The sequence below is a fragment of the Cyprinus carpio genome, chromosome A12, assembly GCF_018340385.1.
Source record: "Cyprinus carpio isolate SPL01 chromosome A12, ASM1834038v1, whole genome shotgun sequence".
NCBI classification, from domain to species: Eukaryota; Metazoa; Chordata; class Actinopteri; order Cypriniformes; family Cyprinidae; genus Cyprinus; species Cyprinus carpio.
Window position 1 is genome coordinate 21,159,560 of NC_056583.1, and position 144,179 is coordinate 21,303,738.

Here is a 144,179-nt window from a genome sequence, read left to right on the forward strand (position 1 = left end):
ACTGTGGTGCAAGAAACATTATCATGTTTTTGCAGAGTAACAGCTACATCTTCGCCTGATGTTCTCCTTATGATCCCGGTTTGTCTTGCAGCCAATGTCACCAAAACAACCTGAGCAAGAAATATCTATTGCAAAGGGATGGGTTTATTACAACCTGAATAGAAATATTTTGCTGGAGGGTGTATCTTTTGGCTTATTTATCTGGGCATCTGCACAAATCAGATTAGTTTAAATAACATTTCCCGCAGGCGGTGTGAGAGTGCAAATATGCTAATGCACTAGCATGAGAAAATTGTCTTTCCAAGGCAAACCAGAGATGGAATTACAATTTGACTTGACAAATTGGATTGTAGCACCATATCACGTGCTATGGTTACATCGGTTATTCAACCTTTAGCGATGAGACGTAATCCAAACTGATATTTTAATTAAATATTCTATTCTGACCAATTGTCTATAGCATGACTGCCACACAGAAAATAAAAACCATTCATAACATTTTCAAAGACATGCAAGTAAACAGAGCATTTCTTTCCAGGACTGTCACCAAAATGCACAAGACGAAAATATGATCTGTAGGCTTCATCTAAGATACACATGTAGTATATGTATATAAATTAATTAGGCTATAAAAATATGCATGCTCTACTGTTTGGGTTACAGGAACGCTCAAGAATATATATATTCCTGTAGCCCAAACAGTAGAGCATGCATGATCTTCTATGAAGTCTATTTCATATTTCATCATAATATTATTTTTATTTATTGTTAAATTACATTTTCATTTAATAATTATATACTGTATATTTATAATAAATAGTGTATGATTAGTGCAATCTACAGAGACCAAAAACATCTGTCTGTGCTCAAGGACAATGAAAGACATTTCTATTAACACAGATCTGAGGGAAGGGTCAGTATGCAGCTGGTTAAGAGCTCTATTAGAGATTCCCAGCTGGATCACATGTTCAAATTTCACTCTAATCCAGAGAAACAAAGCAAATATATCATGATCCTTTGAAACCGCCGATCCAGCAGTAATAATTTATCTCCTTATTGAATTGGTTGATATAACTAGGTTATTGTTATCATGTAATCTCAACAATAGCTTTGGCAATGACAAAATGAGAGTGAGGGCATGAGTTCTACCCTGACACTAAACGTCTTGTTAGACACAAAGATGGATCATGATGATGTTATACCTTGCATGCTTTCTGAAATCCTCAGAAAGGTTACTGTAAGGTTGCTTTTATTAAAAACCTGCTTCTTGTATAAAATAGTGTTGTTGTTTTTTTTTATGGAACAAACAACTGCTGTGTACTGCAAGGCAGTTTAGCTGAGTTGACCTTTTAAAAAAGTGGACACCTGAGGCTGCCGGATGGTGTTTATATATAAGAGGTTTGGTATCAGGGCACACACTTTTTTTTTTTAAGCTCCCTACCAGCATATATTTTAACCATACATTTCTTCATGCAGTCTCTTTTAAAATGTGTGTGTGTGTGTGTGTGTGTGTGTGTGTGTGTGTGTGTGTGTGTGTGTGTGTGTGTGTGTGTGTGTGTGTGTTATGCCTCTTTTAACTTTTAATATGTAAATGTAATACACCAAGGACACAATGTATATGCATCCATATCTTTTCATCGCACAAATCTCTAATGATTTTAGAAGAATATACTGTAGTGCACAAGTAGACTATAGTTTTGATATTTTATGATGCTTTTGGAGCTCTATACGAAGGATCCCAAATTCAACTTCATTATATTGACGTGCACAGGTTTGGAATAACATTAGGGTGAGTGATTACAATTTGTGAGTGAACTGTTGCTCAAGTTTTAGAGCTCTTCTGTGTCTCACATCTGTGAGACTCAGACTATCCCTACAGAAGCGTGTGGGTTGTCTTTGCTAACTACATGCCTGTGGCAATCAAGTAATAAATAGTTAATTTTGTTGGTAGTGAAGGTTTATGCTAAAGGCAATTTGTAATTAAAGTGAAGAGCTCAGAATGAATCATCCTGATCTGAAGCCGCGACTGACACCGAGCAGAAAAACATGCCACATCTTCGCCAAACATCTTATCAGCACGCTCCGTCTCTCTGTTCTCACACTGAAAGCATCAAAGAGAACGTGTGTATTATCATATTGGCTTGTGTGGGTGAGACTAATTATGTTCTACTGGACAGAATGCTGCTTTGTACATGAGATCTGGCAGCTGTGGTCTTTCAAAACCTGATTTGAAAGATGCTCGAGTTGTTTGTTCACAATATCTGGAGTCAGAAATGTTTACATCCCAGAGTTGCTTAAAGCTGAAGTGTGTAATTTGTTTGCCACTAGCAAAATAATTATGAGTGTTTTCACTCATAATGAAGTTTTCCCAAACTCTCTGCCTTTGTTTAGCCAAACAGATAGTCCTAGCACAATGCCAATGTTGTTGTGATGTTCTGGTTGTGATGTTCGACTAACAGCTTATTTATAGGTCACTTTGCATATAGAATGAAATAAGATTTTAACATCAAAAATGTGCACACTTCAGCATATAAATGTAGGATGAATCCACTTTAAGGTTCAAACATTAAAGTGCTAATTAATGTGAGTACAAGGCTAAAAGCTGGACAAACGAACTTCACAGAATATTGTGAGAAGTAAGCTAATTGCCTAATCTCTGATTAGATTTCCAATTATTCCGAATTGTAATATTAGATGGCAGTCTCCTCTACAAACAAGCTGTCCACACTACAAATGAACAAACTTCACAAGTGTCTCATTTTTGATCTTCACAGTTTGAAAATGAGTGCCAAATTAAAACTCCTTTGTCCCGAACACCATAGTAAACATCGCCACCCATGCAGGGAACTAAAACAGGTTGTGTGGTGGGCAATGTTCACTTTAATTTTATTGTTAAGATGGAGAATTGTGCCTTACTTTACATAAATTCATTAGTGAGTTGGGTGCTAAAGAAAATGGGCACAATTCAATCTTAGTGAATTTCCCTCTTTGTCTTTAGCAAAAAAAGAAAAGAAAAAAGAAAGAAAAGCTGAGCACATTAAGAAGGAATTCAATATCAGTAACCCCAGGAAATATCATTTAGTGAGTCTGTCTGTGCAGGTCACACCATTTCTGTTATCTGTCATGCCGTCCTGAAAATAGCAATCTGGGCAAGCCAGTGTAACAGCGGTGCCAACGATCTGCCTTTTCTTGAGCAGCTAATTAGGAAGTATTATTTAGTTCTCTTCTCCTAGTGATCAGTCTGGCTGGGCTGACTGCCATTAGTCCAAACCTGCTCTAGAGTTAAAGATGATAGAACAGCAGCATTAATCATCTAGACTGAAGCATCATGCATCGTCCAGACCAGGGGACATACCTGAAGACTGAGGAGAAAAATGCTGCTTGTTTGGGGGTTTCACACTCAAAACTTTGCTGTGTGAACTTCGTAAAACATCTTATGAGCAGTAATTTTGTGTTCAGGTATTTAACAGTTATTTTTTTCCCTGTTTCGGAAAAATTCTGAGTGTATATTTAGTTACGTTGCAAATCTAATGTAAACAACTCCAAATCGGGGTTGTGCAAATTTATAATTTAAGAACTGGTTTGCTTTCAATTCATGAGTGTAAATTTGAACTGAATCTGTCAAACCCGTATGACTTCAAAATGGAATTTGAATGGTGGGAACAGTAATGTACTGCATTGCCAAGAAAGGTATCTAATTTCATAATGGGAACTTCATTAGTCCAACATAAACTTAGCAGCTAAATTTAATTACATTAAATAATAATTACATTAATTTCAATGCTCATTACCATTCAAAAGTAAATACTACTTTTATTATAAATAAATTGAGCTTTGGTGACCATAAGAGACTTTAAAAAAATCTTACCAACCCCAAACTTTTGTAATGTGTAGAAGCCTGTTTACTATCTAAATTCAAATTTAGGAATTTAAAAGGCATTCCTAATTTATTTCTGAATAGTGGACAACCCTGTTTCAAATCTTGCTGTCTTGTTTCCCCTTCATTTCAGAAGCACATTTCAAGTCCTTCAAACTTTACAGCTTTGTCATAATAACCTCCTGTCCCCAAAGTGCCACCTCTGTTCTTGTGAGTGACCTTTTGCTTTCAGACACAGAGCAAATGATGGAACATTTCCCATAATGCCCCATAGCTGCTGGACTGGATTTGGCAAGATCTGTTACAAATGAAAGTGGCCAGTGAACCCAAGAGCACAGAGCTGAGCAAGGTCACGACGCTGAGGAGAGAGGGAGGACAAACAGAGTTTATTATCTTTTGTCAACCTCAGAGGTGTTGTTTAAGCAATATCACACGAGCAAGAGGGCTGTTTGTTTACCGAGTGTCAGCAGCAGCAGTGATTCAGCAATAGGCACAAGGTCGCAGTTCAATAAACAATCGATAAACTTAGGTTTCAGACAAAATGTGACTTTGGTTCACTTTTTTCGCTAAACTAAATATTTTAAAAGAAGACAATGCCCTACTCTAGGCATTCCAGAATGAATCAGTGTGTTTGAACGAATTTGATGAGCGAATGAATCAATGAATCATTTCTGAATGAATCAGTTGCTGCGTCGCAGTATTCTGCTACATTCTCAAAAGATTGTAATTTTTCTTCACAAAAAGAGTAGATCTTTTTAGGGCATAGTACAAGTAGGCGAACTGGAATGCAGCAAGTGAGTCAGTTGAATGAATGATTCACTCATAAATACAATCACTTTTCGCCACCTACTGGTGTAAATATGTAACTTGCAGACAAAGTCGATGAAAAAAAAAATCCTTACTGCTAATGTAGATGTTGATAGTCTGTCTAAAAACACGCAAAAACAGACAATCCAAAAGCGAAAGATTTTTGTTGAATATTAAGGCTCTTGAAACACTGCTCAGTCGATAGAGGTACATAACTAATTGTTATATTCTGTAATATCGACCAAAACCTGACGGGTACTAGCATCATCAAGACACCTAAGTGGAATATTGGTGTTTTATCATTTCTTTCTTTTTTTTTTTTTTTTCTTTTTGGAGGTTGACAGTTCATTGTCATAATAAACAGAGCTCGAATGGGTCTGGAACATTGTGAGAGTGAATTAATAATGACAGAATTTTGATTTATAGGTAAAGTATTCCTTTAAACACAGAGTTTCTTGATCTGTTGGATGAGAATATGAGATTTTTTTTTTTTTTGCCATGTTTGAAATGACAAGGGATAAAGTGGTGAGGACAGAAAGCCCTTGGGGCATCAGGTTGATATCTCAATCTACTCTCAATGTACTGAGTGTTTCTGTCAGGTTTCTTTCTGAAATTCTGATTTAATACCATACTACTTAGTATAGGCTAATACTGCAGCAGCACATTGTGTACTGAGGGGTTTCTAACAACATAATAGAAAAATAGTTAGCTGTACAGGAATGGAATGTGTTTCTAGTTACAGTACCCTGCAATCAACATCATATATTTAAAAATTAAGCTCTGATGAGGATTGTTTTTTTTATTTGCCCCTGGGCGCATTCAAATACTGTTTTCCTATATGAGTGCATGACCTTCTGATACCTTATATAGTTGAACAAAAGAACATTTTATCTTTCAGGCTGTCTAGCTGTAGATTTGTATGAATCAATACTAATAATGAAATCCCTTGGTGGTGCCAATATTTTTTCTCCACCTGTGAAAAATCATTTGTCATCTAGTAGGTGATTTGAAAGATATGAGAACATAATGACACTGAGCATAAACGGTTATAAGGTTATTTTTCTTTCATGCATGTGAATCAAGTGGGCCGTGTTGGATGTTAGACATTGATTCGGCCATTAGTAAATTCGAAACATCAATTCGCCCTGATAGAACATGCTGCAGAGCAAGAAAACAAGGCAAGAGAGCAATAAGGAGGCAATGCATATGCAGAATGTGGGGAAATTTTATTCACTGTGTACAGGGCTTGTCATAAATATGTGGTTGAAGGACTGTGCTGTTGCTGCAAATGTAAACATGCTTTCTTTTTGAATTATATTATGATTAGTTTTAACCATTTTGCATTGATATATATGCACATATATATATATATATAATATATATATATATATATATATATATATATATATATATATATATATATAATATATATATATAGCATGATTTGTCTTGCTATTTAAGGAAAATGTTCACCCAAAAATGAAATTGTGCTGAAAATTTACTCACCCTCAGGCCATCCAAGATGTAGATGAGTTTGTTTCTTCTTCGGAACAGATTTGGTGAAATTTAGCATTACATGTTTTTCTCACTAATGGCTCCCCTGCAGTGAATGGGTGCCATCAGAATGACCATGTCAACATCTTGTGAAGTGAAAAGCTGCACCATTATGACATTTGTAGCTTCAAACCATTGCTTTCAGGCCAAAATACGAGTCCTCTATTGCGTTTGTAAGAAACAAATCTGTCATTTGCTTTATAAATAAAAAATGTTGGGCTGTCAGTAGAATACGTATATAACTATATATATATATATATATATATATATAGATATATATATATATATATATATATATATATATATATATATATATATAAATGCAGGAAATACGTGTTCTGAAAATTTCATAAAAGTGACTGCATTTATGGTTTACTGCTGCAATTGTAGGCCTACATCTTATTCGGTAGCTATGTATCCAATGTTGTCTAAATATGTAACAATCCCATGATGCTCTTTGGTCAGCTAATCCCTTTGATGTGTATTAGTCAAAGCCTTTTAGTAATTAGTAATGCCCCTTATAAGACGTCTCCTCTCTGTTTGAGACTGAGATGTTGGTGCTGTGAGTTTGATGCTAAGAAACTGTCTGTCTGTCAGAAGTGCCTCAGCATGAGAAATGACACAAACTCATTGAAGAATGAAATGAGGAGATCTGTCAAGTGTCAAACCTTTTTGATGTTGTACATTTCCCTTCCAGCGTTGGAGAATCACAACATAGGGTGCAAGAAACATCAAGGGCAAAAAAAAAAAAAAAAGGAGAAACATGGAGGTCAGATTTCATGACAGCATTAAGGAAATTAATTACACTCAAAAATTAATATTTTGCCATTTTCTCCCCCTCATGTCATGGTGTGCATGGCTTCCTCTTTTTTCAGTTAAAAAACAAAATGAAAATTCTTTGATGAATGTACTGTTAATTTTTTCGCATGCAGTTACAGTTAATGGTGACTGGAGCTTTTAAACATCACAAAGGTCACATAAGCATCATAAAAACTACTGCAAAAGTGCTCCATACAAGTCATTTGATAGGTTTGTATGATGAGAAGGTGCATAATTGAAGTCATTATTCACCAAAAAGGTTGACATCCACAAAGCTAACATTCACCCTAGCTGCCATAGTTGAGTCAGTTCTTTTAAATGAACAAATTGATTCATTCACAAAAATGGACAAAAAACAGCTCACTGGAAGAGAAGACTTCAATTTCCATTTGTTCCTTGTATAAATCTATTGTATGGCTTCAGAAGAATTAAAATATAGTGAACATGTCTTGTGGATGACCTTTTTCTTTTTAGCAGTGCCTTTATATCCTTTCTGGAGCTTGAAATCTCTGTTCATTGTAATTGTACAGAAGAAGAAAAAACTCCACATTCTTAAAATTCTGACATTTTGTGTTCAGAATGCCATGTAGGTGAGTGAAAATGAACAGTATTTTAATTTTTAATGTTCCTTTAATGTTGTACGTTTTCACCTAATGAAGTACTAACGAAGTATAGATTCAAAAAAAGTGCTGTGAATAATTACCATCTCACTGAGGTTTGACAGTCTGGGTTACGTGACAAAAAAAGCTCTTGGCACATATTGTGTGAGACATAAATTCTTGGTTTTAGCATGTTTTCTTCCCCCAATGATGTATGTATCCTAGATCATTGTAGGCTGATTTAAATTCCCAGCTTCCTCCAACACGGTTCCTCTTTGGATTCATTTCCATATTTTTCCTGCAGGGCCCCATATTGAAATCTGCCAAGCATCCTCTGAAGCAGTCTTGCTGAAAAAGGCTTAATTATTTTCTGCACCATTCTGTCCAGAACCTTGCAGCCTGCATCCAGCAGTCATATTTTCATCCATCTCCTAGTTTTTCATAAGCTTGTTCATCTGTGTTCAAAAACAGCCCCCTATAAATTTATACCTGATTAGTAACATCCTCAGTTTCACAGTATGGAAACTCATATTTAATAGCAAAATTTGCTTTAATAACTTGTGAAATCAAAGAGAGAACAGTACTCGAGTATGGAAGTTGTTTTATGTTCTGAAACATTCACAGGTTTTGGTAACAATTTTTGCTGAGCAAATTCTCATTTTGGCCTTAGTCAATCTTCAGAAATTATTTAAAAACACTTATAGATGTCTCAATCATTTCTAGCACTATTGAATAGCATTCATTCGTTCACACTTTTATAAAAAGCTTTTTATTATCTGCTTATGATTGCTTTGTGTGAATATATGCATTTACATTTGGCGGTGAGCTTCTAAAAGTTCTACAATAAATGTAACTGCATTTTTTCTCTTCTGACTGACTGCACTTTCCTTTATGTCAAACAATAAACAACGCATTTTTACCCTCTTGTTTCTGCACTGGTAATTATTATTGAATCTCTCTGCCACAAAGGAAATGCATTTTGCTTTATGCCTCTGACATGAATTGCTACAACATGGCAATTTTGCTGAAATGAAAAACATTCCACTAGTTCCTCACACTATCAATCTTAGGATGTCACAACTAACCAAGACTAATGTAGCTCTGTTTAGTCCTCTAAACCTGGTCAGTGAGGTGAATGAAGTCAGAATGATTACTTGCCAATGAGACATTGTAAACATTATAAACTTTGAATGCTTCCAGTTTGCATTTTAAAACATTTTCAATAGCCATTAGCAATGTATTTCACCTAAACATATACATATACTTTCCTTGTATAGAAAAGAGCTCCATTAAAAAAAAAAAAAAAAAAAAAAAAAAAACACTGACAGCAACCTCATTTTTGGATGAACTGCTCCTTAAATGTAAGTTAAGTCCTTAGTAAGTTCAGAACTATACAGTGTTAAGCACTCTCTGCTGCAGTGTCAATCATTTGTTGAGCAGCAGGCAAAATGTGCAGCATAAACATGGCATACTAGTGCTCATGATGCACTTAACTGACTATTTTCTAATGCTTTTTTTCTCAGCAATAAATCTGACTCACTGCTTTCGATAATGTGGCATTGAAAAGAAAGTGGTGCAGACACACGCAAAAATAAACTGAATTATGCAATGATAAAGTGATTGTTTTACATATTAAATGAGCAGTCAATAGTCTTGTGGGACTGCAAAATCTGTTAATGTTACTGCTTTTTATTTTGTAGACTATTTTAAATTGCAAATATCACATCTTATAACATGAATATTGGTATAAACTTGCATTTTAACAATTAATTAAAATAATACAAATATCTTTATCACATCTGCTTTCAAAGATGACGGACTTCAGGTGTCATGTTACCTATGAAGAGCGACCACTTATAAGTAGCTGTGTATATTTGAGTACCTGAATTTAAATGCAATAATTATGTGACAGCTGATTGAGTCCCAGGTGCCTCTTTCAATATTCACAATCCCAGCACCTTGCCATGATCAAAGAGCTCTAAATAAAACCTGCAGCAAGAGGATTTAAGCTTTTCCAATTTGCTCAGTTTATCTTCTAAGTGGAACTCACACTAGTCAATATAGGAAATATTCAATTCAAAGTGTGTGCTAAAATATGCTTTTTTGGAACACATATATTTAGCATTTTCTAGTAAATATTGCTGATAAATGTTTAAATAATAAATAAATGTATGACACAAGCTCTTTGTTTTAGTTCTTAATGAGCCCCTTGAGAAAGCAGCGTATGGTCAGCCTTGTCCTTGTACGAATTACCTGTAAATGATAGATTAAACTAGCGTATGGAATAAACATTTTACACATATTCCCTATAGACAGAAGATTACTTTTCCTCTCCACCTGAAAAAGTGCCAAGATTTGATTAATTAGTCATCGAAAGTGGCACATCTCCTGCTAGAGAGAGCGAAACCCCAGCCAAATCAGGCACTGACAAATGGGAGAGGTGACATGAAGCTTTAATTGGGGATGTGGTGAATATTTCAAGAGTCAGGGAGCCATTTGCCACCCTGCCAGATTGGCCATTATAGACCACAGCTAAGATATTTAGAGAAGACAGAGAACTTTTTACTTCACACAGGCATACAGAAGGGGAAGAGTGAGGTTTACATGTTTAAAAGCATGGTCCCGTGTTCAGTGCTGCTGCAGATTTTGAGAGAGAAACCTGCGATGCACGCTGCAGTTTATAAGAGCTGTCAGTCATGCTGTGACCTCCCCTGTGTGCTTATATAGCACTAATATCTAAAAGAGTGACACAGGTGTGACATTGCGTCTTTCTAAATGTCATTCCACCCATGTGTTTTTGGGTGCTTTTGCTTTCTGGCTCCATCTGTCATTCACGATCACTGTATCACGTGCCTGGGCTGTAAGCACTCTGAGTCTGTGTTTGTGGATGAGTCATGTTCCCATTGCGGGAATATGATGGTAGTGTTGTGGTCGAGACTTGAAACGAGGTGGAGTCCCTGATCTAGTTCCTCCTCCTTGAAGGGACTAATTTGTCATGTGGCCAGGGTGACCTGAGGATTACAGTGAGGGCTTCCCCGCCGAGCACGTCTCCGTGGGCCCCTCGCTCCTTTAGTGCATCTCAAGCTGTGGAGTTTTGGGATGAGGTTGCTGGTCCTTCTAAAGGAGGACCCAGCATCTCTTTTGAGGCTTTGGCGGATGACAGGATGTCGACCGCTGCATCAAAGGCTCTGGGGGTGAAGACCCATACCTTCAAGGAAGTTAGCATTGCCTGAGTCAGACCCAGGGGTGACAGCTATGCTTTCCCAGGCCGCTGAGACAGTCGGGCTTGAGTGGAAGCCTCCACCATCGCCCGAACGCTTAGGCTGGATGATTGGTACCTGGGGGTGCCCCCCGCTGATCATCAGCACCCATCTCTGGTACCATTCTTCCCAGAAGTGCATGTGGAGGTCACTAGATTGTGGAGGGCACCTTATTCTATATCTATCTTTGCTATGGCAGACAGCAGAAGGGAAAGGCTGTCTCCAAGTAAAGTCTTGCCCACTGGATAGTGGATCCCAAAGTCTTGGCCTACCAATCTTAAGATCAGCCATTGCTCCTGGGGATGAGAGCTCACTCTACCTGAAGTGTTGCTTCTTCCTGGGCTTTGGTATGTGGCACTTCGATAACAGACATTTGTAGAGATGTGGGCTGGGCGACACCTAACACATTTGAGAGATTTTGCAATCTCAGTGTAGAGCCGATGTCCTCCCGTGTACTCACCTGAGATCCCATGTGGGTGTTTCCACGGTATGGATTACCTCATAGCGAGCCTGTGTCTTTCCCTGGCAGAGCCCACTCTGCCATCCCTGCCGTCCCTGCTGGTAGTAATTTCACCCTAGCTAGGCTAAATCTACCACAGAATCTACCACAGAGGCCTTCCATATGTAGCACTGCTGTGTTGGCCAGTCCATATGTATAATTTTCACATGATACATCCTAATGTAGTTTCTGTAGTGTTACGTTATGGGGGTATGCTTTCCCAGTGTTATCCAATATCTCACTGTATACAACAGCTGTGATAGACACTCCTCTATCTAAGTGGTCCTGTCTTCCGCCCCAGTGGGCATGGGGAGGATTCAATGGCTTAGAAAGACAAAGTGGATTGACCATGTTCTGAGTCTCTGGCCCAGAAAGCAGAAGACATTCAGACATTTACAACAAGGTTAAGCTCCAGCGAGCAAACTTCAAGGTACTTTTGTCTGTGTGTTCCAAAATAAACACCTTCTGCACCTACTCCAGGGCCACGTCTGCGTTCCAGACTGTTTGGTGCTCCAGGCGATCAGCATCTGATACAGCGCTTCATGTTCAAGGCTGTTGAAACAGATTACTATTCCTCTTCCAACTGCATTGTTACCAGCACAACCAGAGTCACAGGACATGCTCACTCGACCACAGCAAATGTAAATATCACTTATTTAAACCTTTTCCAGAGACAGTGGCATTATTGCATATTATCAGTATTTGATTTTCTAATTTACATTAGATGTTATATAGCTGATCAGTTTAATATTCTTTCATTTATTTGTTTGAGGCATAATAAGTTCTTCGTCTTATTAGTTTCAGTTTTATCTTTTCATAAGATAGCGTAACCCTGCAATAGCATCACCCAACTGAATCAGCTGCATTTTACCTTGTGCACTTTATTCCTTTTTCATTTATGCCGTTCATTTAGTAGTTGATGATTACTCTTGTCTATTTTTTCTTAATTTATTTATTTATTTATTATTTTTTTTAATACTACAATAAGATGTTCTACAAGTTAGATATACCACCAATCGTGGGCAGTCGTGGCCTAATGGTTGGAGAGTTGGACTTGTAACCCGAAGGCTGTGGACAGGAATTGTCGGTGGGGGGAGTGAATAACTAGTGCTTTCTTCAACCCTCAGTACCATGACTTCTGTGATACCCCCCGAACCCCCAACTGCTCCCTGGGCACAGCAGCAATATGGTGTGCGTGTGTGTGTTCACTACTGTGTGTGTGTACTTGGATAGGTTAAATGCACTTTATCTTTCTTATCTGATGTACTCGCAACCGCACCTCAAGTGATGTGATCCAAAAATCATAACATCACCGATAACGTGAGGTGGGACATCTCTCAATCAATGAAGTTCATATGCATATATGTTGTGCATTACTAAATGTATTTCACTCAGTTTAGCCAGCAGGTTTAAATGGACAGTGTATAACCATTGTAATCCAGTGAACATTTTGAATTTGAATTTCCATCGATGATTATTATGTTGCATTCATATATCTCTGAATATTTACAACAGTCTAAAAAAGAAGCCAAACCCCCGGCCTTCACAGGCCTCGTTATACAGTGATAAATTAAAGACCTCCAACTTAATGTCCCTTAAAATGAAGATGCTTTGTTGGGCTGACTGCTGGTATTATTCTAGCTGACAGTGCATTGGTCATTTAGCAGACTGAGCTTTTGCCGTTTCACGTCTGTGTGCAGCTCTTGCCAGTTGCCAATTCATCAGCCGACTATTTGCATATGCAGAGCAAGCAAGATAATCTGTCCCAGACCATTTTATAGTTGTAACGTTAATGGTGAAACACAGCTGCTAATGAAACACTATTCAATCTAATTTTATTAGTTCAAGAAAGAAGTCCAAATGAGACAATAGTGCACTTTGTGGAGTCATGGAGCAGAAGTCAGCACAAGTGCTCCTGAACCATTACCCTTCTCCTGTTTTATAAATTTCTGTCATTTGAGGCTAAACACTGAAGTTGCATAACCGCAGTTGTTTTGAACGATTTTTCACTTTCTTCTTCCTTGGAGCCCCTGCGGGAGTCTATGGTAGACCATAGATATGCATGGTGCAATGTGAAGTTTGGCACATTGATCTAACCCTTCAGTCTAGAAGCATTATTTTTCATGCAGAGTTCAGCAAAGTTGGGCACTTATATAATCATTTATGTACTGGCCCAGTGTGTGTGTGTGCTACTTGAAGCTCTTGTGCCATTCTCTCACACAGTATGTAGGCTGACAAAAAATTCATATAACCATTTGTTTTTCTATTGCTGCTCACCTTAATGGACCTGAATTCCAGTCCTATGGGTGAATCAACAACTATTTGCTGTCTACTGTCTGCAATGTCTATCTGCAGTCTGTAATGGTCCATAAAACATCCCAATTCACCAAAGAACATTTCCAAGCAGCAATTGCCCAAGATACATAAATGACACACCATGGACAATGAGATACACAATGGATCAATGGACAGCAGCCCCTCTTTGCCGACAAATGGACATTCAGGAAGTTGTTAGACGGCTGGAAAATCTCTGGAAATTGAGTGAGAAAGAATCCAAGCAAGCAATGTACCACTTACCGAAGATTCATAACTGCACTGTTACATGTGTGCTTACCAGAACAAGACAACACAGTATAACATATATAGTGGGATCTAAAGATCTGAGACTTCTTAGATTAGATATAGGTAAATATAGATAAAGATATATTAAAATTAAATTATGCTGTAAATATATATTAATTCAAACTTTTTTACCATGCACTCTTACACTCTTAAAAGTAAAGTTTCCAATGAAGCACCTTTATTGTTAAGAGTCGGGTTGTTCTGTGTTGAGGCGTATTGCTTTTATTAAAAAAAATGTGGCAATAGCAATTTGAAAAACAAAAGATGTTAGCTTTACAGTAGATAATATTCTGAATAATCCATCCTTCCACCAGGTAATATTTCATTGCTACATTAATATAAAATTACACAGCCTGCATCTTAAAATAATTAAATAAATAAATTCTGCTGATTTGCAAAAAAAAAAAAAAAAAAAAAACAATCAGTAAAAAAACTCTCCATCCCAGTATTTTCACAATATACAAATGTTTTTTCTTTTTTTTTTCTTTTTTTTTCTCTCAAATTAGACTTTATCTTTAATGCACTTATCAAACTACAAAAAAAAAAAAAAAATCAATGTTTGAGAAGTAGAAATCATAATTAGACATGACATAATGTCTTCAGATTCATTCATACATGTGAAAATCAGCTGAAAATTGAATAAATAATTATAACTTGGGAATCATGTCTTCATGGCAGTTTATCTGGAGATTAAGGGATAAAACAAGATGACTTCACTCTACAAATGATTGTCGAAAGCACCTCAAATTTAGTAAGAAGCAAATATTGAATTTCATTCAGTAAATATGATGCAGGGCTGCATAATCAGCATTCCACAATAACCTGTAAATGTGGCTCAACCAATCAGAATTAAGAGACAAAGTTATCTATGATCATCTGTTAATAATGCAATAGGCCACTTTAGTCTTTGAGTTACCTTAAGTGATATCAATCTGAATTGAGTGGAAATAATTTCATGCCAGAACTGTTCGTTTCTTATTCTAATGCACATTTTACATGTCCATTTAGAAAGTCCAAACATATATTTAGAAAAGTGTCGCTAAATTTCTACCGATGCATTATTCACTTACCAAATCACAACCTGAATACCTTTGGCAATGTTACGAACACATTAAGTCCAAACATGATGTAAAATTATTGAACTGTCATGCTTGCATTCATTTGTCCATTAACAACTTTGTGTAAGTTTGTTTAATATGTTGCATTACACATACCTGTAACTGAGAATACTTATTTCTCTGAATAAGTATAAGATTCTGTATATGGCACAATCAATCAATCAATCAATCAATCAATCAATCAAAACTCCCTGCAATGTTCTGGGAAGGTTCATTTACGGTTATAAAAATAAAACCTAAAAATGGAATGGAATGTTTCACAAAGGTTAGCTTATAATCATAAAAATAACATTACAGGTTCTCCAAAAGGGTTATTAGGTTATTCCAAAAAAAAAAAAAATTCCGCCCTTGTGGATTTTTGCAGTACGTATCACCATTCACTTTCACTGGATAACAACATCTTGTATATTCTGCAGAAAGAATTGGATTTTGTGTTTCTTGGAAGAGACAAAATAAAATGAGAGTCGGAATGTTATGCGAGTGGGTCATTTTTACAGTTAACATATAAGTCATGTATTGTGCATCATGCTGTGTGCCCTGCCTATTTTTAAGATAAGGAGTCGTGGCCTAATGGTTAGAGAGTCGGACTCCCAATCGAAGGGTTGTGAGTTCGAGTCTCGGGCCGGCAGGAATTGTGGGTGGGGGGAGTGCATGTACAGTTCTCTCTCCACCTTCAATACCACGACTTAGGTGCCCTTGAGCAAGGCATCGAACCCCCAACTGCTCCCCGGGCGCCGCAGCAAAAAATGGCTGCCCACTGCTCCGGGTGTGTGTTCACAGTGTGTGTGTGTGTTCACTGCTCTGTGTGTGTGCACTTCGGATGGGTTAAATGCAGAGCACTAATTCTGAGTATGGGTCACCATACTTGGCTGAATGTCACGTCACTTTCACTTTCACTTTCACTTAACATATAAGTCATGTATTGTGCATCATGCTGTGTGCCCTGCCTATTTTTAAGATAAGCTATAATGAGAGTTATTGCATGGGATGTGTCATCTTTAGAAACCTACTGACATCGCAGTGATTGCTGTTCATTCAATACCATGTATTTTCTTTGATATTGATTAAAGTACCGAATGTCCACTAATAAGCATTAAGTAAACTAAAATTATCCCTAATAGAGTCTGTTCTATCAAACAGCAGCTTGCTAAAGATTTATCAGAATTCGGAAACACAGAACGAGCAGTTTGGATTGTTTGATTTGATGTTGAAATATTTATAGTACATGTTATAGAGTCTTTAAAGTCGGCATGAATCGGAAGTTTGCGATAGTCTTTTGCTTCCCAACTGTGACATATATCCGAGTGAAACTGCTTCTGGAATGTAGGGCGGGGTTTCACCCTTCACCGGGAGTTTGATTGACAGGCGATCTGACCAACAAGACAGAGTGGGTTACTTTTGGAATGAAACTATAAGTCTCAGCTTGCAAGTTTTGGCATTCTTAAACAAATACAAACAATAAATATCATTTTTGTGGCTCTTTAATATGACCTATTGCTGTAGCGCCTCAGTTCTAGCAGTGCAAATGTAAATTGATCTCTTCCTGCTAGTTTTAGCATGAAATACACACGCATGAATATCAAAATGTATATTGTCTCAACAGTGGAAAGACGTCAATACAAGTTCGACTCTACTTTCCCGTCTGGTTTGTTTGTTGGACAAAACCGCGGATTCAGCATTGTCAGATCGTCTGTCAAATTAAACTCCTAGTGAAGATGTCATTTTTGATTTCATGGTGACTTTAAGATCTATTTTACACACAAGTCTTATTTGATTTGCAGATCTGAACTTTAAGACTGTCTGCATGTACAGTTTTAAAATGTAATATTTATTTATATTTATCATATTTATTTGTTTCTGCTCAGACTACAAAAGCAGATTTTTAATGCATGTTTGAGCAAAGCCTTTGTGGCATGGCAGAGAATCTGGAGAGAGCGGAGCTGCATTTGCGTGTTAGAGGTCATGGAAACATGGGGCCACAGGGGTAAACTAGAGCTTTTTGTGACAGGCATCGGTATAAATGGGAGAGATATCAGACTTCAAATGCTTCATAAGAATGGCCACAGGTGCAGATGTATTTGCTCACAATCAATCGGACATGTCTAGAAGTAGAAACAAATGTTTGACCTTGAAGGAATGAAACTCTGAAATTTACAGTTTTTGCCCAGCAGCTTTGCATATATCACTTAGTTTGTATGCCTGTCTTGTGTCTCTGTCTATTATGAAGTCTTATACTGTATGTATAATTTATTTGTTACTTATTGCAAAAAGTTTAGCTATAAACTGTTTGAGTACAATCTGCTGAGACTTTGTCAGTGTTATGTATCGTATACATTTGACTTGATAATGTTATGTTGAACTGACAAAATTACAGCTCCCAAAATGCACTGCAGCTGGATTATTAGAAATGGTGCTTTATTTGTTATGGTTTTATTATTGCAGCATATATTAAGTAAATGAATACAGTATTATTAAGTGAACATTTGGAAAAGAGTTCATATTTTGTTTTGCTAATAATAACCCATACTGTATATACAGATAATGATGGCTGATGTGGTTCAGAGTTGAAAACCATGAATTATTAAACTAAAAAAGGGCAGAAATGCCAAGCTGGTGCGGATGACTTCGGTTCTCCACATGCAATACAAGATACAAGAAAAATAAAGGGTATTATTATGCAAAAATTTTTTGAAATATATACACCCTTGGAAGAAAGAGCACATCAGATAGCACTGAGTGACACATGCTGTCTTCATTTTCCTTATGTTGTGTGGATTTTTTATAACAAACAAGAAAACATGCATGCTAAAACTCCTGGAACAAACTGTGCTGTCGGAAACCACGGCAAAGAGTTTGTTTAGTGGATGGAGCGACCACCAGGGGGTCCACTGCCTAAACACGCCTGCTGGCCAAAACAAGATAATTCTCCCGCAGCCACTAAGAAGCGAGCGATACTGCACTCTCAAGAATATTACATGGGTAATAGTTTTGGGATCACTATGTGTGTATACAGTGCCAACTTTACTACCAGTTTTTTCTGAATGTGTTTGAATTTCTCACTAATTAATGAATTCATATTATTTTTTTTAATCTCATTCTTTTATTCATAATTTCACAATCTTATGATTCAAAGATGTTTATTTTTAGTGGTCCTTGCACAAAGCATCATTATTGCTGTAAAAATATTGCATCACCACTCTTTTCATTATTGACAGTGCTCACTAAGGAACAAAGCTGAATAATACATCACATGTGCAATGGACATTAATGGAATAGTTCAAAAATGAAATAAATAAATAATTATTGAAAATTTGACACCCTCTGACCATCCAAGATGTAGTTGAGTTTGTTTAGCATTACTTCACTCACCAATGGATGAGGATCAGTGCAGTGAATCGGTGCCATCAGAATGAAACAAAATTTAAATTTTTTTCACTTTTAAACTGTGTTTGATCTGTGCATATTTCTCTCCTGATTCAGACGAGACAACATTTTTACTGGAGAAATAAATATTATAGATAGAGTACTCATTTGAAGTTAAAAATGTCTGATTGATGGATTTGTTTATTATAAACATGCAGCTTTTCACTTCACAAGACATCAAAGGTGCTGTATGTAAATTTTTGACTCTACTAAAGCATAAAGATACCATCATATGTTGGCAGATATTTATGAAACATGCTTATAATACTTGTCTGAAAAACAATGCTACAGTCAGTTATTCTCCTTTGAAAATTTGCGTTCTGGGCCGGAATGTCTCTGTTTTGGTTTTGGAAACCCACCCACTGCCAGTTTACCCAATTGTATTTCAGCACCCCAGTTTGCCACTTGGCGGAAAACACAAACGTATTTTATTTTTATTCATCGTCAAGTGCGCTCGTTCCTGTTGGTGTGTCAATCTGGCAACCTGCGTGGGTGTCAAGTCTGAGGAGGAGGGGCCGGGTGAATAAACCCCTCTCCAATATTTTGAATTTGGACTGCAATACCTAGTTCAACCACTCAGTGTCAATCATCCATACAGCACCTTTAACTGATGGACTGGAGTGGTGTGGATTACTTGTGGATTATTGTGAAGTTTTCAGCAGTTGTTTGGACTCTTATTTTGATGGCACCCATTCACTGCATTGGTCTATTGGTGAGCAAGCGATTTAATGCTGAATTTCTCTAAATCTAGTTAGATGAAGAAAAAAGAAATCATCTTGGATAGCCTGAGGGTGAATATATTTTCAGCAATTTTTTTTTTTTTGGGTGAAGTATTCCTTCCATGATATCTCAGATCTGCTTGTTGAAGAGGAAGTGTGCTGTTGTGTTTCTAAGCAACGGGATTTACTTTAAAACAGATGAAAAAATGTATATTTTTTGTTAGCACCATTTTCCATTTGAATGTAAAAAGTGGCAAGTTGAAAAATAAATGTCTGCATTTCCAGAATTCCTGTCATTCGTTATTAGACGTCTGATTTCTGCATCTTGATCAATATTGATTGTGATGCATTACCACAAGGGTGCTGCACCTGCGCTCGCTCAAACCGACATGCTCTCATTTGAACTTCTTTCTTTTGTCCTTTCCTTCTTTTCTGCACACCTTCAGATGGGTTTGATTCTAAAACACTCATTTTCCGCTGTTTTCAAGAGATACACGCCTGCGTCAGCACTTCAGACAAGGCACATTCGATGCCAAGTGTAATTTACCACCTGACTCTACATTTCCTCCAATGAGCCACACATTTGAGATATATTCTAAAGCAGGATTGTTTAGTTAGTGTTTGACCTCAAAGGATGTTTTGTATTGTACAAAGTAGAGTATATTTCAGTTAATAAGTCATTCTTTAGATTGTTACGACCATTTCCCACCCTCTTTCTTGATCTTAGAATTAGGCAATTTTAGCTGCTGCTATACTCTCTCATGTTAAATAAGACATATGCAGTCTGCAGGTTTGCCGTTTTATGTAATATGCAATTGATTTTTAATTTTCCATTTTATACTGATAGCCTCTTTGTAAAGAAGTCATTATATTGTTTAACCTTAACTTCATATGTGGAAATATATTGACTGAGTGAGTCATTTTTACAGCTTTTGAAAGAGTTTTGAAAGTTACAGTATTTCTTAATGGTACAATGAACAACTTTTAACTCAAAAAGATCAAGGGAACTTTGATTCTTCATAATATGACTAATGCAGTTTAATGGTTTTTGTGTTAAATATTTAATGACTTTAAGGAGCCATATTCTCCACTTTTTAATCTTACAGTGTGTTTCTCCCTTTTTTTCAGACCCTGTTTGCTACTTTATATGTAAGACTGAAATATACAAATGACCCCTGTTATGATTGGATATCCTCTTTGCATACTAAATAGGTGTTGAGCTGTGAATATTAAAGTGCTCAAGGTTGTAAAATGATGCTTTCAGAAAAAAAAAAAAAAAAATCTAGTTTTGCAGCTGTTTCCATCAGTGGTGTTTTCAATGCTAGCGTCATCTGTAGTAAAGCAAATGCTTTTAATTCAAAAGCGCAAGGGAAATTGTTTTCAATGATGTCCTCATAAAGATGAAATCATAATTTTGTCTAAATAAAATCTTGTGCTAAATAAAGTACCAGAATCAGCCTCTATTTATAAATTATCCAGCTCTAGTAAAGACTTCCAAATGAATGGTAATTGTCTTTTTTTTTCTCACACTCATGTTATTTCTATTAAAGCCTGTTTCCACCATAGAATTAAAAAAATAAAATGAGCAAATATATATATATATATATATATATATATATATATATATTTATATATATATATATATATATATATATATATATGAGTTTATATCTCACAATTCAGACTTTTTTTCTCATATTTCTGAGAAAAGATATTAAATGAAAGCTACAAAACTGAGAGAACATTTCTGAATTCTGAAATATACATTTTCAAGAAAAAAAGGTATTTTATTTAAAAAAAAAATAATAAAGTTTTTTTTTTTTTTTTTTTTTTTTTTTAAAAAATAATCAGAATTGTGAGATTTGTGAGAAAAACAAAGTCCAAATTGTCAGATAAAAAGTTTCAGTTGCCTATTATTTTTATTTTATTTTATTTTATTTTATTTTATTTATTTTATTTTATTTTATTTTATTTTATTTATTTTATTTTATTTTATTTTATTTTATTTTATTTTATTTTATTTTATTTTATTATCATTTTTAAATCTGTGGCGGAAATGGGATTCCATACGCTTAAACTCTTGTATGCTGTTTTTCTTTCAAACAGAGCACAAAATAAATTTCATTTAAGTCTTACTATCAAGTTCAAAAAAGTACATACCTCTATGTTCGAATAGACTGAAATGTTGGTATTAGTTGTTGTATACTGTAACTTGTTATTCACTCATAATTATGCTCTTCAGAGCTGTTAACCCAAGAGCTGGATCATTTAAAAAAAGAGGATCAGTCTGGTTTGTGAATGAATCATCCCTTTTATTGTTTGTTCTTTTCAATTGATCCATTTGTTCCGGTTCTCAAGTTCTCAACTCACAGATCCATCACAACAGTTCTTACAATGACTTAAAATTCAGTCTTTTCTTAGGACACATATTCATATGGCAAACTTCTACAGCAATGCCCTTTCAGTCAGGTCTGGTACTGTATAGTGATCTCTCACCCGAAGATTCCCTCCCTGATCCTGCACCAGAGTCACCTGCAGTTTCATTAATAGATAGGAGGAGACACATGCTTGGAATGAAGCCAGAGAGTATGGATGTCCCGTGGAGCCATAATGGAGTTTACTCCCCCACAAAACAGTTTGCCAGAACACTGTCTGCTGTCCCTGTGCTTATTTATAGCTGTGTTTGATTGAGGTGACACTGATGGAGAAGGGCTGTTGACTTTTCCTCACCAGTGAGTCGGTTCAATCAGCCTGTGTGAGGCGCAGAGGGAATGCGGCACTACTGATGGCATGAACACGCTCCGGCTCCGTCACCCAGTAAACAAGCACTGGGCCTCAGTGCCAGTAGCCAAATTCTCCATCATTTCCCATGTTTGGACAGCTCCACTGCTTTGAGAGACATAAGTCAGAGAGAAATTCATTTATTTGGTTGTAATTCATAGGGAATTCAATAAGGGAATTTTTTTCATGGGGTCAGCACTTTTTGATTTAACACAGTTTGAGAGGAAATCATTTTACGATATATTTTGAATATTGATGGTTGATAATATTTTAATGCGAATAACAATTTCTTAGGGACATTTTTTAGGGACAGCGTGTGAGACATTTGTGTGAGACGTTCATTCATCTCTGTGTTTATCTGTGTGTATTGTTATTTCTGCAGGAAGTAAAAAAAAAAAAAAAAAAATGTCATTCTCCTACTCCAGATGTGCTACTGTATATTAAATGCTGTTTTAATAGTCACTGTAGTATATTTACATCAGCTGTTTTATTATAAGTCGATATCCAGGCTCTAGAAGACGACTGGATAAGTTAATTTAAGTTTCACTCTTCACTATCAGTGTCCTTGAAAACTGAGTGTCGTTTCTTCCTTCAAACTTTGATTAAAGCTGAAACAAAGTGCAAGTCATTGCAGTTTTCTTTCATTGTATTAATGAGCCTGTATTAACAGTTGACCCCTGAATTTAATTGCCGCCATTATTTACTCACCCTCATTTTGTAACTAGGTCATTTATTCTGTGGAACACAGAAGTGATTTCTTAAGAATCATCAAAAACTTATTTCTCGACAACTATAGTTAACTATGAAGCTGACAAAGTGAACCACAAAAGGAGTCCATAAGAATCCAAGTTTATTCATGTCTTCTGAAGTCATACAGTTTTGGACACAATTTTCATTTCAGGGTAAATATTCCTAAAGCTGTTTTTTATTTCACTGTTAAACTATGCCATGACTTATACCCTGCTGGCTGTTGGTTCCCATTTTTGTTGTATTATCTGGACAGCTGCAGACTTCATTGGTCTTTTCATGAAAGTACATGATTCCCTTGACCCCATCTAAGACAGGCTGAACAGTGGCTGAATATATAAAGATGTCTCTCCAGCATCTCTAGTGCATGACTAAACTGGTTTCAAATAATCACTGGGCTATGGCTAAAAAATGCAAGTTTATTTTCAGCCTTATTATCATGTTAATTAAATATTCAAAAATATTTAATATATGTTAATAAAAGTTTTTTTTTTTTTTTTTTTTTTTTTTTTTTCTTATTGTCTCTGGTGTTAAAATAATGAGGGTGCTGCTGATGAAGCAAACACAGTCTTTGTTGTTGGTTATTTGAGCTTCATGTTTGCAGGCAATATAGCTGAAAACAGGCCACAACATTAAACCAAAGAGCTTCACAGAAGATGCCCAATGTCCTTTCCAAAATCCAGTATGAAGATGCCAGTCCAAACAACATGAATCTAAGAAAAGTCTACATACAAAAGAGAAATCATTTTAATTATGTTTAAAATTTGATGCCTGAGAAATAGTTTGTGGTAATGTGACAATTGCTGACAGATGTGTGCATGGCAGCAAATGAAAATTTATCATCAACATTTAATTAGTCGCATCGAATTCTAATTCTGGCTAAAACTTCTAGGAAAACAAATGAAATTGAACATGTTCAGCCTACATTTCTTCTGGCGTGTCAACATTAATGAAGGAACTGGATAAGAATAACATATTTTTGTGGCCAGGGAGATTGTGAGATGAGTTGCTAGAGGTTGCGTTTATTACATGTACAGTATATATTCAGAAATGTATTTAATAGGAAATCACTTTTATTTACTTTTGCACAATCTATGATGTTTGAATATCAACAAAAAAATAATTATAAATAAAATTTTAGCAGAATGAAAGATCTTAACGGAGGTATTACAGTAAAAATGGCATAAAAGAAAACTAAAAATTTAAAACAAACATGAAAACATACATACTTTTTACGTTAAAGATGGCCCAGGGTCACAGTATCAGAACTACATAGATGAAAACAAGCCACATTGCAGTTATGGTTTGATGAAAACATTGAAAACATACATGAAAACATACATACTTTTTACGTTAACATCCGTTTTGGGTTGATGCTCCGTTGTAACCATGTCTTACATCCAAAAATCATGTATTTTCATACATTTGAAAAATCTTGGATGTTTTGAATGTTGTTCATTTAGCTTATTTCAATATCAACAATGTAATGCTATCTCTCTGGCTAAAATAAATGATTTATTGAAACCGCATGAAATATTTTTCAGTGCTCTCAGATCATCTTCTAAACGTGTTTAAAATTATCAAATTATTTTTGCATGGTATGCCTTTGCATGCTATGGGAATAAAACGGTAATTGTGACTTTTTATTTCACAATTTGGACTTTATTTCAGAAATGCAAGATATAATCTCAGAATACAGAGTTTTTTTTATTGCAGTTCGGTTTACATCTTGCAATTTCTAAGTTTACAATTCATTATTATTATTATTATTATTATTATTATTATTATTATTATTATTATTTTCACCTGTCATGGAATAAACATGGAGAAAAAGGTCATCGCAATGTTTTAGCTCACAATTCTTATTTTTCCTTGCAATTGCAAGTTAACATCTTGCAATTATGAGTTTTTTTCTTCTTAGAATTGTGACTCGAATTCAGAATTGTAAGATAAAAAGGTAATTATTTGGCAAGTAAAATAATGTTTAAACTCAATATTGTTGAGCCCTGAATATGGTTTTTAGTGTGTATAAAAGCTTACAGAAAATGTAAAATTGCATTTCAACCAGAATAAATAAAATAAAATAATTTATTTAATCATACTTACAAATAGCTACATGAATTGAATGCAGCCAAGACATCTAAACAGTCCTTTCAATTAAATTTACTGTAAACAGAATCCACTTGCTCTGACTTAAAGAAATAGTTCACCCAAAAATGAAAATTCGTCGAAAATATAGGCCATCCAACATGTAGCTCGGAACAGATTTGGAGTAATTTACCATGCTCACTAATGGCGCCTCTGCAGTGAATGGGTACCATCAGTATGTCAGCTGATAAAAACCTCACAATAATCCACAAGTTTCTTACAAACACGCAGCTTTTTGCTTCAAATTAGTTGATGGACTGGAGTGGTGGATTACTTGTGGATTATTTTTATTAGCTGTTTGGACTCTCATTCTGATGGCACCCATTCACTGCAGATGATATATTGTTAAGCAAGTGATGTGATGCAAAATTTCTCCAAATCTGTTCTGATGAAGAAACAAACTCATCTACAGGTACATCTTGGATGGCTCGAGGCTGAATAAATTGTAAGCAAATTTTCATTTTGGGTAAACTATTCCACCCAAATATCACAGCACTTCACAGAGCTTTACATGAATTTTCTGTAAAAAGCATCACTTTAAATTTTTTACGATATCATGACAAATTTAATGACAACAAACCTTTAGACGGCATTTGAAAAATTATATCGATACACAACACCACTTACTGATTCTCACAGATGCTGTGTAGAATCTGTCTTACTCTGACAAAATGGTTTCACTTCTACGGTCACTTTTAGCACAGCTCCAGGCAAGTCAACACTTATCTACAATTATTATAAAAATCATTTTCCACCTGTGTGCACAGGTCAATGGCTTTAGATACTTCCAGCAAGTCAAACTCTGTATTCATGTTCAGTGTTGCGATTTAGTAACCTTGTTATACTCAAATCAGGGAAAAAGAGCTTCAATATGAAACAGATTCATATACAGATTTCATTCCCAAAGCGCTGTTCAGATTCTGCTGGTTCTGTATTGGTTCCGTTTGTTTGAAAGTCATTCATTGAAAAGCAAACTGCCCTTTTGGTTTGGTCAGACATATAAGCAGATGGTATCACCGCATACGGTGTGATAATCAGTCACAGGAAATCAGTTCACAGTACTGTGGAGAGTTAACGGCCCTCTCCGCAAATACTCATCTCATCTTCCTCAGACGAATTCTGTTCTCCTTGTCCCGCTTCTTTAACGTGCCGATGAACTGGGTGAAAAACAGCTCCTGGTCTTTCCTCTTTAGTACTTGTTTAAACCGCGGATCGTTTCCGTACTTTTCCAAAAACTCTTTGAATGTCGACCTATGAAAGAGAATATCAGAATGAAATCCTTGACAATCATCAGATGTTTTACGTCATCAGTGTGATGATCCACAATTGTTCAGCTATAAGAGGTCTTTAAGAGACTTTGAAAGCTTTCTCAAAAGAGGAGATCCTGCATGTCTTCAGTCTGAAGTACAGGTGGAAACACATAAAGCTGCCCAGAGCAAAGAAAGCACAATTTCACCAAGAAACATTCTCATTTTAATGCATTTATCTTCATCTTTATCTTTAACTTAAACCTTTTTCTAGGGGATTGCAAACTGGTTGCTAGGATGTTGCTATGATTTATCTAGGGTATTCTAAACACATAGCTATGTAGTTGTTATGGTGTTCTGGCTGGTTGCCAGGGAACTGCAAGGGTGTTCTAGGAGGTTGTTAACTGGGGCAAGTTGAGTTGCTAGCGTTAGGGGTTAAGGGTAATGCAAGTTTAATATTAGCGTTAGGGATTTTCAAAAACCTGACTATAAAGATATCACTTAAGTTTGTTTCCTTGTGAGAACTTGCAATGAGAGCATGATGATGTAACAGAGGCAAGCTAATAAAAGCTTACTCCCCTGAGAACTCCCCTGATCTCAGGATGTACACTGACTCTAGAGGCTGCAGTTTGAGTCCCGCTTGGAGCAGGTGGGTTACATTGGTGCCGTGACCCGGATGGGAGTAAAGTTTAGGTGGGTAAGTATAACAGAGACCACACATGCCAGAACCACGAGTTCTGCTCAATGCGAGAGGGTGGGTTACACAGGTGCCGTGACCCGGTTATAGGGGGGTGAGTGTAATGGAGGCCAGCAAGTAAGAACTGTGCAGATAAACCTCACTTCCCTGATATCATGAGGCATATTAGCAAATGATGCTAGAGGCTGCAGTCTTTAGAGTCTGTGTTAGTGCACCCGCCTCACATCCTGCAAATGCCAGTTCAAGTTTCGCTCGGTGCGAGTGGGTAGGTTACATTGGTGCCGTGACCCCCCTATAGATAGGTGAGTGATAATAAAGGACACCAACAAATAACAGATCAGCAAAAAAACAACAACCTATAACAAGAAAGACACTAACTAGCGACTGATGCTTTAGGCTTTGATCTTTAGCTTCCTTGATAGTGTGCCAACCTCATGATGGAAACATCGCTCGGAGTGAGCGTGGCAAGTAGAACTGGAGAAAAAGCAACAAAATCAACAAAAGTCAAATAAAACAACTTAATTCAAAATATAACAACTAATACAAACTAACAACAACAACCCTAACCCATCAACAACCCTAACGTTTGCATAGTCCTAGACCACCTCCTGAGACTGCATTTTATTTAGGCAGTTTTGATTTATATGCCGTTTAATGCTTGATGATCTTATTTTAAACATACATCTGCTTTCATATGCAATCCCTTGTTTCTGTTTCTGACATTCAGTACTCTTTTCAGAAGATGTGTAACAGCGCCTCTTACTGCATATCAGTTAAAACATGGAAAGCCGGAAAATGGATAGGACGAGCGGGGGGGGCGGGAGAACATTACCTGCAATGGTGTGGGAAAGAGCGGAAGTTTAATGCCAACATATCTGACATAGATTGTTATATCATATTTCCAACTACTCATAGTGCATGTTATCTTAAGATTGAAATATTTTGTTTTGCTCCAATGAATGTGGTAAGTGGATGATGTGGTAATATTAGTTCAGTGATTCACCACTTCTCTTTAAGCAGATTCCTTTCACTATAAATTAACCAGGTAAAGAACAGAGTTAAAATGAAAGAAGTTTTCTGTTAAACCTGCAAAAAGGAAACTTCAAGCTTTGTGTTAATCCCTGTGGCATGTTTGAATTCACTTCTGTGTTAGACCTTTAACAAGAAACAAGGTGAAACAAATACACAAACCCAAAGAAACAAGGACCCAAACTGCAAAGACCATCAGTTATTAACACCTCTGCTGAATAAATAATCCGCTCAAGAGATGGATTTTTTTTAATGCATCAGCAAAAGCAGTCACACTTATTTCATAAGCTCACCTGGATGTGATTTTTGATTCCTCCAGCAGTTTTCTGTACTCTTCTTCCCTTCGGCTGGAGTTTGCATTTTTTCTCTCTGTGCTCCTCTTTCATTCTTGCTTTGACAAACTGATCATAAATCTGAGGAGAAAAAAAGTAGTATTGTCAAGTAGTACAGATTTTTCTGCATCGTGTGTGTGCATATATATATATATATATGATTATATAGTATCAGATATATATATATATATATATATATATATAATAATATATATATATATGATATTAATAACATGTATAAATAAACATATTCAATATATAAATAATTTTTAGTGTGTACAGCCAACACATAATAGAAGTGACATAAAACAACACAATACAACACACCACCACCTACCACCATGAACTAAGTACGGAGGCGATGACACAGACCACTGGAAGTAGGTGGTCTTGCCCACCATCTACATAGTATATAGTAAAACCACAGTAGGTTCTGTGGGGAAATGTAGAGGTAATGAATCCCTATTAATATTTGAGGTTGATGAGGCATAGATGGTGTGAAACCTTTTGTCGAGACCTGCTTTCGTTCCTCTGGATTCAGCAGCAGGGTACCTGGGGATCAAATCTCTACAATTATATGTTGCATTGCTTTCTCCCAGGTGGAGAATGCAGACACATTGGTAGGATGACGAAAAAAGCAGCACTCGAGCAGAGTACAAAGAGGATGTGGGAAGAGGGGGTGGGGGTCGGCTCTCATACCAGAACAAACAAACATGGTCAAGATAACTACGCCACGTCATTATCCAAGATTTCACAGGTGTGTACAAATATACAAAGCATGCACTATTTTGTGTTGGGCCATTGGTAGTGGCAGGAATTGTTAATTTTAGGGTTGTGAACGAATTAAATTAACTTTTATCTCATTTTTTTCTTTTCTCCCCATTTTAAGTCTGAAGTCTTCATTATTATCAAGCTGGAGTTCTCACCCTCTTTCCCGAATCAATGTCTCTGAAGTGGCCGATCCGGTAGAGCTCCAGCCGGGTAAAACCAACGCGAAGGACGATGATACGTTTTTTCCTTCACACTCAACCAGGGATTGGTCCCCCAGTCCGTTAAAGGAATGGGAAATACAACAACTCATATTTTGTCCAATACACTGAAAAAAATTATTGTAAGAAAACTAAACTGATGTTTTCAAAAACAATTACAAAGAAACAGCAAAGTAACACACTGAATATAAACCATGATTACAGCATTGATTCTGCACAAACAGAAACTTCAGATATTTTTTTACAGCATTGATTCTGCACAAACTATTACGATAGTTAGTTTATAACTTACTAAAATATCGTCAAATATTTTAGAGTAAATATTGTGTGAATTAAATATTCATGCCATTTCAGCAATTCTGACCGTGCCTCTTTTGCTATCATTCATTTTTATCATACTCTGCAAAGTTTGGATTATACTTTTGTCTTTCATCTTCAAAACTTTTTGATCTAAAGGTTTTGTGAACTTAAATACTGGAAGTTTTGACACCAAACATAAGTCATACCTATTGTAGATTTATATATATAATATATATATATATATATATATATATATATATATATAGATATATACTATATATATATATATGTATATAATAATATAGACGTGTAGATGTATAATGTATATATATTATAAGATTTATTATATATATATATATTAATATATGTAATATATATGGATATTTATATATATGTATATGTATTATGATATATATATACTTATGTTATATAAGGAATATATAGATATATATTATAATATATATTATATAAGTTTTTTTTTTTTTTTCTACTCACAGTTTTTTTATTACGTTTCCTCATTGGGCATTTTAAAAATTCCTATCACCAAAACCAGTATTAACCACAAAAAACAAAAACAACAAACAAACAAACAAAAAACAAAAAAATCAAAAACCTGTATTAAATGAAATGTGCAAAAAAACAAGAATACATAAATAAAATAATAATAATAATAATAGTAATAATTAATAATATCATAATAAATAAATACTTAATAGAAACAGCCAACACAAACTCTGATTTTTTAAAGTGTTTTCTTTGTCTCACACAGACATTTGGGAGTTTGTCTTGCAAACACCGCAACTGTTCAATGTAAATCATCTCCAGGAGTGACAGATTAAGAAATCCGCATCAAGCTGTGAGTGCAGATGGTTGCGCCACCAAAAACTAAAGACTTCCCTGTTGAGGATAGGCGATTTATTACCAGGTGAGTAAAATATAACACAATCTGATACAAAACCCTCCTCATCAATTAAGAGCAGATTAAGATCTGCTGTCACTATTTTACATGGGGCGACCTAACTTACTTGTAGCGTCTTGGTCATTTGAACTACCTTCCTCTTCATCATCGTCATCCATCGGTCAGCATTTGAGCCATCAATCTGTTGATTAGAACAAAAAATGCTGTAGATAAGCATATACTGCATCACATACACGTTTACTAGGGGATTTAACATTGGTAAAACAGATTATCAAAAACAAACAAGGCATAAATTAGTAAAAACATGCAACAAGTTTGTAAAGGTTTATTTACTGCACATAACTCCAGCTCTTCTGTATTGATATGCCTGGCTCGTGCCAGGTTAATTAATCCGAAAAGTACAATAATAAATACTAACTTTACACTCGGACGGGACATATTTAAATTGTTAGTAACACTGAATAGATTAAGGTCATCAATAATCAATCTCCATGAATACAGGCAATGAAAACTAAATCAAATAAAGATGCAAAAGCCTTCTGGGAAATCAAGCCAAAACCATTTAATAACTTCCAGGACAAGATCCAGACACTAATTCAAATATTTGCAGAGGAGCCGCTTCATTGGATTACTGCTTTTAGTTAATCCACGAGAACACCAGTTACCGTAGTTGGTGAGTGTATTAAACTTTTGCTTGAGCATCATCTCCGCAACTGGTTGAGGATTAAACATTTCAGTCAAGTTCCATCTCTTTACAGACTGTGCTCTTGTATTTTCATTTCATAAAGTCGTTAAATTACACCTTCACAAGATTCAAGCAACTTAATCTGAACATAAATGGGTCTTTCTTTCAGGTACAGTAGTGGCTTGCCAACCTGATCTCATTAGTATTTGCAGGTATGCTACTGTGGCACAAGAAAAGGTGGGGTGTCATAAATGCTGAATACTTTTTATTCAGCAAGGATGCATAAAATGGATAACAAACATGCAAATTAAAGACATTATAATGTTACAAAAGGGTTCCATTCAGAAAAATGCCTGTGTCTGATTGACTTTCTATTCATCAATCATCTGAAACTATATTTCGACAACACACTGTTTATAATACATATAAATGTTTTTTTGAACAGCATCAGAATAGTAGAATGATTTTCCCTGAAGGATCATGACCTGAATTTGACTTTGAAATTGAGCTTTGCCATCATAGAAAATAATTACATATTATTCCTGTTTGCGTATTTTACATTCTACATACATTTTAATTTACAACCAACATATTCTTAAATGTATTTTTTTGCCACCAATATTTTTAATGTATTTTTTATCAAACAAATTCCAGTCTTGGTGGAGGCAGAAGAGACGTCTTTTCACATCGATGAGTCAGTCAGAGTCAATCATCATCAATCAATCAATCAATAAATCAATCAAACAATTATACATTTGTTTAAATGGTAGTGTACAAAATATGTGTGTGTGTGTGGTGTGTTTGTGTGTGTGTGTGTGGTGTGTGTGTGGTGTGCTTGTGTGTAGGTAAGATAAAGACGCGGCGTATGGTTGTAAAAGGCGTGGGGGTATGCGTGTGTGTGTGTGGTGGGTGTGTTTGTGTGTGTTGTGTTAAGTGTAGTTCTAGTGCATGTACCTTTTTATCAGCATTTAATCAAAGCAACCAATATTCAAACATAATGAAAGCATCTGAACATTAAACTCCCCTTTTATCTTATAACATGATATACCACAGGAATATGCCATTAATCAAAATCAAACAGGATTGCATTGTTTTAAATGAGACTGACGTAGAAATTAGATAAAATCAGTTTAACGGCATCAGCATTTTTTTTCATTTAATTTTTTTTTAACACAGTTTACACATTTACCTGAATCTTCCATAACAGTTTTTGTGTGATTTCTAAATACGATGATGTTTCAATTATATTTCATACTTGAACTTTTGATGTTAACTAAATTCAAGCATATAAAGACTTCGGTTTGTGCCATCTGGATTTCATTTATAAATAAATGTGCCATTAAATGGGTCAGAAAACACATTGCCTGCATACCAATTTTGTACACTATTCATACTAAATGGTATCTAAAATTGTTTCAAATCGTATATTTAAAAGAGTGTGTTAAATATGCCTGAATGGTCTACCTATTTCTGGACAGAGTCTCACCTAAAGAGTCTTTCTTGCGTTTATGTAGTCGGTGTAGAGTTGATTCGATTGAGGTCTCCACGATCTTTCAGATCCACTGGTTTCTCCCATACTGACAAATGGCATGGTGGGATTGAAGAAAAAACACCCTGTCCATCAGCCTGTCCACACTACACACCTGGTTCAGTAAAAAGAGAGATGCTGTCATGCCTTTATACAGTCAGCATTATTATGCCGGAGCACAAACCGACAGACTGCTTCGCAGGTATTCTCACAGTCGTGATCTACAGAAATCCTGATGATGAAAAACAGTCCCAGCAGGGATAGAGAGACCCAGAGAGGAAAATTTCTGGGTCACAAAATGACAGCTGAGAAAGACCAGATGGGCTTGAATTTGACCATTTGATTCAGATTCTGATGTATTTTGTCTTCACCCAGCTATTTTTATTTTTATTTTTTTTTACTGTATTTTTGGGCAGAACCATCCTTCAGGAGTTACACAAGATTTTAAATGGATAAAATCAACAATATGTCCAGCATCAAGTACTTACAAGCCTATTATACATTTAAGTTTTATGTCATAAATACAAAATTAGCTAATTTTTCAGATGTTCCCGCGACTAGATATTCTTACCTTACAGTGATAATTTAAGACTCCATTTCAGGCTTCATTCAGGGCATGTCGGATAAAGTATTCATGGATTTTGCCATGGTCTGTGAGGTAATTTGATACAACCTCATGCCAACCATGACAAACCAATCCTGACATTTCATTTTGCAACCCCATTGCATCAGGGAGATCGGCAGTGCGCTTCCTGTACCATAACACCCTGACCCAATGATATTAAAAAAAAATCTTTTGAAACGGAGCATCTGACTTTAGAGCATATGCAGCTTATGCACTAGACTCATGCTGTCCATTTGGCTTTCCATTAATATTGCAGGTATTCCTGTGTTTGTAAAAATCATTTTCCATAACAACCTCTGAAGTATAAACAATCACTACAAAATTAACCTTAGAAGCACGAACTCTACCCAAAGGACTATTTCAATTGCGTAGGAGACTTGTTCTTTATGGTTTAGGAGATGGCAAAAATATTTTGTGATTTGTTTCTTTTTTTTCGTTTTTTTTATGGCAACTTTCTTCAGACTTTCTTCTATACCTGACTTACTCTGTATGCAGAACAACCTATAAAGTATTCTTATGTCAGTTTCCCCCAAAAATGCAAAAACAGCATAATTTTGTCCCATTAATTATCCACCTTAATTACATGTTGAAAAAAGTAAAAAGAAATATCAGGCCATGTGGTTTACAGGCAGTGTACCAAGGACATAATGGCCATAAAACCAATAAAATCGGTGTCATTTTTTTTTTTTTTTTATTGAGTTGTTCTCACAATGTTGCTGTTGCAGAACACAAACACTCTGCAATTGAACAGGGGATTCTGATTCGCAAACAAATGACTCTTATGAAAACAGTAATTGTTGAGTGATTTAGAAACATACAGTACAGCCCAGAGTCCAGATTTCCTCTACAATTGACTCTTAGTGAACCTTGTAATTTTAAAGTGAACTTCATTAACATAACAGCACAACCAGCTGTGAGTCCCAGATCACAAGTTCTTTAATACTGAACCAAACACACACATCAGAGTAACTCAGCCCATTCTGATATGTGATGGCGCCGGTGACATAGTGTTTTCTTTAGGGAATAAAATCATATAGCACACCCAGTGCAGAACGCACCTGATGAGACACACACAGCACCTCCAGTGCAATACCGCTCAGGAACAAATGGCTCTTATTTTATTGGCAAACAACTCTTATTTTATTTTTTAAAATGAATATTGTTTGCAATATACCATGGTTCCTTGTGCACTTTATGTGATTAGCTACAGTAAACAAAATGCATGAGGATAAATCCAGAATCAAATTAGATCAGATCATCTGTACTCATATAGTTTCGCCAGACATTATTGAGGGTCACTTCGAGAGCAATCTGTGGATAAAAGGATAATCTGAGAAGCTGGGAGATTTCACTAATAGTCTCAATGTGTTCTCCATTCAATCGACATGTTTGTCAGGAACCCCTGTCTTCAAAATGATTGACAAACTTATGCATACAGCTAGATGATTGAAGTGTATGGTTCTGTTGCTGGGTAAAAACTCTGTCTCGTCATGGAATGAGCAGGGAGAGCAGCAATAGCTTCCCCAAGGGTAAACAGAACAGAACCAAATGCCAGATATAATGAATGCTCTTAAGGACAGTTTAGTGTAAAATAACAATTATTAAAGCGATAAAAAGGAGTCTGATTCGAACAAATTATATTAGAAATGTCCAAGTCTTGACTGTGATGAGAAGGCGGAACGCGACGCGGTTATATCGTTGGAGAGTTGGGGACAGACATGGCGCAATTTGCTCCTGGAGCAAGCGGAGCAAAGCTGCTGGCTAATACGCACAAGACCTTATATAGGAATGCCGGGGATAGGCGTAGTATTCCTATAGGTGGAACCTGGATCAGCAGAAGAGTCAGATTGTGTAAGCTTTGCCTAACGCTTACTACTTGATTTTTGTCCTCGAAATATTTGAAAACACTATAGAGATCCTCATTTGATCTTTCATTTGGGTTTACATTCTAAAATGTTTTTTTCTTTCTTTACCACAAGCAACTCAACTAACATCATCGTAAGCATCTGATACCCGCACACGCAGCTCTACATTCTGGTACCATCAGCCACATGTTAAATGCGCTTAACAGTGAAGCCAGTTTGTGTTGATTTCAACAAAAGCTGAATGCACAAGCCATGACGCCTGCTGGGCTTCAAAATTGTGTGCGTTGTGTGTGCGTGTGTTGGTGTGTGTGGTGTGTGTTGTGTGTGTGTGTGTGTGTGTGTGGTGTGTTTGTTTCGCACGTGAAAGAAAGCCCACACCTGCTTCGGCATGCAGAAATAAAAAATGGAAGCCCCGTACATAACACCCTCGTCCTAAGGCAGGTTTTCGCGATTAAAGTGTCGCGCAATCCTGTTTTTATGCTCTGGAGGTTGGCCAATGTGCACTTCTGTATTTTATTCATGCATTACTGTCATCAAACAGTTATAAAGCGGGCGCATGGATCATTTTACAATAGTGCTAAAGCGGCTGACATTTATGACAGAAGGAGACTACTGAGTAACCAAACATCTTCTCGTGTCACTATATATACATTCAACACCGGCGCTAATTAAAGCTCTGTATCCAAACACACACATTAGAAAACAGCCACCCTTTACAAACAGTGCCATTTTGAAAGTTTAGGGCTGACACAGTGAAATCGATCGGAATCTCATGTAGATCCTTGTCTGTCTCCTGCAGAGAGTCATTTATTAGCAATCAAGTAGGCAGTCAAATTGACATGGTGAGCCCTACGTCGATCATATTTGCCGCAGGATAAACCGATAGTTACCACTGCCGGTCTGATCTCCAGGTCCTACGCGGGCAGGGTGGTGATGCTCGAACTGTGCCGTCGACTTAGCGCGGGCCGAGATGCGTTGTCTGTCTCAAGCATATTAGCCGCCCCTTGTCTTTGATGACCTGTCTTCATCCATACTGGACTTAAAGGCCTTCATCCTTGACACATATACACACACATACAGACAAAGGCTGTGTCAGCTTCTGACACTGAGGGCATTATAATGTTGTCTTGGTTGCATTACATTATTTTAGCAGCACGTTGTACTTTTACATGCACCTTACATGCGCACTTACAGTGTATTTCATTCAAGAAATTTCCGGTACTACCCGGTAACTTACATGTAGTTTAAGCTCGTAATGTTTAAGGGTAGGTTCAGGGTTATTATCCTAGTTATTACTACATAGTTATTGTAAATTACTTAAGTAATAAGTACATAGTATGTACAATGAGGAACAGGACTGCAAAACAACGTGGCTACCGCTTGTTCAAGTAGTCTCTAGGATTTTTTCAATACAGATTCAGTTCAGGCTCAATGCAATCTAATCTCAGTACAAGAGTCATGGCCAAAAGCATCAAACATCACTAACATTTTTACTGCTTTATGTGATGTTTAAGAGTAAAACAGAAATGTTTTCAGGGAAAATGTTAGCTATTATAATTAGTATTATTCCAGGATGTGTGTGTGCGGTTAGTTAAAAAAGACAAAAGATTTTTATGGGGAGTATGTACTTTATTTTATGTATAGACTGAAATAGTAGATGAAAAACTCAAAAAACTAGAAATCAATGCCGAATCCTGTAATTCGTTCTGATTAATCCACAGTTTTACAAGATTATGGGCAAACAAACAAACTTCAAAGTATCAGTAAAAATAGATCGTAATAAATAAAATTGATTGTTTTAGTCAATCTTTGTGTGATTTATGTATTTTCATTCATGCTTATCAAGTATCATAAAAACAACCCCCAAAAAAACAAAAATGAAAATTTTTGCTTTCAGTAATATTTGCAGATTGTTTCCAAATCACTTCTTGAAATCACGAGTCACCTGACTTCAGTTTGGCGGCAGACGCGCGAGGGCTTTAAAACAGAGCACATATGTTTTTTCTAATTCAGAAGCATGCAGGCCAAGTGAACCCTCAATTATCTTAAACATGGGCTTACAAGGCTAATAATAAAATATAGTGTGATGATTATCCACCTGATGTAAATGATGTACGATGTGTTCAGCCTTGAACACATACTCAAAAAACAACCAATTACCCAGTCCCCTGCATGACCGACACTGATGCAAATGACTCATTCTCTGAATAAGGTTCGGGCATACATCCTTGCAGGCAACTGAATGACAGTTCTGGGGAATGTTCGCTACATTAATCTGGCTGAGAGGATTTTTAAAGCTGTCACCTATAGGACTCCTGTGGTAAAGCACACTTCAACAAAAGCCGCATTATTACCTCAAACTTAATTGACTCCAAATCTAATTGTGCCCACAGTCTGACCTTTTTCCACAAATCATTTTTGATATTTTTTTCTGCCTCTTAAGACGCTCCAACACAATTGTCATGAGGACCAAAGTCTGGCAACTAAATTTAGTCAATATGGCAAATGGCAATTATGTTTGCCTTTGGTGCCTATATCACTGTTTTTTTTAAGAATCAATTACAGCTGTATAAGAGAGAAGATGAGAGATTACAACCCCAGCCCTTTAGCCCCTGGGTTTTGGATCACGGGCGTAGCACTAAGGCATCTGTGCAGGATGGCTTTCCTTCAATTCCAAAAATCCCATCTGAGGACATAGAATAAATGCCGCAATATCCCCCTGATTTCCCAATTCACATTATTTATTCAAACAATCAGTAATCCCTCATTAATATTAAAATTTAATTCAAGGAAAACATTAAAAGACAATTCATGTTCACTTCATCTACTAATCAAATGGTTGTGGCATCCAAATAAATCAATGAATTCCCATAATGAAAACATTGCAAATCAGTTTACTGAGAGCTATTTCGTTTTGTCTTCTGTTTTAAGCTGAGCTATCATCAAGGAAAGAGGGGTGTCTTAATTTGCATGTATGAATATAGGCTATGTGTTCAGTTATGATTGACTGCTATTCCTTAGCTTTCTGAGACTACTAGTAAAAATGTTTTTTGTTTTTGTATTTTTTCAGTTTTTACAAGAAAATACTATTTCAGTCTTTCTACTTCAAATGTGATGCAATGTTTTATATGCCGTTTCTTTGAAAAAAATACTATTTAATTCTAACAACATCAACATTTAATTTTTAATTCAATGTGTTATTTGCTGTTTCTATTTAATTAATTGTGAAGCTTACTAGCAATTTCTGAGAGTGAGAACTGTTTCTACACCTTTTTCCCCCCACAGAAACACTGTACTACATTGAGTACAAACAATGAAGTGCTATTTGCTCTTTATGGATATTGACAGAACATTCAGAAAATCAATAATGTATTAAAAAAAAAAAAAAACACCCATTACAAGCCAACATCAAAAAAGCATCAAAAAGACCATTTTGCAACACATTCTGAACACTCAATTGATAAGAGTAAAACCTTCTAACAACAACCACCACCTAACAGCTGGCAGGCAAATCAATGAGAAACCATTATACACTACACCATCACTCACTTCTACATAAACGTTTTGAACACACTCAAACTCAGTCTAGGCCAAAATAATTTTCACTTTAATCTCCATGGAAGGGTATTAAATTAGACATGTGGCAAGCATAAGGTGGAGTGGAAATCAAATGCGCCGCTTGATCTTTTGTCCCGGCATGAAATTAAACTCAAACAGGCTGCATACTGACTTCAGGCAGCTTTGGATAAAAACAAAAAACCAAAAAAAAAAAGAAACGCCATGAGAAAAAGTGCCTATGCGCAGAGTTGGGAAAATGGGATTTGCTAAAGATTGTTTTGATTCTAACATGCATATACTGGAAAAAGTATAGGGCATGGAAACAATAATTTAAATAATTAATTCCTGAAAGGAAATACAAGTGGTAAGCTTGAATATACATTTGAAAAATTCAGTTGCAAACGAGGTTTTGAGAGATAGAATGATTGCATAAATTTCAGTCTTTTCCTCACACAAAAGCTGCCAAAATGACATCAGAGGACTTGAATATAATGATAGATGTTATATAAACTGACTTGGCTTTTAAAGGACCTCTAGCCCATATCAGACAAAAAGCAGCATGAATTTAGCATAAACTACTGTTCAAAAGTTTGGGACAGTAGATCACGTGACCCTTCGGCAGCAATGAATGCATAGTCCTCACTTTGTCAAAAATTATATATTTCCTGTCAGTAAATTTTGAACCACTCTTTACCTAGCCCACTATGAGTACCCCAGCAGTCAAGGATGTTCGGAAAAGAGAGATTGAACAATCGCCAATAAAGAAAAAATTCAAAGATTCCACCATCTCCAGAGAGGATCTCAACGCAGCTATAGCTAGCAGTATTAAGTTAAGATTACAGAGCAAACAAAGTACACTCGATCGGTTGTGGCTTCGACTGTTAGAGGAAGCAATAGGCTCTATACTGACCCCAGGACTCCGTGATCTACATTTGGATACACAAACGACCAACAATTCTGTAAAAGAGCTAAAAGCAGAAGTTGAAGCCTAGCCAACACAGCAAACCATACACAGGACCGGGTCGACTCCGCTCAATACAGCGGCTACATGAGGAATAGAGGACGTCACCATAACTTAAAATAAAATCAGCTTGGAACAACTCACGAAAAAATGACGACCTGATACAGGAGTCAGGAGAAATAACGTACGACTGGTGGGTTTACCATACTGGGGGCGGGGAGGGCTCAGAACTGCAGCGGGCTTCCTCAGAGCTTTATCCTTCCAAGTGGATCCTTCACTGAAAGCCGTGACTCCGAGATTGACCAGGCCATCACATGTATGATTGAAGGAAAAACTCTGATCGGCCGTGTACTCTCATCTTCCATGTACCTAAAATGGCATGACAGGTCGGTCGATCTTGAAAGGTGCTCGGTAAAAGATACAACAGCCATATCCGTGAAATATATGCAGGATATGTCACCTCTATTTTTTTCCCGACTTTATCCCTGCCACACTACAAGCAATAGCTTTAATCCAGCTCTCGAAAGAAGGACAGCACTTGGTTCTCCAGCTCTTCCTCACATATCTGGCCTATAAATGTTAAACTAATCGGCACAAATGTTGAGCAGATGATGTTCGTCTCTCCTGAAAAGGTTGGAGGATTTTGTTACTTCACTGTCGACAGTAAGACGATATTCTGCAAGCGCTAGTTACAAAGGCAGCGGGAAGGCAACGGCTACCGTCCCCCTCCCATCCTTACATGCTCAACGAAGGAAAACCTTCAGACGAGAGGCCTGTGGGTGATACTCTAACTGCCCGAAGAGACATAACAAGATGGCCATGGGCACGTTTTTTGAGGTAGTTGTAATGGTCTGGAGTTTTATTGGCCTGTCTGGACTTTTTTCAGACGGACAAACCGTCCAAACTTTAAGCTTTTAAAGGTTATTTCTTGAAGTTTCAGACAAGCCACTATAAAGTGTTGTGCATCAACTTGATCCAGTTTCTTTCAAAAAACAAAACATAAAACAAAAAAACTTTTTGATATGGTGGTTGTTTAGTATACAGTTAAAGGGGGCAGAGGGAGAACACGTTGTAATGGTATTTAACTTATAAAACACTAGCACTGACAAATCCTGATTAAAGTTGGATGAAACTGTTCTGGCCTCCATAGCAACTCTTTGTATTACAACACGCAGCCTGCTTTGCAATAAAGGGCTGAATGAAGATTCTGTTTTGATTTATATCAGTCATCATCACAGAGCTGGAAGCATTGATGGAAAACCTCTCGAATCCACCCTACACAAACCATTCATTTGTTTCTGTCAGCTGCAGATACCTTCCATGGGCACACTTCTACTCTGAATGTCTTACTAGATGGAAGACAATTGGTAAAGAATATCTGTGTGGTGACTAGTTGAATCACAAGCTGTTTATGCTGTAGATAAACACAAGGCTGCTGTCCAAAATATTTTACACAGGCAATACAGACCATAATGTAGAAGGAAAGAATACGATGGTTGAACATTGCTGGACATGTCAAATCGGTCAAGTTTTGGTTTGGGCTAGAGTGTGCAGACTCAGATCTGTCTTGTTTAAAATGCAGTGAATTTCACGAAGACGGGAAAAGCGGGTGAAGAATATTTATCTTTTTAAGCAATAAATGTGAAAAGCTATATAATAGATGTCATTTAATTAAAGTCTCCTTCAGAAGTACCTGCAAGGTTGGTATTTTTGCAATAAACGTCAAAAAAAAAAATAATAATAATAATAAAATACCAAAAAAAAATAATAATAAAATAAAATCACAAAAAAACTGATGCAATTTAGAAGAAAATTCCTCACTTCAGAGATGTGCAATAACTTTGTTAAATAAAAATATCCTAGGCTGGGATACAATTATGCTTTCAAGAAAAAAAAATTCTAAACAGTTTTGTTTTTATTCTAAACAATATAACTTATGAAGGCTCTGTTCATTGTTACTAGTCAGGCTAGAATAGATGTTCAAACGTCAGATGATCTAATTTTATAGGTATTTTTACTTAAAGACCATACACATATACCAAGGCTGCATTTGTTTTAATCAAATATTATTACAATTTTAAATAGCTATTTTCTATATGAATAATATTTTAAACTTAATTTATTCCTGTGATGCAAAACTGAATCTTCAGCATCATTACTCAGTCTTCAGTGGCTCATGATCCTTCGGAAATCATTTAATAATATGCTGATTTGCTGCTCAAGAAACATTTTTATATTTATTATTATTAGTGTTGAGAACAGTTGTGGCTATTTAATATTTTTGTGCAAACTGTAATTATTATTTTTTTTTTTTTGACCCCCACACTTTTGAATGGATAGGCACAAATACCTATGAAACGAAATGAAATCGAGTGTGGCATACACTACAAAAAGCAATTGTGGGAATGCTGATTTAAAATTGTATTATATTATGTGTTTTCTAAACCTGTTGCTCCTTTGCTTCTTCCAGTTTCCGAGAAGCAGGGGGTCAACTTCCTAGGTAGCAAGCAAGGAGTGAGGTTACTGCAGTGATCTGAAGAGGGGCAATGTATTGGGTTCCCAGCAAGCCTTCCGGCAGCGTGGTGGTCCGCGGGTGTGGGTTCCTTATATGCCGACAAAGGCAACATGGAAAGAGCATTTTATGCATGAATCATGAAGGGAACGGAGAAACGACAGAGAATGATAGACTGGATAAGGCATAAATAAATCCATCTATGTTATTAGTTTATGTGTATAAGTTATAGTGTTTTTTATATATATCATATATATATTAGCATATTATAATATATATATATACACACACACACATTTTCAAAACCATCAGTACCATCTTAAGCTGAAATAAGCTATACAGCAGGGATTGTATTAAACCTTGTTCTTTCTTATTAACTGTGACAAACTGTGACAAGTAATGCTAATTAGACGATGATGCCAAGGACACCATTGCGAAAATACCACACACTTATGCAGGTACGAAAATCAGTCTGGCTATCCATTTTCTACAAGCCAATATAAGGCTATAAATTACATTCACAAATCTCAAACCCTGCATAGATAACCTACAGGAGGGACAACCAGGCACATTATAACTCCCGTAGATTCAACTAAAACGTTGCTTTTCATCATTGGGAATCAAAAGAGCTTTCATTTTACTCTTCAAAACTTATATAACTGATTAAAACAGTTCAATCAAAAGTGCGTCCTGACTTTTTACACATTGAAATTGATGGAGGAGGAGCGAGGCTTTTCCTCATCAACCGGTCCGATATTTAACCTTTAATTTTTCGAGCGTCGTTCCCCAGTTCTGCTCAACAGACTCGCTTGTTCATAAAGTTAATTACCATTTTGGCTTTCAGCTCTGGGCCTGGGCATTGCTGAAATCCAGAGGGGGTTGACCTAGATTGTCAGGTTGAATATGTATGTCCTTTCCACAATGTTTTGTTGTGATGTTCTGCTGTCAAAAAAAAAAAAAAAAAAAAAAAAAAAGGTTATTAGAAGTTTTAAGCTTCTGGATTGTAAATGACATTGCCTTTCTATTTCTGTATGTTTGCCCTTTTAAACCACAAAATTGAAAAGAAATTATACTAAAAATAAAATATAAAAATAAATATATACAATAGAACAGTAAAATTAGAAAACAATAAAATATACTAACAATAAAAAATAAAATAATATATAATAAATTATATAATATGTATAATAAAAGAATAATATTTTCTCAATACAGTCACAGGCAGAGTATCACGCTATATTATATATTTTATAATTATAAGTTTTATTTTTTCATTTTTATTAATTTTATGTACTTTTTAAACTGTCTATAGTTTTTATTCATATTTTTATCAAAATAAGTTTTCATCAAAATAAACTAAATAAGAATTAGAAGTATTGCTATATGAATAGCAATATATCAATATATGTGTGTGTATTAATATATATATATATATATATATATATATATATATATATATATATATATATATCATATATATATATATATATACTAAAAACTAAATTAACTAAAGTTATATATATATATATATATATAACCATATAAAATATTTAAGAAATGTATTTAAATTAAATTAAGAAATGTATTTAAATTAAATACTAAACTATATATATATTTTTTTTAGTTAATTATAATGACCTTGGTCAAAGAAGACATGCAAACTGAAAATATGTATTATTTGCAGCTAGACAAAAATATATATTTAGTTTATGTAAATAATCTAAAAAAAATATTAATTTATTTATTTTAATTAATGAATTATCCATAGGAAATTTTGCCTTGTTTGGCAAGGTCTCCTCAAAATCTAACTTAAATTGTGGAAGACATTTGTTATTATTTCTGACTCTGGAACCTCAGTTCATTATGAAAGAATATCAGTCACTGTTGTGTCCTGTCAGTTACTTTTCTTGAAAAGATGTATTGTGCATTATGGGAGTTAAATGAAGAGGGAGATGATGACATCTGCTCATTAAAACATTTAATGATGCATGAACTCATGATTTTCATCTGTTCGATGAAAAAATATGGCTGTTCTTGCTATTACTTTCTGATCTGGGAGACACACCGACAGACAGAAACACACGCGTGTGCATACAAACACACACATACACAAACACAAATGTTGGATTGATAACCTTGGCCAGCTATAGATCATTTCTACACTTCATGATATCTGGCTTGTCTCTAGGTTACTGGGTATTAGCTTTCATTTATTTCACTCAAAGTTACATATGTTGTGAGGCCTGAGCTTTTTGAGGACGCGTCTTCCACATATCTCATCAATCTTGAATTAGCTGCTTGTCTAACGTATAAAAATATGAGATCATTTAATGAGATCAGGTACACAGGCCTCAGTAAAAAGATGTCTTCCAGCTTAGTCATTAAATAATTCAAAGCGCATGATCAAAAACCTGCCAAATTAAAGCTACCAAAATCAACGACGAGAGCGTCGCACTCACTGTGTCTGGCCTAATGCCACTTTTCCCGTGGCTAATTTAAGACATGAGCTGGAGCAAACGATCTCAATTTTAATTTTTGGGTGAGCTGTCCCTTTTTTCTTCTCGCTTTGAGGATAAAAAAGGATGAATTTGCTTATAAAGTTTAGAGGCATCCTGTATAAACCCGTCTTTGGCCTGAACCAAGCCAATCAAAACAGGGTTGATCGGTTGATATTATTCTTGGGAAGGTTAAGAGACTTGGATGTGTTTTGATGTCAGGACTGATGGGATAGAGGGTGACAAGAGGACATTATCTGTAATCTGTTGTTATGAAGGCATCAGACAGAGGCAGTGAAAGCTTTTGGAATTACCTGTATGAGACAAATGGTTGCTAAGGGTGAGAGACGGAGACCTTTACAGTCGACATGATGCATGGTGAATGTCTGAGGTTAAAATGCAAGATCTAAAACTGTGCATCTGATGCTTTCTGTTCGTTATTTGGTTTGAAGTTTTAGCCTAATGCATTCCGGCTAAGTTAAGGGACTGTTCAAAACCAAGCTGACTGCAGCCTGTATAGGCAGCATCCAAACAGAAATTAAACCTCAAGAGTGAATGATTTCAAGTGTTCTACATAAGCAGCAATTCGGCATAGGAGACTCGACTCATAATTGGTTCCAAATAGTTTCACATTAGCATGTTGCTAGGTTAATGGTGCATAAAAATACACAGCACACACAAAGAGTCAAACTGTTTTGAATGACCAGTACAATTTGTGAAAAGATTTTGTGATGTCAGAATGTGTCCAAATACCTAGAAATTAGTTACATTAGCATTGTTGCCATTTCAGGTCCATTGTTCCAAAGTCAATGGAATTTATCATTGGGTTTTTGGTTAAATGCCTGAAGTAAGGGATATGATACTAGCATATTTTCATGTTTTATTCTAGGGTGCAAAATACACCAGTAATACCAGACTATATATACAGTATATATATGTTTTTATGTCTTGCGACCGTGGTGTACTTGATTATACTTAATCTTAAAAACACACAAAAAATTTCAATACTTAACACTCAAAATTCATAAAAGTTTTTGTGAAGATTATCTTGATGTGAAAAACATACAAGCAATTTCGCTGCTGCACACTGTCCCAAAGTCAATGGGGTTTTATACAAAAATAAAACAAAAATAAAATAAATAAATAGATAAATAAATAAAAAATACTTACAATGCTTTCTTATATGTGCTAAAAGAGAGCATTTTATAAGGCAACATTACGCAATAAATTGTGTTTGTTGTCTAAGAATCCTTCTTGTGAGATTATGTGATTCTCTATGCAACTGTCTCAGAATATCTTCCCACAAAAGGTGTCTTCAGAAAGAGAAAGAGTACAGGTAGTCTCATCCATGCAGTGAGTGACTGCCAAAATAACATGTGAAGAGCATTCTGCGCATTGCAGCGGGGATCTGTAGCAACACCAGCTTCCAGACATTCCAGCCTACGAGTTACACATACATTTGTATATACATTTCAAAATACTAGCATAGTCTATTTACGAACAGACTGCGTCTTTTATTAGATGAATTATTCATAAAGAAAGAGGTGAACTGTAATGCACCCAATGTGTATCTTGGTAATTTGTATCAGTTTACAATTCCTGTCATGCTCATGCAGCTGAGAGAATAATAAATGTTTATTTATTTGGGAAGCAGAACAGCCTCTTCATTATGAATGAGAATGTATTGCTTCTGCTGACACTGGACCTTGACTGAAGCCCCTTACCAGATCGTATCTGCTCACCGAGGCGATTCATTGGCCTTACCATCAGACACGCTTCTGTAACTTCTGATTATATTCATTCAGAGCTGGGTAGCTGGCCAGTTTTTATGGACCTTTTATCACATCACCAGTCCTTTTAAAGATCACTACCATGAAGGTGCTAACTAATAATTTTGAAAGTGATTAAATAAATCTGACCCAGAAATTATAAGGGGGAAAAAAACGTGCATCAAATTATTGTAAATAATCATTTGTTTTATGAAATTGACTGAAAACAGCACATTTGTAGAATTACATTTGCATCATAATAACAATCACTTTAAGATTTCAGGCAGTTCTTTTAAATTTTTTTGGCCATATCTGTCTCAAATCTGTTTAACTACTATACAGAAAAAAAAGATGAACAACCCTGACCTGAGACTAATTGCGTCTTGAAATCAGAGTATAATCTTTAAAAGTAGTTTCATCATCCAGGACCCAAAAATCTTGAGTAAACTGCAATACTGTCTGGAGCTGTGAGCAAATATGCAAATTTCCTCCCATTCTTTCATCATACAGCGAACTATGATAGCAAATGAGTGAAAAAGTCAGCAACACATTGAAAAAAAAAAAAAAACAAAAACAATACAAAAAATTCACTCCCTCTCTCTCTCTCAAAAAAAAAAAAAAAATCTCTCTCTCTCTCCCTCTCTCTCTCTCAAAAAAAAAAAAAAAAAACTGAATAGAACACGCAATAATTTTCATAAACAAAATGTGTAACTGTGACAGTTTAAATGTGTAAATTGTAAATTTGTAGCTGTAAAAGACTTTAAAATACAATACCACTCAAAAGTTTAGGGTCGGTAATATTTTTATATATATTTAATAAATATATTTAAAAAGTTTATTATGCTCACCAAGGCTGCATTTAAAAATATTGTAAACACTAGTATTGTGAAATATTATTGCAATTAAAAAAAAAAAATCTTTTTAAAATGTGCAGTATTTTATTCATATGATGGCAACGCTCGATTGACAGCATCTTTCATTATAATATAAAAGTTTTTCATGTCAATTTGCATCAATATTATGCATCCTTGCTGAAAAAGGTAAAACACTTTTAAGATAGATAGATAGATAGATAGATAGATAGATAAAAGAGTGTGTCCAGTTGTTTTCCTCAACAGAACATAACTATACTTCTCAGGTTCCTTGATTTTAAAGTTTTCTGGACTCAAAACACTTTTTTGGTCATCTAAACTTCCAGTTCTGATATCAGTGCAGTTTTTATAAGTATCGATGTGCTGCACAGCACAGCCATAGATCATATAAATCACCTTTCTGCTTCTTTCTCAAACTTTCTCACCTTTCTCAAACTCTAGGGAACAATGATGATGCTTTTATGTATGTATAATGTGTAATTAATATCACATGCGGTGAGATAATTAAACCTACGGCTTGAAAACTCTGTGCTTTATAATCCATTTAATGAGTCATTTTATTTACAACAAACTCAGAGTCTCCGAGCACTGGCTGCCTCTCCCTTCCATTTCAAACCTTGCCCTGCCAAAATGTCTCGTATCAAAGAAACAAAGAAATAAAATGTGACCTAGTTGAGTCCCACGGCATATCAAACGCACATCAGAATCAATGAGCGAAGACGTGCAGCGCATCTGCCAAGAATCGCGAGCATTTTAACTCCGGAGACTCTTATTGGCCTTAAAATGCAACCGAACCGAAGGCTTCCTTTGTGGAGGCTTCAAGAACTCCCTCTTGTGAGCTAAACGCAGTGGCCCAAGGGCGAGAGTGTTTTGGGAGAGATGACTTGAATGTTAAAAGCTGTGCTTAAACTCTTCCTTTAATTAATTCTGGAAATAATTATGAAAAGCCCAGTGTGGGTAAGAGTTTAGTGCCTGAGAGATTTAGGTTATCTGGGTGTAAACCCGCTAAAAACAAAATAAATGTTATATTTAACAACATCAGCCTATGATCCTTTGATTGGATAATAGGTTTCACTGTGAAGTAATATTGCAATCATTGTTGCCAAAACTAATCCCAGTTATAATATCCATGAAATTGATATACGCTATCAGATACAGCTTCTAAAGGCTTCTAAGATTTATGCTTCTATGAAGTTGTGGAGATGCAACCAATACTGTCAGTCTTCGGATCCAAATATCTAGTTTGTCATGGTGGCCAAAAAGTGAGGCTCTTAACCCTTTTAGGCTGTCATGTCTCCAAAACTTTGAAGATGAGTTCCTGTTTGTAATATTGCCCTGTCGTATAAAAATTGACAATGCAATTTCACAAGCTCTCGTCATTGCAGCACTTCGGCATGGCCTGCGCTCAATATCTCTCCCCTGTAATTTTCTCATCGAGCGGCACTTTAATCAGTCTTTTTTTTTCTATATTTGGGAAAACTGATTGAAATACTGTTTTATACAATCACAATAAGCACATGATTGCACATGTACACAGACTTGTCGACCTATGCATTCTGATACTGATCTACCATTCTCTGTTCTTGAAGGATGTCATGCCTCAGCAGTGCATTGTGGGAGGCCAATCAGACCTGTCGCGCCAAGGTTGCCACCCCTGGCTTTGCTAATCTCCCCGAACAGATCCATCTAAAGATCAGGTAAACAAAAAGCCTCAGATGCGTGACATTAATTTGGGAATTACACAGATCAGCAGGATTGCACAAACCCACAGAGACAGAAAAATGTAGGCAGTTTGAATATCGATCTTTGAATTCCACAGTAACAAAAGCTTTAATTCAAAACATCTAAATTTCAGAATTCAACTGTTTCATTGGGCCTCCTGCTTTTGGATCTCGAAGGGATAGTTCACCCAAAAGTGAAAATTCTGTCCTCATTTACGTTTACAAAGTCACTGATGTCCAATGTTGTTTTTAGACTTTCATTTTAGTAAAAGGGTGAGTAAATGATGACAGAATTAAACATTTTGGGTAAATTATCCCTTTAACCATGGTGTCATTGATGAACCATTAACTTAAAGGACAGATACATAAAGTGCATATGGGAGGATGTGTAAAAGACTGGCCTTTTTGGAGTCAGCAGTTTAAGTAAAAGAGGGCAGGATAATGGACATCAAATTCTGCAAGAAACACAAATCAATACCTACCGTTTGATCCTGAAAACCCACTAAAACAAAAGTTCAAGTGTTATTAGGACACTTCACTTCTGGGGCAATAATGGGCAAACCAGCTCATACTTTAGAAACAAGGAAGCTCAATGCTTCAAAAGACAATTTAAAAATCAAAACATTGGTTGAAAGGAGCAGTAGGTCTAGTAAGTGCATCAAAACAACAGTAAAAGCAGGGGAACAACACATCGTTATCTCATTGTTGGTCAAGCACCAGAACAATAACTTTATTTTATTCATAGACCTACAAGTACCCACATAACTATTACAACAACTACCTTGTACCATCAATAAGCAGTTAATTAGGAGTTTATTGTTTATTTAAAGCTCTTAGTTAATAGTGAATATGTGTTGTCTAATCTAAAGTGTTACCAGTAATTTTTACAGCAGTAGTCACTGAAAATGTGTTCATCACTGCTTTCAGGTTGTTAATCAAGTCACTTACTAAAATTAAACCAAATGAGATGCTCCTGTTAATACAACCACTGGCATATATTTGCAATTTTACTTGATTACTTGATTTATTAAAAAAGGGGGAAAAAAAACATTTATTCCAGCATGGGAATTGAACCTAGGCTGCTCTGCATAGAAAGTAGCACTTCTAGCTCTGGCCCAGCAACACACTGCATAAATCTAAGGGTGCATAAGAACTTTTCTTAAATATTTTTTGGGGGTTATATGATAATAAAGGTTTAAATTTAGGGTTTTTTTTTGTTTGTTTGTTTGTTTGTTTGTTTGTTTTTTTTTGTTTGTTTGTTTACTTGATACACACTTCATGAGTTCACTGACAATGGCACGAGGTGTTTAGGGAACCCGAAGCTCGGACACAATACTGACACTCGCAACTCCTACAACGATTCCCAGTCTTTGTGACTGTAAAGAGGTTTAACTTCTGGGAAATCCTGGAACAATTTGAGCTTAGCCAGGCATCTGAGAGGAGGCAATCCCTGATTGTTTCTTAAATTGTTGTGTCAAAAGATGCAAAGAAGTACAAGTAAAACATCGAAAATGTTAATGCTAAGTGAGTTCTCACTATGTGGTCAGGACTACTCTTTTTGTTATATATACATTATTTAATTAAAGCATGCTTTGTTAGAGAATGATTTTTTCAGAGAACAGCGCTATGTGGTATAAATAAGCAAAAACTAAGGCAGCAAAGACTTTCATTCAAGGTTCCTTGAGTGATATTGCTGTTTGCTTGGTCTATATTATTTGCCCTGTTCTGTTTGTTCTAATGAATTTGGATTTAATTTGAGATCTAGATAAGAGGACATGGATGTACTCCGGTCCATCTGAAGTGCTGGGTCAATGGAGATTAAAAGAGTGAAGCAAGTCAATTATACTAAATGCCAGCCATTTTCCATCTGTGAAAAAACATCTCCTGCTTTAAAGGTCACTCAGGATCTTTAGACAGGTGCTCAATCTTGCTCCTGGACATCTACGTTCCTGGGTTTATGTGAAATAGAATTACAAGCCCACCTAAATGTTGAAAAACAACAACAATTCTGACTACAAATAAATGCAATCAACCATATAATCATACCAGCCCGATCTCATGGCAATTCGTACATATTTTACGAGGTGGCTAATTCGTACGAATTCGTACGACCACACTCGTACAAATTCATACGATTTTTGCCAAATGGTACGTATTTTATGAGTTGCACATTCGTATGAATTTGTACAAATGACCTACACCTAACCCCGCCCCTAAACTTAACCCGACACTGGGGTCTAGCCAAATCGTATGAAATCGTACGAGTGAGGTCGTACGAATTTGTACGAATTAGCCACCTCGTAAAATATTTACGACTTGCCGTGAGATAGCGTTGAATCATACATAGGTTAGGTTTCCAACATTTAAAAGGAAAGAGGAAAATGCTTTACATATCTTCTGTTCTTGAGGATTTTGAGATTTGCATTCCACCAAACTTAGGTGCCAATTCATCTGTCACATGTTTAAAACTAGACAGAAATCAGACATTAGGTCCACATGCAACAAAGATAAGCAAAATCTGGGCCATAATGAGTTTTGTGTAGTGAGTTACTGTCATAAGTAAATGTACTGTAAGTAAATACAAATAGTAATGCATTAAAATTTTCTATTTTAAAGATATTGTTTTAAGCACAAACTCGGTTGAGAACTACTGTTTAACTGACATGATGTTAAGTTGCATGGGAAGCAAATATGAAGGGAAAAGTCAGAACTGTGAGATAAAGTCGAATTTATTTATTTATTTATTATTTATATATATATTATATATATATATATATATATATATATATATATATATATATATATATATATATATATATATATATACTGTATATATATAATTTTTATAAAGTAAATTCGGAATTGTGAAAAACAAAGTCTGAATTTTGAGAGCTGAAGGTACCTTTCTTGATTCTATTATTCCGTGGCAGAAATGTGCTTCCATAGAAAACAGCTTATTTAAAGGTGGCCAAAAATTCTGCCTGTTAAGTCAATGAGTTTCTGGTCAGTGAGGCAGCTGGTTAATATCATTTTTATAAGGATCCAACAGACAGACTAACCTGGAACAATGTAGAAGTTTGTGTTGGTGTGAGCTGGTCCTTTTAGCATGAGCTGACACTTTAAACACATTTTACTTTGTTGGGTTTCTTAGCACCCAACCAGATGCTCAAGAATTCAAAAGTAAAATTTCACAAGTGTTAATCATTTAGTGACGGATACAGAGGTTAAATAAACACACTCCCAAGTTAGTATTGATACTGTTGCCTGCAATGCTGGCCTTGATTCTAAACACATATTCCACTTAAATTAAGTGGGAACAAAGACTGAGCAAGAGAGAGAGATCCTGAAGAGCATCTGAAGTACCGTTCTCAGAGATGAGTGGAAGATTAAATCAAAGAGACTGTGATTAGGATACTTTCATGATGTAATACTTTGTAAGGTTGACATGTTAAGAAAACAAACATCCTCCATTTATGTGTACGAGTGTTGTAGTGCCTGCGTGCAAGATACTGGCAATACTGACACACTCTTTCAGATCATAACAAAGACATGAATACTCCTAACAGAGTGCCAGATCATCTTTGCTATCTTGAAAACTCCTTGAAATGGCTTGATTAGAACAGGTTTCCTTTTAAATAGGCAATGGACATTATTTTACGTCAGCTGTGAATTATGATTTGCTACTTGCAAAACTTGCTTAATTGTTTTGAATATGCACCTGAAAGTAATTCAAATATTAAAAGTAGATTTAAAAAAAAAAAAAAAAAAAAACTGTACTTGCAGATAATAAAACTTAATTCTAAGACAAGGCCACTGAAGTGTACTTAAACGTTTCTTGAGTTCAATTAAAAAGTAATTGTCAAATTAAAAGTTTTGCTTTACAGCACATTTTAAATCATTGTGTTCTTTATAATCTTTTGCCGTGCTTTAAACAACTACACTTATTTTGATGTGTTGGCCTACATGGATTATCATTTTAACTGTAGTGTGACATTAAATATTACATTTAAATTTGATAAATTGGAAATTTCAAAAATCATTACAAATGTGCAAATATTTATAAATACAGTACATGTAATTACAAAGGACATTGCAGTATATTTTAGTTTACTATAAATACTTGTGAGTATATTTGGCAGTACACTTTAAAAATGTTCCAAAGACAATAGAAGTGATTAGGAATTTACATAAAAATATTAACTTTAGTCCCACTTATGTGGGTAAAAAAGTTCAGCAACTGTTTTTAATATAAATGTATTACTTATAATACAAATTAATTTGATTTCTATTTAAATGCAATTAAGTGCCTGAACTAAGACATTACGTTTGCACAGAATATTCACACAGAATAGTGAAATTAGGTAGTCTTTTTAAAATTTCTCAAGTTTGTTTTCAATTTACAGCAAGATGAATCATTAACATTTTCTGGTTTCTCTTCCTGTACATTTTAATGGTATTTATCTGCACTATATCTGCACAAAATTTATACTGCGCTAGTAAATAGATGACCTTAAAGCTAATACATGTGGACAAAAATAGGCACATTTTGAATGGATGAGGTTTTTGAGACTATGGTAAGTCTAGTTTACAAATCACTATATGCCGTTTTATCATACTGAAGTTTTCACTGCTTGAATTGGCACAATATTCCCTATGATAAAGCAACATAATTTCTCTTAGCAATGGCTTGTCTATGGAGTAGAACTTGCATTATTGGTAGGCAGATGCTGTATCTTCATAATCAATAGTCCTCAGTCTCTTGTCCTTGAAATCACTGCACTGCACAAACTTCTTGAAAAGCAACTTTTAAGCTCTAGGAGTTTGCTGTATTGAAAGATCCTAGCGACACATTTTTATCAGCGCTCTTGGCTGGGAAATAATGCTCAGTATGTTACACGTGAATGTAAGTTGATCTGGATGAAACTGGGGTAGATAACAAAATAAGGTATTAAAAATTCATTTCTTATATAGAATTAGAACCGAGACACTGATTTGAGACAAAACTAAAGTGAGAATTCAGAGCGTGAAGACACCATGTTTGACAGATTTTTCCATTTCCTCCACCCTAAATATTTCCCCATTTCACACCAAACTCGCTGCTCTATAATAACAGTACCAGTGTATCTGATCCATCCACATCCTGTTGTCTTTCTCTGTTTACAAACAGGATAAGCACAATCCGTCCAATATTAGCAGACTCTCCAAACATCTCCCTTCTCTCCATCTGTAAGGCCTATGAGATACATAAATATGCCAAAGCTCATTCTGATATGCTTATTAATTTCCTCCTGTAGGCAGCCTGATGGAGAAATGCTGACATGGGCTCTAAAACTTTTAATTTAAAGAAAAAACAATTACTTAAACTGAACACCCATGGAGGAGACTTTCTGAAAGTATTTCAGAAAGAAATGAATGTCCCCGAGAAACAAACAATAATTTTTAATCAGTTAGAAAGACTGGTGTAATATAATTAAACAACAACTTAATTTTAAATGATTCACTTCACATAATGGCAATATAACGTTACAATATTATATTATTATAATATGCATTTAGCAGACTCTTTTATCCAAAGCAACTTGAGGAACAAAATATTAAATAATAAAACATTCTAACTAACTAACTAAATAAATACATAAATAATTCTGACACTATTTACTCTATCTATGGAAGCTTGTTTCTGCCACAGGACAAAAAAAAATGAATAAAATAAAAATAAAACTGTAATTACAAAATTATAAGGTAAACATATAATCTCACAGTTCAAGGAAGAAAAAGTGAGAATTGAGAGCTACAAACCCATAATTCATACTTTTTTTTTTCCAGAATTTAAATTTTGCTATTCTATTTTTTATTTTTATTTTTTGGTCTGCCATAAAATAAAATAAAAATAAAAAGGTAATTGCAACTTTTTACCTCACAGTTCTGACATTTTTCTCGCAGCGATAGTTTATATCTCACAACTGCAAGTTATAAAAACTCCAAAAGGAGAAACATCATGCAGATTTTTTTCCAGTTCATAGTGGCCAAATAAAGACCAGATTACACTATAAAGTAGTTTATATGATGAATGAACATATTCTTATGAAACCATATAATATATTTGTGTAAGGCCACAATTTTATTCACTGAAAATCTCCCCACTACAGCTCTCAGTTCTCATTCTAAACTTGCATGTCACATTTGGTTATGATAAAGCCTTTGTGATGTGTACGGACATCTCAGTGACCATTAGCAAATATATTTAGCTGGACACATTAATGCCTCTTTGAGTCTACCTGACATACAGTACATGCTGAAAACGTCTCTTTTAAACAGTGACTAGGTGAAGCCTCAGACTGAAGTCTTGATTTCTCTAAAGGCCTAACTGACATTTCTGAAGGCCTAATTACTTTGCATCAGCCTCACCTTTCAACCTGCCTTGAGCCGTACATTAACATGCTTGACGCAAATTCATGAATTCACACAGACTCATGCAAGAAAAAACAAGGAAGTGTATGTGCATGTTTCACAGAGCATTTACATGCAGAACAGACAGAAAAAGCATGTTGGAGATGCTTACAAAGGGCATTTTATCCATATGCATTTTATCCACTGTGATCCATTAGAACTATTTCTGGTTCCCTAAAGAACCTTTCAGTGAACAGTTCTTAAAAATAGCCATTTTTCTTAGTGTAAAGAAAATCTTAATAATCTAAAGAACCTTTTTTCTACTATAAGGAACCTTTTGTGAAATGAAAACTTGTCAAAGGTTCTTCAGTGAACCATAGATGCCAATAAAGAACCTTTATTTTTAAGTGTACAGCAACTACAACAGAGGAAAAAAGAACGTGCCCTAAATAACACATCAAAACGAACAGTTCATGGTCACTTTACATGTCAACAGAAGGCCTCTTCTTGTGGGTGTTTCTTGGCCGAAATAAGATGCGTTCAATACGAGCCAGGATCTGGGAAGCCTATAAATACAGCTTCTAATGCACATAAAACAACTTTATGTGGGTGTGGGATGTTTGCAATGACAGGTTCTATTTAGACACTGGCTATGATATAGAATCATTTACATAAATGTCAAGCACATTGTACAAATAGTCATTTTCTCCCAAATAGCGTGGGTGTATTTTTACTTTCTGACTTTGAAACAATTATACACAACGCCTGTGAAAAAATGTGATTCCACCTCTTCTTTTTACTATATAGAGACTTTTCAATGTGGCAAAACTGACAGCTTCGTAAGTCAGTGTTTGGGTTTGACTTGATTTAGCCGGAAAGACATAATACTATAATAATAATAATGATAACACACTCTAAAATGTTTACAGTACATTATATACAGAAGCCTCTTATGCTCACCAAAGGTTGCGTTTATTTGATCAAAAATATAGGTAAAAAATTAATATTGTGAAATATAATTACAATATAAAATAAGCGTTCTCTTTTTTAATATATTTTAAAATGTAATTTATTCCTGGAGTGTAAAACTGAATTGTCAGCAGCCATTACTCCAGTCTTCAATGCCACATTATACATTTATTTACTGTCACTTTTGATCAATATGATGCATCCTTACTGAATAAAAGTCTTCTTTTCTTTCTTCTTCAAAACTTTTGAACAGTAACAACTGAAAAACAAAGCTTCAGATGATTCTTTTGATAATGATTCACTCATGAAAGAAAAAAAAATAAAATAAGTGATCTTATTTATGAATGATTCACTGAATCATTTACTCAAGTGATTCGTACTCTGTGTTTTTCTGAGATCCACAAAACTTAAAATCACACTTACACCTTCATCATTTAATAATTAATTATTACAAAACAAAAAAATAGACAAAGTTATTGGTTGGGTTGGGGTGGGGGGACTAGGTTATTCAATATAAACCTGTTGTGTATTGAATAATTGTTGTATATATTGTGTTGTTGGTCTGAATGCTTTAAGATGAAATCCTAAGTATCCTATATAAAGTACAGAGTATTTGCAACAACAGCATAATTGTGAGTGTGATATTGCTTAGATATAGGGTCTATTAGACACCAAAAGCACACTGATCAAACACTATTCTCAACATTTTCTGTAAAACATGGTGGAATTAACTGGATAGAAAATCTGTTTTCTTTTAGAAGCCCTCTATGGGGAATCATCTTCACACATTTTCAACCACAGATGCTTCTGATATGAAGTACATAAGAAGTAGCAGAGTGAAGAAGAGTAGAGAGATAAGCAGTTTGAGGAGGAGAGAGTGTGATAATTTACAGAACAGTATAGAGAAATTGAAAGAGAGAGACTGTTGGAAAATGAGGTCTAATAATATGTATGAAGAGACAGGATGGAGAGAGAGGTCAAGATACAGTGAGAGAGAGTTTGTGTAGCACTGGGGTAAATGTGGGGGTATTCAAGAGCTACGAGAGAAACAGACTTCATGGTGAGAGTACAGGATTCATTAAAAATGAAGCAGGAACTTTCTGCTGTGGGCCTCTGTGGAATCTAAGAGAGGCAGCAGTGGAATCAAGAAATGAGAGAAGACAGACAATGGCTCTGTTCCAACACCTAGTCAGCTGCTTACCTAAACAGTATTTTAAGGCATCATAAGCATGGTCATGTTTTATATAAACACTACCGTTCAAAAGTATTTGAGGCAGGTAAGATCAGGGGTGGCATTTCCATATGGCAGTCGCCATACCCTAGCCTCGGCACCATACCCTAGGCGATCGTCCCCCATGACCCCGGAATGTGATTTTAACTGCGTGACCTCCCCCCAGAACCTCAGGGTGGAAATGTCATTTACTTGTGACATTTACTGTCACTTTTGATTTATTTTATTCATCCTTTCTGGATAAAAATATTACAAAGGTATGGATCCCAGATTTATGAACAGTACAGTATTATTGAAAAGGATGCATTGGGATCAGCATTGAAAGACATTCTAAACTCTACTGGGGTCAGGACCAGCTCGTTGTCGTAATCATATTTTAGATTTAATACTATCTCATGGAATTGATGTCAATGGCATTGAACTTCTATAGCAGAGCGATGGTATCTCAGATCATTATCTAGTCTCCTATATACTCTATATAGCTAAAGCTGCAAATTCAACTCCTTGTTACAAATATGGTTGAACCATCACTTCTACGATGAAAGACTGCTTTGTAAATAACCTTCCTGATTCGTCTTGATTCCTCAACATATTCAATAGCTCAGAAAAACTTGATGTTGTAACAGAAACTATGGACTCTCTCTTATCTAGCACTTTAGAAATGGTTGCTCCTTTACACTTAAAGAAGATTAAGGAAAACAGTCCAACACTGTGGTATAACAAGCTCAGTTGCGCCCTAAAGAGAGCAGTAGCTGGAAGAAAACAAAACTAGAGGTATTTCATATTGCATGGAGGGAAAGTATTTCCTCCTACAGAAAAGCATTAAAAACTGCTAGATCTGCTTACTTTTTATCACTTTTATTAGAAAACTAACACAACCCCAGGCATTTTTTCAATACAGTGGCCAACTGAACAAAAAATAAAGCATCAACAGACAGACATTCCCCAACATCACAGTAGTAGTGACTTTCTGAACTTCTTTACTTCCAAAGTTGATACTAGTAGAGATAGAATTATAACAATGCAGCTGTCAGCTATAGTATCACATCAGATAGTGCACTATAGATCCCCTGAGGAACAATTCCACTCATTCTCTGCTATAGGAGATGAAGAATTGTATAAACTTGTTAAATCATCTAAACCATGTTAAACCATTTTTCTGAGGGGATGATCCTTTTTTCAAATCAGTGTTATAATTGCGATTATTTATTTATTTTCTTTTATTATTATTTTCTATACCAACTGTATATACACAAGAAAGAAAAGGTTGGGAATAACATGAAACTGACTGACAGAAAATATTTGAAGTAGCTTTTCCAGTACTTTCTGCTCATGAGAAAATTTGCAGTTTCCCAACCTGATTTCCAGAGCATCCCTTTGACTAAATGTTTTCATTTTGGTCCTGGCCTTACAAACCTTATTCAATCATTATAGCTTCATCTAATTACTGAAGTAACAGCCTCAGGTGTGTTCAGTTGGGGTTGAAACAACAGTGTTTTGTCACAGCCACTAGGCTAATAGCATTAGGGTTTTTTCCGCTCACATTTGCTAGCGGCTATCTTCTGGAGAGCATGACGGGAGAAGTTTAGGGGATGTCTGTTTGTTTGAGTTAGACTGTCGTATTAATGGTTGAATTAGGAAGCTTTAGTCACTCTAATGCAGAAACACAGCCATTGTTATGGATGATGGAAAAGAGGCAGAACAGATGCATATGCATTTCCATTTGAAAAGAGCCCAGAGAGGGTCTGAATAAAACCATGACACTAGTGTTAAAGAGTTGCATCAATTCAGGATATTATGCAGCGACATTTCATTAATCTCCTCTCATTTGTCTTCTTAAGAGTACCGCTGTATCAAGGAGATTTTAGCACATTTCCATTTCATATATCAGAAAGCTTAGCTGTGATACGGTCCTGTTTTTGTCCCAGCTTGAAAAGTCTGTACCAGGTCAAAGCTTGGTGAAATTTACCTCAAAAAACAAGGAAAAGGCTTTGGCAGGCTTTGCAATTCAATGTCACGTTGCCTTCTCTTCAGAGCAAATTTTAGAATCTCTTTCACAATAACAAATTATTCAAATCTGTCCTCTTTCAACCTCCTGCTATCACTGTCTCTCGATTCCTCTCTCTCTGTCTGTCTCTTATAGGATTTCATGTGATGCTGGCATTGGTCCTGAGCAGAAAACAGATCAGCTTCAAGCAAGTGTCAGCCTGTCGAATGGCTTTTCACTCAGAAAGCATCCTTATCCATTCCAGAAATGCAATATATCTCAAATCAGTGGGATAAAAAAACACTTGCCTGTGGTTCTCATCTAGACTTTTATGAGTGTGGGAGTGTCCGTCAAGCACAGTCAAACCATAATCTAGATCTGAAGGAGAATAGAAGGAACTGAGATAGATTCGTATGACTTCCTCTGTCTTAATTTAGAAAGGTTAGTGCATCACTAGTGGTAGAAAAGCAGGAGGCATCGAAAGACAGTGAGGCTTGGATGTATATATATATATATATATATATATATATATATATATATATATATATATATATATATATATATACACATTTTCCTCATCTAATATGGTTTCACTACATCAGATAGAGAATTAAAGTGGGCTAAAAACATTTCTTGTTGACTTTAATTACTACATTCAAAAAAAGAGATGGCATAATTAAGAATGATATGATTCATTCAATCCAAAAAGCTCTGCTCTCTGCTTACTAAGATACATCCAAGCCACACTGTCTTTCGATGTCTCCTGCTTTTCTACCACTAGTGATACTTTGATGTTATTTACCCAGTGCTTTGCAGAGAATGCAATGACACAGAATAAGTTCTCCTCTCTTGGAAATGACACTCCATTGTATGAAAATAATGACATGAAAAATGAGCCGGAGATGCCTGAACTCTCTGCAGTGAAAGCTCACAGCACATCTTCGATATATGGAGTGCAATCTGTGCACAGAGCCCCTAGTGCCTGCTAATTTCCCCACACTCAGACCTCAGCTAGTAATCAGCTTCCCATCTAAACAAACAATGGCATGATAAAGATGTTTGTTTCAGCGTAATTAAAATTTTATAACCAATCAGATTTAAGAGCACAGGAGGCTTGTTCCCACATGTGGCGACAGATTTGCCATTAAAAGGACCACATTTCTGTTGACTGCATCAAAAAAAAAAATTACAAAATGATTAATTTTTTACCTGAGGCAGGAACAAGGCCATTTCAGTTAGAAACTTACTTGAAGTAAGATGGAAGTATCTGCATTTCTAATTAAGGAGGGTGTAGGAAAGATGTTTTGATTTTACATACAATGCTTTTATTAATAGAATAGTTAATCTAACTTAAAATTCTGTCATCATTTAGTCTCTGCGTGGGGTTTCAAACCTGTATAACTTTCTTTCTTCCATGATGGGACACAGTGAAATATGCACTGAGATTTTTTAATGAAAATTAAGTACTTTACCCCCTAAATTGACATTACTGTATTGCACCAACTCTCAAATGTTAAGTGTTATTGAAAGTTTTTATTTGTACTGTCTTTTATTTATTAATTTATTAACACTCATCCTTGCATCACAATAATCATAATTTGTTGCCATATAAACAACCTCACATGGACAAAATATTAATTATAAAAAATACAAATAAAAATCTTTTTTTGTGTGTTTTAATATTTATTCTTCATTTTTTATATTATTTTTTAGTAAAATATGACCTGAAATGAAATTTTAAATCTTCAAAATATAATACTTACCAAGTCTTCTGAATCAATATTATAGCTTTGTATGAGGATCAGACCAAATGTGTCTTTTGTGTTCCACATAAGGAAAAAAAAAATAACTAAAGAAATAAAGAAATAAATGTTTTGAGTAAATCATGTCAGAATTGCCCTTTTTTTAAAAGTAAACTATCCCTTTAAGAACAGTTTGTTCACACTGTATCTGCCTCTGAGAATGTACTGTGTATTCTTAGATGAGTTCTCACACTTCATCTTACATAATGCAGCCACATTTGATAAAAAATGTATTTTACTTGAGTTTACATGAGGGGTGTATGCCAATCATGTACTCACATAACGCAGGTTGATAACAGATTTACATGGTTTCAGTGTGGTGAAGTCAGTCCATGACTATGTTTGAAATGAAATACTAGTGTACTATTAGTATTGCATTCTAAAATAGCATATCTTAAACACTGACACTTGTCCGGAATCAATAATGTATAGAAGGTACAACATTTGGTTTGAAACTTTCTTTGTGACTGTTTCAAAATAATATTCTAAATGATTTCTTATAGTATGAATGAAATTTGGATGTATGTGACCAAGCAGCATCAGTTGCGTTGCTTCACTGTCATTCAAAAATCCTCTCTCGAGGCCTCATGGGACAGTAAACTGTCCATCAGACGTGCACTTCTGAATCTTGTCGGATGTACTGTAGTAAATCATCTGGGTGCTTCTAGCATACTGTTTTATGAATACTATTAATTCAGACATACTATTAAGTTCACATACTGTTTTTCACCTACTGTATAGTAGGCATATTTGGACATATGCATTTCAAACAGCATTATAGTACATTGCACCCACAAGCAGCGCCGGCGCTGTGGTGGGGCATTCGAGGGCCGTGCCCCCCCTAGCGGTCATTGATGCCCCTCCTAAAGGGCCATGGCGTGGCCCCAAAAAAAAATATCCCTTTTAGTTATTATTTTAATATTCAATGTTCAAACTGTAACTTAAATTAAATAAAATAAAAAGAATGGGGAAAATGCATAATTTTGGTTGTTCATGGCACGTTACTAGGCATTCACTATGGTGAATGCTTATTGGTCGCCGAGTAAACTTGTTACATTTGATTTGCAGCACGCGTGCAAAATCCATTTCAAATTGAAGAACAGTTTGTCCGTCTATATTATAGACAGTTGTTGGCAGCTAATTTAAAAAAATTCTAAAAAAAAAAAAAAAAAAAAAAAAAAATGGATTTACGAAAATGGTTTAGACCTTCGCAGCCTCGTCAATCAGCAGACTTAGATACTCCGGCCACGACCACCAGTACCATGGTCTATGAGAGCCGAGCTGGCGCTTCTTCTGCAAATGCTAGCTCCGGGCAACCGCCAAAAGATTTAATACGCAGACATTTGTGTGATGATGTCCAACTCGTTTTATGAAGAAAAAAAACCTTAAGTTTTTAGAAACATCTATACGAAAAAACTTTGTCTGATGGGGACATTTTTTTGCCGGTGTTTCAAAGCTTCAAACTGATTCAGTGTTTTATTTTTGTCGTCGTAATTTGTTAATTATTTAAGTATAAAAAATATATTGCTATTTATTGTAGGCCTATTTTATGTTTTTTTATTTAGCCTATATTATATTTATATTATTATTTTCTTTCCTGTTCTGTTGTTTAGGCTATCTGTTCTGGGCCGGGTTTCCCGATAACGATGTAGACTAGCCTATCTTAGCTCTTAAAAGCGCTCTCTACGTGCAAGGTTATAAACATTAGCCGCAATTCCTCGCGCGTTTCCCAAAAATGTAGGCTACTGAACTTGTAGAACGCGAGAATAGGCTACTACGTGCTACTTGAGTCGCTGTCCATTCGCAAAAGTGCTGAACTAGGCTATACTAACCTTATATGGAATCGTATTCTGAACGTTTTAACTAACAATCGTCATCTGTTGTGTATTAGGAATCAAGACAGGTAAAAATAAAAATAAAAAAATTATACAATGACATTCTTGTAATAATAAAAAACTCCATAGTCACGGGAAGAAGGAGGCGGGAACCGGCGAACATTCAAATAAAACTTTAATAACCAAATAAAGATAAAACAGCGCGACAGCCCCTCACGGTCGACTGCCGCGCACAAACAAAAACCAAACACAAAATAAAGCCCAGGCCTGGTCCTCTCTCGTCCTTCGCTGTCGTCGCTCCTCTTTTGTATCCTCCCAATCTCCTCCGTGGGACTCGAGACCGGTGAGTGGAGCAGGTGTCGCTCATTTCCCAATCACTCCACCGGCCTCGCTCCGTTCCCACGGCTCTCGGCCCCGCCCCACTCGTCACAATTCTATATAGATAGATCATTGGAGCTAACATTCTAGGGTAGAATGTCATTCTATATAGATCATTGGAGCTAACTGACTCTTGCCGTATCCGGTCGGCAAAACAGCAAATTTCAGCGCTGCCTTCTGTTCCTCTTTTAGATAAAAACCCAAGTCTAAATCGTTCATTGTCATTCTATATAGATCTTTCAGATTTAGGTCTGGATTTCCATGCTACTATGATGTTGCCAATACGTCAAAAAATATTTATCAAACGACAGTGCCCCCCCGCCGATGATCCAATGCCCCTCCAGTATAAAATAACTAACAAAAAAACTAGTCACAAGGCTTAGCTATTTTGCATGTTTAATAATCAGTAGTGTCCAACTGCATTATTTCTTAAATATATCATATACATATTCCAATTTTGAGCCAAATTGATCAAATAATGACTAAAAAAAGTATCCACTCACCAAATGGTAGGTGAATTCAGGTGCACTGTATTGTGGGATACAGTATTCACCAAAGTGTACTCTGCATTGTATTGAAGTATGGCAGTGTGCCATTCCAAAGATATCCCATGTCTTAATAGCATAAAACTTCAATTCAAGGTAATCTCATTCATCCTGAGAAAAGTCTCATTCAGCATCAACCTTTTCGCTGGTTCTTCAACCAAGCACATCTGATGTGCCACATGAGCCCCCTAAGCTTTCATTTCTTGGCACACTTCCACAGTCGAATGCTAACACTAACTCGTTTTACAATCCTGAGCGTTTTGTCTGAATTATAGCATCTGTGCTAAATCAACCCAGTACTGGCAGTGATTCAAAAGGAAGATTCTGCAATATTCAACAGTATAATGCAACAGTGGCCCTATTATATGCAACAGTAAGCCCTAAAGCTTAGTCCAGCCTGACCTTAAACCAACCATTAAATTATTCAAACTCCATCATGGACCGATGGCTGGCACTGTGGCTCTCGTGACATACTCATCCATCTACGGTTGGGTTAACGGAGGGACTATCAGACCCAGGTTTGATTGAGGAAATCAGGAGCGTTCCCATGTGGCAGAGGGAATGATCTCGGCCTAGAAAAATGGATAAAATGAGCTGGAGGATTTGGCTGGAGGCCGTTCAGGGGTTTGAGTCCACTGTGAGGCATGTTTTATGAAACAGGGTTGGAAGTAGAGCACTGTAATGTAACTGTACATAATGCGAGTTAATCTGTAATGACAGGATGTCTATATAAAAGCATGTCAATCTGGTCATGATCATATTTTAAGGTTTGGTAGACCTCGGGCCTCTTAACGTTATAGCTATACAAACAGTAACCAGAATAAACCAGCTAACATGGAAATTTATTCTGATCCTTGCTGGGATCTTTCACCATCACTCTATAGATGTACTTTGAGTTGCAACATTAAAGAAATAGTTCACTCGAATGATATTCTGTTTGGGAAGATTTTCAAAAAATGACGAGCTACATTTTGGCCTGTTCTTCACACAAAGCTGTTGAATGACTTCTGAAGGCTTGGAATATAGTGCATGAGTCATCTGGCTACTTTCATGAAGCTTTTATGGAGTTGGTCCTTTTTGGAGCTTGACAGCTGCGGCCGCTGTGAAAAGAGCTGCATGGAGATTCTTCCACAGAAAAGAAAAAAAAAAAGAACAGCTTAAGAGGTCGGGATGACATGAAGGTGAGTAAATAATGACAGAATGCAGTTTTAGCAAGTATTTTGAGTGTCTTGTTCATCATATTTGTTTTCGTATAAAAGCAACAGAATTGAAATTATAGCCGCAACACAAAGCATGAGTGTGAATAATGCAATATCCGCCTTTGATCTCGTATAGGTGTATATTCTACTTGGAGAGCTCAGAACTGTCCGTCTTGACTTCACTTATTTCAGTCCTCCCCTCACTGTAGCCGCCTACTCTAGCCTAAATTTCAGGCGAGGCTTGTTGCATCTCAAACAAGTCTAATGACTCTCTGTATGACTCAATGTGTTTTTCGCTGACTCGAATAATTCATTCAAAACATAGTTTCATTCAGAAAATGGACGTTACTGTCAGTTGAATTCAAACGAGTGAATATATAAAAATATAAGTGAATATACACATATATTCAGACATTAGCAATCAGTAAGATTTTTTTTTTATTAAGAAATTAATACTTATTCAGACAGTATATCAAAAGTTACAATAAATACTGTACATTGATAATGTTAAATATACCGTATATAGCACTGTGTTCAAAATTATTTATTTATTTATTTATAGAATTTTGAGACACTGAAGACTAGGGTAATGATGCTGAAAATTCATCTTCATGTCACAGTAACAAACTAATAACATTTCACATTTATTTTTACTGTATTTTTTATCAAATAAATATATTTTTTTAAAAACTCAAACGTTACCTCAAACTTGGAACGGTACTGGTATTTAACCAGGTATTCTCAAAAATGTGCCCTTACCACATGAATCAATTAATCCTAAAATCCACAAGCTATTCAAGCCAGCATCGACATATTGAAGCAATGAGTCGGCATGCTAGCATCAGCTCCTTTCAAAGCAAAAGGTCAGTTGAGGTTGTTTCCCACCATATGAACGGAGATTTGCAGATGACCTTTTCATAATGCACCTGGGACGGCGTTTCTGCACCGTGACCCAACATGCTCTTTTCACGCACTCCAGCATATGCCATGCATGACTTATCAGTGAAAAGCCTCTTTGTTTGGCTGTGATTTTCCTCATGACTCTCTATCGTTCTTCCATTCACACTTAATAGTGGAAAAAACGAGCTCTTCCCAGCACAGGTCTAAAAACAGCTGTCGCTTCAGAGAATAGCAGAGCTGTCATTCACCTGGCCAACTAAAGCAGCACTCACAGCGAGCAGATACAAATCAGGACATCCTGTCTGATACAGAGCTGGGGGTTGGCATGGGTTCAGAAGCAGATATACATAGTGCTGTTTGTCAGAGCCCACAAAAGCATATCTCTTCAGAACAACACCAGTCTTCACTGGTTCTGCATATAGACCTTTGTAGAACAGATCGATCGGATGCATAACACACAAAGATTTGTAATACAGCTGTTTCTGTGCATACCGCTGAAAATCTGTTTACGAGGGCCGCAGGACTTCAATAGCACTTCAGAGACTTACAATAGGCTTACTAGAAATGCTGTGATAAATTTGGTATCAAAACAGAATTCGGTGGGAGCACAGCAGTTTGTGTTTGACTGCCCCGTGAATTAAACATCAGACGGATATTGGCACATCACCGCCGGCTGCTCCATTCAGAAGAGTGAGTAGAAATAGCTCCTAAAAACAGACAAAATAAAAACGGTAGACTGACTCTTGGGACCAAACTACATATGAATGAGTATTGCTTTTCACAGAGAAGAGCATAAAAAGGATTTGATGGACACTGCTTGCTTTCAACCTCTGTCAGGAAAAGAACCTTAGTAGATAGAAACACAAAGCAGTTAAATATTGCATAAAACTGAATTGCATTTCAAATCTGGCCTATAATACATGCATATTGCAACATAGTTTGGAAATATTTTTGTACTGACTTTAATGCATTATAATTTGTACATTAAAAATGACTTTATTAAAGTAAAAATGTATTTACTAATTTACTACTGTTTAAAACTTTGGGGTCAGTATGTTTTTTGTTTGTTTGTTTGTTTGGTGAAAGAAATAAGTATTTTTATTAATTGATGCATTAAATGGATCAAATGTAACAATAAAGACATTTATAATGTTAGAAAAGATTTCTATGTCAAATAAATGCTGTTATTTTGACTTTCTTACCTTTCTATTCATCAACAAATCCTAAAAAAACAGTATGATGGTTTCCACACGCAAAAAAAAAAAAAAAAAATATTAAGCAGCACAACCGCTTTCAACATTGATAATATTTAATTGATAATAATTATTTAAAGATAAAAGACATTTATAATGTTACAAAATATTTATATTTCAAACAAATTCTGTCCTTTTGAACTTTCTCAAAAAACCCTGGAAAAATGGTTTCCACAAAAAATAATAAGCAGCACAAATGTGTGCAGCACTGGTAATAAGAAATGTTTCTTAATGCAAATCAGCATTTTAAAATGATTTCTGAAGGATCATGTGACACATAAGACTGGCGTTATGACTGCTTTGCAATCAAATGAATCATTAAAATTTAAAATATATATTGAAACAGAACTGTTCTTTTAAATTGTAATATTATTTTACAACTTTGCTATTTTTTTCTGTATTTTAATCAAATAAATGCAGCCTTGGCAAGGATAAGCGACTAATTTTAAGAACATTTAAACAATCTTGAAGAATTTACACACTTCGATCACAATATGATGCATCTCATTGCTGTTCATCTGCTAATAATTTGTCTTATACTCATTTCTCACATCATGCAATACATCTGTGTGTAAAGTTACAGTCTATAAAGAGAAAAATACTTAATAAGCACAATAAAAATGGCACCTTCTTCTCCCGAATCATTACCTACTTGGGTAAACAGGTGCCATAATACTCATATTCAAAGACAAACATACTGCAGTTTGTTCCCTATAATACAATTTCAAAAGAAACCAACCAGCAGGGACAGACTACAATGCTGAAAGAAATTTGTGCTGCTTTACTAACTTCCACCAGTTTGATAAGTGACATGTCAGATTTCAGAAGCTTGAGCGCCCAAAATAACACAACAAGCAGTAAGTGTTTCTGATTGGCTAAAAAGCGTGGGCTGTTCCCCTGACTCTTCTTTTTGCTGTTAACAAAGTCTGGTTCTGTCACAGAGACAGGTGGGATTCCTCGGGACACCTATTTCAGTGATATATCTGTCAGCTGTAAGGACATTTTATGAGTAGTATTGCAAAAAAGTCTCTTACAGCCAGCGGTAAGAATGACCCAGAATGACACTCATAAACTGAATGTCATTGAGTCGCTCAGCCATCATTTCTTGCCGAGGGCACCAGAATCATCACCGGATTTCAAAAGTCTTGAACTAGTCAAGTTTGGTTCTGATTTAACAAACCAGCACCGACCTGCATAAGCAAGCATGGGAATTCAAGATCGCCTTTTCCACAGAGAAATCATCGCCACACCAAGCGTCCTGTCTGTCATAATCAGTGCACCTAAGCTACTTATCAAGTACACTGAAACAAATATTAAAGTATAAAAATGATGACATATTACATAATTAAAATTAATATAATTAGTCTGCATTCAGATCCCCAGTTAATTGCACAGAACTAGGGTGAGGGTTGAAGCTAATAAGGTGAGGAAAATCTAGCTTGATTTAAATGACAGTAATCTGATTACAGATGAGTTTATATATATATATATATATATATATATATATATATATATATATATATATATATATATATATATACACACATATATATTCATGCTCTGGTTGCATGAGATTTCATATTCACCATCAGCACAGACTCCTAGTGAGAACACAAGCTTCCAAAGCCATGTGTGTCAGTTCATTCTAGAGTATGGCAGTCATGTAATGCATTATTCAACACTTCAGCGTCCTTCTACTTGATCACAGTAGTGTTTTATGGTGCTTTATTTGAATACAATGATTTACTGCTGCACAAATCTACACATTATGTCCGTTCCTGAATATGACATCTACTCTGCTATTGACTCCACCTCCTTCTGTGCCTGCTTGTTTTTATACATGATTCTGCCTTTAGTATGAGCACAGAATATATCCGGGTATAAACACATATACAGTGGGATCCAAAAAGATTGATACCACAAATATTTTTTTTTTCCCTGTTTTTACAAATTATATTAGCACCTTAAACTGTCTAATATGAAATTTACCACATTAACTAAGTTATTAGAGTTCATTTTTAATAACTTAATTAACTATTAGCAGGTACACTTGAAGAGCGCTGACACTGAAAGCCTGTCAAACAGCACCTGATTACTGGATTGAGTTATCTTTCACCTCTGATTGCACTAATACTGTCAAAAACACAAAAGTGAAAGCAGACTAATTGTAGGAAACATACTGCCGCTTGCCATTAAAGGGATAGTTCACCCAAAAATGAAAATTCTGTCATTATTTACTCACTCTCATGTTGTCCCAACCTGTATTAATTTCTTTCTTGTGCTGAATGCAAAAGAAGATATTTTGGGAAACCAAACAGTTGCTGGTCCCCATTAACTTTGGTGACCTGCAACTGTTTGGTTACCCACATTCTTTAAAATTACTTTTATGTTCAATAGAAGATTCAACAACTTGAGAGTGAGTAAATCATGACAGAATTTTCATTTTTGCAGAATTTTCAGCAGTTTGGACTTGAATGAAGTGAGGAAACCTGCACGTAACCTTTCCACAGCCATTTTGTTTTCATAGAAGATATTGTGACGTATCATTAAAGGATTGTCTAGTAATATATCAATTATCGCAAAATTGCTGTATCTTGATTTTATCGGTATACTGTATATTACTCATTGATTGCTCTTTCAGGGGACTTTCTCTCAGATGTTTCTCCTCAAATTCCTTATATGGAAGAACAAAAAACTAATTAGAAATATCTCATATTGAAATCTTTGACATTTGACTATGTGCTATAATGAGATCTTTTGTAAATCTAAAGGATAAAAATCAAGAGATCTAATCAGGAAACTCATAGCTGTCTAGGACAAACAATTGATCTATTAAACAAATACCATTCTTGGTTTTACTTTCCTATAGGCCATGACGTGGTGTGCTCAAGACTCTCCTTGAAGCAGATGTGAGTATTTTCTGCTGAGGAACCCGAGTGAAAGAGATTAGGACATCACCCACAGAGATTAGACCCTCATCTACTCTGACAGCCAATCAGAAGGACAGCTTGAAGACTTGAGGTTTTTTTTTTTTTTTTTTTTTTTTTTCTATCTTTTGATGATAAAACTTTGAAAGGGAATTTCAATGTGGAGGATTACAAAGGGACAGATACAGAGGAAAGGAGTGACCCTCTTCAAAAGTCTTAAAGAAGAGTTCAGAACACTTTCTGCCATCCAGGAGCCACTGGTAATAGCTTTCTTTTCTCTGTCCAAACGATAGGATACTGGAGTTCACTCATTTTAGAAATTGTAGGGGCATCTATATAGATAAGATATGACCCCACATTGAAACTGGGAGACAGTATGAACAGAGAAATGATAAGGGTTTTATTTGGCAGCTCAGAGAAGCGGGGAACTTGACAGGCTAAATTGATTTTGGTGTTGGTGAGTAATTCTAGGTGCTATGGGAAACTGGTTTGCAGACAGTAAATCTGTAAAGTCTCCAACTGTTCAACATAACAATGTGAGAATCAATGTCCCAGTGATCTACAGGAGAGCTTTCTCAAATTGTCATTTAAGCAGTAAAATATTCCTACAGAGAAAATGGTTATTATCGGCTCTGTTGGAAGACAATCTGGCACTGTGTTTAGAAAATAACTACTATGATGACCAGAAGATCCAAACACCTAAAGGTCTAAATGACCAAAATCTAATAGCATGTTATGAGTCATTAATAAATATGCAATAAAATTAAATAACTAAAAAAAAACAAAAAAACAGTAATTTTATGTCAATATAGTTATTTTTGCTTAGATTTTATTTTAAATTATATTTAAATATGGTTTAAATATTGAATAACCAAGTAAGAATACCTCATGTTTGGATAATCCAGTAAATTTAAACTTCAGAAATTAACGTTACTTCATCTGATTTGATTATTTTGGATGCAAAAATAAAGTAGGCATTATCAAAAAATAAACTTACATTTTCTGCAAGAAAAAAAAAATTTATTACACATTGATTGATGCTTCATACCTCAGAGGACTTATAAACATTATATAAAAAAAGTTAACTTAAAAGGAAATACAAATATTGCTTTGACAACTATGATAAGTTTAAATAATATAAGTTGAAGTTGAAGTACTAAACGACTAAAACTAAATAAATTAAAAAATAATAATAAAATAATCGAAATAGAAAAATAAACAGAAACATAAAATAAAAATAATAAAGAAAATATTAAAAGGCACATAAAAAGGAGACTCATTTAATGACAAAATAATTATTTTTGCTTGAAAATGTCATTTGATTTTTGTAAATAGGATTTAATTATTAAATAACCATGCAGGAATGCCTGTTTTTCTTTCCATTCGTACAACATAATCCACTAAATTAAAACTTCATACATGAAAGGACCTACGTTTACTTCATGTCATTTGATTATTTTGGATGCAAACCAGAGGATATATCCAATGATTCATATTCATGGCATTAGTACAAAAACAGCTTTTAACAATTTCAAAACTGCTAAAAAGACTTTTTATTAATTTATTTATATGAAGACTATCACATAATCACACTATGGCAGTACTGTTAGTTATACTAACTAGTCTTTTCGCAGTACGGGCACTGCCCTGGAATAAGAATGGATCCTGCTTGGCAAGCTGAACAGAGCTAATGATGAAGACTTCATAAATCAAAAACTCAGTGACATAAATCTTGTGAAAAGAGTCTGAAAACACATCAGACACTGGCTTTTAATAGGACGGCAAACCAGGGGTTGGATAATTAGTGTACCATTTCTAGTCATGATTGTCAAAAAAAAAAAAAAAAAAGGACACCCCGAATTTGTGTAACGGATTCAATACTTTTCTTGTCTGTCAAGTGAATCACATTATCTGTGAATTAGCGATTCAATCCCAGTCTTCAATTAATAAAAGGCAAAATATGTTGAAACGAGAGTGCCGCTGCAGTGAGTTCGGCCACCGCTGACACTAATGTGCAGTTGCTCAGAAACAAATGACAGCTAATGTAGCTGTGCACGTGTGTGATGCCAAAGTACCAAAATGAGACTGAGTGACACATCTGTAATTCAGAGTGAAAATCTGACTGGCACACATTCACAGTCTGGTGATGAGTGATGCTCATGCTGTCAATACTCTGTTGTAAAAAAAAAAAAAAAAAAAAAATTAACCCATACGCTCCTTTGCACCCTTACCATTCGCATTCAAAGATGTCATAGGCAGACTGGGATAAAAATATCTCAGATATACTAACATTATATAATTTGATAGAAAGCAGTATACTGGCGCACTGTAGTATTTAAGCTTGGAAATCATGACAATGCCACATTATTCTTCAATAAAAATATATATATATATATATATATATATATATATATATATATATATATATATATATATATATATATATATTCAATCATACACGGTTTTCCCTTGCTTCAATAACAAACAATTGTTTTATTTATATTAATAATAATAACCAAATTTATTTATTTATTATTATTACTATTATTATTATTATTATTATTGGAGAACAACACCTTTATGAGATATATACATACATAGCAACATTTTCCTACATAATGTTACTACTACAGCTAATAATAATAATAATTACAAAAAATATAATTACGAAAATTGCTACTACTACTAATAAAAACAACAGCAAATTATAACTAAAATAATAATCAATAACAACAACATAATATTTAGTTTATTATTATTATTTATTAGATATTATCAATTGAGAAAAAAACAGCTTTAAGATATAGAGCAACATATATAGCAAATCGTTCTATTATTATTATTTGATTTTTATTTTATTATATATATATTATATATATATATATATATATATATATATATATATATATATATATATATATATATATATATATATATATATATATATATATACTGTATATTCTCAAAATAAATAAATAAAATAAAAGTCAAATAATAGTAATAATAATAATAATAATAATAATAAATAGAACAATTTTGCTATATTTGTTGCTGTATATCTTAAAGCAGATTTTTCTCAATTGATAATATCTGTGACTGGCTATATATAAAGAATTTCCAGGGAGCAAATGCTCATCTAAATGTGGTACCAAATTCATAGCGAGCATCCTCAGAGTCATTAGTGAATCTCTCTTAGTCCAGCCTGAGTGCGTAATATTAATGAAAGCTTTGCTAGAGACCTTTCCACTTTAATCATCCTCATCTCTCTCACTCTTTATCACTCTCCAGTGACCTTTTCAATCAATTAAAGCTTTAAGGCTGACCTGATCAGTGTGAACATGAGTAGTACAAGCTGTCCATGAGTCCATGAGCTGGAAGAGCAGAGAGCTCAGAGCTGCGGCCAGTTCAATCATTGTCTGAGCGGAAGCCTTTACGAGATACATATACCATTCAAAAGTTTGGAGTCACTAGATTTTCTTATAATGTTTTTGAAAGAAGTCTCTCAGTAATTATGTCAACTATTATAACAATTTAAAATAACTGTTTTTAATTTATTTTAAAATGTAAATTATTCCTGTGATAGTTAAGCTGAATTTTCAGCATCATTACTCCAGTGTCAAGTGATCCTTCAGAAATCTTTATAATATGCTGATTTGCTGCTCAAGAAACATTTTTAATAACATTTTTACTGCTAAAAAAATGTATTTACTGACACTTGTGAATTAATGCTTCCGGCTTAATAAAATTATCAATTTCATTTAAACAAAATTTAGCTGACAACAAACTTCTGATGTGTCTTAAAAGAAATTTTATCAAACTAAATTAATAAATCTGCTATAATGTTGAATATTTACGAGGCACATTTGACTGGTTTTATTTTAGGCCTATCCTGAATATATATATATAAATTTTCAAAGCGTTTAAAATAAATTGCATTTATTTATTTAGCAGACTCTTTTATTCAAAATATAAGTCCATGTCACACTTTAAGTGCCTTGCTTCTTTGTAGTAATATAATATAATATAATATAATATAATATAATATAATATAATATAATATAATATAATATAATATAATATAAAATAATATAATTACACACATTTTGTCAGAATGCTGTAGTTATGGTATCTAACCAGCTTGACCCTCTGGACTGACCTACTATTGTTCTGAAATAAGTTTGTAATTAGCAGGACTTCTCAAGAGACAGAGAGAAAGAAAATAGACCCCTCCCCTCTATCTCTGTCATTCACAATAGAGATTTATCAGTGAAGGTGTTTATCAAAGTTTTCAGAAAACTCCAAATTAATCTCTAAATTGTTATCTCTATGCCCAAGCAGTGAAGACACTTCTTATGTAAATCATGACCTACTAATGCTGCTGTTATCAGACATAATGCAATTTGCATAATTGTCCCCTCATTCAGCAGCCCAGCTTGTTTAAATTTCGACCTTTGGCTTTTGGTGGGTCAAAACCTTGTATAAGTCATGAAAACTCCATGAGTGGGATTTGCATAAGACAAACTCAAAACTCCATCCACGTTTCTAAGTCAGAGACAGAATTACATGATCATTCAAAGGTTTTCAAGATTTTTAATTTGTTAAAAGAAATCTCTTAGGCTCATCAAGACTGCATGTATATGATCAAGAATCCAGTAAAATCAGTAATATTGTGAAATGTTATTTCAATTTAAAGTAAATATTTTCAATTTCAATATATTTTAAAATCTCATTTATTCCTGTGATGCAAAGCTGAATTTTTAGCATCATTACCCTGGTCACCATTTGAAAAGAACACCATTTGTTTGAATCAGAAATCATTATAAAACTGTAAATTTTGATCAATTCTGCAAAAGAATGCAGCCTTAATTAATAAAATGAAAAAAAAGAAAAAAAAAAAAATCTTATTGACTCCAAAACTTTCGAACAGCAATGTATATAACTATATTCTACACGTCATAATAATGTGATTTCACCTATAAATCATATATATGATATAATGTGCTGTAAATATGATATTTGCAGTTTTGTTCCTTTTCATTTTTATTACTGCAGAAAACAGAAAAAAAGAAGTCGTATACCCCCACAGAGTATGGTATCCTCACTCACAAGAGTACTGAGCATGTCAATCTTTAAGTAGCAAGAAAAACACATCTTTACTGTTTGAGCCAAAAACAACTTCTCCCACATCAGTACGAGGCATCTAGACATCATGAGCTTTGGGAATTTGGCAGACAACATATTAGTTCAACTTATGTGCAACATCTCGACATAAACAGAAAAAAAAAGGCCCTCTGACACAAACACAGAAATAGTTCTGTCTCCATTTACTCGACTTCATGCTGATACTGTTCTCCTGCTCGAAAACTTTTCACACTGTGATATAGGATTTTGGTCACACAATACTATTCCTCTATCATTTACTTGCAGGGGGGAAAAAATGGTTTGGCAACAAAGGCATCACATTCAGGGCATCGGTTGAAAGCTTAATCTCTCAGCACAGATGTGTAGGACTCCTATAATTCAAGCATTTCAAGGGAGCTCAAAGACGCCTCCATTGCCATTAAAAGATTCCCCACAGTGCTGGCACTAACAGAGGACACAAAAAATAAGAGACCAAACTCAACTCGTGCACATTGATATAATGTCAACATCTGCTTTCAAAAACATGCATCCATTACAACTGGAAGAGTTCAGCTTCAGAATCTTCTCATTGACTCTGTTTCAAAACCTAGTGAACTGCCTACGTAGGCAGCATCTAAAGGCATTATAGACACCTTCCTTTCATGGAGGTTGTTCCAAAAGGTATAGGCAGCATAATTATTCTAAAATACCTTCTATGTGTCTTTCAAAGGTAGTATCGGAGGTACAGCACGGAGCAGTGGGCAGCCATTTATGCTGCGGCACCCGGGGCGTAGTTGGGGGTTCGGTGCCTTGCTCAAGGGCACCTCAGTCGTGGTATTGCCGGCCCGAGACTCAAACCCACAACCTTAGTGTTAGGAGTGAAACTCTCTAACCATTAGGCCACGACTTCCCCACAAATGCTAAACTTAAAAGTTCATTACAAATATGTAACATAAAAAAAATTATATAACCAGACATAGACCTTGTAAAATATCAAAATTTGATTATAATAGAATTTATCACTATGCAATGGTATTTCAAGAATAATGAATAAGACTTGTTCCATTTTGTATATAACATAAATCTTTAAACACTGCATCCTGAGAGAGCTACACACCTCCATTATCTTCCCTCACACAAACTGTATGACAATCCTTCCTGCCTTAAGTATTAGATCGCAATCAGAATGAATTACAGCGTCATTACAGTTCAAATGCAGTGGGCTGATGCTGCGTGGACTAGACATGGAGAGTGATCCAGTTACCACAGCATCAGACAAACATGCATATACATCGTTAGAGCTAAATTAAAAGCCCTTCGGGGTTTGCTGGCCTGTTTGCTTTAATGTTGCTTTTGAGGCCTGGCTAAAAGGAAGTAATTCCAGGGGAGGATTCCTGTCATCCATACAGGGCATGCTGACAACCACAGCCGCATTTCCTATTGATTCACAGCAGAGAATTCATCCCTCACACCCACATACAAGACCAGAGCTGAAAAATACATACATTTGCTCATAAAATATATAGACCTGCACTCAGACTCATGCACACACTCCTATTGACACACACACGCATGGTTTTTCACCTCAGGCAATCCACCCGCAAGAGGGACTGAACAAGTTCACTGAACACCAGAGGAAGGAAACAGTTAATCAATATGCATGAAGGCAGAGAAAGAGAGAAAACAAGAAAAACTGTTTCACAGGCAAGACTGTCTGTTTCACCAAACGAACGGCCGTACTTCCATTCAGTTCAGTCATTTATGCACTGACCCTTGATTTAAACCCGTCCACTTCAGCAAAGTGAAACTCTTACTTCTTCAAGAGAAATGGTACCGACACAGTAAGAACAATACCAAAACAAACTCAGCAAGAAGATGGGTGCTCAAGCAACAACATTTCTTGAAATTGCTTAGCGAAGTCCAAACTGACAACCATAAAACCCTAACATTTCCTCTAAAACTCTGCATCAAAGTACCGAACGCAAACACACTAACTCAATTTTACCAGAATGCACTGTATAACCTTTCTTTTCATGCATGCTGAGTCTAAAGAGAAGGAAAAAGACAACGTGCAGACTATTTCTGACAAGCCAGGACTAAAAATCTGTGACATTTGCATAACCAAAGACATTTGCAATTACAATTGACCAATTAGGCCATCAGAAGCTTTTCGAGAAAGAAGGCCCTCATTATGAACCCAAGAATCATAGCAAGTGGGTCAGACAAAACAACACAAAGCTGGTTGGTTTAAACCTGAGCCAGAAGAAAAAAGAAAAAAGAAAAAAAAAAAGCTGAAGCAATGATGAGGAGATAGGTTTACTGGTAAAGTCAAGACAGTCTAGCGCACACCAATCCAAGGATGTTATGTTTGGTTTATGCAAAATCATGAGTGCAATAATCAAAAACAAACAAATAATATTAATACAAATGAAATCATTTGACAAGTTATTTAAAATAGGTTATCACTATCTATTAATGATTTTTTTTTCGTAGGCTTCATCGTTATGTCAGTAGGTTGCAAAAAGTGATGGAATCATTAACTCATTCAAACACACTGATTCAATTCAGATACAAAACATGTAACTGTCCTTACAAGTACATCGTTGAATTATTCACTTAACAATGCTGAACAACGCTCAGAAATTAAACAACTGCCTATCTTTAAGAGTCACTGAATCATTAACTCATTCAGTACAAAAAAGTGACTGTTAGTGAGTCATTGAATCATTCATGCATCTGATTCATTCAGACACACTCATTCAATCAGGAACTAAACAAGTAACCGTCCTTAAGGCTTAGTCATTGAAGCATTCATTCATATGATTTGTTCAATAACACTGATTCATTCAGGTTGACTATACACATGTTTTTGGACATCCTTCCATGTTTTAAAGTGTGCCTTTAACGGAATGCAAACCAGTGACTCATTGAATCATTTACACCCTCATGTCGTTCAAAACCTGTATACATTTCTTTCTTTTGCAAAATGCTGGGAATCAAAAATGTATTTGCTTAAATACAATGAAAATCAATGGGAACCAAACTGTTTGATTACCAATATTCTTCAAAATATCTTCTACCAAACAAAGAAAATCATACAGATTTGGAACAATATGGGGAGTACATAATGACAGAATTTTTATTTTTGGGTGAACTATCCCTTTAACATCTTGCACTGTTGTATAAAAGCAATAACACATTCGCAATTGTCTTTGCATGATCTACAAACCGCTGTGACATAGTTATATCACACCACATTACAGGAAAAACTATACCATTTCGAAAACAGCTGCGTTGCTGTCACTGCAAAATGTAATGAAGTTAAAGGGTCTTAGTTACTTTAGTTAGTTACTCCCCGAAACTGCTGCTAGGATAGAACCTTTAGGACAGCGGCGGGATTTGTTTCATTAGCACAAGCATTTTCTTTTGTGGTCCTACCTGCATGAGGTGCCATCAGAAAAGGAAACTTGATGGGTGAGAGTGAGAGCAGGTGGAGAGGGTGAGCAGAAGAGACAGATGGTCCCTGTGTCACGTCAGAATCCATCGCCATCATGGCTGCTGCTGCCAGAGCGATCCGTTTAGAACTTCCTACTTGCTTAATAGCCACAGGACAACCTGAAAAGAGAAATAAAGTTTGATAAAAGAAGTGAATTACTGTGCTTTGTCGAATAATACCATGGATATAACAGTATTTTTGGTTGGCAATTTTCTAACAAAGTATGTGCTCTGAAATATTGATATTGATGGCTGTACTTGAACAAGGATGGGGAAATAGTCCCAGTAAATTCGGTAATGTGAGTCTGTGTCGATTTTTATTCCATCAAGCTGTCTATTTAAAGTTACCATTAAATCAAAATTTTTTTTTTAATAGAATATTGAGGTGTTTATGATTTATCTGTGCACACGATTATTTTATTTTTTTTAATTAATGAGTCCTCATAAATGTTAATTAAATGATACTACAGCATAATCACGTGAGAGTGCAGCAATTACCAAACAGTCAGTTCCCAGTAGACAAAATCAAGTGCCGCCATACATCTTTTCTCTTTCAGGAGGCAGTTTCACAGTATGCATCATAATATGGAAGATGATCATAACCAGTGGTGTGGTGCAGGGTATACACAGCTGTATGGCGTATACCCACTTCTTTATCAGTCAGCATTGCGTATACCCACATCTAAATCCCCTCTGATGCACTTCATCCTGTAGTGTCCTGCATTAGCCAAACAAGACAGTCCAGCACATGCAAATATTCCCTGAAAACACTCAGGACCGAGGCATAAATACGTTCATGCAGGCTATGTTTCATTCATACTGGAAGCCAGAGGGTGCGCTTAAGCAGAAAGTCCAAGACAAACCCCTAAAATTAATAACTTCTACGAGGAAATCCCTAATATGGATAAAGGAATTCTATTTGTAAATTAATTATATTTGATTATTATCATATTAGACATTTCTGTCCTCCTCACTTCTGAAATGATGGCTACACCCCAGTGTCAGGGCTCGAAATTGACTGTATGTCATGGGAGAAACAGTCAGTCACACATAGGAGTAGAGATGTACAATTCTGGAATCACATTTTTTTTTATTTAATTATTTATTTGATTATTATTTTTTTTTTAATTAATTTATTTATTTCAAATAGAGATCATGATTATGCAATGATTGTATACAGTCAGCTAAACAAAATAGCATGTAATTTACTAGAGTTTCTGACAAAATGTTAATTGTTGCAGTCTATTTATTTACTTTATTTTGAATTATTTATTGCAAAATCTGCACCTCTTCTGTGGCTATGATCCTTGCTCCATGAAGTCAAACAGCAGAAGTTAAGTGACAGTGTGCAAATACTACTGGCTCATTTTGGGGTGAACTAAATATGCAAGTCTAGTTTTACATGTCACTGTTTTTAACAAAGTGGGGGCATAAATTAAGAGAATAACAATTGTATGGGGGTAGAATTGTTGCAGTATTCCAAATAAATCGATTATGATCCACAAATAAATGTAAAGAGATTTACAAAAAATTAAACATATTGACAGATAAATAGAATGAGATCCACGAATAAATCTCAGAGTTTCACAAACACATGTGAGACTTGAAAATAAAAATATATTCACAGATATCTTTTTATTCTACAAACACAACTTTGCCTGGCATTTATTTGTGAATCGCATCTTGTGCATTTGTAGATCACTGCATGCATTTGTGGATAGCTTGCTGTGCATTTGTGATTCGCTGCACGTATTTGTGGATTGTGAGACATTTCTAGCGTCAAGATGCTCACCAATCCACAAATGTATGCACTCTACCAACCGTCTACTTAAGCCAATTAGATAACAGACACACTATGCTGACCAATCGTAGCACGTTCTCGCTATAACCAATCACGTTTTGCTTTACAATCAGGGTGGGAGCAGATCATTTTGCACCCCTGTAAGGAACTGCATTCTATGGACACTTAAAAAAAAAAAAAAAAAAAAAAAAATTGTGTGGTTAAAAAAAAAAAAAAAAAAAAAAAAAAAAAAAATAGATTGTTGGAGTATAAGGTTTCTTTGTATTTGCATCAGGATCAGTGAATGAGGATAAACTCAGGATTATACACAATTTATGATCATTCACAATCACAAATCCCTCTGGTGGGTGGGGAGGGGCAAGGTCGTGGTTAGAATCAAAGATATATATTTTCTTTCCATCATGAATGACCCTTCCATAATGTGTTTGTATCCAGTATAGCCTTGATTTAAAGTGCTGTTTCTCTGGCATTTTCAAAGGCATGTAAAATTTTAAATGTCTTTTACTGTAACAATTTTTATGGCCCTTATATGTCCTATTTGAGCCAATGCATATTATGAATAAAGTTATTTTAGGAAGAGACTGCCCTGATTGTAAAGCAAAACATGATTGGTTACAGCGAGAATGTGCTACGATTGGTCAGCGAAGTGTGGCTGTTATCTGATTGGCTTGAGTAGACGGTGGGTGGAGTCCACGCATTTGTGGATTGTCAGCGTCTTGACGCTAGAAGTGTTTTTAAAATCTACAAATGCACAGCGAGCCACAAATGCATGCAGCGATCTACAAATGTACAGGACGTGATTCACAAACTAAGGGCAGGCAAAATTGTGTTTGTGACAAACATTTATTTATGAATATGTTTTTTAATTGCAAATCTCATTTTATTTGTTTGTGAAATTAATGAATGTTTGTGAAACTCTGAGATTTATTTGTGGATCTCATTCTATTTCTTTGACAATATGTTTAATTTTTTGTAAATCTCTTCACATTTATTTGTGGACCATAATCTGTTTATTTGGAATAATGCAACAATTCTACCCCCATACAATTGGGGGCATAAATTAAGAGAATACCCACTTCTCAAGGCACCACTACACCACTGATCATAACTTCCGTTTAACGCTGAATTGAAATGCACAATGTTTTAGAGATGTTAATGTTATTAATTACTGAAGTGTTTTTTAATAGTTTAATCACTTTTATCATTTTCTAATCACTTTTATCACCATCTATAATTGCCTAAAAACATAACATGTTACTATAAGAAAGTAAATAGGGTTCAAGCAAATAAAGAGTCATATAAATAGAGATTGTTATAATTCTATGATGTACATCAGTGGTAATAGTATGTGTATTCTTCCCACCGGATGTTGTGTGCAGGTCTGTGTTTGTTCTATGTTTTAACTGGCTGCCAAATATTTTCATGGGCTTTTGCCTTTGTGCTACATCAAAGTGTTGAAATCCTTATCAAATTTGAAGACAGATATGAGTGTAATAGAATTAGAGTGTAATAGTCAATTGTTTTGGACTGACAGTTGTTTCCATTTGCAAAGCATCATGGGATGAGTAGTTTACTCAAGTATGCTTACGTACTTATACTTACTCAAGTCATTTACTCAAGTATACTTAAAGTGTAGGATTTAGGATTTTTATTTATATATTTATTTATTTTACATTGTAAATATCTTTTATTTTATGATTTTCACATTTTTAGATTTTTCTCTGTTTGCTTTGGTTCATGGTTAGAGTTGCCTAGGAGGAGGAAACATGGGGAAAATATGGCAGTTCAAAAAGGGGTGCCCCTGGAAAAAAAAATGTGGATTTTCTTCGAAATAAAAAAAAAACAAAAAAGTAAAAGTGCACTGAAAAAATGTTTTAGGATTGAATTCGAAATAAATTTCACTCAATACAGTAATTACAAAGAATGTAGGAAAGGAAAAAAGAAGAAAGAAGTAGAAGAAAACAGAATTACATATGTGTGTGTGTGTGTGTGTGTGTGTGTGTGTGTGTGTGTGTGTGTGTGTGTAATATATATATTACTGGTATATACTACTGCATAGTATATACCTTTTCTTTTTTGCATGATTTTTGAAAAATATTTTCTGGTTCAAATTAAATTTTCATGTTTCATCTGGTCGCATTGGTTCATGATTTAGAATTCATTATTGCAAATCTATTTGAAATGCCTTGGATGGAGAAAAGTGGGAAAAATAAGGCAGCTCAAAACAAAGTAGATGGTCCTAGTTGTGCTCATAATGCACCAAACTTCACTGTGTTGTCAAAACCATGATGATGATCCATTATGAGTCACCTGGGTGAGCTTACACACATGTGCTCGTTTCATCTCCACTCCGTCTCATTTTCAGCGCCTGCCTCCTCCCCTGAGCGAGGGAAATGCTATTTAACGAAACCTTGAAGAGATCTTTGGAGTGAGCAGGCGTGGTGTTTCTTCCACGCTGAGCAGCTGAAACACTTTATCTAATGGTACTGAGTGGGCGGATAAGAACCAACCAGAGCAGTTAGCATGCACATGTACCACACTAAAAAATCAGGCCACTGGGGAATATATCATATGGATCGGCTCCAGCACATCGACTCTCCCATACTGCGAGAACGCTTTAGAATGCGGAAAAACAACTGAGGGTTGTGGGGAGGAAAACTCTGTCATCTGACAGCTCAAGCAAAGGGTACGGGACTGCAGATTAAACTCTACTAACCTTTTACATGTAGCTTGATAATGATAAATGTGGATCTAACCACTTCACTTAAACACCTAGCCGCTGGAGATGAAGTGACAGGTGCACAGATCACATAAACACTGCATCGTTCATCAAGAGACACTCTCCACAGACATAGAAACCTTGAATTATATATCCACCGGGGGCTTCCCTCGAACGCCAGCCCAGCACACCATGTAACTTAAACAGAGGTAAATCCTCAAAAGTAACATGGTGTTCAGAAACAGCACTCATGATATATATAACATCTTTCTTTATTTTGGTGCTGGGTGCTGCCTCTTGACAGGTTTAACAAAGAGGGAGAAACACTATAAATACTGCGGTGGCCAAAGGCTGCAGGAATGAGGCCATTTTTTTCCAGTCTCCAGGGGAGCAATTATTGCTGTGCTCCTTTAAGTGTCCTCAAACCTGCCTAAAATAAGTCCTTACAATTTATTCTTTCCCAACTTATGTTTGATCCACAGCCAATGATTGTTTTGACATCTCCCTATGATAATATACAGTATATCTATAGTGATCCTTCAAGCTACAGTACGAGTTGTCCCAGAAATGTGAAAGTTTTTATTTTTATTTTTGCTATATGAATGCTGCATTAAATTTAAAATGTAAACTTTACCTTGTTTTCAAATTTTATTATATTATATATGAAAACTAAGCATTTAGATTCCAGACACTTCAACAGAGGTAATATACTATAATATTTAAATAATATTTTTATCTATCATCTAACTTATTAATAAGAATATTTATAAAATATGATAATGTAAACAAAAAAAGTGAGAAAAAATGTGATTACATATAATAGTTTTACACTTTACATTACAACTTTCCTTCAGTCACTATAACAACAATTTGACTACTAATAAAGTTTTAATAAATGTATTTGTTTAGATAAAGACAGCAGTGTCAGTAAAGGGCATGCAAAGTGAAAATAAAAAGATTAAAGGTCAGTGTAAAAAATACTAATTAATGTGACACATAAATTGCTAGCTATGAAATGAAACGAAAAAAAAATAATAATGATAATTTCCACTATAGCAGGTGGTGGAGACTGTGGTGTTATGGTTAAATAAAACAAAAAATGTTAAAATATTGCATATTAAAAAGTGTTTCTGTTAATTGAAATAAAGCTGAAATATACTCAAATATAAATATTTAAAAACTTGTTGAAATGCTGCCTTGGCAAAAGTTGAAGTTAGAGTACTAAAATCACTGAAACTAATTATTATTATTATTATTATTATTATTATTATTATTAAGATAGATAGATAGATAGATAGATAGATAGATAGATAGATAGATAGATAGATAGATAGATAGATAGATAGATAGATTAAATGAAAATAACATATACAAATATAAGCTAATTCAGAATATTAATAAATCCTAAAATAATATACTAATAATCATAAAATAACACTGTGATGACACTGTAGCAGAAAAATGCAGAATTCTACTATTATAGATGTACTGTATATACTATGCTGGACTTTGTTAGTAGACAAATTAAACTAGTGAGAGTGTAAAAAGTGTTTTAAGAAAAACTCACAAACTTTTAAGATGTTATTTTCTAAAAGTCCACAGGTCTAAAATTGCTAATAGGTGCAGAAACCCCCTTGTGTGTGTGTGTGTGTGTGTGTGTGTGTGTGTGTGTGTGTGTGTGTGTGTGTGTGTGTGTGTGTGTGTGTGTGTGTGTGTGTGTGTGTGTGTGTGTGTGTGTGTGTGTGTGTGTGTGTGTGTGTGTTCATGTCTGAGTGTGATATGTTTCTAGCAATCTCTCAAATTTCTCTCAGGGGGTCTTGTTTCAGAGAAATTGAGCAGAAAGATTCAGGCCAAGACAAGGGTAAATGCAGCGGGAGCCTTCAGCGCTCTAGAGCTGTCCGTCCTGCTGCGGAGCTGAAATGGCGAGTGATTGCACTTATGAGACTTTCGGCCACTTATGTGTGCTTCAGACTACACTGCCATCATCTTGATTCACAAAGAGGCTCAGTGTTGGATTCTCTGTCTCTCTCTCTCTCACTATGCTGTCCTCCACTGTTCCCTCATTTACCTGGTTAACAAACCACCTACTTCATACCCTCTCCCTGAAAACATCTTATTTTGCTGAATTATGCTACCTGTCTCCCCAGACTCCTCCTGCAACACAAAGGCCAGATAATAATGCTGAGCACCTCTTTTCAGTGTAAAAGTGGATCGACGGTAACTGCCTGAAGAAGAGGCTTTCAGCAGTCATTTATAAAGTTAGTTGAGTAAGAAGTTTGGTGGAAGCACAACAATTTTAGTAAACATGGTTTTAAAGTCAACATGAAATCAAAATGCACACTATTTCCTTACTTAAAGGAATAGTTCACCCAAACATGCAAATCTGTTTACTCACTCCTAACTCATGTCTTTCTGAACCCGTATGGATGCGAAATCACCATAAAATCTCCATATTTCTGCTTTTGCATTAATCATAGGATTCATTGATCTGAACTTATGCACCAACATGGCCAAGTTTATCCACAAAGGATGCTTTTTTTCACTCCAAAACTGACATGCATAAGCTCAGATCCTAAGATCAGATAGTTCCAAAAAGAAACACAAAACCTGTGCTAATTTAAAGAAACCAAGTTGACAAAAAAGATTGAATTCAAGATTTGAGATTCAATATTTACAAGCAATTTTTAGAAGGTTGAGTAAAACTAGCGTCATATCACATACACAGAACTCTAAAGGTATTCACGGCAACCTGTCAAAATAAAAGTCCGGTTTGATTTGAAGTCTGTCTTTCAGTTGAATGTACATCTACTAAGAATCTACTACTACTAAAATAGGCTATGAAACAAACATTTTTTTAAGGAATAATCACACAACATTTCTTCCATGTTTAAATTTTAATAGTAAATCCCCTTTATTTGCCAAAAAATAAAGTTTGCTTATAAGATGAATGAAATTAATGTTTTTATGCCTTCATTTGATAACCAGAACAATTTAAATACACAACACAGAATGTAAGGAAAATAATAAGAATCTGCATTCAAATAATTAGACATGGTAAAACACAGAATCTGATAACAATAAAAAATATGGTGAGAAAAAATAAAACATTTCATAGGGCCCTACAAAAGGCAGGTGAAAGTCTCTGCTTTTCAGATTTTTCAAACCCAGTCTCTAGTTCATGTAGACTGTATCTAAAGCACAAATTCAGTGATTTTTGGCACTGCAGTTGCTTTTGGGATCTTTAAAATTAAAATCCAGGCAGGCTTAGGGGTCTTGGCAGAGGGAGAATGCATTGCTGGGCTACAACCAGGTGCCTATATGTATTGATTTGAAATTGTGTTGGTTGGCTGATTTGTCTTAATGGAGGGCAGAAGTATCGCTGCATGCTCTGCATACATATTTCCAACCAATGAAAGCTATTGCATGGATTTTGTTCATATTATGCATGCAAATAGTGACTTGTGGCAAATAAATATCAGGCCAAATGAAACTGTGTTTTGAAATGTAGTGACCAGAGAACAGAGATTCTCAACCCAGGCTGACTGGAAATGCTCTGTGTGTTTCCATCTACATGTCTGCAAAAGTACAAAACATACCTACTGTATACATACAGTACATTTCACTGCTGGTTCCAGGTAAAATTAACTCTAGAGGTAGTAAAGGGGCATATAATCGATGAATAAAGGTTTATTTTGTATGCACAATGCTATGATATGACCTCAAAACACTTTTATCATATAAAGCGCATGATTTTTGCGCCATACTGTATGTTGCCTTCTCTGATGTAAAGCATTTCTTCTACACACAACTTAATAAAACATTGTCACAGTCACGCGTAACTGCTTCAGAGAAAATTTAACACACTATTTAGAGCCAAACCCATATCTGCAATGAAGAAAAAGTGATATAGTTTATAGCGTATATTGAGGACTTGTGATCTGAAAAGTGCAGCAGAATTTTCCAAAGCTACGTATTTCAGGATTTGTAGAAATGTAGGCAGTCATGTATTTCCAGTGAGCCTGGGTTGTGGAGCGACTAAATTAACTCAGTAATCTCAAATGCATCTCATATAAAAGCCATGGAATAACATCTCTCACATTAGGGTCACAAATGTGCACTCAAAACTCAACCATTTACCATTAAATTATTCCATATATATCAGCAATTGTCCCATCTGTGACTAATTTTACTTCCAAGTAATTTTAAGGGAAACATCTGTTAAGATACTTAAATTAAACATCATAAAGACCTCCATCATGTCTAATGAATAATAAAATGGCAAACTATCAATACAATTCCTATGGGTTTGGTTGATGTGCAATATGGTTTGCCAATACGGGTTGCTTAAGACACCGCTCAACAGATTGTGCCCTTGAAAATGGCAAAAACACTTTTGGAGACATTATTTCATTCACAGTCATTATTTCATTCACATCCTGGAATACACCAATAAAGCTGTGGAGTTTCACAGAGTATAATTAGTATTCACACATAGTCTGCAGTGAAAGTGTGTCAGACAAATCAATGTTTCTTATTTCAAAAGTATTCTGTTTGAACTAGCTGGAGTCATATGTGATGGAGCGTGTGACTGTTGCACTGCGGTGGATTCTTCTGGCACAACTAAAGTAAACAGAGTTTCTTTTTATTTTGTACACATTTTGATGTGCTAGCATGGCTGGCGTGTTATTGATTTCATTCTTTATCTCTAATGAGATCAAAGTATTTCTCAAATTTTAAGTCTTGGTTATGAATCTCTCTGTGGCACAAAATAAATGCATGAAACGTTCCACGTGAAGGTGTTTAAAGCCTCATTAAATTTCCCATGAGGGTTTCGAGTGATCCATTCAAGGTGGGCCAAAACGCTTCAGTGCACACTTCTAAATCGCCTGCTCAACTTTTAAACTCTATTTTCTAGAAGCCGCGTATTTCTTGACAAGGCAACCAGAGTGACTTTTCACGTTCCATTAGGTCCTGTCAATAAGACCAGGCTAAAATTTGTGAAGATGAAAAATGAGATTTCAGAGCAGGTCTGTGAATCAGAGGACTGGTGGGTTCAAAAGTAAAAATGGACTTTTTGGCCTAGAAACCACACTGTAGATCCTGAAAATGCACACACAACAGAATGAGTCCTTCTCAGGAAAGCCCTCAGGAAGCATTTGCAATGCTTCCAACCATTAGATGATAAATGAATGACCGTGAGCGAGCTAAATAAAGCCTGAACTAGTTCGGTTGCCTAAATCACCGTTATTTGGAGCTATTTTTTCCATCTCCAGTTTTAAAATTCATAAATTGCTGCAAAACTCACATCACGACTAATTGCTAAGTTTCATTAAAAAAAAATAAAAATAAATAAATAATAATAAAAATACTGGAACCAATCATTTTCATGTAAATTTCAGTGTTTCCTGCACCATTATTCTGCAGTGTTTGGCATCTTTACTGATTCTCTACAGTGCAGCAGCAAATGAAATAAAGACTGGTCACTGTGAAATAATACAGACACTAAACAGAAGACATATCTTTCTCTTACAACATCCACACTGGTTGCATGAAGAAAACAAAAGATTCTTGAAAATTCTTTAATTAGTAGAAGGTTGAAAACAGCATTTGAAATAAAAATATTTAAAATAAAAATTTGAATACTTGAAATATAAATATTTTGTAACAGAATTTTTACTGTCCCTTTCAATCATTTCAGTGCATTCTTTGAATACATCCAATTGCATTGATTTAATTCATGCCGAATAAAAAAAAAAAAAAAAGTATATATAGTGTATATACAGTATATGCACATGCTGCTCATAAAAATAAAAATATATATTATTATATATTAAATTCCATTGTTTCCAGGCTAAAATTGTAAGTCACTTTGGATAAAAGCATCTGCAAAATGACTAAATGTAAATGTAAAATATCCCTCAGAGACAACACACTGTTATAATTCAATTCAATTCAATTCAAGTTTATTTGTATAGCGCTTTTTACGATACAAATCATTACAAAGCAACTTTACAGAAAATTAAGTTTTTCTACAATATTAGTAGTAGCTTATCAGTGGTGACTGTCAGTTCATGTGCATATAGCAGAAATGTTCAGAAAAAATCAATAAAAAGACGTAAAAACAAACAGACGATTAACACTATTAACAGCAATTATGCAATCAAACTTATAGCAAAATGTGGTAGTTCTAATCAGCCCAACCATATAACTGTACTTACTGATTTTCATGATGATGTAAATCAAAAAGGATGAACATAAGAGAGATAAATCAGCATAAAATATTGGTTTATCGGTACACGACAGCTGGCAGGAGTAGTATTATGGATCGATACCATAGGACAGGGATGTATACCTTCAGAAGGTGGAGTTTAATGGCCCCGAGGGTTGAAACTGCACTGAAGATGAAAATATACGTCTGAGCTATTACACCTTATATTTTGTACAGAACACATTTCTTATTTCCTTTGGTTAGATGTAAACACTGTAGAACACAGATTATTAATGCTGGACTTGAATGCACGGCTGGCGGCACATTCTGTGCTGAGTAGATGAAGAATGTCAGAATCTCAGGAAGTTATTTGCTTCAGATATTGATTTTCATTATGCCACGATTGTATGTTCGAGTTTCCAGTCTTGCAGCCTCACCAGTCATTTTCCAAACATACTCTGTTCTAAATGCATTTTAATTTGGGTCTTGCATTATTGAAAAAAAAAAAGAAAAGAAAAATGTAATAAAAAACTGTTTTAATTAATATGACATGCAAATCAGTAAGTTTCCCTCCAATGACATGTGTATGGAAGTCCTAAAAGGCCATAGATTATTATTATTTTTCTTTCTTGTTTTCTCGTGATCACAACTTGATTTTTTCATGATCAGGACTTAATATTATCTTGATCTTCCCGGCAAAACAAAAGTCACTAACAGGTGGCAGTATAGAACTGAATATGATGGGGTGTTATATACTTACACTTATACTTACTGTACACATACTTCTTTGTGATCGCTATAATTTGTGGAGTATTGTTCAGTAATGACATTTAACTTATAAATGTTAAATGCTTGAATATGATTATTTTGCTTGTACTTGTGGTTAATATGATAATTAGCTGTTAGCATTACGTTGTTACTGCTAGATGACTCATCACAGTTTCACTACCGCAATAAGTGGATTATGTTGTGTTTATCTAGGACGCACTTCAATAATGTATTTGTAATGTGCGTCTTTGTTCTTATTTTACATTTTTATTGTTAATAATTGTCTCTCCATATTACCATATGCTGTGTATGCTCTTCTGTATCATCCGCACCACAAGGATGTGCTGTGTTATTTCAAATCAAAGCTAAATACATGTAGAAACAGCGCATCCTTGTGGCGCGGATGATACAGAAGAGCATGCGCAGCATACGGTGATATGGAGAGACACAGAGGAGACTGTTGACAAAGGAATTATTGAATAAAGTCGTTATTTTTGTTTTCCTCACTTACAAAAAAGTGTTATCGTCGCTTCATATTACCCAGATTGCACGTCTGATGGCAGATGGAGTATTCTGACAACGACTTTCATACCTTTTATGGACCTTGACACTGTTATTTATTTGGCAGTCTATGGGACAGTCACAAGCCTCCAGGTTTTCATCCAAAATATCTTAAATTGTGTTCCAAAGACGAACGGAGCTTTTACGGGTTTGGAACGACATGGAGGTAAGGGATCCCTTTAATCGTTGTATTTTCTACATTTCTTTGTAGGAAACCACACACATACTCACAAATAAATTTATCTTCCCAAACAGCATCCCAAGCTCACAACACACATATCAGTAACAGCCTATCCTACATGACTTTAAAAATTACAAACAAATGATGTATAATTTTATTTCAAAACGAATGAGGGGAAAATAAGTAAAGTGAGTTGAATCCAAGCAGTTCTAAAAGATTTTAGAATAGTTTTCTGCATGCTTTGTTGTTTGTTAGACAGTTTATATTACAAAATAGACGATTGTTAATTACACCAAAAAAATGTTTAGAGTACTGGGGGGGGGGGGGGATCAACAGTGATTCATTAGCCTATATTTATTTATTATTGTAGATGTTATTACTGAGCGAAAGCAAAATGTGCTGAAAATATACCCAACCATACAGTAGCGCACGGTTTTATCTTTCGATCAGAAGCACTTTAGAGTTGCACTTTGTTACTATAGCAACAGTAGATTCGTTGCATTGTGTTTTGACACCTGAAGTTCATAACAAAACGTAGGTGAACATGTCATTCTTACTGCTGCCACAAGAGGTGTTAAAGAGTGAAGTGTCATCTTCTACGTTTATACATTAGGCAGATGCTTTTATCCAAATTGACTTTAAAGATAAAATTTTTAATCAAGGCTAAAAAATTTAAAATAAAGTTCAGCATCATTCTGGGATCGAACTCATGACCTTAGTATATGGCTAAGACCATGCTGTACAGCTTGAGCTACAGGAAAGTATAAGGTTCCACAGAGAAGTGTCTCTTTCATCTGAACTTTCAGGTGAAAAAATATAAGCTAATTATCTCTTGTCAGGTAAATTTCCAGGTGCAAAAATCTACCAATCTACAGTTGTTCTCTCTCAGCTGAAAAATCCACCAACCATCTCTCTTTCAAAAAAAAAAACAGTCTTACGAGAATCTAATGAGCAAGTTCAGGCATGATTATATCTGAATCAGACCGTAATACCATAATATATACTTCTGCTTGTGGATACTTATTTCTACTTGCAGTTAAGTATCTTTAAAAAATTAATATCTTTGCAAAAATGTGATTTTTTTTGCCACTAACCAGTGAAAACTGGTAAATCCAGTGATTAGTTCTTCTTCAGAGCGCTCGTATCAACCCAGTACCAGACAGCAAATAGAAAATTCGAGATTATATCGTATTTGGCAGTTTTGTGTGCAACCTGCCATCAGAAGATCTGTTAAAGAAAGTGTGGGCGTGACGTGAGGCAAAGACTGTAGATGCAGGCTTATTAAAATCGAGAAAGTTGAGGAAAACACTACAGTATGACAGACATCAGCACTATGAGAGAAAAAAACACAGTCCTTTTTTAGACAGGCAAACATGCGTGTGAGTGCCCTATAGGCATCAGTTTTTATATTGAGAATATCTAGTGCCACTACTAATAAAGTAAGTAAGCTGTTACCGAGGAAGCGAAAAAAAAGCTCTTAAAAGCTGCTGCTGACACCCTGTGTGGATGTGTTGCAGACGTCGAGAACTTCCTTCTCCCTGCGGTAGTTAAGGAAGTGTGACTACGAAGACACAAATTGGACTTCCTCACAGAGTTCGATTGTGAGAGCGCCACACTCCCTCCGGCAACAATTACTGCCTCAGCTAACGCTCATCAACAGCTCCAGTCCATGAGGATGACTTTGTAAGAACAACTCTTAACTCAATTCCACAGCTGATTCCCGGACACAGACATCTAACTTCTGAAGCTCCGATTTTCCCCAAAGGTTTGGTGTGCTGTGCAGGGTGAATAAACTATTGCTTTATAAACTGACGCCGAAGTGTGTTAAAAAAAAAAAAAAATGGTTTGATCCATTCAGCTTTATGTCAAGCTAAACTCATCAACTGTGGAAGACAAAGATCAAGTAGATTTTGTACTTCTCCAGATCAAAGATAAACTTTTTAATTCTCAGGCAACTTGCCTGTGGCCTAAAAAAAAACTGACAGGCAACAGACGGGTGGGAATGCGTATTTTATGCCCCAAAAAGAGTTATAAAAGGAAAGTTGTGCATATTTAAAGAACAGTTTTAAATGGCCAATACCATTTTTTTTTTAATCAGTTCTGAAGCTTTTTCCACCATGGGATAAAAAAGAAAAAAAAAAGGAATTTCCAATTTATCTCAGATTGCAATTCTGTTTATATCTCACAGTTCTGACCTTTTTCAGAACTGTGAAATATAAATTCAGAATTGCAAGATATAAGCTATATGTAAAAAGAAATGTAAAAAGAATTCTGAGAAAAAAAAAGTTACGATTCTGAGATGTAAAATGTCAGAACTGTGAGATATAAACCTCGGAACCCCCCTGCAATATAGGGAGTCGGGCGGAATTGTGACATTAAAAGTCCTAATTACTTTTTATTACTTATTCTGTGGTGGAAACTAAACAAAACAGCAATTTTGAGTTTTTATCTCACAATTTGGACTTTTCAGAATTGTGAGACTCAGAATTATGAAATATAAAACTTGAAGTTGCAAGAAAAAAAGTCAGAATTATGAGATAAAAAAGGTCACAATTACTTTTTCCAATAAGCTGTGTGGAAACAAAAACACAAAACAAAAAATAAAATGACGAAAAAACCAACAAGGAAATTTGAACTCATATTTCAGTAAAAAAAAAAAAAAAAAACGAATTGCCGAGATGTTTTGGGAGGAGAATTAGGGCCAAGCAATAATAAAAAAAATATAACCATCTTGAGATTAAACTTGTTAAATTTCAAGAAAAAATTCAAAATAAAATGTAGAGAATTAAATCATTAAATTTTGATAAAAAAGGCGAAATAAAATGTTTAGAATAAACCCATTAAATTACGTGAAAAAAGTCGTTGTTTAGAGAAAAAACTCATTAAATTTAGAGAAAAAATTTGAAATAAAATGCTGAGAATAAACACATTCGTGTCATCAGTCGTGTCAAGTTTTTTTTTTTACTATTTTTCTCAAAATGTAACGATTTTTTCTCGAAACACAACAACTTATTTTTCTCGTAATTTAATGAGTTTATCCTCAACATTTAATTTTGACCTTTTTTTTTCTCGAAATTTTATCGAGTTTCTTCTTGAAACACAACAATTTTTTTTCTCATAATTTAATGTGTATATTCTCAGCATTTTATTTTGACTTCTTTCTCAGAATTTTACGAGTTTAATCTTGCATTATAATGACTTTAATCAAGAGATGTATTTTTTTTTTTAATTATTTCATTGCTTGGCCCTAATCCTCTTCCGTAAGATGTAAACTCAGTATTGTGAGAAAGAAAGTCAGAATTGTGAGATAAAAAGTGGCAGTAACCTTTTTTTATTTTTTTCATTCTGTGGTGGAAACAAGCTTCCATACATTTCAATCGCACTGCATGTTAAAACTCAACGAAGATGTTCCCATAACCTATTCCCTCTGAACTGTACTTCTGGCTTCCAAGACAATATTGTTCCATTTTCACTAAATACAGGTTTAAAATATAAATTGTTTCCTCCATTCGTGACCATCATAGCATGCAAGAATGTAACATTAATCTTAAACCTCACTTTAAATATATACCTCAATTTTTAGCTCAGCAGACACGGCTCTAAACAAGATTGCTCAGGATACATCACAAAAAACATCAGTCACAACAAACTGATTTGCATCGATATATGCATGAGAAACAAATCATTTTTCAGCCACAGAAACAGGCTTCTGCTGCTTTTTGGGTTATGGGGTGTAGAGATATGATTTTGGGTTATGAAGCATATAGATGCAACCACAAACCATAGAAGTTTTTGACAGATGGCAGCAGACTTTACTTCCACACCCACATCTGTTATTTCCATCATTACCGGCGTGTTGTTGCTCTTATTTTTTTGTCACCTCAAAAACCACAAAAACCTCAATAGGTAGGTTAAGCGCATACTACAAGACGGAAGCTCCAATACCTGCTTGCACGTAGAGATTCACAATTTCTTGCCCGGCGTGTTGTTGCTCTTATGGTGCAAACTTAAAATCAACCAGCCCCGTAAATTAAAAATTATATCATAAAATTGATCAAAAGTGACAATAAACGTCATTTTTAAAAGATTTCTGTTTCAAAATAAATGCTGGTCTTTTTAACACTTGACTCTATTCATCAAACTGATGATTGTAATACCACAAAAACAACAAAAATAATAACCATCATATACATTTACTACAATAATAACAAAAATATCAAGAGCAGCAAATCAGCATGATTTTTGAAGGATCATGTGACACTGAACACCTGAAGACTGGAGTAATGAGCTGAAAATTCAGGATTTGCATAACAGGGAAATAAATTACATTTTGAAATATATTAAATAGCAAACAGTTATTTTAAATGCAATTAATATTTCAGAAATATTTTATATTTACTGTATTTTAATCAAATAAATGCAACTTGGTGAGCAAAGGTGAGCAACTTTTTAAAAATATTTAAAAAAGTCTTATTAACCCCAAACTTTTGAATGCGTACAATAATGATTTTATGATAATCGGAGGAAGCTGTGCTGAAGTTCTGAAATCACATTTGCGTGCATATTCAAATTCAAATTCATTAAAGATTGACACCAGTTGTTCAGTGCATTAACCCAATATGATTCTAAATAGACAAAATAAAGAATGAGATTTGAGATATTTTCAGTGAATAACAACTTATTTTTGGCATGCTCTTCACATAACGGAATTTTCACACTGGTACATTGTTCCTTTGTAACATGCAATGACTACACATATATGGACATATATTGTAGTAAAGCACAGTAAGTTTCAAATTCGTTTGATTGACTTGAATTTTCTATGTGAGTTTGAGAGCTGAATCTGATCCGATTTCAAATAAGTATTGATTCATCTTTCAGACTGGAAAGGAAAATCTTATATTAGCATCTTGTCTATGGCTCTCTTTACATCTTTATACCAGTTACTGTAGGGTAACAAGAATATACATTCCAGGGTTGAGGATGGCCATACTGGGTTACTGCTTCACCTGTGAGAGGCTTACAACTTTCAGAGCGAGATTATTCAGGGTGGGTATATAGTCTGACCATGTGTCAAAGCTCCATTGCTCGGTCGAAATGCACTTGTGTGTGTTTCCGTGTTAAAAAAGTATATTGCCTGTGACTCCTCTCACACACACTGTTAGGTCTCTATCTCCAGTCAGGAAAACTTATAGCCTTTGCTTGGATTATATGACTATTTAGTTATATTTTATAGAGCAATTGGCTATAGTTGGGTAGACTAAAACACTTCACATTACTACTAATAGCTTCAGCAGTTCTTTTACGAAACTGCAAGTTAGACATCCAACGGCCATTTTACAGCACGAAGATAACCTTGATGTACAACGTTTTTAACTCCCACAAGGAAACATACTGCTAATTTAATTGCTCAAATGGCAAAACATACTCAAGCTGCTCAGAGATAGTGAAAATGAGACAGCTCTTTTCACAGACAATATAACTCACCCTGACATGTCTGCCGGAGAACATTGTGACAACCTTGAGCGACTGACTTCTCACAAGAGGACAAAACAGAATATGACATATATTTAGAACAGATATAACTGCAGTCCTAAAAGCTAAACTGAAAATACATTAAATTGAAATAGGCCTGATGAATAATGTTAACTCTTTCAATATATAATTTATAATCATGTATGGTTCACTCATAAAATGTTTGTTTACTTTTCTTATTCTGGTTATATAACACTCTTTTTTAACATTAATCATATTTATCCTAAAATGTATCCTAAAAAAAAAATATTTACAATTTAATTCTGTATTAAGTAATTAAAAATGTATTTGTAATAATGTATTTGTTTTTATTATTATTATTATTATTATTATTATTTATGTAAAGTACATAATACTTCTTTAGGATATAAGATTCAACCTCAATAAAATCAAGATACTTATTACTTAAAACAATTATATTCATACAGTGTACGTCAATCTTTAATCATAGGAAATTGTCTAATACGATGCAATTTGCTCTGCACAAGTCAATAGAATATGTATTTATCATGTTCTTTGTTCCAATCTGCATAACAGGCCTAAATACTGTATGGGCAGACCCATTTAAAAATTATAAAATACATTTTAAAAAAATGATAAAAAAATATAAAAGAGTCATCTCCCATCTCATTTGTACTAACATTCGCCTTACCTGTATTCTACATGAGCATATTCATTCATTGCTAAATAATTGTGTATGGGATTAAGTTCGTTCAGAAAGACCTTTACAGTACGTAGTAGAGTATGTTATGCCTGCTCACTCAGTACAAGAAGTTATGCTTTTCAAGTGATAATTGATTATAGTTCTGAAGTCAAGAAAGAACTGAAGCGGACCAGAATATTTTTTATTATTTTTTTTGTTCAGAATATCTGTCAGCTTTATTAATACTTTTCAAATCTTCGCTCTATTCTAAGCACACTTAAAGTGTTAGACTTGTAAAAGCGTAGTAGCAAAGGTCAAATCTTTATTGTCAGCTCAGCCTCAGTCTTATGCAGAGAGCTTGTGTGCAGGATCTGTGCTGAAAGATAGTCCATTCACTTCCTCTCATTATAGACTTTGCCGTCCGAAAGACAGAAAACCCTCTACAGGAACTTTTCATCTCTCAAGGACTAATACTTTGAACTTGGCACACGAGTGCATCTGTAATCTAATTTATCACTGTCTACCTGAAGCGTCTACAGCTTAGGAATTATGATCAGCGAACGAAACACAGGTGTAACACACTGGCTCTCTGCTGGAGGGCAAGCGCGTTTGGAATAAAATGCAGGGCTATATGAAAACACGCGCTCAGCTGCATCTGAATCCCTGGTCTGTTTTCAATAGAACTTGTTCACTGTGGGTAAATTAAATATTTTAAGGGGTCACTTCATGCATTGAGATGAGTGGACTGGATTGCTGGGTGTGCACGTTTCACACTTGGCCACATAAATGCATCTCCACAAAACGGATCTGATCTAGTATTCCCATGCTACAGCTTCGGCTCATTTCGGAATTGCAGAGCTTCCAAACTTCTGCATGCTGATGTTTCTTTGGAAGGTGGAAAACTGTAAGTTTCAATCTTTAATCTATATAGAAAATAATAGCTAAGCAAAAATTTAAGTTATCATTAAAAAAGCACAGCATGTTACACTGTAAAAGTTACATGGAGAAAGCTTCGAATAGCTTTCCTGCTACTGCCTGAAAGATTGCTTGAGTAATTAATTAAACAGACGAATGATCCTTTCCAAATTAGACATCGCTATTTTTGATCATAACCAGCTGAGAAAATTCCCCACTTCTGAACACAATTACTGTTAATCAAACATCACTGTCACCCAAAAGAGTTAATGAATTAAAGAGAACATCTTGTGTTTTAATGCCAATTATGGCAAAAACACAAAAGTACACAGACACAAAAATCTTGTATTTGCATTAAAAATGTTTTTAATGTGAACACGAGTATCTTATATAACAGAACTGAACTTTTTATGTCATGCTCTATTAGTCATCCATGCGCCATCTTTGGGGGTATGTACCTAATTACTGTTTCTCGTTGAGGTTGAGTTTATCAGACTGTTTCGCCAGACCTGTTTGGGCAATTCATTAAAAAGAATGATTCCTTTCTCAATCAGACATCACTATGTTTTTGATTACCAGCAGCCAACTGTAGGATGCACGAATACCCAGAGCTGAACGTTCCCCACACTCCGAACGCCAAGGCGTTCCAGTAAATCAGTTGTTATTGTATTTTGTATTGTTAATTGTTATTGTGTTATTATCCCAGTTATGGCCAAAATATAATTCATGGAAACACAAAAATGCTTACATTTGCATTCAAATGCGAGCATCTTAATCATCGCATTATAAAAACTTTTTGTTGTGCTATTCTCGTCAGTCGCCGCCATCTTTGTGAATTATTTAAATGCTGCTTCTCGATAAATTGAAGCATGAAAGTGAAGTCCTTACCCCCCACAAAAAAAAAAAAAAAAAAAAAAACGGACGTTTGCTAGGGTATATAAAAGAATTGATGAATAATAACAATCGATACAAATTCATAAGGGATTCCAAAAAGTGTAAAATAGTTACAGATTGCAATGAGATTGTGTTGCTCCATATCATTGAACAAATTAATTTTTAGTTCGATATTTTCCATTATTGTCAATGTGTAAATAATGTATTAAATCAACGTTGTTAAAGTGCATTTTTCTAAGAGTGCAAGTCTGGCACTCTCTGGAAAATGTCTTAAAAAATTACCTTATCATGCACATATAACAGCCACAGAGGGATAAAAAGGGTCAGACTATGCTTTATTATAGAAACACGTCAGTTTAACCACATGCCAGGATTATTTAAAAGGACAGAGTTCAAAAGATACTGCAAAACCAGGAAGACCCCTAACGACGCAGGGTACGCTATAAAGTGGTGTAGTATCCAGTACATTTTCAGGTTACAAGAATCAAATAGCATATTCGTTTATGCATACAATTCATGGGTCTTGTCATTTACGCCTTCTTAAGCAGCCTTCAGGCCAATTGTTGATAACCCACACTATGATTGAAAATGAGCGGAAATTTGAAGTCCTTTTGGATTCATTCATAAGCACAAATCAAAACCGACTCTCTTCCCACAACAAACACACAGACAGAGGGAGTGACAGCCTTGCTTCGGGTATTTGCTCCATAAAAATCAGCTGACAATCCTCTGAGATTATTACATCAAGTTAACTAAGAAGATTAAGTTACAATGGAAAAGCTGTTTAAAAAAGAAAACTAGAAGATGAGCTGCAAGAGTCTAAGGGAGTAAAAGGAATACAGAAAGCGTTGTATCTAAGCCCTCTGATGAAATGTTAGTCAAACAGCGAGCCAGAAATCACAAAGGTATAGGAAAATGGGTGCTGGGTCATAAATTCTACCGCATTACCTGAAAACACGCCTGGTTTTAGCAGCTAGAGTTGGGATATTTTCCCCTGGAGGCCGCAGCTGGCCTACATATGCTCAACTGCTGGTTTGATTTGTCCGGCAGCAGTGGCTTTTTCCTGACGCTTGGAAAATTCCCATTTCCTTGGACTGATCCAGGTGGTCTCAACGAGCTAAAGTGTTGTTTAGATTAAAACTGCAAATGAGGGGGAAAAACAGAAAAATCAATTACAGGAAGGATTAGAAAAACTCCAAGTTTCCCCAGAACAGTTTGTTCCTTGCCCACGAGCGGATATGAGTATAAACACCAGAACTGCATTTACAATGAATGGGAAGTTATTAACGTTGCATGAGGACTTTTTGCAAACATTCGTTTTCTTTGGTTTAAAAAACATCTCCAGAAAAAAAAAAAAAATGATAAAAAAATAAGAAAAGTTGCCTTTACATGTGCTCTCTTTGCATTCTCTTCTTCTTTTTTTTTTTTTTTTTTTGGCATGTATATATTATTATATTATATTAATAGAAACTTTATATATAAGATATATATATTAAACAGTTTGGAAAGACTCTTTGCATCAGTAACGATAGGAAAATTAAAAGATGAAGACATTCTGTATTATCATGAAAATAACGTCACTTAACGGTTCATACAAATAGTGCTAATTATTTATTTATTTATTTATTCTGTTGATTTTGAGATGAACTATGACATTTTTTACAGGTTTTGTGAGATTCGCACTCCAAAACTAAATATAATTAAATACCATGAATGCTTCCTTTACCTTGTAGTCAGGCACACGTTTTTCCACCCAGCCCTTGCCGTAGTGTGGCGGCATGACCGTCCGGATACATGAGGACCACTGGAATTAGATCTCACACTTGGCAGACAGGTTGGAAACCCCACACATGAGCCTGGCATGGCACAATCCCACTGGGACAGCAAGTCGGCAGAGAAGTGTCCTGATATTACCACTGAGACTATCAGATCCACCGCATTCAGAAGAAGTGAAGAACTGAATCAGACTTGGGTGGATGGAAAGCTGCCAAGAAGCATTTGAAGCTACAGGAATTTATGGGGAAAAGTTAAGCAGTCTTTTTGGCATAACACTGCTGTTCCTTCTTTTCAGCACTCCCACCAACTGCAACAGGATAAATGATAAAATTCCTCAACTTCAACACAAAAACATTATTTTTTTTTTTTTTTTCCCTTATAACACTGATGACAGCAGATATTTCTGGAACAGGGAAGCTTCTAGTGCCACCATTATAGATTTTATATGATGACCTGTCACGATCGCAGTCATGTCAGCCTTTTTGTATCTCTACCCAATAACACTACTGCAGAAAAACTGCACAAGCATTAGTGGATCTGTACTCAGAATGATTCAGGAAAATGACTTCTTTTAACTTTTTATCCATGAGAAGACTTTCCAATCAAAAAAAAAAAAAAGCCACCACACACACAGCGTTTGGCGGGCTTTATTCTTAATATTCTGCTCTGTGTGTGTGATCAGGGTGCGTGTGTAATGTGTTCATTGCTGTGTGTTGTGCACTTTGGATGGGATAAATGTGTGATCATAATTCCGGCATGGTTCACCATGCATGGCCACATATCCCGTCACTTTTCTGTTTTTACTTCTCTATTCAATAGTGAAAGACTATCTGTATTTGGAGTTCATTGGATCACCAGTGTAAACTATTTCCTTGGCTTACCTTGATCTATCTTTTTATTTCTTCATAAATATAAAGATGTCATTGATGACCACTGATGGCTTCATTAATAATTTACCAGATTATCTTGATTGCTGGATGCTGCTGTTTGGCTGCCGCTCCAGAGCTCTGATATAAGCTTGCAACAAGTCAATAATATGAAAATCCAGAATCCGGCTATTTTGCGGAAGCCAAAATTCCCTGACTGATCCTTAAAGCTTGGTATTTTTATAGTAGTATACAGTACCCACTCAGAAAACCGCGCCGCATTACAAGGACAAATGGAGATGATGGACATCACATACATGTTGACTTTGAGCCAGGGAAATTTCTCTTTGCTTTCCCAATTCAGCTTATATCTGCTTTTCTGCATTCAGGTAGTATGCATAGCATCTGCTGTTTCTGATTACAGTTATGGTTTCAAGGCCAATGCCTCCTCGCGCAGTGTGCAAGCCAATCAAAAGGCTTCTTGAAGGCTGTCTGCTTTTAGCTCCAAAGTCTCTCATTTCCAAATAATGTACTCTTTCCTCCCACTGTCTCCTTAATATAGCACTACTCACCATCTGGTTTCCAGTACAGATGGAAGCTTACGATTCACAAAGCCATGCTGCTGCAGCTTCCTCTGAGCACGACTTTAATGATGTGAAAGCGCACCAAGTTCTCAGTGCCAGGGATGTGGGGACAGTGAAGATCATGCCTCTGCCGAACACGCAGGTGATTTCTCAAATGTCACGCTGAGTTTGAGTCATGAGGGGGAAGCAACGCTGCAGATGTGAGGGTCATCTTGGAGGACAGCGCCTCTAGTGGTGGAAGCAGGAGCTGATGGGAGTGATAATGCATAGAATTTTGAGTTTTTTCTGCTTTAACAGAGGCAAAATCAGTTCTCTCCAAAAGTGATGTTGATGGAAGCCCCGTTATCAACATCAGATATTGTCCTGCACATTTCAGTCCTTCCTGGCATATTCTAGCAGCTGCCAATCATTTCAAATAAAATTGTTTCAAGATTTAATCAAGACCTTGAATCATTGTAATTAGAAATGCACCTTGACTTGACTAATTCATTTTCACAGCAGTCAAAATGCTCAGAGATGAAGAGTACTTTTTTTTTTTAGCTTTTGTGTGCCAGTGATTTAAAACACTGAACTTAGTGATGTGAACTAATCTTAGTTCTGTGATTTACAGTATATTTGTATTTACTGCACAAATGGTAGCTGCATATCATTTTAATACACAGTACTATAGGATCTACTGAGGCTAATACCACAAAAAAGCTAATATTTTTGACCAAAAAAAAAAAAAAAAAGATTAAGGTTGTAGGCAAAACATTCTCACCACATACACATTATATTTTGTGGGGTATGAGCTCTGACCTTTGGCCAAAAAGAGACCCTTTATGCTTGCCTTGTACTGCACTCACTTGAGTCGTATTTACAACTTGGAAACTCTGACATAATTGCTTTAATATCCAGACTTGGGCAAACCATAAGCTTTCACTACAAGAACTATTGCTCTAGTGACTTAAGTTTTTGGTAATTTTTTTCCCCCCCACAACATATACATTGGTTTTTGCTGGCCATTACAAGTCATGTATACGTGCTGTATACCAAATAGCCATTTGATACGTTTTTGTTGGTATATTACACAATGAAAAAAAGCACTTAATTTGAAACCAACCCTTTGATCATATAAGATGACTATCTAGATGTGAATCGGTACAAATGTGTGAGTGGGTAATGTTTGTTATGTTTTGTCGATGAATGGGATGATGCTTTTTTCTCTCTCTCTCCTCCTCAAAATCTATTTTTAAAACTAGAGTGGGAAATAATCAATTTCCGACAGCATGTGAGGACAGCATTAACAAAAATAAATAATTGAAGTTTTTGTGGATTTCAGTCTATGTTTCTTCTAAAATACTCTCCTACAAGTTTTACACTAGCCTTGTCTTTGAAAATAGACCAAAACCACCCCAGGGCTGTATACATTTTGCTTTATTTTCTTTTAGTTTTTGAGGGGCTTCTAAACTAAAGGCTTCTGGCTATTTAAAAAAAAAAAAAAAGTATGAAGCCCTTCAGTTTTTATACCCCAGATTCCTGTTTTCAATATGAAATCACACAATTATTACATCAACACAGGAAAGAAAATGGCACGTGGGGTGTTTAATGCATAAGGGGTGATTTCTTAAAAGCCTTTAATGAGAAGCGTACAGTAATTGCTCTTTAGCTATTTTAATACTAATGACATTAACTTATCCAAATAATCCAACAGGGTATTGAGTAATAAGAGGTCGAATAGTAATGTATCTAAATTTTATGTTTCCAGATAAAATTATCTAGTAATAATTCATTTCAGGACATTTCTGCGGCCAGAACTTTAAAATTAAATTAAAGCCATAAATTGCATGAAATTAAAGCCATAAACTCATATTATGGACACAATTTTATCCTTAAGGACAATTGTAAAGCATTTTAAATGGTATTATGGTAACTCTTTAGATAGATGTCCTAAAAGCCTAACCCTGCAGCACCAGAGTAAAAAGTCAAAACTTTTTTTTTTTTTTTTGACAAAACTTTTCAACAAAGTCATAGTGAAAATAAGTTTACAGGTAAGAAGTGTTTTTCATTTGATTCGGCTGAAAGCAAATGTTTTGGATGCATGTGATTTATTATACATACATGTTCATATTGGCATGCACCACCATATCAAAATATCTACATAAATTCTGAAAACCTCATTCAGATTAAAAATAGAAGACATTAGTCTTTGAAAGAAAACGATGGTCTTCCAAAACATGGGACTGAACATCTAGTCTATATTCTATATATTGTATTATCATATTAATTACCAGTTGCTTATTATATATTTATCAATTCTGTACCTTTACAGAAACAGAGCCTTAATATACACAGTAAGCAAACCAAAAAGCAGCATTGTGGCAACAAGGAGAAACCTTTAATGAAACAAGACTTGGTCCTTATAGGCTATATTTCAGTAACGGATCATAAATTCATTCATTCATTAATTGGCTCTTTTAAACTCTATAAAATGTTCAGTAGATAATGTGGGGCTTTTTTATTTGCATGTGGAAGCCCTGTTACCTGAACACTGGGCAGACTGAACCTGACTGATGGTCGCGGGTTCCGCAGCGGCAGCGCGCATCACCAGGCACAAACGGATCGCAGGACATCTGCCATCCGAGACTGTCTGAATCACCGGAGGAGGACGAGAGGAGATGAGCACGGGAGGAACAGAACCCACCTACACAGTCCGGAGGTGGTCGGGACCATCCATAGCCACGGAGGAAGCTTCGGCGCTCACGTGCCACAGCTGAGGCTGAGCTTTAACGCGCTGGACCGGGATCATTCCTGCTGCATCCTCATATATCTCCTAACGAAGGATGGATGGAGAACTGAAGAAGCTGTCCGTGGAGTGACCGCCTGAAAAAAAAAAAGATAAATAGATTATCGCACACATGTAGCGCTACCCAGCGTCTCGAGTGACAAAAATATAGACGGTTTTTTATCATACTGGGCCAGTGTCCGTACATATTTCCTTTAATTTTATTGCATGCATGAATTAGTTTAAATGCATGGCCAAAACTCAAAGACCCCGTAAAAAGTGTGTAAGCGAATGTGTTCATTGGGTTACAGACAATCTTGTTGTAAACATACAAAACTCCATTATGTACAGGAGACTTTGAGAATCAGAATATGAATAAAACATATGCCCGCTGAAACATAATAAACAGGCTCCCTACCCAAATTATGCAGCACATGCATGCCGCATGGACTAAAACAAAGGTGGATGCAACGCAAAAACAAACTTAAATGGCAAAGTTATTAGGCCCGTTCACTAAATAAACCACAACAAGACTGCGCCTATGAAACTTCCAAGTTTTTTGTTGTTGTTGTTGTTGTTTTTGTTTGTTTTTTGTTGTTGTTGTTGTTGTTTTTTTAAAAACTGCACTGTCCCCACAGTCTCTGAAAGTTTATGGATATTTTGCTTAGCATATACAAACGCACAAAAACGTATATGCATAAATTATATTAAATGCATAAACAGAACTCAAACATACAAGACGACTCTTACATTAGCCTGTTTTTCTTTCTCCACAGATAATTCCTAAACCTGCAATCAACGAGAATCAGAAATCTGATAAAAAGCCCATTGAAAGAGTAATAAACCAGGCTCCCCACTCCCAAAAGCTCAAGTTGCAAGGCTCGTATCAAGGAGCTTTTTCTGTGTAACCTTAAGACGGAAAAGTTATGAGTGTGTGTGTGTTTGTGTGTGTGTGTGTGTGTGTGTGTGGTGTGTGTGTGTGTGTGTGTGTGTGTTTGTGTGTTCGTTTATTTTTGAAAATACACCAAATATTAGATCCAAACTCACCTACTGTATGAGGGGTATCAAAGTCCCTTTTAGTTCAACCTAGAGCCATGTCTCTTAGTGTTTCGTTGGAAATCAATAGAAAATAACGCAAAAATACAAAACTGGGTCATTAAAAATGAAACTGTGTCTGCAGACGACGATTTCTAAGAATATCCGGTAGAATGGTGTCCAAAGAGCATAGAATACACGGATCTCCGTGCGTGCGTTCACGCGCCGTGGATCGCGATCTCCATGTGTACGATCACAAACCGGCGGGTTTGTTCCATCTCGCTCACAGAGGGAATCTTGTTGAAATCTGTTCACTGTCAAGCCGACGAGATTCTTCAGCCTCACGCAGTGGTGAACTCCGTAAGAAGCATCTCAAAATCATCCCACAATCACATTATAATCCTCTTTTTTTTTTCTCAATTCATGCTTGTAGAACTTGTGTATGTTATGTGAGCAATCATCGTGGGATGTGACAGGGTATAGCCTACTGTGTTTCTTGTCTTCTGTTGAAAGTCCTCCTGCTAGCAGTCCAGAACCGGGTGCATTTGCTTTCTGAGCGGAGTTCCTGATGGCGCCGTGCGCAGCACAACATCAAGTGCGTCGGACGCGCAAAGACGCAACTCGGCTGCACTCTGATGAGCTGGGATGATTAGAATAATTGTGACAACTATTTTAACTCTGAACCAGTGACATGATGTATCTTGTTTAAAACCTACATGAGAGTTTATTTAACACCCTCATGCTCTCTGTTTTGGGTACCCCAGGGGTTCCTTTCGTTTGCTTTTTTTCTTTCTTTCTTTCTTTATTTATTTCTTTCTTTTTTTTCATAAACAACTAAAATTGACGAGAGTCAAAAATCTGAAAAGTGCATGGCATATAGAGGCTTTAACATTCAAATTAATAATAATAATAAAATAATAATAATAATCTGCTAGTTTGTGATTAGATCAGAACATTAAAATATAAACTAATAATATATTTTTAAAAATTAAACTTCAGTATTTTACTTGATTAAAATGGAAGAAAAATACTTGCAAAAAACCTCTGAAATCATATTTTTATTTTATTTTAATGCTAGGATTTTGCTACTCTGTTCATAAAAACGTCTGAACACATATAGATTTTGTCCATCATTACAGCAGTTGTACCCAGAGGAAAATATCTTGATGGGGAGCTTTCCAATTATGCCTTGGCCAAGGGGGGGCCTGGAAGGCAAAAACCCGTTTCTCATATTTTTCTTATACCACCAGGGCTTTTCTTTTCTTTTCTTTTCTTTTCTTTTCTTTTCTTTTCTTTTCTTTTCTTTTCCTTATCAATCAATCCTCTATGGTGACTTTGAAGCACAAGTCATCATATTTTTCTTATACCACCAGGGGATGTTTGAACCAGCCATATAGAGGGATATATAGTTTTCTCTCTGTCTCTCTCTTTTGCCCACAACTGGGTGTCTCCTGGTGAGTGGATCAACCATCCTGTGAATGTCATAAACCGCTGTGTGCAAACAAAAATGATATAATAAGTGGAAGTTGAAGTTGAAATCCCAGTCCTGGGTTTAGAGTCTGGTGACTGGTGTGAAGTGGTGTTGTGGCTCCAGGGCTGGTGACTGTTCCCACAAGGAATTTCCATTATTCACATTATATCCATTGTCGTCCTTGAGTATGTACATGACACCATTCTTTCTAATAGGGACATGAAAAAGTTTTATCGTGTTTATTTATTTATTATTATTATTATTATTTTTTTTTTTGTTTTTATTAGTTTATTATATTATTATTATCTATTTTTTTGTCCAGTGCTGAGTTCCTTATCAATACTACGTAACTTCTTTCTAATATAGACATGAACAAGCTTTTATCGTGTGGTCACGGTCGTTTTTTTTTTTAACTGTGAAATCCTGATAAATGAGGACTGTTTTTTAATAAATTTAGGGGACATATGCTGCGTACTGGTACGATAATATATTCAGAATTTAAATAAAGCGTGTTTCTCTAGGAGCGGACTGTCTTACGAAGTATAAGCAACAACAACAACAACAACAAAAATGTTATCGGTGATTAGTAGTTTGGCTGGGTTTGGAGTCGATTACTTGAGTCTTGACACTAGGGGCAGAACTTCGCGGGGTTTGTTCATCCTACAGAAAATTTGGGTAGGGAAACTCAAACCGAGTTTTGTGTGTTTTAATCTACTTCCTCCATTTTTCAGGTAAAGGTTAGTTCATCTGTTAATAATGTGTGTGAAATAATGTTTATGCTGTTTGAAGTCATAGATGTGATTATGTTGATTACAGTAAGTGTTGTTTGTGATGTTTAAAAGCATAGACCGGTATTTCAGAGAGATTGAGTGAGAGCTCAGAGCTGCACATTTAGCATTAGTGTTGGGAGGCCCATATTTGAGGATTTATGGTGATTATTTGGCATTTTGTGTCACCTTGGACCACAAAACCAGTCATAAGGGTTTTTTTTTTTCTTTAATTTTGTAAATAAATCACATAGAAGTTGAATACATAAGCTTTCCATTGATGTATGGTTTGTTAGGATAGGACAATATTTGAATTGAGAGATACAGCTTATTGAATATCTGAGGGGAGATCCAGGTCAAATAAGTTATATTTTCTATTTTATGTTTAAATCTGTTTATTTAATGTTGATTATGTAGACTCACTGGTAGATAGTGGAGTATTAAGAAATGTCGTGGAATAAGGGAATTATAAAGAAATTTAAATATACAGTACATGCATTTTCCAGATAAAGATAATTGCTTGCAATGATGAGCTGAATTAGGAATCGTTTTTTGTACTGGATTTATATGCAAAATCTTATTTAAAATTTAGGCCCGTGAATGCCTCAACATATCTATTATCGGTACATGCATATTACTATAACGATGTACAACATTACTAGTATGTCTGAAACTGTTCCAATGCATTTAAGAAAGGATGCCAATGCTGTTTTTGAAAGATTCTTGTTGTCAATTGCATTATAGGAGATTCTACATAAAAAAGTTCATGGTGGGGAAACCTTGTGGTTTTAATTTTTTCTCCACACTTTTTCAGCCGGACAACAATATCAGCAAAACACTTTCAGGATGAGCCTAGATCCCGCTGAATTCTTACACTGCTATTCAAAAAATGTTTGTTTTGAAGACTCTTATGCTCACCAAAATTAGGCTGCACTTCTACTTTTCCCCGCTAAGCTGAATAAAAAGTATTAACTTCTATTTCAAATAAAGTAAAAAAAACTAAAACAACTTAACGAACACCATTCTATTGAAACAGTAGTGGATATGTAGATAAACAATGACTTTTTGATAGCCAACTTTTTTGGCATAGTTTCCCCATAAAGCTTTCATTGTAACACATCGTGTGCTCTGCCAAAGTCCGGTTCTTTCGTCGTGCTTTTGTGAATTATTTATCATTAATGGTGATAAGCGGGTCCAAACTGCTTAGTACTAGGGGTAGGTTCTCGCTGTCTTTGACCGGGTGAGAACTCAACAATTTGACTTGACATTGAGGGAAGCCTTGGGCCAAAGACTTCTTAATTTTTGTTCAGCAAATCTTGATTTTTCATATCTTTGTGATCTCACACCCCAGGCTCTCCAGCAGTTCTGTTTCGCCATGCTTTTAAAAATGGATCTCTGCTTATAATTAGGGGACTGTTGTACTTTCTGTTGTCATCTAGATTGGTTTGGAGAAAATGGCTGGATACCAGCGGCTGTCGGCACAGAATAAGGCCCTGCCAGTGCTGTAACGATAAGAGATTATTTGACTGGAGCTGTTCTGTTGTGATATTCCAGTTTTGGGGTCTGCCCGTAGGAGTTGTTTGGATCAATAAGCTGCAATTTCTCTGAAGAAGGCAAAATCTGGATGCAGAAATGAAATTTCTCAACCATTTCTGATTGGATTAAAACCTCACCCCTCAATCACATCGTATGGTCACAATGCCTGGGGCACATCTACTTACTTTTTCGGATTACCAATGGAGTGTGGAGGAAAGCATGACAGAATATTTTGAGCATTACAATAATATTCAGAAGTCAGGTGCCACCAATCACCACCTTAGTTACCTGAGCAACAGTAGAGGCTGATAACAAAATTATGGATGCATGGACATTCATTTTATCATTTCGCTAATAGTATTAAAGAGACACATAACCATTGTAAATGGTGTGTTACTTAGAGGGAATTGGCTTAACAAGGGCCCGCAAGACTATTGAAACATATTGCCTTGACATTGAAAGGCTTTGTGGTATTTCTTTCAGAGAAAACATGAATGTTAATGCCCTCACAGCTGGACAAATGGACATATGCTAAAGACAGAACACATGGAGAGGTTAATTACAGGGGCAATCTGGTGTATTTATGGACTGGCCTGGACACAATTACATACTCTTGTATAATTTAAGATTCTTTAATGCACAGTGGAACTTATTCATGAGGGAATGCTTATGTGTTTAGGTGCGCATTAATAAAATGACACAAATAACTCTTTGCTACTGATTACACTTCAAGAAAAAAAAAAATTAAAAGGCATGGAACGCATCGTGCCATCATTGGAACTGGAAGAAAATGACCGTTTTCGAACAGGAGTTTATTGCTACTCCCATATGTCATTGGTCAGGCAAAGAAAAAAAAAATTCTGAGTTGAGTTCAGTTGAGGAGTGGAAGAGAAAGAGTTAAAAGTAATAGAGCTTCATGACATCAGCTGAAAGGAAAATCATTTCACATTATTACATTTAATTGATCACAATAAGGTTGTGAAAGTGCATTATGGGTCAGCAGCTTTTGAGTTTTCCTGTCAGAAAAGTGCATGTCTACTTAGAATTATAACAGAGAGTTAAAGGATGGATGGATGGAGTCTAGGGCTCCAAACATAAAAACATCAGTGTCAACAAAACATAGGGTTAAATGAATGTCAATAGTTATTTAAAGTTATTATTCAAATTATTTAACGAAGGGGGCCTCCTACAGGGCTGCAAGATGGAAATTATTTAAAGTAAATTATGTTTAAATTTAAAGTGCTGCTGTAAACTTCTGAAGACCACAAATTCATCACAGTTAATTATATTAATCAGTTTACACATATACTTTGTTCATCAAAACTAAAATTTGAAACCAAGCAGATAAAAAAGTGGAATATGAATAACAGGTATAATGCTGAGTTATTGTCAATGATTTGCTGTGAATAATGCCTGATGGAGTCATAGCCTGAGGATACCACACTTCCTAAACCTGGTCATTTACATGTGTGCTCTGATTATCCACAAACCTCTGTTAGACCGCACTTGGGAACCAGTTAGAGGTTTTCCTCTGCTCTGCTTGTTTGTTGTCATGCTAGATTCTGGAACAGGAATATTCCCATCACTGTTGCTGTATTACAAAAGTGCTTGTTCATACCACAGCTGTCGAGGCACTGGAAAATTGATGTATCGCTTCTCCTCTTCAGGAAAGTGTTGATTGTGCAGGAAGGATCCTCTGACATCTAGGATGAAAACACAGTGATGTGGAAGAATTGGTGTTGTGGTGTAGTTATAGTTCACTCAAACTCCATATATCATTCTGCAATCTGTATGACCAACTTTCTTGTGCAGGCACAAAGTTCTAAGTCACTGCTAATATTGCCTTTACCCTTCAGGGGCCTTTGGGAGATAAGCTTCTGCAAAATATTTAATAGGATTTATTATTATTATTTTGAAAGAGATTCAGAAGCACATTCAGCAAGGATGCATTAAATTAAACCGTGACAAAAGACTATTTCAAATAACTGTTGTTCTTTTGGGCTTTCTATTCATCAAAGAATCCTACAAAAAAAAAAAAAATAAAAAAAAAATCATGTTTTCCACAAAAAATCTTATGTGTGTAGCACAACTGTTGATAATACGTTAACAACATTGACAACATGTTAGTTGATAACAATGGTAGTCCATTTATCTCCATTTTGTCTTCTTTTGGATAAAGCTTGTTTAAGGACGTTCTAATGCATGTCATGTGTTTTGACTCTGAGTAACTTTTGTGAATTTGTTGACCTCTGAAGAAATCCTTTTTATTTTTTATTATACTTTCATCATCATGGCTGAGTTTTGCTGATGTTCTTGACAGCATACCTCAAAAGCATGCCTTTACCAGTAAGTGTTTTTTTTTGTGAGGTAAAAAAAAAAAAGGTTTTTGGGCAATTAAACATAAAAAGAGGGGGATAGTTGTGGGTAAATGTTTCATTTCCGATTCCGATGTAACTGCTTTAGTGCTTTCCCATATCTCTTGCCACTTTGAACAAACTGCAGCCTGACTTTATTTGGGGAAGGTAGGTGGCTTTTGCCCGCACACCCGACCCCACAGCTACATTACCCATTGTGCCCAGGACCCCAGTCCACTCTGAGTGGTCCTTGACTCCTGAAGAGAGCTAGGTGACACCTTTTGCCAGGAGTGGAAAGACAGGTTTGATAAATGCATCCATTAGAAGCGGGAAAAAAAAAACAAGGGAGCATTTTAGCCCAATTGCGATAATGAAAGCAGGGAAATTATGATTCAGTGTAATTATTACAGTCAGGAGGGTAACTAGGTGCATGTGTTTTTATGTGTTTTCCCCAGTGAAATAACTAGTTTAAACCAGCATGAATTTTCAAACTTGTCCAAGCTGGTTAGCTCTGATATAACTAGTAGATAAGGGAAAAAAAAAAACGTTTTTTTTTTTTGTTGTTTTTTGTCTCAGCATAACTTACGCGTGACTCAGCACGGTCACATCAGTGAATCTGGCTGACCAGTGTTAACTATTATATAGTTAGTTGAGAAGCATGGCTGGCTACACCAGCATCCAAATATTTATGTATGTATTTATTTATTTATTTGGCAATCACCCTTTTGCTTAAGAAATACAAGCACAAAGTTCCATCTATCCATACTAGAGGTTGCACAATACAATGTCGGGCGATAATTAATGCGCATCTCGTAAGCAAAAAAAACGCGGTTATCTAATTCAGCGGTAAATTTCATCAGGTGCATGAGATTTCACATAGAGCAGGTTACTAAACAGAGCCGTTGTTAAACTGACAAAGCTGCGCGAAATGCGCTGATAATGAAAAGTGGATTTGGCGCAGCTTGTCAATAGTAAAAACAACTCGGGCTAATGTAGTAACACGCTGCTCTATGTGAAAATCAAAAAAAAGGCACCTGATAAAAAAAACACATGGGATGGAATGATGAGAAAAACGAGATTACCTACGCGGATCGCATGAAAATAGGCCGAGCATTTTATTTCATGCACCCCTAATACATACATGCATAAAAAAAGTAGTATGAATTTCATTCTTAATATTTTGAAGATTGTTGGTAACCAAACAGTTGATGTTCCCCATTGACTCCCATAGATTTGTCCCATACTATGGAAATCAATGTCTACCAGCTTAACTGTCTGGTTATAACATTCTTTTGTTCAGCAGAAGAAGGAAACTCATACAGGCTTGGAACAACTGTGTTATGTAAATAATACACTAATCCGCTTAGCTGCATATTTATTTATTTTATTTTTCTAGGATGTTGTGTTGAATAAAGTTGAAAGCATTCATTTGAAATAGAAATTATTTTATTATATATTTTTCTGACACTTTAGTGTACTTATTGTCACTTTTGATCAATTGAATTAATGTATAATTGCACAAAAAAAACTACTGGCACAGAACTTTTGAAGAGCAAGTAAGTAAATGAATGAATGGCATGCTAGAACAAATGCTATTTTGATGTCAATGTCTTTTTGTTTTTCATAAAGACATGCATAAAAATAACTACAATAAGACTACAGGTTTGGAATTTTTAAAGCATTTGCATGTTGACATCCATGTGGCATAGTGTGTGTGTGTCATTAGAAAATCTTTAAAATGAAAAATTACATGTTTCTCACATTAATGAATTTTCTTGTACAATATGAATTCAAGATGATTATATATATATATATATATATATATATATATATATATATATATATATATATATATATATATATATATATATATATATATATATATATATATATATATATAGTTTTTTTTTTTTTTTTTTTTGAACTGTTGTACCACATATCCATCAGCTTTGATAACTTAAATTAAGAGAATTGCACCTTTCTTCCATCAGTGTTTCATCTCTAAACTCTATATCGGCATGCGGTGGAGTCAAGTGCTACTCCATCATAAAAGCCAGCTTGCTCTGTATCACTTACAATTACCCCGATACCCTGTGGACCCTGGCACATCTGTGTATAGTGGCCATAAGGGAGACCTAGTCCTGGAATTGGCAGATAAGATTCTGCTCCCAAGAGTCTCATAAAGCCTCAGATCAAAATCAGCTCCTCATACCTTTCGCTCCAGGTTCTGTCACACTTCATCTAAAAGAAGCAGGCATCTGCTTAACCTACCATGCAGGAGCCGAAAAAAAACGTCTACTAATGCTCCTTTTAGACCAAAAAGACCCAAAAAGCAAAACTATGGGTTTGCAGTTATTATAAATGACCTACATTTCCTTTCTGATCTTAACCATAATCAAAAGACACTTTGATGCTTCATTGTTATGCTGCCAGGGCTATGAAATGAAAGATACAGAAATGTTACACACTGTAAATTGCATACAGTGGCCTGAAGTATTAAGACACTTAAGTCACATTTACAATGTCTGAATATCAAAGCATTATGATTACAATATCAAAGCAATTGGCCTCTGTAACAAATGATGCAAAAAGCTATTCTCAGAAATATTTTTTTCATGCATCGTTGTATATTCTAACTTGATATATATATAGAGAGAGAGAGAGAAAGAGAGATATTTCTTTTTAACATAAATATATCTCTCTATGCATGTATGTATGTATGTATGTATATAATATTTTATTGCTTGAAATAAAGCTAGAATAAAATATTACATTTAAAAAAAATCTAAATAAAAGCTGCCTTGGCAACTAAATTAAATAAGTTTAAGTTGTAGCACTAAAATTACAAACTGTAAAATAAAAACTACAGCTGAGATAAATTAAAAAATAAAAGTGTAAATAAGTAAATTAATAAAGAATGAATGCTTAACAAAAGAAATAAAGTTAAAATGAATATATATGTATGTATGTATGTCTTTACTGTCACTTTTGATAAATTTGATGCATCATTGCTAATAAATATAGATTCTAAAAAAAAAAAAAAAAAAAAAAAAACTTAGAATCTTGATGGCTAATGTACTATGGCCAGCACTAATAAAATATATTTTGCCGCACCTATTTGTGTAGTTCCAGGATCTTCCAGCAGGGACCAACACAACCCAACGCTCGAAACTTGACATCTGATCTACATCTATAATCTTAGACTTGGCTCTCAATCATGTAGTGGCTAGATCAATCGTTTGTCTGATGTATGTGGACTGAATTGAGTCAGGGCTTGTATAATAAGAGAAATCCCATCTGGAACGAGGATGTCCGTGCCTTACAATATTTGCAGGAACCAACAAAAAGCTTTGGAGCCAGTCCCAGATCTAAAATCCAGAAAGCACGGGGTGATCAGTGTAATAGCTAAGTACGCCACCCAATCACAGATGGTTTTCGCGCCCCGATTCCTCTTAATCAGTGCGGCTAGTTAACTGAGATAATTGGCTAGTTGCAGTTTTTTCAACTCTTCCTTTGGCAGCCACTAGCTTCCCATTAGCCGTCTCTGTGCTAAACCATAATAATATTCAGCTTAGACTGCCTGCATCTAATGGTCTCATGAGCTCTTGAGCAAGGCAAAATTCAATTTTCTGTGCCATAAAAATGCTTCTGAAATAATCCAATCCCATTCCGGCGCATCGTCTTCACTGCCTGCGTCTTTCAGGCAAATGCTGCTGATGCTGAATACTCCTGCTGGGCGTTTTTACAGACGCTCTAATCCCCTGTGCACCCCACATCAAGGCGACAGAAGACCCCATAAGAAATGAGCCTGTGATGAGCCTCCTCAGCTGAACGGAGGAACCAGCCGGAGCTCAACTCTGGAGATCAATAATGCTCGTCGTTTGGAAAGCCTGTGGCACCACTTTTCTGAGGATACACTGCGTTTAATCTCGCTAGGAAACGTAATGCATTTGTCCTGCCTTGTTTATATTAGCATCCAGCATTCGAATGACGAATCTGTGCATCAGATGAATGGATCTCTCCAAACAGTGCTGACGGCGCATTACTTTCAATTTATGTGACAGTCTTTAATATATCCCGGAAGCAACTCGGACTGCTTTGGTGTTCTAGATTACAAGAGCAACAAAATTATGATGGAAAGAATTGAAAATAACATGTGGAAAGAAAATTGGTAATGGAAACAAACACAACTATTACTTTTAAAGCTTGCCAGACGATGTCACAAAACAAGACTTCTCACTTTATTTGCTATGAAGGGAACTTCTCATTTTTATATTGAACTCACTGTACTGACTGCGACAACACCATTTATTAAAATATATTTCTTTATTATTATTCTTATTATTATTATTATTCGTATTATTCCAACTAGTGTTGTGACAAAAAGTATAAAGCTCGATCAAGAAGAAATTAAATTGTCCAACCCATTTTATTCCAGCCAAATATTGACTTCTGAACTCATAAGCAGGAATGTTCCAGGAGCCCTTTCAAGGGTCAGCAGTGCCTGTATATACTTGATGATGTCTCTTGCCTAGTAATTTTGAATCACATGAACACAGGGCGAGTGAAAATTTAAAGTGAGATATGTCACATTTCAGAATGAAGTCAGAATTTGAAGCCCGTCTATTATGGAGATTGCTAATTGCCTTTAATGAGAAAGATAGACTACGTGACAAGAGAACACATTTGTGCTAACAACTGTCTAGAGAAAAAAATAAAACATTTTACGCACAGAGGCTCCGAAAACCATGTAACTTTCTGTATTTCCAAGGTGACTTTATGTTCAGCATCGAGAATACTTTGTTTAATTTACATTCCACCATGTCAGTAGCCAAGCATTATAAATTATACTCGTCTAGCTTTTAAAAGCATTCCTTGAAAGAGTTAAAGCACCATTATTTCGCCGTCTGGACACAGTTTTGAAAGCACGAAGCTAAGTGGAGCAGCCTGGTGAATACTCACTGACAGTTTAGAAGTGTGTTTTGAGACTCGCTTCTTAGAGCGCTACTATACCTCAAGGATTGTGGCAATGCCATAAAATAATGCGGGCAATTTATGTACTCTCCGGAACAAAAAGACTTGCACTGACTTCAACAAAAAACAACAGCGGTGGCCATATTGTTGTTCTCACTTTAGCTCTGTTGAGTTATTTTGATCTGAGTCCGAGTATAAACGGCTCTGTGCTCTTCTGATTATAGAGATGTTGAGAATTCTCTGGTTGCCTTTCAAAACCTCTCGAGGGGGTTCACTGCTATGCCAGCTCAGTGTTAACTATTGAAAGTAAATAAAGCCTCCTTTTATTTCTCAGAGATTCATGGAGTCAAACACGGCAGTGGCTAATCTAAAGCAAGCCAGGACTTTCGAGAAGAAAGTGGTTTTATTCTAACAGTTAGTCTGAATCCCACCCAGGTAAACGTTGGCTGCAGATCACACATCTTCCAGGGGGGTTCATATATATTTGATGAAGTAGCTTGTGATGTAAATCATTACCTGGCCTTTTTATTGAAACATCTGTATTATCTCCAACCAATAGAATAGTGAATATTTCAACCAAGGTTTTCCCTCTTTTTTGCATGATGCTGTTTCAGTGTTGCCAGATTGGGTTGATTTTTCATAACATTATTAATTGTGGAGTATAGGTGAACCAAAGCTGGACGTGGTGTTGCCATTTTTTGAAAATATATAATATATTCCCATGCTTAACCCTGGAACCTTACTGTATTTTATATCTTATATATGAAATTTGATAGACCTTCTTAATTAATCAAACATATTCAATTCTTTGCTGACAAACTTGATCGGCCTTACAATTTGCTGTTGTTTTGTTTTTTTTTTTTTTTTTTTTTGACATCATAAAGTAAAATTGGTGGCTATTGATTAAAGTGTTAAAAATCAGGTGAGGTTTTTTTTTGTTTTTTTATGGTTAGGAAGAAATTCAATCAAGGACCTTTTAAGAATTGAAATGAACAACAGTTGATAAACTGAATTGCTCATTTACATCATCATTACCATGCTTATCATTGAAGGCATAGTTATCAGAAATATCCTATGCACAAATTAATGTTCTTGCCAGTTCCCAGATGTGAGGAAGAAGACAGAACAAACATGAAACGCAGTTTCAAAGCAAAGGCCTCCTCTGAAACTTTTTGTGTGACAGCCCAAGAATCAAAGCGAGGATTTTCGTCTTTAAAATAGCTTCTTCCAGGTGGTGTCTGAGCTGAAAAAGTCTTGCAGATAGAGGGTAATATCAGGGCGTTCTTCCCCCCAGCCGGGCTCCAGTCAAATTGACACATTTGATGACCGCAGAGGAATGAAACTCAAAGCTGCGCCCCCGTCCTTGGCCACACGACCACAACTGACAAGCACGAACAGCTCTTGCTTGACAAGCGATACAGTTGACTTTGATCTAAAGCCCTACTGTGTTTTGTTTAAAAGATGCTGCTACAGCTGTTACAAGTTGAAGGAACCGGTAAGCGAGGGCAGAAGGGATTCAGAAAACTTGCTCCTGAAGTCTTGCCCACTGAAGCATTTGTGCTAGCTAAACTGCCCAGGGTTGAAGATTTAGGGCATGTGCATTGTCATAACAGCTATTTATGATTCAAAAGGTATCTTGAGTTTAGCATAGAGAAACCACTTAGCGGAGGGAGAGAATATTATCCGATTATGTAAACTCACCTTCTTAAGCCTCCTTCATTGCAAACAACACCATTATGCTGTGTTGTTGATCATAGTGTGCATTCTAACTAGTTTGAAGCCCTATATTATTGACCGTAATAGTTTTCTATCTATCTATCTATCTATATAGATATATATATATAGATATATATAGATATATAGATATATATATATATATATATATATTTTTTTTTACATATGACCACAAAATAGATGCATGCATTGCATAAAGTTGCACTTTTCTCAACAAAGTTTCTTTCCTGGACATGTGAATGATTATAGCAATGGATGCGATCACTCATCTGATGGGCTCTCACAGAAACGGTTGCTCTGTCATATCTAATCATTGTCAGTCTGCTTGTTTTTGTAGTTTATTTTTTTTTTCTTCCCTATTGAGCTTACTGCTTTATTAGATCTAGCTGAAAGTATGTGCATTATTTACAATAAAACTAGTGTTGTGATTTAAATGCAGTTTTGCCGGCATCTTGCCCAAAAAAACTGAGGGAATGGCCCGCGCTACTTTTAGGTAAAGTGAGGGGTCACAGTTTTAGCACATGATGACAGTTGCTCAATGGAATTGATGTGCTGTTTTAAATAAAAATTATGCTAAATCAGTCCTCATCAAGATCTCAGATGAGTGTCAGAGAGCTAAGGATTATATTGCAGTGCAGAAGCAAATATGAGTGCTGCTATCACTGCCATGATTTCGAAGTAAATTTGCATTTGATTGCAGACAGAAGACCAGACATCCCATACTGGAATATTTATATATGAAGGGATTTGAAGTTAAAGGGACAGAATCACTCTTAAAAAAGAAGAAAAAATGGACTTTGTTTCCGTGCAATTACAATTCCCTGATTAAACGAATTTTGAGAACTGATATGACCTTTTTTATAAACTCTGAATTCCCTGACCGGTTTTCCCATCACAATTTCTGAATTTTACATCCCACAATTCTGTGCCACCAAAGACTAAAAAATATCCTGTTTATCTGAGTTATCTAAAATCAGATTAGAAATAGAAATTTTTGCTCAAGCTAAATAAGTTGAAGTACTAAAATACTACTGACATAAAAATATGCTAAAAAACAAAACTACTGCAAATAAAAGCTCACTCGAAATAAAAAAAAAAAAAAATACTATAGTAGTATATAAATAATATCACCCCATTCATGTCCACTTCTAAACATGTATTCCTTAATTCATTCAAGACAAAAGACTGTTTTTCCATACAATGAAAGAGATGGGGATGCTGTGGAGCTCTGAAGCGGCATTCCGCTCATGGAAGCCCACTACTAATGAGCTGATTGTGTTATAAATCAGTTTATTACATGTTGGACAACGTCCGAGATGTGTATCGCTGGGGAGGAGCCCAGTAAGCACAACTGAGAAACACGACTCTAGCGAGCATTGGACGTCAAGTTAATATGCGTTACTGAAAACAATCTGCTTTGACATTATGGATTAAAGGATTGTAAAAAAATAGATATATATATTTTTAAGTTAAATGTACAGATATGTTCCAATTTATACTCCAAATGTACACAACCAAAAATATTTGAATGAAAGTAAAAGTGTATACATTTAATTTTACTTAATTATTTAAAGATAAAATAATAAAAATTATTTATTATTTATGGACTAAACAAAAGCAGTAAAGTTTTTCTCATTTTTATATTTTTGACACAAAAAAAATACAAGCAACGAAGTAAGACAGAATAAGGAAAGAAAAAAGGGTTAGCACCCTCTGTAGATAATTATCTTGTAAACTGAGGCTCTGTGTACCGTATGTGACGCAGAACTTTTTTTTAACTGTAAGTTGTGTTCTTTTCTATACATGGAAAATGCATGCTGATCACTGACTTTCATAGTCCAGAATATGAACCTGCATTCTTACAATGAAAAGTGACCAAACTTCATTCCTTTTCGGTTAGAGCTGGTTGATTTCCAGGCCAACTTACAAAAAAAAACAGCAGTGATGGAACATATTAACGCCCAAAGAAAAAGCTCAACTTTATGCAAATGGAAAAAAAACCAAAATATGAATGTGGCAACTACAATGCGCAGTGCAGACAGACTTGAGAACTGTTTTCACGTGTATTGCTGTCAGTGCAAACAGAGCTCAAAACATCGTTAACTTATTGTTGTAACAAAAAAAAAATACTATATATATACTATATATATATATATATATCTATAATTATATATATACTATATATATATCTATATATATAGTATAAATCAAATAAATAAACTGTGGAAAACTGCCCGTGATCCATTCAGATGGATTATTGACTGAAAAAAATTAATAAAAGGACAGATAAAATGTTGAATAGTAAAAAGCAGTAAAAGTACAAATACTATGTGAACCTTTATTCAATTAAAAGTCCTTATTGACTACAAAGAAAAAAACGAGTACAAATGTGTTAAAACGGAAATCCACATTTAATTGTAATTTAGTATTTAATAGGTTACAAATACAAACACTTGAAACATGTTGCCTGAATATTTTTTAGGCATTACTAATGAGTGGTCAGCTGATGATTTTACAGGGTGTCGGATAAAATGCATTAGGAAAAGATTATGTTAGAATGGAACCGTGCCGTGTCTGATTTTTTATTTTTTTTTATTTACAATTTGAACCTTGCCATGCTTGAATGATCCTTCACACCTGATATGGGGGGACGAGGCAAAAATCACCAGCCGTGGTGACATTTCTTTTAGGATTCCGTGTTTTTATATTGTTATCTAGCTCTATTATATAGTAAGTATTGGATCACTCTTTTTGTCAAATAGTTTTTTTTTCATTTTATAACAAGCTTTGTAGCAACCCCCGATTCCAAAAAATTGGGACACTGTGACAAATTGTGAGTAAAAAAGGAATGGAATAATTTACAAATCTTCATAAACTAATATTTTCTTCACTAATAGATAACATCAAATGTTGAAAGTGAGACATTTTGAAATGTCATGCCAAATATGGCTCATTGTTGATTTCATGAGAGCTACACATTCCCAAAAGTGGTGACATGTAGCAATCAGAGCTGGAAAATTAAATGTACATATAAGGAACAGCTGGGAAGACCATTGCGGCAAACTTAGTTAGGTTCAATGGGTCCATGATTGTGTATAAAACCAGCCTCTCAGGTTGGCAGTGTCTCTCAGAAGTCAAGATGGGCAGAGATCACCAATTCCCCCCAATGCCTGGGGCGTGAAAAAATAGTGGAGCACTAACAGAAGGAGTTTCTCAGAGACAAATTGCAAAGAGTTTTGAAGTTTATCATCATCTACAGTGCATATTAATCATCCAAAGAAAATTCAGATAATCTGGACAAATATCTGTTGCGTAAGGGTCAAGGCCAAAAACATACTGGAATGCCCATGACCTTCAGTCCCTTAGACGGCACTGCATCACATACAGGAATGCTACTGTAAATGGAAATCACAACATGGACTCATGAATACGTCCATAAAACATTATCGATGACACACAATCCACCGTGCCATTTCGCCGGTTGCTGGCTAAAACTCTATAGGTCACAAAAGAAGGCCATATCTAAACATGATCCAAGAAGCGCAGGCGTTTGTCCTCTGGGCCAAGGCTCATGTTAAAAAAATGGACTGTGGCAAAGTGGAAAACCTGTTCTGTGGTCAGACGAATTAAAATTTAAGTTCTTTTTGGAAAACTGGGTACGCCACTGTCATCCGGACTAAAGAGACAAGGACAACCCAAGGTTGCTTATCCGAGCTCGGTTGCGAAGCCTGCATCTCTGAATGGTATGGGGTTGAATGAGTGCGGGTGTCATGGCGCACGCTTAACACGATCCTGGAAAGTCACCATCAATGCTGAAAGGTATATCCAAGTTTTCAGAACAACATATTGCTCCCATCCAATGACGTCGTCTCTTTCCAGGGAAGACCTTGCATTTTTCCCAACATGACAATGCCAGACCACATACTGCATCAATTAACAACATCATAGCTGCAGTAGACAGAAGGATCCGGTTACCTGAAACGGCCAGCCTGCAAGTCCAGATCTTTCACCCATAGAAAACATTTGGCACATCATAAAGAGGAGATTAGCGACAAAGAAGACCTAAGACAGTTGACGCAACTAAAGCCTGTATTAGACAAGACTGGAACAACATTCCTATTCCTAAACGTGAGCATCTTGTTCTCCTCAGTCCCCCCGACGTTTTGCAGACTTCTATACAAAAGAAGAGGGGATGCCACACAGTGTAAAACATGGGCCTTGTCCCAACTTTTTTTTGAGATAGTGTTTGAGCCATGAGAATCTAAAATCAACTTATTTTTCCCTTAACATTAATAAATTTTCTCAGTTTAAACATTTGCTATGTCATCTAGATGTATTCTGAATAAAATAATTGAAATTTGAAACTTTCCACATCAGTGCATTCTCTTCTGTTGTTTTATTCACAATTTTGTACAGTTGGGGTCCAACTTTTTTGTGGAATCGGTTGTATGTTCTATTGAGTGATTTGATTACAAATCACAAGTTTTATTAGTTTAGGGTTAGACTTGCATGTTCACAGCAGCACAGAATTACGGTTGGTCAGTCCTGTTTTTGAGACTTAAGACCTGACGGTATTCACAGTTCATTCCCGAGGCTTGACAGGTATTCTGTAACCGCACTCACATACCCATGATTTTTCGAGGACTCACAACCGCAGTCTCAAGAACACACGCGGCCAAGTACAACTCGTTTGTCGTACATGGTATACAGTTGCGTGTCTACGTGAGTATGTTTACGTGTTTTCCACGTGATTTGTTTCATTAAACTTACAGTGACCGGAGAAATCAGCTGCATGTCATCTGAAACATTTTAGAAGCCCGTCATTTTTGGCCACCAAAGCCACTCCTGTCAGTTCTAAATGCTCCGCTCTGTACACTCAATATTCAAACTGCTGTCGCTTAATGATTAGACAAAAAACTTGCAGCTGGATTGACCTCTTGTCATGTCATGAAAGAGCTAAGCACTTTCATTTTTAATGGACGTCGCCATCTTTGATTTTACTTTGGTCACTATCGCTATGGTAACTGATAAGGATACGGGCTTGACTCCCATTGCACATTCATATAGACAGTATTCTAAACCCAACTATAAGCTGCTGTGTGAACGGACATTTCGAGACACCTGTAAATGAAAATTCGCATGTCAGTCCCAAAAACTGACAATGTCGAACGTAGCCAATGTGTGTACATATGTATTTTTATATGTACACGTAATTCAAATACATCAATCATAATATATATATATATATATATATAGAATATATATATATATAATATAATATATATATTATATATATATATATACTATATATATACATATATATACTATACACATATATATATATATCTATATATTATAAGATAATATATTATATAGATATACACACATATCTAGTATATATATATCTATATATATATATAATATATATATATATATTATATATTATATACACATATATTATATATATATATATACACGCCTAAATAAATTTCGAGTGGCAGATTGCAATTTTTATGTTCCACATCCTTTGATTGGTCAGAATACCACAGGCAGGTGATGAAAGAAGATACAGTCCGATACTGGTGTCATGTTATATTACATCTTACAGCAGTGAAAGTCCCCCCCCCCCCCCTGTCCCATCACGGCTCTCTCTTACAGACACTTGTGACTCCAAAAGCGTCTTTGTGTTCAACAGACGCGTCTCCGGCCAGAAAACATCATAAAATACCTGCCAAATCAAAATTCATAGCCTCCTCCCACCAGACTGAGCAAAACTCACTCCTGTGAATCATGAATCAGCCTTGTTGATCCGATCAGAGCCTGCTAGTGAAGACAAAACTCGTCTGCTTTACCTTACCAGCTGTGATAGTTACATTTAGAACAGCCACTTTCTTCTGTCACAAACTAGATCTTTGATCTTGAAAAAAAAAAATAATTACCATCTAATTTATTTACATCGACATAGAATGGCGAAACCAGATTTCAGACACTGATGTGTAGAAGAAAAGGAAGAAGAAAAAAAAACATTCGACATTTTACTGACACCCCCTCGATCTCCATACCTTTTTAAATTTTTTTTCTGCCCATAAAGAAAGATTTCTCTTGCACTTCCTGTTGTTTTCGTTTCCCTCTCTTTGAAGTGCACTGCCACTTCAAAACGTGGAATTAACTCCGATAGTCTGATGTTTGTGAATGAGACTTACGATCAAAAGGATGTTTGAGATGACTCGTAGCGTTGTTCACTGGGGCAAACCTTTGTGGTCAATTTTTAGGAAAAAGCTTCACATTCAACAGCTAAAATGATTGTAGACATTGGCTCCTGGCAGTATCCGTGAGGAAAAATGATGTATCTAAGGAAAATGGCCTGATGCTGCAGAACATACAGCATGTGCAGCTTTGGAGGAAATAATAAAGAAGTTCAGAAACTGTGCTTGACTCTTCAGTACTGTCGGGAAAAAGCTACAAGAAAAGTTACATGACTTCACAAAGTACAAGTACCAAGCAATTTATTTAGCATTTATCACTTTAACATTTACCCACACTTGGATGGACCCTGCACAGTTTTCTTCCATTTTCTCATATAATGTTGTGTGTTTAATTATCATTTATTAGTATAACAGAACAATCTACATACATAATTTTGAAACTTTTTCCGTCAAATTGTGAAATGTATAATAGATCAATATTATATTGACTACCCTCAACTTATCGATACTATCAACCCTTTAAAAAAAAAACATATTGTCGACCCCTATACTTGACGTCAATACAAAAAAAATAAAAAAACACCAAATATCTATTATATAACATTGACAAATCTGATATTCAGTTTATATTAGTAATACACTGAAAATATGAAAAAATAAAATACTTTTTGCTGCCAACAAAATAAGCAGATAATTTGAATATTCCACATTTTTATTTTATTTTATTGTGAGCTACTAACAAAATTTCTATTAGAAATATTTCAAAATGAAAGGAATTATCTAAAGATCTCACAAAATATCTTCACAATTTGGGTGACAGAGAGTAATAATCATAAGAAGAAGAAAAACTATTAGTCTCACTAGTGCCTATGATATGTTCTTGAACTTATAGCAGATGAAAAATGCAAAAAGTGAAGGCTGACTGTCCTTTGCCTGCTTTTATAAATGTTTTCAGAATATCTGATGGTCTTGAAAAGAAGTAACACAGCTATAAAAAGAATGAAGAAACTCATCATAGTAAAACCAAACTATTTCAGGCGAGAAGATCTGCAATGAAATATGAGAGTACCGTTCTACTGTGTGATTTTAAACCTGTGATGTAGAAATAAACAACAATATAAGGATAGCTAATATTTGCATTTTACAGCTGAGTTTCGGCCTTGATTGAGTGATTTGCATTTAGCTTTCCAAGTTATTTACCTGTGCTAAGAGCGCGCTGGTGAGATGTGTTCAGCATACTGTACATGTCACAAGAAATCTAGCTTGCTTCTCATTATGATTTTTTTCTTTGGCACCAAAAACAACCTTTTTTGTGTCACATTCCACTATTTTTTTATAGTCTAGGCGTTTAACACATATACTTTAACACAAATAAAGCTAAATTTGGCATTGCTATAAGCAAAACAATAGTGTTAAGTTGCTAGATAAAGTTTTGGTTGTGTGTGAATGAAATGCACTTTCATGACACTTATATTGTGTGGTTGAAGCCACCCGAAACAACAACCGCATTGTCTATGCAGAGTAAAGGCAGCTGTAGATGGTTAATAGATGCAAGAATGCAAACAACAAACATGCAAATTTAGCCTGCAAATAGATGGAAGAAGACCGATCAGTATACAGATACTGACATCACTGATGGTTTGATCTGAGTGGGAAACATTCTAGGATAACTTCTTATTTTTTAATATTTCAGCTTCTTAGGATTGCAAAGCTTGTGAAAGACTAGATCTAAAGTCTGTACACTAAGCAATTCTACCTGATTTAATTGTGGAAGTTTAGAATAATGTTTGAGGAAGAAAGTGCTGCCTTGTGGCACTATAATTATAGCTTTGGCCTCACTAATTCCTGAACCAAAATAAATCTTACAAAGCACAAATTAACAGAATCTGCAGTCCATGGATGAACATTCTCAATGACAAAAAGAGGGTGCCTGAGGAATAATATTATTACTGGTTCTGTTCTAGAGTGGAGCTTAAACCTGCTGTGAAATCACATTTATGGTCAGCTGGTGCCAGGGGAAGAGTGTGTCTTTGGTCAGAGTGTAGAAGATTTTTATTAATAAGATTTTCTATTAATCAAGTATAATCAAGGTGAATTTAGCCACATATGTCTATAGTTATTATTCCATTATAATCCTATGGTTGTAGTATAGGAAAAAAGATGCCTACGTGACCAGAATGTCCAGACCCAGATGAGATCTGGGGAGACCAACAAAAGGGCCTTTCTCCTTACCAGACCAAATAGGAGGCCCCTTCTCTCTGGGGATCGAATTGTAAGCCTAAGGAAAATTATGGAATTTTGGGAACGCCCTGTATATGGTATATAAGGAGATACCACATAACATTCAGGAGATCTTCTCGCAGAGAACATCTCGGCTTTGTTTCTCTCTGAAATAAAGTCTATCTTCTGGAAACAAAACCCCAAGACTGAGTGTGATCCCTCAGATCCATGGCAGCAGACACGACACTACAAGAGCCTGAAATGCCAACTCCTGTTAACATCCAAAGTGCTACTTTCAGAGGTACAGGACCATTCTTTCATCTGCTGGAACCAGATTCACTCACAGTTTTACAGTAGTTGTTGACTAACCTTAACTGTGTAGATGTGTGCATCTCAACATCTTAAAACTCCCTCAGCAATCCTTTTATTTTTAGGGAGATGGTTCAAAAAACCTTCTGTCGTCGCTTAAAGGACTCTGACGTGTCATATCTTCCAACACATTCCGTTGACAGATATTTAATCAATATATTTCAAAAAACATAGCTTCATCCTGCAGAAATGTCCCCTGCCAACAGCATCTACAGAATCCTTATTTAAATGAAATTATTTCTATCTTCGCATATACACATTGGTTCTTCCAATAAAATGTAATCACGATATAGTAGGGTTATGGAAGTCTTGGAGTCATTTCCAAAAAAATAAAGTAAAAACTGTAAATCAGTTTTATTTATTGAGACAAATGATGAACTGCCCGATAACATAAAAGAGATCATCAAGCAGTTATAATTTATTAAGTTAAAATTATCAAATGATTGATTTACAGTTTTATTTTTGAATTCATAAATGAGTAATTGATTCTTTTTTTTTAATGTGAAAATAGTTTCTCCACATGCACTAACATTAAAGCACTTAAAGAAATAGTTCTCCCAAAAATGAAGATTTGAGGAAAATGTATTCACCCTCAGGCCATCTGAGATGTAGATGAGTTTCTTTCTTCATCAGAACAGATTTGGAGAGATTTAAGGGGTCATATGACGTTGCTAAAAACATTATTTTTGTGTATTTGGTGTAATGCAATGTGTTTATGAGGTTTAAAGTTCAAAAAACACATTATTTTTCCACATAATGTACATTATTGTTGCTCCCTCTATTGCCGTGCCTTTCTGAAGCGTGTCAATTTTTACAAAGCGCATCCTTCTGAAAAGTGAAGGTGCGTGCTGATTGGCCAGCTAATCCAGTGCTTTGTGATTGGCTGAATACCTCAAGCGTGTGACAGAAATGTTACGCCCCTTAACATACTGTGGTGCTGTCTCTCCCCGCACGACCAGACAAAACCAATACAAATGAGGCATTTGTTGCATCCAGTGGGGACATAATTACTAATTATAATGACTTACATTCCATACTTTTGGAGAAACGACAAATTACAAGTGCTTACAAACACTGCTTGCACCATGTAAACATAAAACCATATCTGCATTTGTGATTGGAGAAACGACAAACTACAAGTGCTGCTCTACACTGCTTAAAACTAATATTTGAATCATCAGTGGCAAATTCTTTAAATATAAACATGTACTTACAGGCTGTGAGTCAGAAGTGCCAGACTGTCCTTGCAAAGTTGGAACTGCCCAACTTTATAGAACAGCCTTTGAACACAGACCCATTGTAGGCTAGTATGCAAGTTCAGGAAACAGGTCCGCCATAAAAAAATGCATCACACACTATGGGCATGAGAATGGCACGGCTAGTGGATTCGAAGAAGGACACATGTGATGACTCGGGGCTGGGGACTCTGCATCGTCCACTGTGAAAGTCGATTCTGCGATCCACAGTGCAAAAGTTGATGTATTTTTCCTCAGCGACCACCACAGATCACCTCTAAGGATCACAAAGCGGATATCGTCCTCTTTTGGAAGGCAACAAACAAAGTATTTAAGCTTTCATAACGAAACACAGCATCTCCACAAACATGTGGCAACAACAATACTACAGCGAGAATAAAAGTTACGCCTTCTTCCTTTGCATGAAAATTTGGGTGGTGTTATGCAAATCTTCCCACACAATGACATAGACATGTGGGTGCATGTTTAAACTAGGTGTTTTTAAAAGGGGCGTGGATGAGTCTACTTTTATAAAGAATATCTCTTTGGGTTTGAAACTTTAGTCTTTGCAACTTTGCAGATCTTCTTTATGCACCAAGAGCTTGTAACACTCCAAAGAGAAAGGAAAAATTGAAATTGCATCATATGACCCCTTTAAGCATTACATCACTTGCTCACTGGTGAAAAGGTGCCATCAGAATGAAGAGTCAAAACAGCTGATTAAAAAATTATTATCACAATAATCCACAATTAAGACATTTTAACTTTAACTTAAAGTTGCTACTGCCTAAAATATGAGTCTGTAATCCATAATAATGCTTCCTGCAGTAAAAAAATCCCTTTTTCCCTCCCCATCCTCCACATGAAAAGCAATAGTATAGCACATACTTTTTCACATGAAAAAGCAATAGTATAGCAGTTTTAGGACTGTCAATAGAATGTTAACATAATGTGATTAATTATAAAGATAATAATACTACCAATGCATAAAATTTCTCATAATAATTCCAAATTACACAATATATTTACTTCTAAAAACACTTTTTGCCTTTTTATGCCTATGTTGACATATGATTAATTCAATTAATCACCCTATAATGTCATTACTGTAATTATTAATATATATATATATATATATATATATATATATAATATATATAGATATATATATATATATATATATATATAATATATATATATATATATATTAAAATAATAGTAATTCGCCCCGTTATACTCAATATATATTCATGTTCCAGCAGAAAAAAAAAAAAAAAACAAGATGGCGTGCAAATGTGGTGGACCCTCAAGCTGTGTCGCTATGAGCATTGCTGGAGGGCAGCAGCAATATGGAAGACTGAATTAAAGACAAAGTGAGAAAGAGAGAGAGGTTGACAAGGTCTCTGTGTATTTCCTGCATTCTAATCCACAAGTTCACCTGTTGTCTTCCTATCTAAGTCTGTATAAGCACCGGTCCTTCTTTAGCCAAAGACATATGGAATTAAACAAAGAATACAAACGTGTTCAAACATCCTGTTGATGTGAACAAATATTTCAGTCCCTCAGAGACTCTGAGATGTGGATTGTCATGGGCAGGATTTTAAATCTTCCTATAAGCTGAAAATCTGCAGCAAGCACCTGTCCAGATGGATGTGCTTATAATAATTACTTTTCACATTTTTCCCAGTGTTTTTTTTTCTTGCCCATTTCACATTATCGTGTCAGTGAAATTAGGAAAAGGAGTGGCTGCACAGTGGAATACAGCATTTGAACATTGTCTTTATAGATGTCACAAGGGAAATATTTGTGTTTTTGTGTCTAGAGAGTTAATAATCTTTAATGATATCTCTGGTCTACCCCCATCGGTGGGCAAAATACACCCCTAGCAATTACCACACACTCTATCTCCTCTTCTCTCCTCTTCTCCCTGGCCATTTCTCAGTGCTCAAGAGCAATTCATATTGATCTGTATTTCTAAATCCTGCTCCTAGGGACCCCAACTTATGTGGCATTCTTGAATCAGCTTTAATCTCCTTATTTAACTTTAATACTAAGTAAACAAAAAACTCCAAGTAAGAATATAGTAAGAATATGCATAAGTCCTTTGTAGCCTAGGCTATATACACAGTAGTATTGAAACACAGTCCAGATGCTCAGTATTCATGAACATAATGTATCTTGCTTAGATTCTAATGCTTAGATTCTAACACTTTTCAAATTATGTTAATGGTTTGTGCATACACAAATTTGTGAAAATGGTGATGTCAAGCATATGCATATTATGTGTTCAATTTATAGGTGTTGCGCTAATTTGCTAACACAAAGTGACCACCTACAACTGGCCTGGAATGCATAATACAAAAGTCATTTTAGTTTGTTTTTCGCGGAGCTGCGTGAATGGGATCATTTTGACAACATTGTTGTCTGTATGTGAAAACTTTTAAAAAAAGCAAAGGTAAAACTTGCCCTTTTGTAGTATATAGTTGCCATGTAAATGTACCTTAAAAGTTTTCTGGAATACTTTTATCTGATCCATCAATTGATCAATCAATCAGTTCTTTAATGTGTGTCAAAATCATACAGAGTGACCATTGCAAAACGATTTCCTCAATGAATCTCTCTAGTGGACTCAAACACAAGCGCCTAAAAACAACAAGGCTTAGAACAGTATAGTGATGTTTCCACATTTTTTGATTGTTTCATATTTTCTATACATACATACGCACACATACATGTAACCCCTCCAGCTCTATTCCCCTCATTCTTGCTCCAAACGGGATTCAAACTTGCATTTCCACCATGTGAGGCAAGCACACTATACAAGGACACTAACTAAGACCACAGCCTCTAGTGTCAGTCTCTAGTGGGCCTTTTGAGATCAGGGGAGTGAGGTTTTGCTGCGCAGCTCTTACCAGCTAACCCCTGTTACACTCACCCCCATAAACCTCACTCCCATCCGGGTCATGGCACCAATGTAATCCACCCGCTCACTCTGAGTGGGACTCGAACCGGTGCTTCCAGCATGTGAGGCGGCCATACTAACAAGGACATTAAAGACCACAGCCCTCTAGCGTGCCTCTTGAGATCAGGGAAGTGATTTTCACCTGCTCAGCTCTTACCAGCTAGCCTCCATTCCACTCACCCCCCTAAACCTCACTCCCACCCGGGTCACGGCACCAATGTAACCCCTTCCATCTACTCCCCTCTTTCTTGCTCCAAACAGGATTCAAACCAGTGTTTCCAGCATGTGAGGTGGGCATTCTAAAAAGGATACTAAAGACCACAGCCTCTAGCGTCAGTCGCTAGCGTGCCTCTTGAGATCAGGGGAGTGAGGTTTACCTGCACAGCTTTTACCAGCTGGCCTCCATTATACTCACCCTCCTAAACCTCCCTCCCATCTGGGTCACGACACCACTGTAACCCCTCCGGTTCTACTCCCCTCGTTCTTGCTCTGAGCTGGGGATTCAAACCAGCGTTTCTGGAATGTGAGGTGGGCACGCTAACAACGACTCTAAAGACTGCAGCCTCTAATGTGCCTCTTGAGATCAGGCGAGTGAGGTATACATGCTCAGTTCTTATCAACTGGCCTCCGTTACACTCACCTCCCTAAAACCTCACTCTTATACAGGTCATGGCACCAACATAACCCCTCCGGTCTTAACTGCCCCCACTCCAAGCAGGACTTGAACATGGGTCGCAGGCATGGGAGGCGAGCGCACTAAAAAGGATGCTAAAGCACGACTGCACGCCTCTTGATATCGGGGAAGTGAGGTCCACCTGCTCCGCTCTTACCAGCTGGTCACCATTACATACATATATTTTATATATAGAAACTGCAAAAACAGGTTATACAAAAATCTGCTTAATATTGACATCACAGCAATGAGCACATCAGAATATGATTTACCATATTCACATATACATGTCTATTCAGTATTAGTACAACATAAGAGCAGACATTTACTAATAGAAAATCTTGAAACTACAGTACTACATCAAAACCAGCCTGTTTAATTCTGAGGGTCAAGAGGGTGAAAAATAGTCATGTCAAACTAAATGATTATTGTTTTAGTGCAAAAAGCCTTGACTACAAAACAAGTGGCCTTTGGGGAAAAACGCTGCAAAAGTGTTCAGTATGTCCCTTTTAATTTAATTCTGTACAATATATCTGTGCTGTACTTTAGCAGATGTTGAGGTGTGTTGTATGCTATGCCATTCTGAGTGAATAATGTGTTTATGTTGCCAATTTAAACTCTTAAATATGGCTAAATAAACAAGACATCACAATAATGAGTCAACACAATCTGTTTATATCTGTTTGTAATTTCACTGACAAAACTGCTGTTAAGAGGCCAAAACGTACCAGTAATTCTGACTTAAATGTATATTCAATGGGTTTGCCTTCCACATTTTAAACACAACACTTTTAAGGCTGTCAGTTCACTTGGCCGCCATCTTTGGATACTCCCCTAAGTAAGTGTATTCCAGTCATGTCAAGTTTGTAAAGAAAAAATGTCCCTCCAAGGGAAGTCAGTGGCAACTGGCGGCCATCTTGGATAAGCCACATGGCAGCTACTTACCAGTCAGGTAAGCACAGCTACTATTTGCTCAAACTGTTAAAGCTGAAATGTCAAAGATTGTTGATTTTAATAACAAATATTAAATCTGCAAAAACACATAAACCCCAAACTTTTGAACGGCAGAGCATTTTTATGTGTTTTTAATGATTTTTTTTTCAACTGTTTTTTTTATGACTTCTCTCTAAATAAACTTCAGTTAAGAAAGTTGAAAAGCCATGAGATTTTTGGGCCAGGTATGCTAACACACCCGGAGCAGTGGGGTCACTATATATTCAGCACCCGTGGAGCAACTGGGGGTTCAGTGCCTTGCTCAAGGGCACATCAGCCACAGGTATTGAGGGTGGAAGAGAGCGCTGGTTTCATTCACTCTCTTCCACCACCTACAACTCCTGCCAGCACCAAGACTCGAACCTGCGACCTTCTGGTTACAAGTCCAGTTCTCTAACCATTAGGCCACAGCTGCTCCCTGTAGATATTTATTATCAAATATTGAAATAATGACTTCTTGGTTTTGATTCTGTCAACTCTTTGATTTGGAAGCCTTTAATAAGAGATTATTTTACTTTGCTTATTTTTCTTAGTTTCCTATAGTTTTTTTTTTTTTCTTTCTTAGTTTTCCTTTGATTATGTGTGTGTGTGTGTGTGTGTGTGTGTGTAAACAAGCATACTGATGAACAATTAGCTTAGAATGTTTTGTCTTTTTTTTTTTTTTTTTTTTTTTTATCTTTTGATAAATTTTGAGCCAAGACTTATCCCCAATAGTGGACAAACCATTTTTCTTCACATAAACAGGCATGAGAAACAGTCAGTTGTTAATGGGTGTTTGCCAGAAGTGAGCAGCTGGCTTTTTAAGTCAGTGTCAGAAATTTACTTTTTATGGAGGGACATTTTTAGTTTAGTACCCGTAATATGCAATTTGGATTATACTCTAATTTGTTTTATTATAATAATAATAATAATTATTATTATTATTATTATTATTATACAGTTTATTTAATTTGAATCAAAAAGTGCTGAACATTGGCTCCGTATCTGTCAACACTCGTAATCAATCTGGACTAATCTCACAGTAATTCAGTATTTGCTCCCTCATTTTAGTTTTTTTTTTTTTTTTTTTTTTTTTTTTTTGTCTGGGCTGTTCCACTGCATCACTCACACAACAAGATTATGCTGCAATCTCAGTCTTTCTCAGTCTCATTTGTCTCCAGTTTCTTATATTGTACAGTGTGCAGCTTTTTTTGACTCGGTTATGTGAAACTTGCTTTGCATGATGTCACTGTAGAATCTGAATTGGTGACAGAACATATGTGAGGTGTTGATGGAGTTATATATCAAATGTGTAAGTAAGAGAGAGATTGTACCATAGTTAAAAGAGTATATAGCGATACCCCCAGTTGGCATCAAAAATACTTGAAAATATCTGCAAGATTGGTTCACATCTATATTTTATAGGGCAGCCTTTCCAGTTAACTTTTACTTTAAGCGTAAGTTTTTATTTCACCACCATTAGAAAAGTTCAGTTAATTCATACAGCCTTGTGTCATAAACACGGTAGCACATTTCTCACAAACACATATGTACCACTGTCAGGGGTGCAAACTGACAGACTGTCCAGAGTGTCCCAAATAACTCGCACACCAAGTTTAGCTGATAAAGTGTCTGTCACCCTGAACTCATGGGAAAGTCACAAGATTTTATTGACAAGCCTCTCAGAAATTGAATAGGCAAAAAAGAAAGCAGAGAGCGAGAGGTTTGTGCTGCTGTTCAGATGCTGTGAAAATCACATAGAGAGAGAGAGAGAGAGAGAGCTAAGATTCACTTCAAAAATTTAAAGGACTAATATACTCAAAAAGAAAAATTTGACTTTTTTTTCACCCTTATTTTGTTCAAAACCTGTATGATGTTATTATTATTATTTTTTTTCATGGAGCACAAAAAGCAGAATCAATATGAAAAAATCAATATTGGCTAGATGGCAGAAGGGAGTATTTATTATTTTTCTAAAGATTTCTATTTCAAATGAATGCTGTTCTTTTAAACTTTTCTATCAGTAAGAATCCTGAAAAAAAAAAATTATATATTTGATACTAAAGACTGGAATAATGGCTGCTGAATAGAAAACAGTTAATTGTAATAATATTTTACAGTATTACTGATTTTACTGTATTTTGATTGAGCAGATGCAGCCTTGGTGAGCATACGATACTTAAAAAAAATAAAATAAACATTAAAAATCTTACTTTTGAACAGTTGTGTATGTGCAAACCAATAATTTATGTGTAAAACATCTTTAATTAGGGGAAAAAATATAGAATGTATCTTTATATTTCAGTCTGTTCCTCACACAAACTCATCATATTGCTTCAGAAGCCTTGGAATAACTACTTTTATGTTTTTTTTGTTTGTTTGTTTGTTTGTTTGTTTGTTTGTTTGTTTGTTTGTTTAATTTCAGAGCCATTATGTGAAAAAGATTTTTCAAACGTCAGTTTTTAAGTTCCACAGAGAAAAATAATAACATACAGTTTTGTTAAGTGTATAAGTACTGTAAATGATGACAGAATGTTTATTATTTGGTGAACTATCCTTTAAACAGGAAGGCTGCATTAATGCAGATTAATGCAGGTTTGTATACACGTATGCAAAAAGAGAGAACAAGAACAGATGAAAAGAAAGCATCAGTTTTTGGACAGCATCTTACACAGGAGCAGCAGTGAATACTAGGAACTCATAAACAGAAAAGCAACAATTGCCATCTGCCTCTTGTGTGTGTTCCACCTCTCGTATTTTCTCCCTCTGAGGTTTATTCTACCTATACGGCTCGATCCATCAACACACACAAAAGCATATTCCTCTGTTTCTCCGTCTCAGCTGCCCAGCATAGAGACCCGGAGAGCTTGTGTTCACAGATTTCATTGTCAATGCATCAAAATGCCATGCTCCAGCTATACATGCTGTTACATGGCAAACGGTTTAATAATTGTGCTGTTTGTTGGGTGCTGTTTAAAACAACCAAAGCTATACATGCACTATAATAGGTGCAGGATTTGAGTTTGGTGTGTGGGAATTGGAAAACACAACCAAAGTTAATTGCAACAGTGACAGAATTTCAATCCAGCAGTTTCGGAGTGAACCGCAGGAGACCTGTGGGTCCTAATGTCATATCTGTGATACACTAAGCCAAACAATTCTTCAACTGAAACCTGTGTTTTTCCATCTGCATGACAGGAGCTCCGTTCCACAGTCTGGTGAACAGCCTACATACAGTAGGCAGTATTTTAAGGCACTGTAGGTTTGGTCCCATTGCGAAAGCTGCAACATTATTATGCTGTCTTATAAAATACACTACCATTCAAAGGTTTGGAGTAAGTAGTTTTTTTTTTTTTTTTTTAAGAAATTGCTTCCTAGGCTCACTGGAAAAATATGCCTCTCTATTTTTGCAAAACTCCAAAATAATACCTGTGTGCATAGTTCACTGCAGTTTTCAGCTGAAGTCCATTAGTGGCAGTTAAACACCAACCAACTGTTATTCCTTTTCACACTAATTCTAATTACATGGGCAGATTATCGATAAATAAAGACTTATTTTCGTGCATGTTCTTGCACAATACTATATGTATAAATATGTTATGACCTAAAAACATTTTTACCCATGTGCATGATTTGTAAACTGATACATTTTGAATTTCGCATCACATAATCAGCTCTATATGTTTGTTTGTTTTTTTCGATGTAGTAAACTTGCTTGGTAGCTCACCTGGTGCAACACTGCATTTGTGGTTTAGTGTAGGGTGTATGTTATTTTGAGCATTGCAGACTTCTTTCAAAAACAATAAAAAAAAAAAAAAAAAAAAAAAATCATACTGACCCCAAAATTTATAATGGTAGTTTGTTTAGAAACCCCAAACTCTGCTCAAATTCTAAGTTGAGAGTTATGTGAAAAGTGCTACAGTATTTGTATGATGCTTGGAATTACTGCCTAAATAGAGTGTTCCAAATTGGTCACTTTTGAGGTTTAGTTTCAGCCTTAGAAACCTTCCTACTGCATGTAAACTGTAGATAGCAAGGCAGAGCTCTCAAATCTCATTTGTGCAAGCGCATTCAAACTTGCAGCTTCAAGACATATTGTGCCAGATTTGATGTCAATGACGTCAGATGTTCTCACATATCACAAATTGAGTTGATAACGTTGCCAGATTATAAATTTCTAAACAAGTTTAGAGTGATGTTTTGGGGCATACAGATAAACATTGGCTCTGTAAACCAGGAGATTTCATGCCCTGTAGCTGTTTTTTATTCCTCAGGCTGTGTTCATGTCTTACACTTCTGCAAATCTGTTTTGTGATGGTTACAACCTTTATGTCCAGCGAGAAGCATGTAGACAACCAACAAAATGACAATAATTTTATGCTGTACCAGTTTTGTGAAGTTCTTGTAAGGCACAAGCTGGCAAGATCCCCGGAGTTTAGTGGTTTGCTTTGCAAACAGACTGTGAGCTGTGACACTTCCACTGTAAGCCTTTGAAGACGCATAAAATATTTGGTTGAATCTTACATCTAAAATTGAAAATCTTCACAGCAGAATTTTTGATTACACAGATTCATCATGCATAAGACTTGCACGTTTAAAAAAAAAGTTAAAAACTATGTCTATCTCATTTAAATCATACTTCCTAACACAAAAGTTAAAAATTTGTTAGATGATTTTTCTTATTTCAATTCATTTGAATCCTACTGCCTTACATTCAAATTTGAATTGCAATTCTGAGTCCTGTTTGCTACCTGAGTCCGGTTTTCACAATAATAAATTGGCATTTTAAGGAATACTCCACTCGCAGAAAATTTTGCTTTACCTTAAAAGTACATCACCCTTGCTTTTTACTTTTTTTATTTAGTTATTTTTGCATATATTTGGCAGATGCCTAGGATGCATTCAAGAAATCTATTTTAGCAGTTCATGCATTCATGGGAATCAAGCCCATGACCTTGGCACTGCTGCTGTTTGAGCAACAGGAATACTGTTAAAAGATATGTTTGATGAGCATGCAGATGTAAGATGTTTTATTCATATTGGTCAGTTTAGAAGTGTTAACAGTTTAGGCCACTCAAAACAGCTGTTAAAAAGAGTTTTGAGCAGAAAATCTTTGGCTTGTGCTGTGAATGCTACCAAACTAACGGTGAAAAAAATGCAAGAGTGCAAAGATTGGTGACTTTCAGGTAGTGTACTGTAGGTGCTTGGAAAGGGTAGAAATCTAGCACAAAGTTTGCTTAAGAAACATGTCAACTTGGTGAAGTTTCTAATGTGATTTCAGGAGTACATTTTATTCTTGTCCTCATCTAAAAGTAGGCTAATTTTCTTCCAAGACAGAAGTTGTGTTTGCTTTGAACAGGGCAAGTATGCACACGTTCACACATCCCAAGATTTTGCACATAATTGTTCTTTCTCCCTTTCTTTTTCTCCATAGGACAACACTTATATGAGGTCCCCAGTGAGTTTTTTTTTTTTTTTGCGAGAATGAAAGCACTTTTCTCCCTAGTGCTTCATTTTAGAAGTAAAGTACAACCATGAATAAAGAATGAAAATTCTGCTATAACTTTTTGTTGTGGAGCAGGATATATTTGCTATTTATGGCTGAAAAATAAACTAAGGTAGATGAAAAGAGACATGTGTCTGAGGTTCACTCTTAAAAATAAAGCTGCTTCACGATGCCATAGAAGAACCTTTTTGCCTAAATGGTACCATAAAGAACCTTTAACATCTGAAGAAAATTTCTGTTTCACAAAAGGTTCTTTGTGGCGAAAGAAGGTTCTTTAGATTATAAAAAGATAAGAAAGAGATCGTTCTTTAAAGAACCTTTGACTGAAAGGTTCTTTGTGGAACCAAAAATGGTTCTTCTATGGCATCGCTGTGAAGAACCTTTTGAAGCACCTTTATTTTTAAGAGTGTTGCTTATAGATTAAAAATGCATTCTGTAATTTTTCCTCATTTAAATTTTTTTATACCTAAGTTAATGAATATTACTTGAGGAAAAATGTGTTTAAAAGCGTGGTACTCTCACTTGAGGTGAAGACTCCAGTCCTATCAGTAGCCTAACAAAGCTGTTTTATTTTGCATGGAGTGGGTGGCCCTCATGGGATCAGACTGACATCACATGAACATCTGAACACTACTCACTTTATCTCAGTAACCTCCTGTTACAAGACAATTTTGGTTGCAGAAAAAATTAATGAATATCTGCATACATGCAACATAACTGATAAAGTGCATCTTTAATGTATAAACTGTTATGTGGACATTAAAGGGATACTCCACCCGAAAATGAAATTTTGTCATTAATCACTTACACAGCCCCCCATGTCGTACCAAACCAAGCTTTGTTCGTCTTCGGGAACATAATTTAAGATATTTTGGATGAAAACCAGGAGGGCTGTTTTCTTTCAAATTAAAGCTAAATAAATGTATAAACAGCGCATCCTTGTGGCGTGGATGATACAGAAGAGCATACGCAGCATACGGAGATATGAAGAGACACAGAGGAGACCGTTGACAAAAGAATTGTTGAATAAAGTCGTTATTTTTGTTTTCTTCATTTACAAAAATTGTTCTCGTCGCTTCATATAACCCAGATTGCACGTCTGATGGCAGATGGAGTATTCTGACGACGGACTTTCATACCTTTTCTGGACCTTGACACTGTTATTTACTTGGCAGTCTATGGGACAGTCACAGGCCTCCCGGTTTTTTCATCCAAAATATCTTAAATTGTGTTACGAAGATGAACAGAGCTTTTACGGGTTTGGAATGACATGTGGGTAAGTGATTAATGACAAAATTTTCATTTTGGGGTGGGGTATCCCTTTAAACTCTAGCTTTGGATTCACAAGTCACATTGCATGTTTTTGATTCACTGTAAGCTCATGAGAGTCATTTGTTTAGGATTCAGACATCATGGTTGTGTTGGTCATTACGACCAGTGATGAAATCAGACAACACTGATTGCGTTGCATGTTTTTGATTCACTTTCAGAAACTGGCTCATAAGATTCATTCATTTAGGAATCAGAATATACTGTTTGTGGTATATATTTTTCTTTCACTTTGAAGAACAGACTCATATAAGAGTCAATCATTTAGGAATCAGAATACACTGGTCATGTTGTATGTTTTTGATTAACTTTGAAAAACTTGCTCAAACAGTCATTTGTTTAGGAATCAAAACACACTGGTAGCGTTGTAAAAGACAGTTTCATTAGAGTGATTTGTATGGGAATTGGACAACACTGGTCATGCTGAATGTTTTTGTTAACTGCTTTTCTTTTATTATTTTATTTTCTTTCTTTCTTTCTTTCTTTCTTTCTTTCTTTCTTTTTATTTATTTATTTATTTTAAGAAATTCTGTTTTTTTGTTGTTGTTTTTTAATGAATGAAAAAAAAAAGCCTGTCCTATACATACAAAGGTTGCAAAGCCATTTAGGGTTTTGATATTTGAGGAACTATAGTGTTTAAATGTTAAATGCAAATGTACTGAATATGTCTGTTTTTATTGCAAACTTTGTTAATTTTTTTTCCTCTGTTGAACAGTGGAATTTGTAGTGCATGCATATCAAGGTAATTTTTTGCAAATATATGGTAAGCTATCATTTGAATATGTTTCACTTTAGCTTTCTTTAGCTATCTTTCTCTTTGTGTCTCTCAAGTCAAATTTTGTTTTTATGAAAACACAGAACTATTATCTATTGAATTCTGAAAGACGTCAAAATCGATGCACTTGTCGACAGTGCTGTTTACAGAATATATATGAGTTTTGAATGGAGGAATACGTCTCTCTTCTCATCTTGTAAGCGTGAGTTTGATGACCTCTGTGCATTGTTGCTCTCCACACACATTTCCAGAAACCTTTATAGAACCTACTGTACATCTCCTATTATGTGAGCTGAAATTATAGACATCATATGGTAGAAGAGCTGTTGTGCTTCTAGAGGAAATTGCTAACATTATTCTATACCTCTCACTGCACCAACAAACGGCATGAATTCACTAGAACTCCCAGCATTTAATGTCACTTTAGCTTTTAAAATGTCTGTCCTTTTAAAGGTACCTTCTCAAAGTGACTGTAATTTGCAGGGGACAAGACTCCCTGTGATCTGTTTTAATAGCAGCACATATAATTTAGGCAGTATTTGCCAGAATGATTTAGAATAGTGTATAGGTCAACAGATCGATAAGAGCACAAAAGCAGAACAGTCCAGAACAAACCAATGCGAGAGAAATGAAGGATCCCAAGGTTGCTTTTCAAACGTCAGCTGCTGACCATCTGAGAGCTCACGCATGGCACATCCTGCCAGACGGCATGAAGAAATCAATAAAATATTGAATTTTTTAGAACCTATGTTCATAACATTGAGATTGACAGAATGGAAATCAGATAATGTGATGAAGTCTGTGGAAAATTAATTGCGTCCACAAAATAAGCAACTACAGGATTGCATATAAACACAAATTAAATAACCATGCAATGAATGTCATGTTCTGTATCATTAACGGAATTGTTCTCCCAAAAATGAAAATTTACTCATCCTCAGGCGATCCGAGATGTAGATGAGTTTGTTTCTTCATCAGAACAGATTTGGAGAAATGTAGCATTACATCAATTTCCCACCAAAGGAAACTCTGCAGTGAATGGGTGCCGTCAGAATGAGAGTCCAAACAGCTGATAAAAACATCACAATAATCCACAAGTAATCCACACCATTACAGCCCATCAGTTAATGTCTTGTGAAGTGAAAAGTTGCATTTTTATAGGATAAAAAATAAATAGAGAAAAATTGTTATATGAAAATATACATTTGTCCAAATCTATTCCAACGAAGAAACAAATGCATCTACATCTTGGATGGCCTGAGGGTGACTAAAGCTTCAACAAATGTTTGAAACGGTGGAAAAGCAAAATAAAGGTTGCATGATGTTGCACTGAGTATGAGCTCGATGGCTGCAGTGTTTCAAACCATGCATCACTATTTAATCTATGTAAATTTGCAGAGAACACGAATAAGCCAGACCTTAATGAGCTGCCCGCCTGTAGCACATGGCCTTCCTCTGAGCATAAACCATGCTCTCTGCCTGTCCCTCATCAGATCTCACAAGGACATTCCACTTTAATTGGTACATAATGCAGAAGATCTCAATCATCACAGCTGAGTGTTACTTAGCATTTGTGATTTAAATCCCTTAAACTTGGTCACATAACTCGTCCAACATACCTCAGATCATGAGGCTTGTTTCATTAGTGATTAGTTAGAATAATAAAAAAAAACATGAAAAATTTTTTAAGTAGTAAACTGAGCTCTTTATTATTAATTGCATTTATTAGTATGTAAAGTGTGGTTTTAAACATATATTTAAATGTATCTGACAACATCTATGATTTAAGTATTTTACAAGTATTTTACAATTTACTTAAGAGATATTACTTGGTTTAATATGATATTACTTGGTAATATAATATTACTTGGGTTAATATAATATTTAATGCATAGAATTAATATTTAGTTTTTTATTTATTTATTTTTTCCAACGTCAATGAAATTTTATTTTTAAGGTAAGACTTTTTTATTGCCATCACATTTATTTAACGTGCATAACTTAAATTGATATTATAACAGTATCCTTCTGTCCTGTGTGATTTCTAGATCATTTTAAAGAATTTAATTAGTTATTGCAGTCCTAAACTCTACATAAATTTTACATTTTAATTCTATAGTTATATTTTATTAAAATATTTTAAAAAATATCTGTATAACAGTATAATGCAGATTTTTTTTTGTATCACAAAACTGTGCATCCATAAATAATTTTACATTGCAGATGCTGCCAATGTGTATTTTACTCATACAATTTATCCATAAGCTCCCATTGACTTAAATAGTAAGAATATTTTTTTTTTTTTAATTTGCCATTTAACTGACCTTATCATTGTAATATTTTGCAAGTTAAATTGTAATTTAGTCCGATTGTTCTAATTAATCTACACATTAGATGCTGTATTCAATAGGTTGCAGTGGGTCTTTATTTTAAAATGAAACACAATCTTATTTTAGAAATTATGTTTCATTTTGAAATGTATGATTTTATTATTTATTTATTTTAATTTTTTACTTTTCGATGGAATAATCATCAGCTGTACACAACAGGTACAAATAACTGAACAGACTAAGTCTATCCCTCACAGCCTTATTTTCACTGACTCAAATATAGACTACACCAAAGTCTGTATAGCATAAATGATGTTGCATTAAGCATTGTCTTTCATACACAGCTCACAGAAACTGCAATGCAAACTCAGGGCTCTAATACAGATTTACTGAACCAGTGTCTAGGC

General features: G+C 35.5%; 1 pseudogene; it reads right to left on the reverse strand.

Annotated features, from left to right (window-relative positions):
• Positions 1-25,330: 25,330 nt before the first annotated feature.
• Positions 25,331-101,114, reverse strand: LOC122147062 (annotated as a pseudogene).
• Positions 101,115-144,179: the final 43,065 nt, after the last annotated feature.